Source organism: Carcharhinus amblyrhynchos, chromosome 16 (genome assembly GCF_965287045.1).
Source record: "Carcharhinus amblyrhynchos chromosome 16, sCarAmb.v2.hapA, whole genome shotgun sequence".
Classification (NCBI taxonomy): Eukaryota; Metazoa; Chordata; class Chondrichthyes; order Carcharhiniformes; family Carcharhinidae; genus Carcharhinus; species Carcharhinus amblyrhynchos.
Window position 1 is genome coordinate 9,908,019 of NC_137339.1, and position 123,771 is coordinate 10,031,789.

General features: G+C 44.7%; 2 protein-coding genes across 4 annotated transcripts; one reads left to right on the plus strand and one right to left on the minus strand.

Moving 5' to 3' along the window:
• Positions 1 to 3,650: 3,650 nt before the first annotated feature.
• ggt7 (gamma-glutamyltransferase 7) lies at positions 3,651 to 63,445 on the minus strand. Of its 3 annotated transcripts, none has more exons than XM_080204680.1 (15): positions 63,179 to 63,445; positions 43,410 to 43,636; positions 38,336 to 38,487; positions 36,355 to 36,472; positions 35,009 to 35,076; positions 31,115 to 31,188; positions 28,121 to 28,314; positions 27,136 to 27,223; positions 22,374 to 22,501; positions 20,664 to 20,752; positions 17,632 to 17,784; positions 16,603 to 16,720; positions 13,604 to 13,741; positions 11,130 to 11,229; positions 3,651 to 8,687 (listed from the first exon to the last, which is right to left on the minus strand). In XM_080204680.1, the coding sequence occupies exons 1-15, from the start codon at positions 63,348 to 63,350 to the stop codon at positions 8,524 to 8,526; spliced, it is 1,983 nt and encodes a 660-aa protein (XP_080060806.1). In that variant the 5' UTR covers positions 63,351 to 63,445; the 3' UTR covers positions 3,651 to 8,523. The 3 variants fall into 3 exon arrangements, with proteins under 3 accessions (XP_080060806.1, XP_080060807.1, XP_080060809.1); XM_080204681.1 differs by lacking the exon at positions 63,179 to 63,445 and adding an exon at positions 48,514 to 48,649; XM_080204683.1 differs by lacking the exon at positions 63,179 to 63,445 and adding an exon at positions 47,633 to 47,695.
• A 10,700-nt stretch (positions 63,446 to 74,145) lies between these two features.
• cyld2 (cylindromatosis (turban tumor syndrome) 2) lies at positions 74,146 to 120,864 on the plus strand. Its single transcript, XM_080204678.1, has 15 exons — positions 74,146 to 74,416; positions 75,773 to 76,050; positions 77,172 to 77,621; positions 83,912 to 84,050; positions 90,485 to 90,834; positions 95,502 to 95,667; positions 97,308 to 97,449; positions 99,358 to 99,465; positions 101,181 to 101,260; positions 106,361 to 106,427; positions 108,910 to 109,039; positions 111,878 to 111,986; positions 113,569 to 113,687; positions 114,270 to 114,474; positions 118,162 to 120,864. Exons 3-15 carry the CDS (start codon positions 77,211 to 77,213, stop codon positions 118,332 to 118,334), a joined length of 2,199 nt encoding a protein of 732 aa, XP_080060804.1. The 5' UTR covers positions 74,146 to 74,416; positions 75,773 to 76,050; positions 77,172 to 77,210; the 3' UTR covers positions 118,335 to 120,864.
• The last annotated feature ends 2,907 nt before the right edge of the window (positions 120,865 to 123,771 follow it).

Consider the following 123,771-nt stretch of genomic DNA (forward strand, 5'->3'; position numbering starts at 1 on the left):
TGGGGAGCAAACAAATTTCCTTTGGACATCAGGCATTGCATCATCCCAAAGCATTTCCATCATATCTCAATAAAGGCTTGGATTTACATAACACCTTCCATGACCTCAACGGCACAAAGCAAATTAAATACTCTTGCAGTGTAATCCCTGTTATTAAACTAGGTCTTACTAAACTAGAAAGAGTGCAGAAAATATTTACTAGGATGCTACGAACCTCTTTTAAGTAGAAGAAGAGGTTGGATAGACCGGGACTTTTTTCTCTGGAGCGTAGGAGGCTTAGGGGTGATCTTATAGAGGTCTATAAAATAATGAGGGGCATAGATCAGGTAGGTAGTCAAAATCTTTTCCCAAAAGTAGGGTAATTTAAAACTAGAGGGCATAGGTTTAAGGTGAGAGGGGAGAGAAAAGAAAGGTCCAAAAGGGCAATTTTTTTACACAGAGGGTGGTGAGTGTCTGCCAGAGGTATTAATAGAGGCAGGTACAATTTTGCCTTTTAAAAAGCATTTAGACAGTTACATGGGTAAGATGGGTACAGAGGTATATGGGCCAAACATGAACAATTGGGACTAGCTTAGTAGTTGAAAAAAAGGGCAGCATGAACAAGTTGGGCAGAAGGGCCTGTTTCCATGCTGTAAACCTCTGTAACTCAATGCAGCAAGCCAGGTCCTCAAAAACGTACCAGTTAAAAGTTTATTTATTAGTCACTAGTAGTCTTACACTACAATGAAGTTACTGTGAAAATCCCCTAGTCGCCACACTCCAGCACCTGTTTGGGTACACTGAGGGAGAATTTAGCATGGCGAACGCACCTTACCAGCACGTCTTTCAGACTGTGGGAGTAAACCAGAGTACCCAGAGGAAACCCACGCAGACACGGGGAGAATGTGCAGGCTCCACACAGATAGTGACCTAAGCCAGGAATTGAACCCAGCACTGGCACTGTGAGGCAGCAGTACTAACCACTGTGCCACCCCCAGTTAGTCCCGATCCCCAACTTTTTCCCCGTATCCCTGCAAACTTTAGACCTGTTCTGTGCTGGGGCCAAGTCACTGCAATTCAATTCATTCATTGTTCTCGACAAGAAGAAAAAAAGCCAAGGTCGCACTAACCCCATTGATCTAAATAAGGGAACAGAATGCAGCAACCAGAGGCATAATAAACAGTCGAGAAATATCTCAGTTACACTGGGATGAAGCATCTGGCATGAAAATAAGAAGGGCTATTGGTTTCCCTTTAACAATAAAAGATTGAATTGCATTATCGTGAAAATAATGTCTTAATCTGTGTGACCCAATTCCAATTTCATAATCGTAAAATGTCTGTGCAAATAATCACACACAAGTGTAAGTGCAATACATTCAATGCACAAAACAAACTTAAACTATTCAGCAATCCAAAAGCAACTATACACTCACAAGGAACCTACCATCAGCCATGCCAATGTTTAAACATGATCCAAAATATTGGCAATGAGTTACACAGGTCTGAATGCAGGTGGTTTTCATTAGAACAGGTGTGTGTTTTAAGCTCTTTGCCAAGTTGTGAAGCTCAGTTAATTTCCAACTATAATTAGGCTGTAAACATAGCAGCTTCTTGCCTGTGAGAAATGTAGAGGCACCATCTTGTCACCTTCAATGAGCATCTGCTACCCGTATCGTAACTCACACCAATACTCATTCACGCATCACCTCTCTACACATTGGTCTACATTGGCAACCTGGTCCACTTATGGCTTGATTTAAAATTTCAGTCTTATTTTCAATTCCCTTCATGGCCTTGCCCTTCTCCCTCTTGTAACCTCCACCAGCCCTACAACCTTCCCAGATCTCTTGTGCTTCTCCAGTTCTGGATTTGGCGTTACCTCGATTTTTAATCACTCCACCATTGGCAGTCAAGCCTTCAGCCACCAAGACCCAACATTCTGTAATTCCCTCTCTTTCTCCCTCCCATTTTCCTCCTTTAAGATTTTCCATAAAACCAATCTCTTTGACCAAGAATTGTGTCACCAGTCTTAACTTCACCTTACACAGTTTGATATAATGATACATAAAAAGTACATAAGTTCATTAGAACTGTCACGCTGTCAAAAGATTATCAAAGCTGTCAAGGGACTGGTGCATGGTGGCACAGTGGTTAGCACTGCTGCCTCACAGAACCAAGTAACCAGGTTTGATTCCAACTTCAGCTGTGTGGAATTTGCACATTCTCACTCCGTCTGCATGGGTTTCCTCCAGATGCTCCAGTTCCCTCCAAATATGTGTGGGTTAGGTTGATTGGCCATGCTACATTGCCCCTTAGTGTCAGGGGGATTGGCAGGGTAAATATGTGGGGTTATGGTAATAGGGCCTGGGTGCATTGTTATTGGTGAAGGCTCATTGCGCCAAGTGACCCTCTTCTGCACTGTAGGGATTCTATCATATCAAATTTTGTATGCTATTGTTTCTATAAAAAACCCTGGAAAATGTTGCTATGTTAAACACACTGCTCATCCCTTCAATTCCAATCCTTCATTCCATTGACATGATTCTTCAGTTTTGCTGTTCCCCCATCTCCAATTATTCAGTATTTCCACATCCAAGCCCTATTTTTCATTCTGTTAACGCTTACATCGCATCTGCTGGTTCACTGCGTAACCAACCCTTCTTCTCTGTAAATTCAAGCCTTCTTTGTAAGTTTTCTGTTGTCAAACTGCATTCATGCTTTGTGTTTTATGGCAGCTCTTCCCTAATCCCATTGACTAGGTTTCCATTTACATCATGAAGTACATTGATTCCTTTCAACATTAATTTCCTCTAGCTAAAAGTTCAAAGGACTAGGTTTTTACATGTATAAAATGAACCTTCCCCATTATTAGGACTGGTGTAACCACTGAAAGCAGATTCACTAAGAGTTTTAGTCTTTGGTCAAATCAAAAGTTACAGTTAACATAAATTACCTTCAACATCAGAGACACCCCCAACCTTAAGATAAAAGGTAATGTTTGTTTTTGGCTTAGAATCCCTACAGTGCAGGAAGTCATTTGGCCCAAAACAGCATCTTTTCCAGACCCTATCCCGTAACCCCATGTATTTACTCCACTAATCCCCTAACTTATGCGTCTTGAAATGCTAAGTGACAATTTATTATGGCCAATCCACACAATATTGCACATCACGGACTGTGGGAGGAAATCAGAGCACTTGGAGGAAACCCACACAGACATGGGGAAAATGTGCAAAAACTCCACACAGCCAGTGACCCAAGGCTGGAATCGATTCCTGGCGTTGAGAGGCAGCAGTTGCTAACCGCTGTGCTGCCCTTCTCCTTGACAAACATCCAAAGTAAACCTTCTCTGGACTCTGGAAACTGCCTCAGACTATTAAATAGTCAAAACTTTACATTCCATCCACTACCTATCAGCGGCGGGCAACCAGAGGGCCACAGGCAGTCTGTTTGGTTCTGAGTGCTGCCCATGAGACATTTTGTTGACTACTGTCCATGCACGGAGCCATCACTTTTTTTTTATTTGTCCGTGGGACACGGGCGTCGCTGGCCAGCCAGCATTTATTGCTCATCTCTATGCATATAAAAAAACTATTCATATAAAAAAGTAATTTTCAATGTGTCACTGTAAATGATCAGCAGAGATTTTGCTCAAAGGGCACTGATTTTATTTAGCAGGGTAAGGATTTTATTTGAGGCGCAAATTGGCAATTTGATAAATAAATAACATTCTATTTATACAATTCTTGGTATTCATTTGAACCCGAGGACACTCAACTCAAAAACAGTCACATCGTTAAACAGTAAGACATCGTCATTCAATATTACGTTCCCAGTTAACAGTTCATGAATGATTGCTACCCTCCTCGAAATAACCATCCTTTGAAAACCCTGCATTACTTTTTGTTCTCTTCCTTGGTGGGTCGGTCGCCACCCTTTTCAAGTTCATGCAGCACAAAAGGTCCAAGCCAAGTGCAACTGCCAAACAGCAAGTTAAACACTGTCTCCCAGTGGTCAGGCCGAGAGTAGCTTCACTGGAATCGCGCTTACTGCTGTACCTTGCAGGTAAAATGGCAGAATGGACACGCTCTGGTGTTACACTTGATCTGATCATTCCCTTTGTAAATGAGGCAAGAACTGGCCTACGTTGCCCTTATTTCATCAACTATAAGATCTAGTGTTTAAGATCTGACTTGTCCATGGCAATTTTCATGATGAAAATAAGTGACACATTCTTGGATGTGTCTAACATTAAGAAACTACTTAAATCTATAGAGTCTTCGGCGCCCATTTTGAAATGTTACCTTGTATTATTCAACCCAAAACGTTTCGTGTCCAATTATTTTGCTACTTTCCTTCCACCTCTCTTCTCTCTCTCCCACCCCATCTATTCTCAAGATTGCTTCTCTCTCCCCATCTTCAACAACCCAAAGGACATATTGTTGTTTTTAACTTTCCATGGAACATTTTAAGAGTTTCAAAAAACTATTTTGGCCCATGAAATTCAGCTATTATCATTGATCTCCTCCACCTGATCTTTGTGTCATGAATTCAACAACAGCCATTGGGAGCCAACAGAGGCCAAGGATGTGGTTCTGAATCTTTTTCCACCCACACCAAGTCTCAGACTCTGGCGTATTACTTGACTTCCGCTACCCATTACTGGTCACTTCAACCAAACACAGAATTCAATGTGCACAGGGATAAATGATTGACTGTCTTTACACTGAACTTTTCAATCATACCTGACATCACTTGAACATTTAGTAAACATTTAGTCTCGCAGTGTGGTTTTTCTGACTGTCCATGTACATGATGGGTTCAACAGATAGAAAGACACTGAATGAGACGTCAGCAACAAGGGGTCGTCAACTTAAATTCATAGAATCCTATATGCAGGAGGCCATTCAGCCTGTCAAGTCTGCACTGACCACAATCCCACCCTATTCCCGTAACCCTACATATTTACCCTGTCAATCCCCTGACACTAGCATGGCCAATTAACCTAATCCGCACATCTTTGGAGTGTGGGAGGAAATCAGAGCACCCAGAGGAAATCCACGCGGACGCGGGAAGAATGGGCAAACTCCAAACAGTGACCTGAGGCCAGAATTGAACCTGGGTCCCTGGTGCTGTGAGGCAGCAACGCTAACCACAGTGCCACCCCAAATTATCGAGATGGAGGAAAGAGGTCAAGAGACATTTCTTATGCAGAGCACAGAATGGTTGAGGCAGAGGTGATTGGATCTTTTAAGAGAAAATTGAACAAGCTTGAGAAGCAGGAGAACATGCCATGCCTCACAGGGAAGGGATTCATTTTGTATTGTTTTAGCAAAGAGCAAGCACAAACATAATGGAACAAATGGCCTCTTTACGCGCTGTAAACCAATATTGTTCAACATTTAGGCGGTTTTCCAACATGCCACTGAGTACTAATAGGCGGTGCCTTCAAGAAACAAATGTCATTTATTTATTTTACAAAACAAAACTTCCCTGTGATTGCTGCCTTTTAGACAGAGAGGTGGGAGAAGGGTGATGTGGAGTATGAACACTGGCACAGACATAGTGGGCCAAAGGGCCTGTTCCTGTGGCTGTACGTTCGACATTAGCTAATGCACCCAGGTCCCCGGCTCAAGACTTGACACTGAACAAGGAAGCAAGGGGAGATTTTACTATTACTACTGGATGTACAGAAAATATAAATAATCTCAGCCAGGGTTGCACCTCTTACTGGGAAGTGTATGCATTTAGGCACTGGATGAACCCCAAAATGGCCTTGGCTGTGTTTTCACACTTAAGGTTGAATAGTCTCTTGTTCTCCATGTCCTCTGGGGAAATTCAGGGGTGTGGACATAGCATTGAGTGGAGGGAGAAAAAGAAAACACACATGAATGTAAGGAATGGACACAACATTGGGAACTAAGTATTTTTAAAATTGCAGGGCCACCTCTGTAGGCACCATTTTTTTACAACCCCAAAAATGTCACATTATTCAATAAAATGATTGGTGAAAATAATTGAAACTCCTTTCGCTTACGCACCCCTGTGAACTTGGCCTTAAACCACCAACCACAAAAAAAACGCAGACGTGATAAACCAGGAGTTCAAGGAAAAGAGAACTCTCATTTCTAAAGCACCTTTCGTGACCTCAGGACGTCCCAAAACACTCAGAATTACGTTGGAAGCATAAGTTACGACTGTAACACAGGTAAACAGTGCAGCCAAATCGCAGACAGCAAGCTCCCACAGATAAGGCGATAAATAGTCAGATCTTCTGTTGTCTTAATTGGCGATCATTGATAGTAACACCAAGAAACAGGGGGAGAACATTCCGATAGTGTGGCATCTCACATCCCATCCTCGGATTTAACCTCTCGTCCTGCAAGACTGCATGTCCGACAGTGCTGCACTCCTTCAGTACTGATCCTCAGTTGGTCTACGTTTATGGAGAAATACTTTGCACGGGAAGGTACATTTCGCAACAGTTTAAACATGCCAGAACAATGTAAATAATCGGAATAAATACAGGTCTTCAACAGTAGCTCACATTGTACGATATTCTGGCTACTTCAGGGGGGAAAAAAAACAGCAGTGGGGTTTTGGTCGGACCGATCCGAGTGGGACTGAAAAGTTAAGAATCTACTCTCACAACATCCAGCTTTCAGAAGATTCACTGTTTCAAGAGATCTGTGCAAATAAAGTGTAACGAGATTTTAAAACAAATAAATAAATAAATAAAAACGGCCAACACTGAAACATTTGGCATCATTGATAGAGTTGTTCTCATCGCAATTGCAGCATGAACGGAAAGGTATAGCTCCACTTGAGGCAGCCTGTGAGGTTGAGCTGAAATAGGGGTGAATAGAACAAAATACAAGGGAGGTTTTAGGAAGTAGATACGGTGGGATCTACTTATTTTTAAAAATCAGCACCCGCTGGGGAAATATATATTTCAGGGAAAAAAAATTAAAATGAAGCAAAAATCAAGATAAAATCATTATTAATGATCCTTTATCATATAAACATACAGTGCAGAAAGAGGCCATTCGATCCATTGAGTCTGCACTGACCACAATCCCACTCAGGCCCTATCTCCATATCCCTTGGTTTGGGGTAGGGAAAAAGACTAAAATTTCCAGGCAATTTTCAGCCAACTGGGCCAAACACAATCCTCAATGCAAGGAGCTCCATATATAATTAGGGCTAACCAAGCGGGGAAGAGAGGATTACAAAACTCTGTTTCAGTTTTTTAAAGTTTAAAGCTTTTAATTTATTAGTCACAAGTAGGCTTACATTAACACTGCAATGAAGTTACTGTGAAAATCCCCTGGTCGCCACACTCCAGCGCCTGTCCGGGTACACTGAGGGACAATTTAATACGGCCAATTCACCTAACCAGCATATCTTTTGGAGGAAACTGGAGCGCCCGGAGGAAACACACACAGACATGGGGAGAACATGCAGTCTCCGCACAGACGGTGACCCAAGCCAGGAATCGAACCCGGATCCCTGGCTCTGTGATGCAGCAACGCTAACCACTGTGCCGCCCTCTACTTCTAACTGTTATAGGAACTTGAGGTGCTTTGACCACTAAATGCGGAAAAGATAGGGCAAAAAATATGTTTATTTATTTATGCGGGCATTGCTGGCAAAGCCAGCGTTTATTGCCCATCCTTAATTACCCTTGAGAAGGCGAGTGACCTTTCTGAAATACGGCTCTCTGTGCAGTAAAGATATCCCCACAATGGAAGTAGGGAGTTTACACAGCTTTTCACTGCAGTTTTGATATAACTTGAGTGGCAATTCAGAGTCAGCACAGCAAGGTGGCTCTGGAGTCCTACATAAGTGAGTCTGGGGTAAGAACAGCAGATTTCCTTTCCGAAGCAATATTAGTCAATCAGATGGATTTTTACAATAGCCCATTATCATCTCTGATTTTTTTTAAAAACGGTAGACTTATTCAATTAACTCTTTTAATTTAAATTGCCCAGCTATTGGGGTGGGATTTGAACTCAGTCCAGCAACATAACCGGTATGCTACCAGAACCTAAGTGATGCAAAGTCAGCACAGATCTGCATCTTGGATGCGAATGCCTCAAAAATAAGTGTTAAAGGTTTCACAATTCACCAATGGATTTGGGGAACTTTGGTTCCCTGTGACCTATGGAAATAAAAAAACAAGAGGGAGCGTGAGGGACAGGAGGAGGATGACTGAGTAAATCTGCAGCAAGCTTTGGTTCTAGGTGAGTGTATACAGTGTGCGTTTCGTCTGCTCTATAGGCTCACGGTCACAAAAACATCGACAGGCAACAAGAGTCAGGCCACCTTCAGTTAAAAATGTCAATGATAGCCAGACCCGGGGAAGGTGGAACCCCCCTCATAGCTCATCCCTTCTCTTCTCTTCCCATGGCGTTCTAACCTGACCGTTACTGCATTCCATCTTCCGTTTTGCGAACCAAAAGACAAAAAGTGAAAGAGAAAAAGAAACAATTACTGGGAGCGGAGGGGGCTCGGGGGGTGGGGAGGGAAACAAACTTCTGGCTACAAAATGATAGCCGCAGCTGCCTCGGTGCTCCGGGGATCCTTGGCACCAGTGATGAAGTCATTGACCCTCTTGGCTACATGGACTAAGGAGTGAACCTCCTCTCTCACCACCGTATGACCCCGTTCCGTGAGAAATTCCACATCCTCCTCCGCGAATTCATCTGGAAAGCAACAAAGAGGTTTTAATTCCTTGAATGTGTTCTCCTTGCGGGCTGAGGGGAGGTTCAAAGACATCAAGTGCTTTGGTCGAGGAAATGTGAATAAACTTTCAGCTGGCAGTTAGAATCAGTAAGCAGAGGAGACTGATTTATGACAATTTCCAATCGAGTCAGTTCTGAGATGATTAGAACATTAGTTGTGGAGTGAGATATCACGAGCTGGAATGCACTCCCTATAAGGGAGCTGGTTCAATAACTGTGATAAGGGAGTTGGAGAAATATTTGACGTATGGTGGAACTGGTCCCTGCCGGGCAGAACGTTGCAAAGTTATGGGGAAAGACCAAGGCAGTGGGACAATTGGCGAGTTCTCTCCAGGGCTGGCACAAACACAATGGGCCGAATGGTCTCCTCCTGTGCTGCAGGATTCTTTTATTGTACACTGAAACTCACCAAATAGATCTAAACCCCTTGATTTCCAAACTCAGGGGATTATTTTTTATTCATTTGTGGGCCATGAGTATCGCAGGCTGTCAAGTATTTATTGCCCGTCCCTAGTTGCCCTTGTTCAGAGTCATCGAGATTGCTGGGGCTCTGGAGTCAAATGTAGGCCAGACCAGGTAAGGACAGCAGATTTCCTTCCCTAAAGGGCATGAGTGAACCAGATGGGTTTTTCCAACAACCTACAATGGTTTCATGGTCATTGGTAGATCCTTAATTCCAGATATTTCATTTTTATTGAATTCAAATTCCACCATCTACCATGGTAGGAATTGAACCCAAGTCTCCAGAACATTTGCTGGGTTTCTGGATTAATAATCTAGCGATAATACCACTAGGCCATCGCCTCTGTGGAATTGTTAGTTAATATGTCGCTCCCTTGACTTAATTGAATCAATTTAATGCCTTCCTTGGAACAGAGCCATAAAGGTGAGGAACCTCAGCCAGACTCTTGGTTCAAAACAGGGGCATAGATTTAGGTAGAAGATTTAGAGGGTGTCCAGAGAGTAGTGGGGATCTGGAGCTCAGCCTGAAAGGGTGGTAGAGGCAGAAATCCTCAAAACATTTAAAAACTACTTGGATATTCACTTAGAATCATAGAATCCCTAAAGTGCAGAAGGAGGCCATTTGGCCCATCGAGCCAACAATCCCACCCAGGCCCTATCTCTGTAATTCCACGTATTTACCCTACTAATCTCCCTGATACTGAGGGGCAATTTAACAGGGCTAATCCACCCAACCTGCACATCTTTGGACTGCGGGAGGAAACCGGAGCACCCGGAGGAAACCCAAGCAGACACGAAGAGAACATGCAGAATTGAACCCGGGTCTCTGGCGTTGTGAGGCAGCAATGCTAACCACAGTGCTGCCCTCAAGTCCTGTAACCTACAAGGTCACTAATCGAGAGTCAGAAAGTGAAATTCGGCTGATGATTCCTATTAACTGACATGATTGGCCAAAAGGCCTCTTATTGTGCTGTAAATCTCTATGATTCTTGTCAGGATTGTTGGACTTTAGAAGACAGTGATGTTTTGAAATATATCTTTAGTCAAAATAGAACACAGAATTTTAGATAAATATCTCAGCTCAGAGACATGCCCATGTGATCCAGTTGCCATGGGGAGAGAAACTCAAACTGAAGTCGGATGGTGGCTTTAAACACCTTTTCACAGCATCTCTCAAATGAATGACAGCTGCTGTTTGAGAAAAAGGAGCTACTACCCTTCCTCCTGCTTTTGTGTTGACAACCAAGCAGGATGCTGGTGAGTGCTCAATTTCTATTCCAAAGGGAACAGGACAGATGGGGTTCTGAGGATTGAAGAAATGGGAATTACTATCTTGCCAAGATAGTAATCATATCCAGAAAGCCTTAGGTGGATGTAAAAAATCCCATGACAATATTTCTAATAACGTTGTCTGATTTCAAGAAGAAAATAGATATAACTCCTGGGGCTAAAGGGATCAAGGGATATGGGGGGGGGAGGGAGAAATCAGGACATTGAATTTGATGATCAGTTATGATCAAAAGGAATGGTGGAGCAGACTCGATGGGCCAAATGGCCTACTCCTGCTTCTAGTGTCTGCGTTTCTATATCACAGCAAGACAGTTATCCCCAATATCCAACACTCAATACATTACTGGTTATGACCAGCTTTGACAAAGGGTCATCTGGACTCAGAACCTCAGCTCTTTTCTCTCCTTACAGATGCTGCCAGACCTGCTGAGATTTTCCAGCGTCTTCTCTTTTGGTAACTGGTTATCATATTGCTTTTTGTGGGACCTTACTGTCTGCAAATTGGCTGTCACGTTCCCAACATCACAGCGACCACTAAACTTCAAGAGTACTTCACGTGCTTTGGGGCAACCATACGTCATAAAAGGTTAACATAACTGCACGCAATTAATTTCTCTGTTTCAAGTAAAATAAATGGTTTGATTTACTCACTGTCAACTAGTAAAACGTTCGGCTGAAGCTGGGGATAGAGTCGGCCGAGGGAAAGGCTTTCGTTCAGATGCTTGCGAAACGAGAAAATGTTCAACAAGACCTACTCAGACACAATAAACGAAAAAGTGGTGAGGGTGCAAACAAGGCTGAACAACAACAGACTACGTCACTATTACACTCCTACCTCTGCCCTATTGCCAATCCCAGTCATCTCCCATTTCCCAGTTGTGAATTATCGACTGATATTTACACAGTACCTTTGAATGCTGAAACATCGGAGTGAATTTTACAGCTCCTCCCCACTGGTCTACTGGAAAACAGGGGGGGGACTCATAAATCTTTGATCAGAACATTGAATCCAGGAGTTGGGCCGTCTTGTTGATGTTGTACAAGACATGGGTAAAGCCACACTTGGAATACTGCGTCCTGTTCCAGCCACATTATAGAAAGGATTTTATTAAACTAGGAAGAGTGCAGAAAAAGATTTATTATGATGTTACTGGGACTTGATGGTTTGAGTTATAAGGAGAGGCTGGATAGTCTGGAAATCTATTTGCTGGAGAGTAGGAGACTCAGGGGTGATCTTATCAAGGTCTACAAAATAATGAGGGGGTAGATCAGTTAGATAGTCAACATCTTTTCCCAAAGGAAAACTAGAGGCCATAGGTTTAAGGTGAGGGATACAAAAGGGTCCAGAGGGGCAATTTTTTCCACACACAGGGTGGTTGGTGAGTGTCTGGAACAAGCTGTCAGAGGTAATAGTAGAGGCGGGTACAATTTTGTCTTTTAAAAAGCATTTAGACAGTTACATGGATAGAATGGGTATAGAGGGATATGGGCCCAATGCAGGCATCATGGACAAGTTGGGCCGAAGGGCCTGTTTCCATGCTGTAAATCTCTATGACTCTAAATTAAAATGGGGAGGGGGCTGCCTTCTCACTCACCCTCAACCTGTCATCAATATTACAGTGTGCCGCAGGACCAAGGCATCAGGTAGTCCACTATGTGGCCTATTACATCCCTTAAGTGGCCACTTAATGCCCATGCAAGGGCCTCATTCCTCCTGTGCCATTAGAGTACGTATGCCAGGGGTAGGCAGCAGCAGGGCAAGTGGGTTGGCAGCTTTCACTGCATGGGCTGCTGAAAAGGAGGATGGTGAGCCAGGTATCCCCCTCCGGATGGGAGGGGTAAGGGGAGGAGGGGTTCCTTGCACTCATTGGAGGCATCACAAAAAAAATTGTATCTCCTCTCTTATTTCTCCCAGCCCCCAAACAAATCCCTGCAACGTTAAACTTCACACCAGTCTCTGCAACCCATTCGCACACCCACGTATCTCCCCCTCCCCTCACTGGGGCCTGTCCAAAATCCCAGGTTTCATTGAAGTTCAGGATTCACAACACTTTCTTCTCTGGGGCCTGCTTGTAGTTCCAGCAGTGGCCACTAATCGATTCTGGTGCTGCTGGGAATACAGAGGTGTGGTTTCCACAGTGGTGCAACAATTAAGACCTCGGCCAGTATATTATTGATGTGGAACACCCTGGCTTCTGGTCGGTGAGGTACCAATGGACTTTTCGGTTGGGGGCCGGGATAATCTGCCCCCATTTAAAATCCACCCCATAGGAACAGGAATACGCCATTTAGCCCCTTAAGCTTGTTAGCCAATCTGATGGATCGTGCTTTTTCTTTTGTTTTTATTCCAATTCCATCAAATCAAGTCTAATTCAGAGTCGTTGAGACATTCCCGATCCAAGCTCTCACCTCCTGTCTTGGGCTTGATCTACATGATCCAAGCTGATTGGTCGCTTGCTAGATTTTTGTTCAGTAACCATCTCAGTCTTGAAAGCTTGAGAAGGGCTCCCAGAGTAACTGAGAGAGCTTTTAACAGGATTAGATGGGGTAGATTCAAAAACAAAGAATGTTCCTGATGGTGGGGGAGTCCAGAGCCAGGGGTCATAGTTTTAGGATAGGGGGTAAACCTTTTTGAACTGGTGAGGAGAAGTGTCTTCACCCAGAGATTGGTGAATTCACTACCACAGAAAGTAGTTGATTTGAAGAAGAAATTAGTTCTTGGAGCTAAAGGGATATGTGGGAGAAGAGGGGATCTGGATATTGAATTTGCTGATCGACAATGATCAAAATGAATGGCAGGGCAGGCTCGAAGGGCTGAATGGCCTTCTCCTACTTCTAGTTTCTATATTTCTACATTTCTATGCTCCTCATTCCTTGACAGACATTGCCAGAATTCCACATTTCCCTTGCCCTGTGTGTGAAAAGGTGCTTCCCGATCTCTCTCCCAGATGGCTCTCCCAGCTCCAATTTTAGAATTGCATCCTTTGTTCTCGATTCCCAAATCACAGGAAATAGTTTCTCCCCGTCTACTGTTCCGGCCCCGTTAATATTTTGAGCACCTCAATCATGCCACCCTTCAAATCAAGGAAACAGAGGGAAAATGACGGATAATAATCCTCACTAACCTCGGTGAGGCTACTCAGAGATTTGGTTCCAAGGGAGGCTCCCAGGGAGAGATATGTTCCACACATACCTCGTAACGGCCGTATAACAGTGGGTAACAAAAAAGACATTGGCCTTTTGCCCGCTTGAATATTATTCCTCTGAAACAAAGATAAAGACACATAAGCACCAATATGGGGAACAGCCACTTGTTTCTGTGAATCACTCAACAGATGGTTCTTTCACAGATTTGATCCAGTTCATTTACATTTCCAAGGCAGGTTTGCTGAAAAAAATCCTCCTCCCCTTAATGAACAGTCAAACAAACATCAGAAAATCCTTCTTAAATTACATTTATTGCCTATCCCTCGTTGCTCAGAGAGATTGTGAGGGGTGAGTTGCCTTCTGGAAAATAACCAAGTGGCTTGTTGGGCTGGGTTTAAGTGTCAGCCATTGGCAGTGGGTCTGTAGTTGTGCACAGATCAGACCCCCTAAAGTAAGAAGTCTCACAACACCAGGTTAAGATCCTACAAGTTTATTTGGAATCACAAGCTTTCGGAGTGTTGCTCCTTCATCAAGTGAGTGGGGCTGGTTTGAGTGATGGACTGGACTTGTTCATGACCCTTTACAATTTTCTGTGGTCTTGAACAGAGCAGGAGCCATACCAAGCTGTGATACAATCAGAAAGAATGCTTTTGATGGTACAAGTTGGTAAAAGTTGGTAAGAGTTATAATGGACACGCCAACTTTCCTTAGCCTCCTGAGAAGGTAGAGGCTTTCTTAACTACATGGAGGGACCAGGACAGGTTGTTAGTGATCTGGATACCTAGAAACTTGAAGCTCTCGACCACTTCTACTTCGTTCCTGTTGATGTAGACAGGAGCATGCTCTTCTCTACGCTTCCTGAGGTCATTTAAGTCATAAAGTTGTTTAATTTATTAAATTTAAATTCTCAAGTTTCCACAGTGGGATTTGAACTCGTCTGAAGTAATTGATCTGGACTTCTAGATGTTCTAATCCATGCTTCGAACCACATTATCATAGGCGCCTAACTAATTTCCATCACCAGGACTGCATCCTATCTTGGGATGGACAATAAGTGCTGCCCTTGCTAGTGATGCACCCACCCCCAGGTTCTGCAAAGAATTTCATAGCACCCATTTTTAAAAATCCTTTTTAAATTTCTAAAAATGAGCATGCTCAACAAAAGCCTTAACCCACATTGTTTAAACTAAAACTATTCCCAAATCTATAGACGTGGATACAGTACAAAAGAGCTTTGAATGTTAGCCATGATGTTTGGGTCACCACGACAGCACAGTGGTTAGCACTGTAGCCTCACAGCCCCAAGAACATGGGTTCAATTCCTGCCTTGGGTGATGGTCTGTGCAGAATTTGCACATTCTCCCCATGTCTGCGTGGGTTTCCCCCAGGTGCTCCGCTTTCCTCTCACAGTCCAAAGACGTGCAGATTAAGTGGATTGGCCATGCAGAGTTGCCTCTTAAGTGTCCCAAACTGTGTAGGATAGGTGGTAAATACATAGAGTTATAAGGGTAAGGCAGAGAGGAGGGTTTGGGTGGGATGCTGTTTCGGAGGATCAGAGCAGACTCGATGGGCTGAATGGCCTCTGTAAGGGTTCTAGGAATTTTTTTTTTTAAAGAGAGTTATGAGACTTCAACAATATTTTGGAGGATTCAATCAGGTGAAATTGCCAGCTGGAATAAAATGGCACCTGGATGGGTTGGCCAAAGTCACATTCGATATTGGACCTAGGATTCGCTGAAATTAGATCAGCAAGCTGCAGACACATACAGGTGAAGTCTATCAGTGAGATCAGTCTACATTTCGAGCTGTTACACCAGCAGTTTGGGGGCAGTTCCACATTTAACGATATTTTTCTTCAAAGGGGTTCACTGTCTTGACGGAGGCCTCCAGAGGCTCCTTTAAGATCCCAAATACGCCCCATAAACCTGGTTATCCTGAAAAGCAGCAAGGTCCCCATCTCTGGCATCACTCTGGGCACCCAAATTTTGTGAAGTTTTCTGAAACAGACATCCGTCTCCCTGTTTGTGTACGGAGAGGATAGGATGGAGTGTCAGCCAACTTTATACTAGACAGTCTGGTCTTAGTCAGGGTGGCGACTGTTCGATACTGGGTGGCTTGGTATCTGGTATTTTGTGCCTTAGTACAGTTACCTCAGTGAAGCACTGGCAGGGGCCTGTGCTGATCCTTTTACCTATTCACAGCAGCCTCAAACTGACAGCAATATGGAAAAAGATTTGTTTTCTTATTTTTTTCCCCTTTCACCCAACCCTGTTTTCCCTCAAACCCCAACGAATCTCCGCGCACAATGTCAACACCTGGTACGTTTTTTAAAATTCATTCATGGGACATGGATGGGCATCGCTAGCTGGGCCAGATAATTGCCCATCCCTAGTTGCCTTTGGAAGGCAGTTGAGAGTCAACCACATTCCTGTGGCTCTGGAGTCACACGTAGGCCAGACCGGGTGAGGACGGCAGATTTCCTTCCCCAAAGGGACATTAGCGAACCAGATGGGTTTCTCTCACAATTGACAGTGGCTTCATGGTCGTCAGTGGATTCTTAACTCCAGATATTTCTTATTGAATTCAAATTCCACCACCTGCCATGGCGGGATTCAAACCCTGGTTCCCAGGACGTTAGTCGTGTTTCTGGATTAATAGTCTAGCGATAATACCATTAGGCCATCACCTCCCCAACTGTGGCCATGTTGCAACTACGTCTGGTATTAGTGGGTGAGGGTTTTCTGATGTGGGTCCCAGACACTCTTGCTTCATTCTGTACCAAATATGGAGTGTGGCACACTGCCAGTATGGTACGGGTGTACACTTGCCTACACACTGCCTGCGTTATTGGATGTTTAAGTGTCTTTCACCTATAAAACATGTATGGTCAATGAATTTCTAGGTTAATATACTCCACAGGGACTGTGTCAGAATGAAGATGGGGAGTTATTTTAGTGGGGAGAAAACATTTCCTTACAAGGTTCACTGTGGAATTGTCCTGTGTTTTGGTTGACCAGGAGAAGTCCAACATCTGGCTGTTCAGAAGAACCCCAGAGGCCGTCATAATCCCACTTCCAAATGGACGGTTCAGGGAGCTGCAGGATAGATAAAGAAAAGATGTACTTTGATATGAATATTCCTGGGCACAGTGCCACCTCACTATGTATCCCAGAACCCTCCTGAAACTTCCCGTTTCTTGCTCGTTATTTAACATTTACTTCGAGCTGAACAGTGGAAAAGAATGCGAGACTGCTGCAGTAACATCTTTCACGTATCCTAAAGTAATTCTTGTGCAATTACTGCTTCTGAAGAGCAGTAGAGGCCTGCAGAAAAGTGGTCGCCATTTTACAGAGCAAGGTCTCAGCAATAAGATGTTGGACCAGTTAATGAGGCCCTGAGGTTAAAATAGCCCAGGACTTAAATCTACAGCACCCACCCAAATTTCAAACCAATACCATGACAGGCTTCACAACATAATTCATTGTGTATCACACTGATATTTTGATAGGAAAAGGTGCTATGCAAATGAATGCATTATTACACTATGATCAACAGCAGACACAAAAAGTAATTGCTTCTTATGGCCTGATAACATAGAACATAGAACATTACAGCGCAGAACAGGCCCTTCGGCCCACGATGTTGCGCCGACCAGTTACAAAACAATGACCCACTAACCTAAACCAATCCCTTTTCGTCCATAAACCTATCCACAGATCTCTTAAATGCCCCCAAACTAGGCGCATTTACAACCGCAGCAGGCAGGGCATTCCAATCCCTCACCACACTCTGGGTAAAGAACCTACCCCTGACATCCGTCCTATAACTACCACCCCTTAATTTAAAGCCATGCCCCCTCGTGCTAGATTTCTCCATAATGGACAAGATCTCATGTAAATTGGTACAAGTAAGTCAGCCGCTTATAAGAATGAGCTCAATTTGATCCGACTCCCCAAGGGTCCAAAATGTTTGTCTTAAAAAAAAATTCCCCCCTTTTATTGTTTACCTCACAACTGAAACAATGAAGTCATCAGGTCCTATGACGTGTACTTGACTGGCAGAGGGACCAGTCTCCAGGGAGTAGTAGGGCAGATAGTGGGCAGGAGGGAAGGCCACACTGTCGTTAATCAGCTGGTGCAGAGATTTGGCTTCTGATTTACTGGAGATGCAGAGGGATGGAAGAAACAGAAGTTTTCAGAGTTAAAATGGACCAAGTTTCCATAAAAGGTTTGACCCAATCTTCTGATGTAGCTTGGGTGCAAATGCCAAAGAAAACAGCACATCCCTTATCCTCAAACCCCTCATCAAAGCACAACATCCAAACTACATTTCTGAAAAAAGTGACTTATAGGATCCAAAGCATCACGGTGCATCACAAACACACATTGTGTCAAAGTGTTAGAAGGGCACATTTGTCTTTACAATAATACATAGTGCGGTAAAGAGAGATGTTGTCAAAGTTGGAAGTGAAATACATTCATACATAGGGACCCATTCACTGTTGCCGAAGTGGAGGCTTTGGAGAGGGTACAGAAAAGATTTACCAGGACGTTGTTTGGTATGGGCGGCATTAGCTATGAGCAGAGGTTGGAGAAACTTGGTTTGTTCTCACTAGAACGACAGATGTTGAAGGGTGACCTGATAGAAGTCTAGAATATTATGAGATGCATGGACAGAGTGGATAGTTAGAAGCTTTTTCCCCCAGGGTGGAAGAGTCAATTACTAGGGGTCACAGGTTTAAGATGCGAGGGGCAAGGTTTAAAGGAGATGTACCAGGCAAATGTTTTTACACAGAGGGTGGTGGGTGCCGGGGGAGGTAGCGGAAGCAGATACAATAGTGACTTTTAAAGGGGCATCTGGACAAATACATGAATTGGATGGATACGGGTGGGGGGTTTTAGTTCAGTCAGGCAGCATGGTCAGTGCAGGCTTGGAGGGGCCAAACAGCCTGTTCCAATGCTGTAATTTTCTTTCTTCTTTTCATCTCGCACTTTCTCATTTGAGTCAGATGCAAAAATATCAAACTTCAAATGATCACATCTATTGATACTATAGGAGAAATAGATGGGTTGGCAAGCTGATTCTGATTGGACAAGGTATTGCCATGGAGAAACCAATAAGGAAATACTCAGAGGGTGGTGGGAATCTGGAATGCATTACCTGGGAAGGTAGTGGAGGCTTTGAGAAAATACTCAATTGAGCCCTTGTGATATCATAACAATCAGGAATATGGGACAAGTGCAGGAAAATGGGATTAGCACGCCTTTAGTGGGAGTTATTGTTAGTGCAGACTTGGTGGGGCAAAGGGCTTTTTTTGGAACTATATGCCTCTATGACTCTACAGGCTGGTATAATGTAACCAATGATTATTTTTTATCATGATCCTATAATAATCGATAGATTTTTTAATTCCAAAGATTAAAAGTACGTTTTCCAAAGGTGGATTGGTCATGCTAAACTGCCCCTTAGTGTCAGGGGACCAATCAGGGTAAATGCATGGGGTGATGGGGATAGGGCCTGGGTGGGAATGTTGTCGATGCAGACTCGATGGGCCGAATGGCCTCTTTCTGCACAGTAGGATTCTATAACAAAATTGGATTCTGTTATACGTAACCAATGGTAACATGCTGTGAGGGTCAGCTGACCCAGTATAAATAGTAAGCAGATGGGGATTGTGGGGAGGACATGACCTGAGTGTTGGGGTAATGAAGTTTCTTCATTAAATCTTTTTCTTTCATTTACTTCGTGGAGTTAGTTATTTTGTTGCTTGCAACCGGAGTATCCTTCCTGCCCGAAGAACACAGACCACCCAAGCTTCTGGATGATAAAGGCCAAGCTTTTAATATATTCCTTTTGTTTGCAGTGAATGGGTCCCTGTATACGAATATATTTCACTTCTAGCAAGCGTCAATCAGCCACATTACGAGGTTTATCGATGATCTTAAATTGGTTGTTAGTGTAGCTATTGGCATTCACAGGATTATTCAGCAAGTGCTTCCCAATCACAGAATAATATCTAACAGTAAATGTTTTGGGTTGTGTAAGCCTGGGCTGGTGGTGTAAGGTCTATATGGTGCTGATAATGACAATTGAGAGAACACGCTGTTTGATTTGATCAGCTGATCAATGGGGGTAATATCCTACACAATAAATAATACCTTGAAAATGGACACTTCATACAAGTTATAGGTGGCATGGTGGCACAGTGGTTAGCGCTGTTGCTTCACAGCACCAGAGACCCGGGTTCGATTCCCGACTTGGGTCACCATCTGTGTGGAGTTTGCACATTCTCCCTGCATCTGCGAGAGTATCCTCTGGATTCTTCCCACAGTGCAAAGTCTTGTGAGTTGATTGGCCATGCTAAATTGACCCTTTGGGCCTGATTTTACCATTTTAATTCTAAGTGCTAATTCACATCCCACTTGGAAATCTGTTCCTAGGCGCCCCCATGAGCACTTAGCCTGAAAAAAGAAATCACGAGTCTGAATTGCGCTGTGGGCGGGGCTTAGCGCAGCCGAAATAATCGGAGCTCTGAGCTGCGCATGTGCGGATAGAAAAAAAATGAAAATCACGCTCCTGTCACATCACTCCCGGGCTGCAAAAAGCGGATAAAGCAGCCTGGGAACGATGACCCCCGCAGACATCGCCCCCATCCCCACAGCATAACTTTCCCCCTTATCCACCCACCCCCTCCTCTACCCAGACCGATTGCAACCCTCTGCCTACTTTCCCCCCCACCGATCACTCGCAGAGTGACAGCGGACCCCGCCTGCTCCCCGCCCCGACCCCACCACACCCCCCCACCCCCCCACAACCACCAGAGCAGCTGGGTGGGATTGTGGCCAGTGCAGACTCGATGGGCTGAATGGCCACCTTCTGCACTGTTAAAAAAAAACGCTGTCAGGTTTTAGACACCTCATCACCAATATGCAGCTTTGAAATTAAGAAAACAAAATGCACAAAATGGTGGTTCCAAGCCTTAAAAATATTTGAAATGTTCTTTCAGAAACAGCCAGCAAAGAAAATGAAATCACTCACCTGATCATCTGCTCAGTTGCCTGAGTAATAGTGGAATTAAAGAAGGGGTCACCTAGACCACTCGCCAAGGCTAAGGCAATTTTCAGCGACTGTGGAAAAGGGAATTGAAGAGTTAGCAGCATCCACACAGAATGCAAAATAAGCCTTCACTTTGAGACGTGGGAGCTCCCTGGATTGTCAACAGGGTGTGCCATGGAGCAGGAAGGTATGCACCAATAGCACAAATCTTCAGCTCCCCCCAGACCCCACTTCACCATTCCCAATCATTATCTCAGACACAACATCATTATCTGGGGCGGCATGGTGGCACAGTGGCCAGCACTGCTGCCTCACAGCGCCAGGGACCCGGGTTCGATTCTCAGCTTGGGTCACTGTCTGTGTGGAGTTTGCACATTCTCCCTGTGTCTATGTGGGTTTCCTCCGGTTCCTCCTACACTCCAAAGATGTGCAGGTTAGGTTCGGCTATGCTAAATTGATCCTAGTTTTATGGGGGATCAGCAGGGTAAATATGTGGGGTTAGGGGCATAGGATGAGATTGTTATTGGGGCAGACTCGATGGGCTGAATGACCTCCTTCTATACTGTCGGGATTCTATGAAACACACTTGCTTCTGGAGCATTCCCTTCAACTTTCTCTGCCTTGCCATCCCTCCACAATCGGCTGGTTCTTAAAAGGGAGGCGATAGCCTAGTGGTATTATCGTTAGGAAACTCAGCTAACGTTCTGGGGACCCGGGTTCGAATCCCGCCACGGAACTGAATTCAATGAAAATGATCTAGAATTAAGAATCCACTGATGACCATGAAACCATTGTCAACTGTTGGGAAAACCCATCTGTTTCACTAATGCCCTTTCAGAGAAGGAAATCTGCTCTTCTCACTTGGTCTGGTCGCCAGAGCCAGGACCACAGCAATCTGGTTGACTCTCAACTGTTCTCCAGCAACCTGGCAGAGGCAATAAATGCTGGCCAGCCAGTGATGTGAATTAATTTAAAAAAATTTTTCCCTTCAACAGCAGCTTTCAGACATTCCCACAAATTCAATTTCCTCCTAGTTTGCTGTCCATTTTTTATATTTTCTGCCCAATCCAGGATTCAGGGACATTGGCAATAATTCGCCTGAATCTCCCCCTCTCCAAGGACCTGGGTCAGGCATGGCTCCTGATGGTAACCGTCACTGGTATTAGCCTTATATTAAGACTGCAATGGAGTTACTGTGAAAATCCCCTAGTCACCACGCTCCGCTGCCTGTTTGGGTACACTGAGGGAGAATTTAACACGGCCAATGCACCTAACCGGCACGTCTTTGGACGGTGGGAGGAAACCGGAGCACCCAGTGGAAACCCACGCAGACATGGGGAGAATGTGCAAACTCCGCACAGACAGTGACCCAAGCCGGGAATCGAACCCGGGTCCCTGGAGCTGTGAGGGAGCAGTGCTAACCACAGTGCCGCCCACCTTACCCGATAAAAGACAGAAATCAAGATCAAAAAAGTATATTTCCAATTTAATTTTGAAAATATTTTTTGCACACCCTGTTAAGTTAAATCCCCATGTGTATTATAACACAGTCGTAATCTTTGTTCATTTTTGACTGATGAACAGGTGTCTTCCTTATCTTTCAGAAATGTTACAAACCTGCTTAAAAACTGAAATGTTCACTCCCAAATTAGTTGGATTAGTAATACTGTACCACGCCTCTACAACTCCTACCTCAGTGAGGAAGTGATAAGTCAGATTCCTGGTGGCCTGGGCTGTTACGTTAAATCCCTCCAAAATGTTGAGGGCAGCAACGAGCGCGGGTCCCACATGTGGGGGCGGAGCAGTGAGCACAAAGTGACCTGAAAGAAAGCAGAAAGTTTGAAATGTAGTTTTCAGTTTTAAAAAAAGACTTTCATTTACATAGCGCCTTTCACAACCACCAGATCCAGCCAATGAAACACACTGTTGTAACACTGGAAACGCGGCAGCCATTTCGTACATATGTGATAGTGACCAAAAAATTGGACTTTGCTTTGTGTGATGTTGATTGAAGGGTAAATATTGGCCAGGACTGCAGCAGTAACTCGCCCGCTCTTTTCCAAATTAGTACCACGGGGTCTTTTACATCCACCCAGGAAAGGAGGTGGGGCTTTGGTTTGATGTCTCATCTTAAAGAGTGCACCTTTGACAATGCAGAGCTCCCTCGGTACTGCACTAGACTTTCGGGCATAAATCTTGGAGCGGAACTTAGAACCTTGTGACTCAGGGACGAGTGTGCTGCCAACTTAGCCACAGCCGACTCCCACCTTGGGGTGAGCCAGGATGAAGGGTGAGCGACTTCCTAAAGAAAGTCTATGAGCCGACAAGGTTTGATTGCCTTCTCCTGTCCAACCCCTTTGGCAGGAAACACACAGGCCAGTTAGCAATTGTGGTGAAATTTGGCAAGCTGATAATTCAGAATTAAGAAGTGAGAGAGGGACAAGTGTATCAAGTGATTCAAAGAATGAAAAACAGACACCACAAAAATAAAGCTTTGCAGGGTGGTTGTTAGATGACCTCTCATCTTCTCTTTCTTGCAATGAAAGCATTGGGAGGGCTGCCCACTAAAAATTGTAGGAAAGAAATTGCTTTCCTACACTTTTAGTAGGTAGTCCTCACAATGCACATATAGCATTTCGCACAAATTCAGGACATCCCAAAATGCTTTACATTCCCTTAATGTAGTCATAGAATCCATACAGTGCAAAAGGAGGCCATTTGGCCCATCATGTCTGCACTGATCACAATCCCAACCAGGCCCTATTTCCATAACGCCACATATTTACCCTGCTAATCCCTCTGACATTTGGGGCAATTTACCATGGCCAATCCACCTCACCTGCACATCTTTCGGACTGTGGGAGGGAGGCGGAGCACCTGGAGGAAACCCACAGAGACACGGGGAGAATGTGCAGACTCTGCACAGACAGTGACCCAAACCGGGAATTGAACCCAGAGTCCCTGGCACTGTGAGGCAGCAGTGCTAACTGCTGTGCCATTGTGCAGTCACTGTTATAATGCAGGATTCAGTTTTGATGAAGGCAAAAAGAGGAAGTGGTGTTTGACGAGGATATGACTCTTTTTCAAATCTTCTCATCGGGTTGCTGGCAACCAGCTAAAATTCTCGGTTCCACCAATACTGTCCTCTTAAACTACCCTCCCCTCCCCTCACCTTCAATAATAAGTGCCAGGAGATCATGGGCTTGTTTGACACAAGACTATGCAGTCAGACTATCTACTAAGTCACAAGGTTCTAGGTTCAAATTCTGCTCCAAGGCTTATGCCAGTTGTTACCCACACCCAGCACATTGGGCAAATTGGCCCAATCTTCCCAGCTGCCCGACCTGAGAACTCAAATCTTCCTCACAATTCTGTTCCATCTGCTGCCTTGTCTCACTGAGTTTATCCTGCCCATAAGACTCAATTCTATTCCAGCCAAGCTACAGAACTTGCCTCCTTGTGCCTGATGTTAGCCGACATTGTTAATGGTTCCTACCCTCACCACCTTTCAATCTGATTTCATCATCCCGCTTCTCAAATTTCCCACCTTTGACCCCCCCCCTCTGTCCTTGGAAACTGCCGCCTAATCTCCAAACTCCCCTTCCTCTCCAAGGATATAAACTGAATGTTGAAAGAGGCAGTTCATTCAGCTGCACAATAATCTGTTTCCAATTCTCCTGCAGGTGTACAGATAATTAATTAAAATGAACACCATGCACATATTCGGTCTGACTGGAACATAGTATCATGTCCCCATTGCCCGTTCGAGTGGAAGATCTCAGAACCTTCATATCTGTCAGTTCACATCTCGCAGAGAGAGGGATGGGCCTAAATCTGTGCCGAAACTTTCTGGAACTCATTGCTTGAATCCTTCCAACCCAGCTTCCTGCCTTCCTATAATACCGAAATAATCCTAACGTAATCCACTAATGACATTCGTTTTGACTTTGTGGTTATCTATTCCTTCCCTTTCTTCGATACAACTGTCCACACCACCCTCCTCCATCACCTTTCTGCTCAGTGGCTTTCACCTTGCTTGATTCCTCTCATCAAATGATAGCCAGAGAATCACTTGCGCGGGCTTCCTTCATGCCATCGCCCAAGGCTCTGTCCTTGGCCCCTTCTGCTTCTCAGCTAAGTGTTACTCCACGTTGAGATCATCCAGAAAAAAAAATCATCATCAGCTTCCACAAGGACACTGATAACACTCAGCTCCATCTCTCCACTACCTCACTGGACCCCTTCACTATCCCTGATCTGTCAGACTGATGGTCCAATACCCAATAGTGTAAGTTTACTTATTAGTGCCACAGGTAGGCTTATGTTAACACTGCAATGAAGTTACTGTGAAAATCTGAGTGACACGGTGGCACAATGGTTAGCACCCCACTGCATCACAGTGTCAGGAACCCAGGTTCAATTTCTAGCTTGAGTCACGGAGGAGTCTGCACATTCTCCCCGTGTCTGCTTAGGTTCCTTCCACATGCTCCGGTTTCCTCCTACAGTTCAAAGATGTGTGGATTAGGTGGATTGGCCATGACAAATTGCCCCTTAGTGTCAGGGGTGCTAGCTAGGGTAAATACATGGGATTATGGGAATAGGGCCTGAGCGGGACTGTGGTCGATGCAGACTCAATGGGCTGAATGGCCTCCTTCCGCACTGCAGGGATTTTATGAGACGAGCAGAAATTTCCTTTAACGCAATGTCGAAATCACTGAAACAAATATTTTGGTCCCCTCAGATTGCAAACTCAGATGCCGGGTCACCATTTCCATACTTGGCAACTGTTTAACCCGAACCAGATGGGCCACAATCTTGGGTGTTTTATTTGATTTTCTTTCTGCCGATACACCTCCTTTCCTTACACAGCCACACCTTTACCACCTCTAGGCTGGACTATTAGAATGCTCTCACGAACATCCACAATAAATTTACCCTCATCTAAAACTCTTGCCCATATCTTATGGTGCTCAAAGTCCTAACCCTTTCACTCTTACCAATTCCGGCTTCCATCCATCAATGCCCCAAATGCAAAATCCTCATCCTTGTTTTCCAATCTCTCTATACTCTCAGCCCTCCCAATCTCTGCAACCATTCTCTAGCCCTACAAGTTGTCGCCTTCTCAAGGGCAATTAGGGATGAGCAATAAATCCTGGCTTAACCATTGGCACCCACATCATGTGAAAGAATAAATAAGTTCTCTGCACTCCTCTGGTTCTGGTCTCCCAATTTTAATTTCTCCTTTCCTTTCTCAAGTTGATCCTTCTCAGCTGCTTCTTTGGCCAAGTTTTTGGTCATCTGTTCTGATGTTTCCTTCAGTGGTTTAGGTGACACTGATATTGCTAATTTAATGCCTTGGAGCATTTTGCTACGTTAAGTATTACGAAAAGTAAGAATTAGCTTGTTGTTGTTGAACAGGGAGGCAGTGTTTCAGCTGTGTCAGCTGTAATATGGCATCTCAGGAATGCAGCACTCCCTCGGTTCAGTACGAGTGTCAGCCAAGACTACATGTTCAAGTCCTAGACCAGATCTTGAACTAACAACCTCAGAAGTGTTGGTGTTAACACCGAAACTAATACCATACCATCTTAAGAAATCTGATCACAAACCTCGCATAATTTGGATAAATGTGAGGTTATTCACTTTGGAAGCAAAAAACAAGGAGGCAGATTACTACCTGAATGGCTGTAAATTGGGAGAGGGGAGTGTGCAGAGGGACCCGGGTGTCCTTGTGCACCAGTCACTAAAGGTGCAGCAGGAAGAAAGTAAATGGCACGTTGGCCTTCGTTGCAAGAGGTTTCGAGCACAGGAGCAGAGATGTGTTGTTGCTACTATACAGGGCCTTGGTGAGGCCACACCTAGAGTATTGTGCGCAGTTTTGGTCTCTTTTTCTGAGGAAGAAGGTTCTTGATCTCAAGGGAACGCAGTATAAGGCTGATTCCAGGGATTGTGGGACTTCAACTAGAGATCAGACGAATGAGGCTGGGACCTCATAGAGACTTATAAAATTCTAACAGGACTAGAGAGGATAGTTGCAGGAAGGATGTTCCCAATGGTGGGGGTGTCCAGAACTAGGGATCACAGTCTGAAGATACAGGGTAGACCATTTAGGATGGAGATGAGGAGACATTTCTTCACCCAAAGAGCGGTGAGCCTTTGGAATTCATTACCACAGGAAGTCATAGACGGCAAAACATTGAATATATTCAAGGGGCAGCTGCATGTAGCATTTGGGGCAAATGGGATTGAAGGTTATGGGGAGAAAGCAGGATTAGGCTATTGAGATGGATGATCAGCCATGATTGCGATGAATGGCAGAGCAGGCTCAAAGGGCTGAATGGCCTCATCCTGCTCCTATCTTCTATATTTCTATATACAGAGATAAGAAACTCCTGAACTGGAGGTTCAGGTTTAATTAGCCCCTCCCAATCTACGAACAGAGATCAATTCAGACCGTGGTATGATCCTTCAATGGGCTTCTCAATAATCACGCTGTAATTGGCAAAATCCTCCACGGAGAGTACTCCACCTTTACTCCGAACCTAAAGAGAAACAGGGATAGAGACAGTCAGTCCTTGTACAACAGCAAGTCAACATTCCTGGCATGGACATCTATTCTACATACTGAATCCTGAAGAGGGAATACCATAACTACTTCACCAATTAGTGCTAGGATACAGATAACACTGAGACCAGATTTACTAGGATGTTATTGGGATTTGATGGTTTGAGTCATAAGGAGAGGCTGGATAGACTGGGACTTTTTCCCCCTGGATGGTGGGAGGTTTAGGGATCATCTTACAGAGGTTTATAAAATAGTGAGGGGCATAGATCAGCTAGATAGTCAATATCTTTTCCCAAAGGTAGGGGAGTCTAAAACTAGAGGGCATAAGTTTAAGGTGAGAGGGAAGAGATACAAAATGGTTCAGAGGGGCATTTTCTTCACACAGAGGGTGGTGAGTGTCTGGAATGAGTTGCCAGAGGTGGTAGTAGTAGAGGCAGATACAATTTTGTCTTTTAAAAAGCATTTAGACAGTTACAAGGGTAAAATGGGTATAGAGAGATCTGGGCCAAATGTGGGCAATTGGGACTGACTTAGTGCTTAAAAAAATGGGTGACATGGACATATTGGGCTGAAGGGTCTGTTTCTATGCTGTAAACTTCTATGACTCTATGAGTTGGCCACATTGTTTATCCAATAGACAGACACAATGCTGCGGATCAATGTTGAAGCTGTGCGTATATTACACTATTGCTGCAGCCTGTAGGAATCTACTCTGTAGGAATCCCACATCACAATATGCTCCAAGTAGTTATGTGTTTATCCAGTTGTTGACCGCTTTACAAAGATCAAACAAGTCTACATTTTAGTTGCTACTATAAACAATCGAGAGGCCCTGGAGCTTGAAAAGTTGATGATGACAGAAATAACTCTTCACCTCAGAAGCCATCTCCTCTGTGACGTTTCCACTGTAAAACGCTGAGACACCCTCAGAGCCAACTGCATTGAAAATGGCCGCCAGATCCAAACGTTTCATGAAAGCTCCTGGATGTAATGGCTGCCCTTGTGGCAGGAAGGTCTCACGGAACGTATCCGACATATTTTTGTCTTTAACTTGATCAATTGCTTTAGCTGGAAGAATGGAAGCCAAATAAAAAGTTAGTAATTAAGTCAGATCAACAAAAGATCATGATTCACCTAAAAATATTTCCAGAGAAAAAAATATTGAATTACTTTGATTCGCTTTATTATTGTCACATGTATTAACATTCAGCGAAAAGTATTGTTTCTTGCGCACTATACAGACAAAACATACCGTTCATAGAGAAGGAAACAAGAGAGTGCAGAATGTAGTGTTACAGTCATAGCTAGGGTGTAGAGAAAGATCAAGTTAGTGCGAGGTAGGTCCATTCAAAAGTCTGATGGCAGCAGGGAAGAAGCTGTTCTTGTGTCGGTTGGTCCATGACCTCAGACTTCTGCATTTTTTTTTCGATGGAAGAAGGTAGAAGAGACAATGTCCAGGGTGCGTGGGGTCCTTAATTATGCTTATAATTATATTTAATGAACTGTGTACTGATATTTTAATTACTCTTATTACTGGCTACCTGGGAATGCACTAAAATCAAATTGCAGAGGTCTCTTAATTGACCTACAAAGCAACATTTGACTCCAAGAGATTTTCCTTTTGTACATCTCACCTCAATACCATGTTCTCTCCCCATCTCATTCTCCCAAAACACTTGTTCTGTCTCGCTCAGTAGCAGAAGGTTAGTAAGTATAAAAACAATACAACTTGTATGAGATAAACTATTCCCTCCTGCCTGAGTCCATCCCTCCCTTCCCAATCCATCTCTCAGAGACTCCCCTAAATCCATCCTCAAGACCAACATGCTCAGAGTTCTCCGGCTAGCTTGCTGAGTTCTCTGATTCCACCTTTTTCTTCACAGCAGATCTCCAAAATCAGCTTCCTGCCTGAAGTCTTCAAGACCACCCCTCTCTGCAAGGATGACTAGATCTTCAAAATGTCATTGTCTGTTCCACATATCTGTCCTTGTAACCATTGCATCCGTCCACAGAATTCCCAAGCAAGTGCTTATCAGAGGAGGTATAGATCAGCTGTAACCATTACCTACACACCTACTGGAACCTTGTCAAACACCCAAGATGATTAACATGGCCATCTTTGCCTCTAAGAAGCCTCACAACACCAGGTTAAAGTCCACCAGGTTTATTTGGAATCGCGAGCTTTCGGAGCACTGCTCCTTCATCAGATGAGCGCTCCGAAAGCTCGTGATTCCAAATAAACCTGTTGGACTTTGGCCTGGTGTTGTGAGGCTTTGTATTGTGCCCACCCCAGTCCAATGCCGGCATCTCCACATCAAGATGACATCTCCTCAAAATAGTCAAGTGCTTATGTGAAGCTAACTGAATATAAGAACATAAGAAATAGGAGCAGGAGTAGGCCATCTAGCCCTTCGAGCCTGCCCCGCCATTCAATAAGATCATGGCTGATCTGTCGTGGCTCAGTTCCACATTCCCGCCCTCTCCCCATAACCCTTAATCCCCTTGCCTATCAAAAACCTATCAACCCGCGTCTTAAATATATTTAGCGAGGCAGCCTCCACCACTTCAACGGGCAGAGAATTCCAGAGATTCACCACCCTTTGAGTGAAGAAGTTCCTCCTCAACTCCGTTCTAAACTGTCCCCCCCGCCTTATCTTGAGGCTGTGCCCTCTAGTCCTACTGTCCTTTCTGAGCTGGAAGATCCTCTCCACCTCTAAACTATCCATCCCATTCATCATCTTATATGTCTCAATGAGATCTCCCCTCATTCTTCTAAACTCCAACGAGTACAAGCCTAGTTTATTCGGCCTCTCCGCATAGTACAACCCCCTCAGCTCCGGTATCAGCCTAGTAAACCTCCTCTGCACTCCCTCCAAGGCCAAAATATCCTTGCGTAAGTGCGGCGACCAAAACTGCACACAGTACTCCAGCTGCGGCCTCACCAGTGTCCTGTACAGTTGCAGCAAGACCTCCCTACTTTTATATTCTATCCCCCTTGCTATAAAGGCCAGCATCCCATTTGCCTTCCTGACCACCTGCTGCACCTGCAGGCTGGGCTTTTGCGACTCATGCACAAGGACCCCGAGGTCCCTCTGCACCGTTGCATGCTGCAGTTTTTCGCTATGTAAGTAATAGTCCTTCCTACCAATATTCTTACCAAAGTGGGCAACTTCACACTTGCTAACATTAAATTCCATTTGCCAGTTCCTGGCCCATTCGCCCAGCCTATCTAGATCCCTCTGCAGACTTTCCACACCCTCCGCACAATTTGCCGTTCCACCAATCTTGGTGTCATCAGCAAATTTCGACACCATGCACTCGGTTCCCTCCTCCAGATCATCTATATAAATGGTAAACAGCTGAGGCCCCAGCACCGATCCCTGGGACACTCCACTAGTCACCAACCACCAATCCGAATAGTCCCCATTGACCCCTACTCTCTGCCTCCTATTTGACAGCCAATCCCCTATCCACGCTAACACCCTACCCCCAACTCCATGCCCCCTGACCTTCTGTAATAACCTCTTGTGCGGCACCTTATCAAACGCCTTCTGAAAATCAAGAAACACCTCATCCACCAGCTCTCCTCTATCCACCGCCCTAGACACATCCTCATAGAACTCCAGTTCCACACACACAAGATTCTCTGCTCTCCAACAACATCACTCTTTCAGAAGTGTCCTCACGCACTTTGTATCTCCTGGATCAACTCTAACCTTTCCAAATCCCATTTGAACACTTGAGATTCATTCAATGCCTTTTTTAATCACTAAGATCCTGGTCTTGAAGAGAGGAATCGTGGTGCCTCTAAGGCAGCAGCATGCTTGCATTGGATTTCACATTTTAGGAAAAAAGTCATTGAACTTACCAAGTTCTTGTGTAACATTGAAACCTTCTTGTGCAACCTTCGCTGCTGCAGCCATTAACTCAGACCAGGAGATTCTGGAAAAATGATAAAACAACAGGAAAAAAAATCTCAGGACAGTCTTGAGTAGCTCATGCACTTCCTGTTCAGAAGCCTTGGTTGGAGCGCCCTGCCCACCGTTGATGCCGGGAGGGTCTTCCAGTCCCACCAATGGCGCACCCGTGCCTTGGGTTTCACATCAGTGAGGTTTGCACAAAACGGGAAACCCTGTTGACAACAGCAGATCCCACCACTGGCTGCCTCCACTGCGAAACGTATGGCGGGTTGCTTGGAAAATCCCATTCCTTGCTTCCCGATGCCTCAATGGCCCTGTCTATATTCCCCATTCAACTTTCATATGTAAACAGTCACAATATGGCTGTTCCCTGTGGATTGAGTTCCAGAAGGCTACCTCCTACATGCATCACTATCTTCCATGTATGAAAAGCTTTTGCTAACCAATGATCTTTCTAACCAAGGGTATCAAGGAATATGGAGTTGGGTCACAAAACAGTCAGAATCTCATTAAATTGTTATACAGACACAAAGGGCCTAAATGTAGTATAAGAGTCTTGCACAGAAAAAGTTAACGTGGAACTGAGTACAGCACCGCACACACTGTGATGCAACAGAATACACGACTCGCAGCTAGAGGTCAGTGTGGTGCTAGACAGAGCTGTGTGTAGCAACGAGCATGGAGACAGCTCTTGCTTGGGGCGGCACGGTAGCACAGTGGTTAGCACTGCTGCTTCACAGCTCCAGGGACCTGGGTTCGATTCCCGGCTTGGGTCACTGTCTGTGTGGAGTTTGCACATTCTCCTCGTGTCTGTGTGGGTTTCCTCCGGGTGCTCCAGTTTCCTCCCACAGTCCAAAGATGTGTGGGTTAGGTTGATTGGCCGTGCTAAAAATTGCCCCTTCGAGTCCTGAAATGTGTAGGTTAGAGAGATTAGTGGATAAATAAGTAGGGATATGGGATAAGGCCTGGGTGGGATTGTGGTTGGTGCAGACTCGATGGGCCAAATGGCCTCTTTCTGCACTGTAAGGTTTCTATGATTCTATGGACCTTTATTGTATCTATGTATGTAGCTTCTTGTGCTTAATAAACACTTACTGTAAGGTACCTAAGACTATGAACACTTCAATAAGACCTATCAAAGTACACCCAGTATCTTACGATAGCCTCCTCCTTTCCCTCGAACTTGGAATAATACCGCGGGCAATTTAATAGTACCATACAAAACCACAGATTTTTCACAGATGATCAACCATATTATATAAGCATTCATTTAATTATGTTCCGTAATTACGCAAAAGTCAGATTCTATACTACATTGAAATGGAGCTTTAGCTGAAGTTGTTTGACCGCTTATTGATAGTACTTCTGTTTTATTGGCATACAGTACGTTCGCAAACTCGTTTTTCAACTGTCTAATTCCAATTTTCTAAACCCTTTTCCATTCCTAAGGGGAAGAAAACAAGTCATTCCCTTTTACCTTGTTGAGTCAGATTTGGTTTCTAAAATTCATTTAGTAGCGTCACAAGCAGGCTTACATTGACACTGCAATGAAGTTACTGTGAAAATTGCCGCACTCCGGCGCCTGTTCAGGAAAATTTAGCCTGGCCAATGCATCTAAGCAGCACACCTTTACTGATCACTAAGTCTACCCCATTTTGTGCCTCTTTCAGATTGTAGGAGGAAACCCACACAGACATGGGGGGCACATGCAGATTCCTCACACACGGTGACCCCAGCTGGGAAGCGAACCCGGGTCCCTGGCGCTGGATTATTTCACACACTTTGTAACCCTTGTTACAAGGTTGGGTAAAATGAATTCACAAGGGAAATATGGCCTCGCTCTCTCTCTCTCTCTCTCTCGAGTTGTTTTCCTGTTTCACTGTCCCACAACACTACGGTTTTCTCAGTTGAGGTTGAAAACCTGCTTTTATTTTTCCTCTCTGAGACTAGATGACGTTTTTGTGGGCAGTCAAATCTCAGTTCCTGTTGGGTACGAGCCCAGATCGCAAAAAAAAAGTGGCTTAAGATTTGGCAAAATTGTGATTTCAAATCAAGAATAACGGTTGACGGGTGAAATGTAGTTCAGTGAGTCCTTCCAAGAATAGCATTAAGAGGAATTCCTGGAACGAACCATTGGAGATTTGGGCCGGAATTTGACTGGCACACCCTCCCCAGAATCGGGAATGGGCAGGGCTCGTAGAATGGCATTTTCCATTGGCCCCGAACAGGATCTTACAAGCCTCACCGTGTGTGAGGAATCTGCATGTGCCCCCCATGTCTGTGTGGGTTTCCTCCGGGTGCTCCGGTTTCCTCCCACAATCTGAAAATGGGGTAGACTTAGTAATTAGTAAAGGTGTGCTGCTTAGATGCATTGGCCATGCTAAATTTTCCCTCAGTGTACCCAAACAGGAGCCGGAGTGCGGCAATTTTCACAGTAACTTCATTGCAGTGTCAAGGTAAGCCTGCTTGTGACGCTAATAAAAATTCCTGTATCGGACTGGGAGAGCTGGATGATCTTTCCATATTCCACATTTCCACTTGCTCTTGCACTCGATGGAATGTGGATGCCATATTGGAAAAATATCCAAACTTAACCCTGATGTAGCTAATCCTTTACGTTTCGCAAATCACCTGGGCAATAATTTCAGCTGACATTCTTTTCTTTGAACTTTATTTATTAGTGTCAGCGTGGTGGCACTGCTGCTTTAAAGCGCCAGAGTCCCGGCTCGGGGTCACTGTTTGTGCAGAGTCTGCACAATCTCGCCATGTCTGTGTGGGTTTCCTCCCACACTCCAAAGATGTGCAGGTTGGGTGGATTGACCATGCTAAATTGCCCCTTAATGTCAGGAGGAACTAGCTTGGGTAAATACATGGGGATAGGATCCAGGTGGGATTACGGTTGGGGCAGACTTGACGGGCCAAATGGCCTCCTTCTGCAGTGTAGGGATTCTATGATTCCCATAAATGTCACAAGTACCTAACCGGCACATCTTTTGGACTGTGGGAGAAAACTGGAGCACCCGGAGGAAACTCACGCAGACACAGGGAGAATGCGCATACTCCGCACAGACAGTGACCCAAGACAGGAATCAAACCCGAGTCCCTGGCGCTGTGAGGCAGTAGTGCTAACCACTGTGCCACCAATCTCTCATCTCACTTTAAATTTAAAAAAATTTATTCCATCCTTTAAGTCACAAAGCCAGTGCACAGAGTGGACTGGGCAAACTTGAATCCATTCCTTTTTTGCTCTAAAAACCAAATTCAAATTCCAATTGAATTGGGGCAGCATGTTGGCACAGTGGTTCGCACTGCTGCCTCACAGTGCCAGAGAACCGGGTTCGATTCCCGGCTTGGGTCACTGTCTGTGTGGAGTCTGCACATTCTCCCCGTGTCTGCGTGGGTTTCCTCCGGGTGCTCCGGTTTCCTCCCTCGGTCCGAAAGCCATGCGTGTTAGGTGCATTAGCCCGAACAAGAAGTGGAGTGTGGCGACTAGGGGAATTTTACAGTAACTTCACTGCAATGTTAATGCAAGCCTTACTCATGACTAATCAATGAGTAAACTCATAGCTGCCATGTTGGAACAAGGTGCCAGGGTTCTACACCTTAACCAAAATAATTAGTATTCAGATTCAGTCAGACGCAACCGATCAAACTTGGATGTGACTTTTTAAACCAATGCTTATTTTCCATGCTGTATTGAGCTTTGGAACAAGATGTCAGAGTTCCTCATCTAACCAAACTAATTAAGAGGAACCAAGTGTTTGGAAACAATTCAAACAAACATTGATGTGGTCGTGGAACAGAAATCTCTATCACTAAATGTTGTCTGGTATGATGTTTACCTGCCATAGAGTTGGTGGGCCTGGTGCAATCCTTGTAACATACCTGGGACAGCTACCAAGAGACCAGGCTGCATAGAGAAAGAAAGAAGACATCACCTACGTATACTGGAGAACTGTTAAGACTAACCCTTTGTCCAGGATTTTATTCAGAAAATGTTCAATTTTCTTCAAAAAATATTGTCCTCTTTAAATGAAGAGCAGGGCACTAATCTCCTCAGACATCGCCGTGGCTGCTACCAACAACTCTCGCAGGCTGTCCCACCGCGGGTGAGGCTTCAGGAAGAGAAGAGTCCATCTGGTCAATGGTTTCCACAGGTAGCCCCAGTAAAGAAATTGGAACATTTTCCCTCCCCCATATAGGGCAAAAGCCCAAAGGTAAATGGCAAACAAAATGGTAATTTAAACTCCAGACTCCTAATTCAAAGTCAAAATTTTGGATAGGCAGCAACCAAGTTATCCTGGAGTTTCAAATCCAACATCAGACCTTCAGGTGATCTCCTGAAGACTCGAGTTCATTTGTAAAGGCATAAAAAGTTGCAATAAAAATATGAAGTGATATTATAGAAACATAGAAGATAGGAGCAGGAGGAGGCCATTTGGCCCTTCCAGCCTGCTCCGCCATTCATTATGATCGCGGCCAATCAACCAACTCAATAGCCTAATCCTGCTTTCACCCCACAACCTTTGATCCCATTTGCCCCAAGTGCTATAACCAGCCGCCTTTGAATACATTCAATGTTTTGGCAGCAACTACTTCCTGTGGTAATGAATTCCACAAGCTCACCACTCTTTGGGTGAAGAAATGTCTCCTCACCTCCATCCTAAATGGTCTACCCCGAATCCTCAGACTGTGACCCTTGGTTCTGGACTCCCCCACCATCAGGAATATCCTCCCTGCATCTACCCTGTCTAGTCCTGTTAGAATTTTATAAGTCTCTATGAGATCCCCCGTCATTCGTCTGAACTCCAGCGAAAGCAATCCTAACCTAGTCAATCTCTCCTCATACATCAAGAATTCCTTACATGATAATGACCATGGACTGCACTCTCAAGTGAATATAGTTAGATGTGTTTGCAGAAACATTTATCATTTACCTCCAAGCTGTTTTTATTCCCTTCTGTAGACATTGACACATCACGCATCATCTCTTAAAGGGTTAACAGATAGCTTCTCCCTGCCATCTATAAGGCACAAGTCAGCACTTACCAGGATGGGGGCAGCATTAACCATTATCTTTTCACTTACAGTTTGTTTCTATCATCTGTATATCAAAGTTGTAACTGAAGGAACTCTGATCACTCCTCCAATAAACAAACACAAACACGAGGCAAGCAGCAACGCAAACCTTGTCCTCCCAGCTGTGCGCGAACATCTGCTCCTCAATCTCTGCTGGAGCTGTCTCTCGGAAGTCAACGATGAAACTTTCATTCTTCCGGATGTCATGAACTAGCATTACACCACCCCTGGAAAAAAGGAACAACGAGAAAGGGGGCAAATGACCCACATTCAGACACGTGTATATTTTATCCATACGTATCCACCATCCTTTCGCCTAGGGAGGGTGGTGGACAGGGAGGAAACAAGCTATTTCCGGTGAAGTGTCTTCACTTGGCGCACCTTTGCTGAAGGGGAAGAAGCTATTCCTCGAGAGGCAGGTTCTGCCGCAGGAGCTGCTTCCAAGTATCACTGTGGGTTGTTATTTTTGGTCTTGGTGCGTGTTGCCGTAGCCTCTGCTCTGGATGGCAATACACGCTTACCCACAGGAAGAGAATCATAGAACCCCTACAGCGCAGAAAAAGGCCCTTCGGCCCATCGAGTCTGCACCAATCACAAACCCACCCAGGCCCTATCCCCATATCCCTATGTATCTTACCCGCTAATCCCTCTCACCTACGCATCTCAGGACACTAAGGGGCAATTTTTAGCATGGCCAATCAACCTAACCTGCACATAGAACCCTACAGTGCAGAAAGAGGCCCTTCGGCCCATTGAGTCTGCACTGAACACAATCCCACCCAGGCCCTCCCCCTACATCCCCACATTTTATACCCACTAATCTACACATCCCTGGACACTAAGGGGTAATTTCTTAGCACGGCCAATCAACCTAACCCGCACATCTTTGGACTGTGGGAGGAAACCAGAGCACCCAGAGGAAACCCACGCAGACACGAGGAGAATGTGCAAACTCCACACAGACAGTGACCCGAACCGGGAATTGAACCCAGGACCCTGGAGCTGTGAAGCAGCAGTGCTAACCCACTGTGCTACCGTGCCGCCCCACCCTCCTGCTACCCAGACCGATTGTGGGGCCCTTCTCTCCCATTGGACTGTGTTGCCCCTTCAGCAGGTGAGGCTCACCTGATGAAGGGACAGCGCTCCGAAAGCTCGTGCTACCAGATAAACCCGTTGGACTTTAACCTGGTGTTGTGAGACTACTTACTATGCCTACCCCAGTCCAACGCTGGCAACCTCACATCTGTTTGATGAGTGTTATCTATTTATTGGTGTCACAAATAGCTTACATTCACACTACAATGAAGATACTGTGAAAATCGCCTAGTCCCCACACTCCTGCACCTGTCTGGGTACACTAAGGGAGAATTTAGCCTGGCCGATGCACCTAACCAGCACATCTTTGGAATGTGGGAGGAAACCAGAGCACCCGAAGGAAACACATGCAGAGAACATGCAAAATCCACAGAGACAATGACAGTGACCCAAACCAGGAATCGAACCCAGATTCCTGGCGCTGTGAGGCAGCAGTGCTAACCGCTGTGCCAGCGTGCCAAACAAATGTGGGAGCTCAGCCTTTACAGGGACTGCCACATTCGTCCTTTTGTCTTGCCAGGGTGTACCCAGAGAGCGAAGATGAAAACTGTCTCTCCTGAGAGATACTGGCAGACTTGCTGGGGACAGGATGGTATGGCCTCGCTCGAGCCAGACCAGAAACTCCTGCCTGCGGTCAACAGATATTTCTGTTGTCCGCCCCTCGCCCGCTCCGATTTGCGAGGTGGTAGAGTTCTATCAGCTTGAGTTTTTCTGGTGCCCTCCAAACTCATCTCCACGCCAGCACGGAGAGTGACAACAGGGTGCCAACTTCATTGAATTGCGGGCCATTTTTGAACCAATTGGGATTTGGGCTGAGATTTATTTCACTTTTGCGACAACTTGCGTGTCTATAGCATCTTCACTGTGGAAAACATCCAGCTGGCTAAAGAAGGGAAGGGATTCAAAGACAAACGACCCATGGGAAAACAACAATTTTGCGAATAAATAAACATGAATATTTTCATTAGTGACTCTGTAATACCTGCAACACCTACCCTCCAATTCCAGAGCTGTGGGGATGAATTATTCCCAAGCATAATGCGGACACAATTGCTGCATCCACTGAAGAGCCATCGCGATTCAGTATTTCGGTACCAACTGTGGAGCAATGGGCCTCATCTGTAACCACGGCACCTTGGTGAAAGATCTACATGGAACAAGAGGGGAGCACAGAGTCACAGAGGCAAAACTTTCCCAGTTTATGACTTTCTAAAATTCATTTGTGGGACATGGGCATCACTGGCTGGCCAACATTTATTGCCCATTCCTAGTTGCCCTGGGACAGTTGGGAGTCAACCACATTGCTCTGGAGTCACATAAGGACAGCAGACTTCCTTCCCTAAAGGACATTAGTGAATCAGATGATGTTTTTCAACAGTCAACAATGGTTTCATGGTCATCTGTGGATTCTTAATTCCGGATTTTTTTTTATTGAATTCAAATTGCACCGTGGCGGGATTCGAAACCGATTCCTGAGAACTTTAGCTGTGTTTCTCGATTAATAGGCTGGCTATAATACCACAAGGCCATCACCTCCCCCGTTACGCATTCAGTTTCTGAAATATTGCCATCTCTACTTCATTCTCGATGGGAATACAGATTGGGGCACAACGAGTTTTTGGAATCACCCAGTAAAAATCCTGATGTTTTGTTCCGGATCTCCCCAGGAAAATGATGCTCGGCTTAGGGACATTTCCTCTTTCTTAATACGGCAGTGTGTGCCAGGTGTTGAGCACAGTTTTGGGCCCCATACTTAAGGAAGGATGTGCTGGCCTTGGAAAGAGTCCAGAGGAGGTTCACAAGAATGATCCCTGGAATGAAGAGCTTGTCGTATGAGGAACGGTTGAGGACTCTGGGTCTGTAATTGTTGGAACTTAGAAAGATGAGGAGAGATCTTATTGAAACTTCCATACTGCGAGGCCTGGATGGAGTGGGCGTGGAGAGGGTGTTTCCACTCATAGAGAAAACTAGAACCAGAGGGCACAACCTCAGGCTGAAGGGACAATTCTTTAAAACCGAGATGAGGAGGAATTCCTTCAGCCAGAGAGTGGAGAATCTATGGAACTTTGCCGCAGAAGGCTGTGGAGGCCAGGTTATCGAGGGCTTTTAAGACAGAGATAGATAGGGTCTCAGTTAATAAGGGGATCAGGGTTTATGGAGAAAAGGCAGGGGAAGGGGGATGAGAAAAATATCAACCATGATTGAATGACAGAGCAGACGCGATGGGCTGAGTGGTCTAATTCTGCTCCTATGTCTTATGGTCTGGCCAAATCCGTACCTTAATTCCCTGTGAATTAACTTGCACTCTCTTGCATCCCAGTAGATAAACAAATAAACGAGGTTTTGAGATGAATGAGAATTTTGGAGAGCTGGACCTCCCATGGCATTCAGACAAACTCTTCCAGGGATATGGGGGCAGTAAGGACACAGCAAAAGGGATAGGGAAACAAAAGAGACAGCAGAGGTTTACATTCCAGGAAGCATAAGTGAAAGGAGAGCACACACATTATCTCAAAGTCAGCTCTGGCATGTGGGAGCAGTCTTACCTCTCAGTCAGAAGGTTATGGCTTCAAGTCCCACTGCAAGGGTCTTTGAGCACACGGTCAGCGCTGACACCTCCAGTGCTGTATTGAGGGGAGGCGCTGCAACATTCGGGAGTGATGATTTTTGAAAGGGATGTACAACCTTCTCAGTTCCCTCAGTTGGATAGAAAAGATTCAGTGGCACTGTGTTAAGGAAGATGGTATGTTGGCCTTCATAGCGAGAGGATCTGATTTCAGGAATAGGGATGTTTTACCACAATTGTACAGGGCGTTGGTGAGGCCACAGTAGAGTATTGTGTGCAATTTTGGTGTCCTTATCTGAGGAAGGATGTCCTTTCTCTTCGGTGTTCACGCAGGACGATATGAATGTAGCTGAGGAGGTCACTGGGGTGAAGGGGTGTAAAATAGAAAGTATTGCAGTTGATACAGAGGATGTGTTGGATATTCTAGAAGGGTTGAAAATAGATAAGTCCCCTGGTCCAGACGGGATTTACCCTAGGATTCTATGGGAGGCAAGAGAGGTGATTGCAGAGCCACTGGCTCTGATCTTCAGGTCGTCGTTGGTCTCTGGTATAGCACCGGAAGATTGGAGGACAGCGAATGTTGTCCCATTGTTTAAGAAGGGGAACAGAGACTTCCCTGGGAATTATAGACCAGTGAGTCTTACTTCTGTAGTGGGCAAGGTTTTAGAAAGAATTATTAGGGATAGGATTTATAGTTATTTGGAGAGTAATGAATTGATTAGAGATAGTCAGCATGGTTTTGTAGCGGGAAGGTCGTGCCTTACTAACCTTATTGAGTTCTTTGAGAAGGTGACCAAAGAGGTGGATAGGGGTAAGGCAGTAGACGTGGTATATATGGATTTTAGTAAGGCGTTTGATAAGGTTCACCATGGTATGCTTCTGCAGAAAATGCAGATGTATGGGATTGGTGGTAATTTAGGTACTTGGATCAGGAATTGGTTAGCAGATAGGAGACAGAGGGTGGTGGTTGATGGTAATTATTCATCATGGAGTTCGGTTACGAGTGGTGTGCCTCAGGGATCTGTTTTGGGGCCACTGCTGTTTGTAATCTTTATTAATGATCTGGATGAGGGTATAGTTGGGTGGATTAGTAAGTTTGCTGATGACACCAAAGTCGGAGGTGTGGTAGATTGTGAGGAAGGGTGTTGAATATAAAAGTAGGGAGGTCTTGCTGCAGCTGTATAGGGCATTGGTGAGGCCGCAGCTGGAGTACTGTGTGCAGTTTTGGGCGCCGCACCTGCGCAAGGATATTTTGGCCCTGGAGGGAGTGCAGAGGAGGTTTACTAGGCTGATACCGGAGTTGAGGGGATTGAGCTATGAGGAGAGGCTGAATAAACTAGGCTTGTACTCGTTAGAGTTTAGAAGAATGAGGGGAGATCTCATTGAGACGTATAAGATGATGAATGGGATGGATAGGATAGAGGTGGAGAGACTCTTCCCGCTCAAAAAAGACAGTAGGACTAGGGGGCACAGCCTCAAGATAAAGGGGAGGCGGTTTAGAACGGAGTTGAGGAGGAACTTCTTCACTCAAAGGGTGGTGAATCTCTGGAATTCTCTGCCCGTTGAAGTGGTGGAGGCTGCCTCGCTAAATATTTTTAAGAAGCGGGTTGATGGGTTCTTGATAAGAGAGGGGATTAAGGGTTATGGGGAGAGGGCGGGAAAGTGGAACTGAGCCACAACAGATCAGCCATGATCTTATTGAATGGCGGGGCAGGCTCGAAGGGCTAGATGGCCTACTCCTGCTCCTATTTCTTATGTTCTTATGTTCTTATGTGTCGAAGTTTGCAGGGTGACTTGGACAGGTTGCAGAGCTGGGCCGCGAGGTGGCGGATGGAGTTTAATGCGGAGAAGTGTGAGGTAATCCATTTCGGTAGGAATAACAGATGTGTTGAGTATAGGGCTAACAGGAGGACTTTGAATAGAGTGGAGGAGCAGAGGGATCTAGGTGTATGTGTACATAGATCCCTGAAAGTTGGGAATCAAGTAGATAAGGTTGTTAAGAAGGCGTACGGTGTCTTGGCGTTTATTGGTAGGGGGATTGAATTTAGGAGTCGCAGCGTAATGTTGCAACTGTACACTACTCTGGTGCGGCCGCACTTGGAGTACTGTGTGCAGTTCTGGTCCCCACATTACAGGAAGGATGTGGAGGCTTTGGAGAGGGTGCAGAGGAGGTTTACCAGGATGTTGCCTGGTATGCAGGGGAGGTCCTATGAGGAGAGACTGAGGGATTTGGGGTTGTTTTCGCTGGAAAGAAGGCGGCTAAGAGGGGATCTTATAGAAACATATAAGATGATTAGAGGTTTAGATAGGGTGGATGGTGATAGCCTGTTTGCTCGGATGGAGAAAGCTAGCACGAGGGGGCATGGCTTTAAATTAAGGGGGGGTAGTTATAGGACGGATGTCAGGGGCAGGTTCTTTACCCAGAGGGTGGTGAGGGACTGGAATGCCCTGCCTGCTGCAGTTGTAAATGCGCCTAGTTTGGGGGCGTTTAAGAGATTGGTGGATAGGTTTATGGACGAAAAGGGATTGGTTTAGATTAGTGGGTCAATGTTTTTTTTCAAAAATAAGACTGGTCGGCGCAACATTGTGGGCCGAAGGGCCTGTTCTGCGCTGTAATGTTCTATGTTCTATGTTCTATGCTATAGAGGGAGTGCTATAGAGGCTGGTTCCTGGGTTGGCAGGTCTGTCATATGAGAAGCGATTACGTTGGTTAGGATTCTATTCACTGGAGTTTAGAAGAGTGAGAGGGGATCTCAGAGAAATGTCTAAGATTCTAACAGGGTTAGACAAGGTAGATTCAGAAAGAATGTTCCCGATGGTGGGGGAGTTGAGAACTAGGGGTCAGAGTTTGAGGATAAGGGGTAAACCTTTTAGAACTGAGGTGGGGAGAAATGTCTTCACCCAGAGTGTGGTGAACGTGTGGAATTCATGACCACAGAAAGTAACTGAGGCCAAAATGCTGTGTGATTTCAATAAGGAATTAGATATAGCTCTTGAGGCTAAAGGGATCAAGGGATATGGAAGGGGATGGTGGGATCAAGATATCAAAATTGATGATCAGCCATGATCAAAATAAATGGCAGAGCACACTTGGAGAGCCAAAAGGCCTACTCCTGCTTCTAGTTTCTATGGTTCTAAGAACAGGTTGGTTCATCATAGAATCCCTACAATGCAGAAGGAGGCCATTCAGCCCATCAAGTCTGCACAGGCCACAATACAACCCAAGCCCTTTTCCCGTAACTTCCCTGTACCTTGGCTAACAGTTATTCCTCAACCAACGTCCCCAAACGGATAGCATGGCCGCCACTGGATTGCTGTTTGTGGGATCTTGCTTTGTGCAAACTGGCCGCGTTTCTTCAATGCTATAATCATGACCACACTTCCTTAATCGGGTACAAAGCCCTTTGGGGTGTCCCAAGGTCGGGAAACTCAACGACAAGCCTGTCTTTTAGTTTGTGGGGTGGGTAAAACCCTTCAGGTGAACCTTTCCCTTTCGCAGTTACCTGTGGGTCTCCAAAGTAGATCTGCATGATCAAGGCTACAGTGACTCCAGTCGCAAACGTTAAGCAGGCAGTGATGATAACGGTCAAACCATCCTGCCGACAGGTGCAGTCACCAGAGAAAGGGTCCTTGCTGGTCACGCGTAATGGAGACATGTCCTGACTGCCCATCTCAGAGGAGGAGGAGGGCAGGCGCTGAAGGCGGGCTGATTTCAGGAACAAGTCGGGATCTACAGAAGATAATTTATAAAGTTTAGTTTTGGGTTTTTTCCCCCCATTGATTTTCTACAGCAGAGACGTACGTGTACAGGACTGGCAACCTTGCACAAATGGAGAAGTCCATAAATCTCTCAGAATTTTTGGGTTTGATTTATTATTGCCACATGTATTAGCATAGACTGAGAAGTTTTGTTTCTTGCATACTATACAGACAAAGCATACCATTCATAGAGAAGGAAAGGAGAGAGTGTAGAATGTAGTGTTACAGTCATAGCTAAAATGTAGAGAAACATCAACTTAATATAAGGTAGGTCCATTCAAAAGTCTGATGGCAGCAGGGAAGAAGCAGGAACGTTTCACGGAACGTATCCGACATATTTTTGTCCTTAACTTGATCAGTTGCTTTAGCTGGAATAATGGAAGCCAAAAAGAAGTTAGTAATTAAGTCAGATCAAATTTCACAGGGGAATTTCACACTAACTTCATTGCAATGTTAATGTAAGCCTTACTCGTGATTAATAAAGTTTACTTTAGGTTAACGAAGGATCATGATTCACTTAAAAATATTTCCAGAGGAAAAAAATAATTACTTTGATTTGACTTATTATTGCCACATGTATTAACATACAGTGAAAAGTATTGTTTCTTGCGCACTATACAGACAAAACATACCGTTCCTGGAGAAGGAAACGAGACAGTGCCGAATGTAGTGTTACAGTCATAGCTAGGGTGTAGAGAAAGATCAACTTAATGTGAGGCAGGTCCATTCAAAAGTCTGACAGCAGCAGGGAAGAAGCTGTTCTTAAGACGGTTGGTAGGTGTCCTCAGACTTTTGCACCCTTTTCCCGAAGGAAGAAGTGTCTGTTTAATACTATAGGCAAATTGCTCCTAGCTGAAGTCCCTCTGCCTCACCTCCCTACCTCTCACTGGTATTCAGCTTTGCTCTGGGCCCAAAGAAACAAAGAAGGGAAAAAAATAGACCAGGCTGAGCAGGTTGCATACAATATGAATGGGCTGGTGGGAATTGACAGAAACAAGCATCTGGTGCCCCCTGACAAATGACAAAACACAAAGTAGTCATCCACACGAACAGCAAAGACCATTTTGTCTCCAAGGCAGTGCATCAACAATCTTTCCTCCCAAGGGCAATCTCACAATGGAACAATTTACCAAAGGAAATAGTCACAGTCCCATCATCCAAATCTTTAAGAGCCATCATCAGATTATCTCCATTTAAAAAGTGATTATCAGAACTATCATCTCAGTTCCCAAAGGAGAAAATGCTGGAAAATCTCAGCAGGTCTGGCAGCATCTCTAAGGAGAGAAAAGAGCTGAGGTTTTGAGCCCAGATGACCCTTTGTCAAAGCCTTGGGCTTTGACTCTGACAAAGATTTTAGGGTGATGACAAAGGATCATCTGGACTTGAAACGTCAGCTCTTTTCTCTCCTTACTGATGCTGCCAGACCTGCTGAGATTTTCCAGCATTTCCTCCTTTGGTTTCAGATTCCAGCGTCCGCAATAATTTGCTTTTATTTTTTCTCTACCATCTCAGTTGGTCATTTAGCTCGCACTATCCGTATAAATGTTGGTGGGATACAGATATTATTCAGTGATGCTGACATGAGTAAAATAGAAGGCGAAAGGTACAAAAGTTCGATCATCATCCTCATTTCTATTACACTTTCACGCATTTATTTTGTTCACAGCTCCTCACGTGGCAAACACAATCGTACAGAGTTTCAGAGCTGATAAAGTCATCAGTATACTCAAAATCAGAGCATGGACTTGGAGGACAAATTCAAATAAAGTTACTTCATTAGTCACAAGGAAGACTTACATTAACACTGCAATGAAGTTACTGTAAAATTCTCCTAGTCGCCACACTCCAGCGCCTGTTCAGGTCAATGCACCTCACCAGCACGTCTTTCAGATTGTGGGAGGAAACTAGATCACCTGGAGGAAACCCATGCAGACACGGGGAGAATGTGCAAACTCCACACAGACAGTGACCCAAGCCGGGAATGGAACCCGGGCCCCTGGCACTGTGAGGCAGCAGGGCTAACTGCTGCGCCACCCTGCTGCCAAATATTGGAAATCAAACAAAAACTGTAAAGTATAAGCCTCCACAGCAGGTCAATGAATACCAGCTAGAATAGTGTTTCAATTGTCACCCTGCGGAAAGGAGAAGATAAAAATAGAAAGACAGTCACAGAGATAGATTCAAGAAAAGAAAGGCTCAGATGCAGAGAAGAAACATCAGATCTGTAGAGGGACAGAGGCAAAGTGACCTATAACAGATTGCACAAATTAAGGGGTCAGATTATACAGGCTTTTAGGGATGTCTGGTTGACCTTGTGTGACGTAACCAGCTTTAAAGTTTATTATGCAAGTTTATTCATTATTAGTGTCACAAGTAGGCTTACATTAACACTGCATTGAAGTTACTGTGAAAATCCCCCAGTAGCCACATTCTGGCACCTGTTCAATTACACAGAGGCAGAATTTAGCACGGCCAATGCACCTAACCAGTACGTCTTTCAGACCTTGGGAGGAAACTGGAGCGCCTGGAGGAAACCCATGCAGACACGGGCAGAACGTGCAGACAGTGTCTGTCTCGGACCCGGGACTCGAACCCTGGTCCTTGGCAATGTGAAGCAGCGGGACTAACCACTGTGCTACATGCTGTGCAGAGTATACAGGTGGAGTTAAAAGATTTTAAGCAAGTTTCAGAGGTAAATTAGCCATGCAAGGGAGAAGACAAGTGCAATTTTAACCAATGGCTTACACACTGTGGAAAAGAGATATAACTAACCTAATACATGAGCAATATAGAGTCTAAAAATGCAGCAACACAGGAAATGGAAGTGCCAGTTTTTAAGAGAAGTTAGTTTAGTAAATTCATGAAACTGGGAGGAGGAAGCAAAAGCAAACTTGTTAAAATTAAAAGCTTTACAATTCGTTCTCGGAGAAGCTTCGTTAAATTTAAAATGTGCCAATGCCTGTATGTGAAGACTTATTTTTACAATTCCCATTTATAAAGCATGTTCATCATGGAAAGAATTCAACGTGTGAGACACACAAGTGCATGTGAGTGAATTCCCAGGCCTGTTACACATGTACAGAGAGGGAGCACATACGTGTGTATAAATCACAATCACTGCTCTTCATTTGTTGTGTGATGTGGTAAGTTGCTTTGTAAACAGTACTCAGCCTAAAGTGTGGTCAAAATGAATGCTCGCTGATGAGAGGACACTGCCTGCGAACCGTCCAAAAACCCAATAATCAGGAGTAGCTGCAGAACCTGCTATTCAAGGTTAAGACTAATCAGACAAAGCCCATCATTAGGCAGATAGAAGAGCCCAGCAATTAGTGTAAAGCGTAGAGCATTCTGCAAAGTCCCCAGGGTTCCATATTTATTACAGCAACAATACAATCTGAAAGTCGGAGGTCATATTACAGCTAATGCAATGTGTGTGTGTATGCGTGAGAGAGGAAATCCTGTTCCATAGCTACCAACTCCATCCCTCTCCTTGGCAACAGTCTGAGACTAAACAAGTCTCTTTGCAATCTTGGCTTCGCATTTGACACCAATGCAAACTTCCGATCACATACCATGCCATTGCTAAGGCTGCCTATTTTCCACCTCTGTAACATCGCTCAACTCCACGCCAGTCTCAGCACGTCTGCTTCTAAAACCCAAATTCATGCCTTTGTTACCTTTGATTATTCATAGAAACATAGGAGATAGGAGCAGAAGGAGGCCATCGGGCCCTTCAAACCTGCTCTGCCACTTATTACGACCATGGCTGATCGTCCAACTCAATAGCCTAATCCTGCTCTCTCTCCATAACCTTCGCCCAAGTGCTATATCCAGCTGCCTCTTGAATACATTCAATGTTTTGGCATCAACTACTTCCTGTGGTTATGAATTCCACAGACTCATCACTCTTTGGGTGAAAAAATGTCTCCTCATTCCTGCGCATTTACCCTGCTAATTCTCAACATACCTCTAACATCCTGTATGGGTCCCACTCTCCCGGTTAGTGCTCATTCCAGCTAGGGCCCAGCTGTCCCACTGTTTCTCAAACACAGCCTGCCTGTCAACTCCAGCATCCAAACTCTACATTTCCTCATTCTTCCCAGCTTTGTGGTTACCTCAAGTCTCTCACTCCCTGTTACTTCAGGCTTGAGCTTCCGTTCCTGCTGGGCAGACCTGAACCTTCTGGAGTCATTGTTACTGATGCAGTGCAATAGGAGGGAAATTATAGAGGCTCCTCTGAATCTTCAGACTGTGATCCCTGGTTCTGGACTCCCCCACCATCGGGAAACATCCTCCCTGTAAGTACCTTATCTAGTCCTGTTAGAATTTTATAAGTCTCTATGAGATCCCCCCCTTATTCATCTGAACTCCAGTGAAAACAATCCTAACCTAGTCAATCTCGCCTCATACATCAGTCTCACCATCTCTAGAATCACACTGGTAAATTTTCGCCGCACTCCCTTAAGAGCAAGAACATCCTTTCTCAGAAAAGGAGACGAAAAACTGCACACAATACTCCGGGTGTGGCCTCACCAAGGTCCTGTATAATCGTGACAACACATCCCTGCTCCTGTGCTCGAAACCTTTCACAATGAAGACCAACATGCCATTTGCCTTTTTTTACTGCCTGCTTACCTTCAGCGAATGCACTCCTGCCTGCACTCCCTCATTCTACCCTCCTTAAACTGTGGGGGGTCATCCAAAGTGCTTCTGACTGTGTCTGAACTTGCAGCTGCCACCACCAATGCACCTCCACCAGCCCCCCCCCCCACCCCCGTCGCTTCCCCCCAGTGCTCGGTGAGCTATCCTGTTCCCAACCAAGCAATGACTTGACCTGAAAACACTCACCCCGTTTCAACATCCGCCACCCCCTACTTCTGGAATGTGCTCCAGCCCCAGTAACTCTCCAGGTTACCAACGCTCTTCTAACTCTGCCTCTTGTGCATCTCGATAGTAATCACTTCACCACTGTGCCTTCAGTAAATTCAAGAATCATCTTCCTTATTCTTCTCTCGCTTCCTTCCTTTAAGACACACCTCCTGGAACAAATATTTGGTCATCTGACCGAATATCTCCTTGAGATTTGGAACATACTTTGTTTTGCAATGCTCCTGTGAAGCGGCTCAAGATCTTTTATGGCGCAATATAAATACAAACTTTCGCTGAAGTTGGTACTTTACTTCAAACAGTCATTTCTTTATAAATAATTATATCTATTTGATTACCATGATTGTATTATGGGGCAGCACAGTGGTTAGCACTGCTGCTTCACAGCTCCAAGGACCTGGGTTCAGATCCTGGCTTGGGTCACAGTCTGTGTGGAGTTTGCACATTCTCTTCGTGTCTGCATCAGTGGCGGATAAACTACCACCCAAACCCCCAGGCTGAGCTTTAGTAAGGTCCCCTGACCTTGTCCCCTGCCCCACCCTTTGCTGAATAGAATAAAGTGATGTTAGAACATAGAACATAGAACATTACAGCGCAGAACAGGCCCTTCGGCCCACGATGTTGCGCCGACCAGTTACAAAAACAATGACCCACTAGCCTATACCAATCCCTTTTCGTCCATAAACCTATCCATAGATCTCTTAAACGCCCCCAAACTAGGCGCATTTACAACTGCAGCAGGCAGGGCATTCCAATCCCTCACCACCCGCTGAGTAAAGAACCTACCCCTGACATCCGTCCTGTAGCTACCCCCCCTTAATTTAAAGCCATGCCCCCTCGTGCTAGCTTTCTCCATCCGAGGAAACAGGCTATCACCATCCACCCTATCTAAACCTCTAATCATCTTATATGTTTCTATAAGATCCCCTCTTAGCCGCCTTCTTTCCAACGAAAACAACCCTAAATCCCTCAGTCTCTCCTCATAGGACCTCCCCACCATACCAGGCAACATCCTAGTAAACCTCCTCTGCACCCTCTCCAAAGCCTCCACATCCTTCTTGTAATGTGGGGACCAGAACTGCACACAGTACTCCAAGTGCGGCCGCACCAGAGTGGTGTACAGTTGCAACATTACGCTGCGACTCCTAAATTCAATCTCCCTACCAATAAACGCCAAGACACCGTACGCCTTCTTAACAACCTTATCTACTTGATTCCCAACTTTCAGGGATCTATGTACACATACACCTAGATCCCTCTGTTCATCCACACTATTCAAAGTCCTCCCGTTAGCCCTATACTCAACACATCTGTTGCTCCTACCAAAGTGAATTACCTCACACTTCTCCGCATTAAATTCCATCTGCCACCTCTCGGCCCAGCTCTGCAACCTACCTAAGTCTCCCTGCAGACTATGACACCCTTCCTCACAATCTACCACACCTCCGACTTTGGTGTCATCAGCAAATTTACTAATTCACCCAACTATACCCTCATCCAGATCATTAATAAAGATTACAAACAACAGTGGCCCCAAAACAGATCCCTGAGGGACACCACTCGTAACCGAACTCCATGATGAATATTTACCATCAACCACCACCCTCTGTCTCCTATCTGATAGCCAATTCCTGATCCAACTCCCTAGATTACCCACAATCCCATACATCTGCATTTTCTGCAGAAGCCTACCATGGTGAACCTTATCGAACGCCTTACTAAAATCCATATATACCACATCAACTGCCTTGCCCCCATCCACCTCTTTGGTCACCTTCTCAAAAAACTCAATAAGGTTAGTAAGGCACGACCTACCCGCTACAAAACCATGCTGACTATTTCTAATCAATTCATTACACTCCAAATAACTATAAATCCTATCCCTAATAATTTTTTCTAAAACCTTGCCCACAACAGAAGTAAGACTCACCGGTCTATAATTCCCGGCAAAGTCTCTGTTCCCCTTCTTAAACAATGGTTGTTAAGTGACATTAGAAATTTGTATCGTTGTACTGTGTATAATGTACTACATGCGTAATGTCATAAAGTTACAGGAATCAATTACAGCCCTTTTATTCAATTAATTTTCATTTTCTTTATATTTGTGGCTTAAAAAGCTTCCGTGTTTTTTGGTTTGCAGAAGTGTTGATAACAGCATGTAAGTAACAGATTGAAACATGTCTGATTCAACATGCATGAGTGCCAGATGACTAAGTTTCTCATCACTCATTATTGAACGCAAATAGATCTTGATCCTCTTCAGTGCCGAAAAAGGGTTAAACCAATTTTTTTTCCCCTCTCGGGTCCCCCTCCCTTCTGGGCCCCTAGGTTTAAGCCTACTCAGCCTAATGGTTAATCCATCACTGGTCTGCGTGGGTTTCCTCTGGATGCTCTGGTTTCCTCCCACAGTCCAAAGACGTGTGGGTCAGGTTGATTGGCCATGCTAAAAATTGCACCTTAGAGTCCTGAGATGTGGAATGTGGAACTGAGACACGACAGATCAGCCATGATCTTATTGAATGGCGGGGCAGGCTCGAGGGGTTAGATGGCCTACTCCTGCTCCTATTTCTTATGTTTCTTACGTTATGAGATACGTAGGTTAGAGGGGTTAGCGGGTGGGATATGGGGTAGGGCCTGGGTGGGATTGTGGTCGGTGCAGACTCAATGGGCCAAATGGCCTCTTTCTGCACTTAATGTTCTGTATATGATTCTGTACAGACTTAATGGTCCAAATGGCCTTCTTCTGCACTGAAGGGATTCTATGATTACAGGAGGTGTGATAGAAACTTGCATCTTCCTCTCTCCATCCCTGTTCATTGGTTTTCTGAGATCTAATGGACTGTGGTAACATTGAATGCAATATTAATCACTTTGTTAGCAGAGGTCAGAGTCTAATTGAGGCTTCCTTCCTGAGGAATCTAGGCACAGTGCCATATGTATAAAGTATAACACAAAGTAGGCCTTGCAAAATGGGCAGCTCACAATCACTTTCTCAAGGGCAATTAGGGATGGGCAATAAATGCCGGCCTAGCCAATGATGCCCACATCCTGTGAACGAACAAATGTTTAATGACTTCCAAGTATCATTGACACCAGCATTGTTTCTCTTGCCCTATTCTCCTGAGCTTTCTGCAGATTCATAGAATCCCTACAGTAAAGAAGGGGGCCATTTGGCCCATCGAGTCTGTACAGATTACACTCCCACCCAGGCACTTACCCTGCTCATCCTCAACCTGCCACTGCCTCTAACATCCTATATGGTTCCCACACTCCCTATTAGTGCTCATTCCAGCCCAACCCTCAGCTGTCTCGTTGTTTCTCAAACACAGCCTGTCTGTTCTCTGCTAGCTCCAGAATCCTGTTTCCTCACAAGTCTCTCACTCCCTGAAACTTCAGGCCTGAGTTTCCATTCCTGCTGGGCAGGCCTGCACCTATCACAGCCACTGTTACTGATGCAACACAATGGCAAGAGGAAAATTATAGAGACTTGAGGAGAAAGCATCTCCCCTTGCATTTATTTGCAACGCAGGGCAGGTGAGACAATTCATAAAGGTTCATAGAATCCCTCAAGGAGGCCATTCAGCCCAATGAGTCTGCACTGACCACAGTCCCACCAGGCCCTATCCCCCTAACCTCACAAATTTACCCTGCTAATCCCCCTGACACCAGGGTCAACTTAGCATGGCCAGTCAACCTAACCCTTTGGATGATGTGAGGAAACCAGAGCACCTGGGAGAAACACAAAGGGACTTGGGAGTCATTGTTCAAGATTCTCTTAAGGTTAATGTGCGGGTTCAGTCGACAGTTAGGAAGGCAAATGAAATGTTAGCATTCACGTCGAGAGGGCTAGAATACAAGAGCAGGGATGTACTTCTGAGGCTGTATAAGGCTCTGGTCAGACCCCATTTGGAGTATTGTGAGCAGTTTTGGACCCCATATCTAAGGAAGGATGTGCTGGGCCTCGGAAAGGGTCCAGTGGAGGTTCACAAGAATGATCTCTGGAATGAAGAGCTTGTCATATGAGGAACGGTTGAGGACTCTGGGTCTGTACACGTTGGAGTTTAGAATGATGAGGGGGGAGCTTATTGAAACTTACAGGATACTGTGAGGCCTGGATAGAATGGACGTGGAGACAATGTTCCCAGTAGTAGGAGAAACTAGAACCAGAGGGCACAACCTCAGGCTAAAGGGACAATCCTTTAAAACAGAGATGAGGAGGAATTTCTTCAGCCAGAGAGTGGTGAGCCTGTGGAACTCTTTGCCATAGAAGGCTGTGGAGGTCAGTCCATTGAGTGTCTTTAAGACAGACATAGATAGGTTCATGATTAATAAGGGGATTGGGGGTTATGGGGAGAAAAGAGAATAGGAATGAGAAAAACATCAGCCATGATTGAATGGTGGAGCAGACTTGGTGGACCGAGTGGCCTAATTCTGCTCCTGTGTCTTATCGGAAACCCACACAGACAGGGCAATTAGGGATGGGCAATAAATGCTGGCCTAGCCAATGATGCCCACATTGGGGAGAACGTGCAAACTCCACATAGACAGTGACCCAAGCTGGGAATCGAACCCGGGTCCCTGGCCCCTGGCGCTGTGAGACAGCAGTGATAACCACTGTGCCACGGTGCCGCCTACAAACACTAGCAGGTCAGAGCAGCCTGGCTTCAGGTACGGTATCCCTGAGAAGGCGACCTGAAAAGGAGAAAGTCTGAAAAAAATAACAGAGGGCGCAACGTGCAGGTAAAAAAAGGGAATGGGGGAAGCACAGAAATCTGTAGGGATGGAAAAGGAGAGAGTAATCAAATGAGAGATTGAGAAAGGAATGAGGCATGGCCACATGCTGAGTATCAACATGTAGGAATCTCTCACGTGGCTGATTTTAAACACAACCACTTTCTTGCTCTCTCCCTTAAGGCTAATTCATTAAATTCTATTAAATGTCTTTCAAATCTAATGAATAGCTGTCCCAACAGATTTCACTTTGCACTGTTATGATTCTGAGCTGCTTGTGATTTGTTTGGATGGGTGGCACAGTTCCAAATCTGGCAACAGTATAATGGTCACAAACGCACAGATCACAAACGGGCAAATAGCAGGACGGCAGTGAATAGGCCCCTCAGAAACAACAACCCCTTAACATCTGCCTAAAAAAACTGGTCTCAAAAAGCTTAACTTTTACACAACTCTGAACTCAGAGCCAGTCTCAATAAGTAAATGTAAGGAGGCATCAAGTCCATTGGCGCGCTGGAGAGCAGCAGTATTGGGGCGGCACGGTAGCACAGTGGTTGGCACTGCTGCCTCACAGCGCCAGGGACCCGGGTTCGATTCCCGGCTTGGGTCACCGTCTGTGTGGAGTTTGCACATTCTCCCCGTGTCTGCATGGGTTTCATCCAGGTGCTCCAGTTTTCCCCCACAGTCCGAAGATGTGCGGGTTAGGTGGATTGGCCGTGCCAAATTGACCCAAGTGTCAGGGGGCTAAATATGTGGGGTTACGGGGATAGGGCCTGGGTGGGATTGTGGTCGGTGCAGGCTCGATGGGCTGAATGGCCTCCTTCTGCACTGTAGGGATTCTATGATTATAAAGACCGGTTCCTGGTATAGAATGTGAAGGCGAGGAAAGGGATTGCACTTCTCAAAATGGATCAAATTCAACAGATCTTCATATGGCCCCAGATGAAAATGGAAAACACTGGAAGAAGAGCAGGAGAAATAGTTCTTGGAAAAGAAAAGTAATTCAGTTGTCTCTGCCAACCGGAGTAATCTGGCAGTGTGCAGATTTGGCAATAAAAAAAATGAGTAGGCCATGAGATCACAGATGATCTTTATCTCAACTCCATTTACCCTCTTTGGCTCCAGAATCTTTTCAAAATTTATTTATTATTATCATAAGCAGTCTTACATTAACACTGCAATGAATTTACTGTTGCCACATGCCTGTTGGGGTACACGGAGGGGAAATTTAGCATGGCCAAAGCACCTAACCAGCACGTCTTTCAGACTGTGGGAGGAAACCGGAGCACCTGGAGGAAGGCACTGGGAGAACATGCAGACTCCACACTGACAGTGACCCAAGCCGGAATTGAACCCAGGTACAGTAGTGGACTTGCCAACATTAAGGGCATTCAAATGGTCATTGAATGAACATATGGATGATATTGGACTAGTGTAGGTTAGATGGGCTTTAGATTGGTTTCACAGGTCGGCGCGACATCGAGGGCCGAAGGGTCTGTACTGTAATGTTCTATGTACCTTAGCAAGATCAGAGATAAAGAGTTCCCAACTGCAATGTGCTTCTGGATAGACTCGCTCTGCAGTTGATGGAGCTTTTTAAGTATGACCCAAGCAAAGGCCTTTCACAAGATGCTGAGGAAGGAGATACCTCTGTGGTTGCTGCAGCATCAACGGGAACTCTTATTTTGGTACAGCATAATGATTTTTGCACCATCCACTCCCTGTGGAATGGATAAAAGCAAATTACTGCGGATGCTGGAATCTGAAGCCAAAAGAGAAAATGCTGAAAAATCTCAGCAGGTCTGGCGGCATCTGTAAGGAGAGAAAAGAGCTGACGTTTCGAGTCCAGATGACCCTTTGTCAAAGCTGTCCAGCGCAGTAGGAATAGGTGGTAAAGGGGTGACAATAGATGGGACTGTGTGTTTGAGCAGTTCAGCTGGGATTTCATCCTTGCCACGTGTCTTTCTGTTTGCTCAGTAATTTATGTGAACTCAAACGACCAAGGTTCTTCATCAAATTCATCCATGTCAAGAAGCTATGGGAGGGTGTCAGTCTCAGACTAGGAGACGTCCGTGTCACAGAAATACAGCTCATGGTTTTGTATCAATGATAGACGTCATTTCTGAGTAGGCCTCAAACCAATCCTTGCTGCGAACTACCAAAAAGGATGCATCTGGAGCAGCACAGCTCCTTCACAGCAGCTTCTGGATCCACACCTACCACTAGACAGACAAAGACAGCAGATGCATAGAAACACCATCAGCTGCACGGTCCCATTCTGACTTGGAAATATGTCGTCATTCCTTCACTGTCACCGTGTCAGAGTCCTGGAACTCCCTTCCTAACAGCACTGTGGGTGTACCCTACATCACAGGGGCAGCAGCAGTTCCCAAAGGCAGCTCACAGTCACTTTCTCAAGGGCAATTAGGGATGGGCAATAAATGCTGGCCTAGCCAATGATGCCCACATCCTGTGAACAAACAAATGCTTAATGATTGCCAAGCACCACTGACACCAGCATTGTTTCTCTTGCCCTAGTCTCCTGAGCTTTGTCTTTGCTGCAGACTCACAGAATTTCTAAAGTCCAGAAGAGGGCCATTTGGCCCATCGAGTCTGTACGGACCACACTCCCACCCAGGTCCTATTTCCGTAAATCCACACATTTACCCTGCTAATCCCCCAGTAACTAGGGTCAATTTATTATGACCAATCAGCCTAACCTGCACATCATTGAACTGCGGGGAGAAACCCACACAGACACGGGGAGTATGTGCAAACTCCACACAGACAGTGACCCAAGGCCAGAATTGAACCTGGGTCCCTAGCGCTGTGAGGCAGCAGGGCTAACCACTGTGCCACCATGCTGCAGTTGCTAATTCTTGAGTTACAAAAATCCATCAATCTGAGTTTTAAATGTTTCAATTGATGCCTAACCTCTGCAGCTGCTCGGAGGAGAGAGTTCCAGATTTCACCTAACCCTGATACCTCCGAACAATCTGACTCTAATAATATGCCCAACGAGAGAGCAATGACTTGATTTATTATTGTCACATCTATTGGAATACAATGAAACGTATTGTTTCTTGTGCACTATACAGACAAAGCGTACTGTTCAAAATATATGCAAGGAGCTTGCTGCACGCTAGGTCAGACAGTTAGCTCTACAATTAATCAAAACTGAAAGGAAAGCCAGAAACACGCTGACTCGATCAGATGATCCTTTATGCTGATGATGTTACACGAGTCATCCACATGGAAATTCACCCATAAAGACTCACGGACTTAAACAAAAATTCCAGAGATGCGGGCTTCGCTGGCTAGGTATTTTAATGGCCAGTTCAGTTAACGTCCTGGTCAATGATAACCCCAGGTAGGATTCAGGGATGGCAATGCCACTGAATTATTTTCTATTCATTCATGGTAGGGCCAGCGTTAACTACCCATCCCTATTTTCCCTTGGACTGAATGCATTTCCTAAAGAGTCAACCACATTGCTGTGGCTCTGGAGTCACATGTAGGCCAGACCAGGTAAGAACAGCAGATTTCCTTCCCTAAAGGATATTAGTGAACCAGATGGATTTTTCCAACAATTGGCATTAGACTTTTGGAGCAAAGAGAATTACAGCACAGGAACAGGCCCTTCGGCCCTCCAAGCCTGCACCGACCACGCTGCCCGTCTGAACTAAAACCCCCTACCCTTCCAGAGACCATATCCCTCTATTCCCATCCTATTCATGTACTTGTCCAGATGCTCCTTAAAAGTTACTATCGTATCTGCTTCCAGTACCTCCCCCGGAAGCGAGTTCCAGGCACACATCACCCTCTGTGTAAAAAACTTGCCTCGTTCATCTCCTTTAAACCTTGCCCCTCGCATCATAAACCTATGCCCTCTGGTAATTGACTCTTGCAGCCTGTGAAAAAGCTTCTGACTATCCATTCTGTCCATGCTCCTCAATCTTGTAGACTTCTATTTTAATTCCAGATCTTTATTGAATTCAATCCTGCCAGCCAGTTTGGCAGGATTCAAACTCAGCTCTGCAGAGCGTTACCCCTGTGTTGCTAGACCAGGAACAATACCCCTATGCTGCTGCCTCCCTAGGGCTCTGGTATTTTCTACAGCACATGTTCAGTAATATTGCTGGAATATTGTCAGGGTATGTAGACCTTAGAGCCTTCAGTCATTTCTTGACATCACATGGAGTGAGTCGAATTGGCTGAAGACTGATATCTGTGATGCTGTGGGCCCAGTAAAAAGTCTGACAACACCAGGTTTTAGTCCAACCGATTTATTTGTTAATACTCACAAGCTTTCGAGGTTTCCCTCTTTGTCAGGTGAATGGAGAGTTCTGGCCTCAGACTGTGCTTTATATGCTCTGTCTGAGGCCAGAACTCTCCATTCACCTGACAAAGAGGGAAACCTCGAAAGCTTGTGAGTATTATCAAATAAATCGGTTGGACTAAAACCTGGTGTTGTCAGACTTTTTACTGTGTTTACACCAGTCCAACGCCGGCATACCCACATCATGCTGTGGGCCGCCAGAGAGGCTGAGATAGACCATCCACTCAGCACTCCTGGCTGTACGTTGCAGCAAATACCTTATCTTTTGCATTGAAGTGCTCACTGAGGATGGGGATATCTGTGCAGCCTCCTCCTTCACTACCATTCACAGCTGGAAGCAGAGTTTAGATCTGATCCATTTGTTGTGGGGTCGCCTAGCTCTCTCCATCACTTGTTACTTTTGCTGGTACGGTTTGTAGATTCACCAGGTTGACGCCTCTTTTTTAAGGAATGCCTGGGGCTGCTCCCACATGCCCTCCTACACTCTTCATTGAATCTGGGTTTATCCCCTGGCTTAGTGGTAATGATATAGTGAGGGATATGCTGGGTCATGAGGTTACAGATTATGGTTGAGTACAGTTCTGCTGCTGCTGATGGCCCACAGTGCTTCATGAATGCCCAGCCTTGTGTTTCTAGATCTGTTGGAAGCCTATCCCATTTAGCATGGTGGTAGTGTCGCACAACATGACAGAGGGAATCCTCAATGTATAGACGGGACTGCATCGCCACAAGGAGATTGACCCCATCGATACATCTGCGGCAGGCAAGTGGGTGAGGATGAGGTTTTTTCCCCCTCTTGTCGGCTCCCTCACCACCTGCCACAGAACCAGTCTAGCAGCAATGTCCACTAGGACTTGACCAACTTGTCCATATCGGTGCTACCGAGCCACTCTTGGTGAAGGACATTGAAGTCGTCACACAGAGTACGTTCTGTGCCCCTGCCACCCTCAGTGCTTCCTCCAAGTGGTGTTCAACATGGGGGAGAGCTGATTCATCAGCCGAGAGGGTCCAGAGGAGAGTAATGTGGTAATCAGCAGGAGGTTCCCTTCCCCATTTCTGCCACCTGCCAGGGTACAATTTGCACCTGGGTTCCCAGGAGGGGGTGGCACAGTGGTTAACACTGCAGCCTCACAGCTCCAGGGACATTGGTTTGATTCCCGGATTGGGTGACTGTCTGTGTGGCGTTTGCATATTTTCCCTATGTTTGTATGAGTTTCCTCCAGGTGCTCTGATTTCCTCCCACAGTCCAAAGATGTGCAGATTAGGTAGATTGGCCATGCTAAACTGCCCCTTAGTGTCCCCGGATGTGTAGGTTAGAGGGATTAGCAGTGTAAATGTGTGAGATTGTGGCGATAAGGCCTGGGGTGGGATTATTGTCGGTGCGGACTCGCTGGGCCAATGGCCTCCTTCTGCACTGTGAGCTTTCCATGTTAATGTTTTTATATTACCTGGAATCTCTGGATGACTAACCCAGCGACAACACCATTAAACCACCACCTCTCCCATGGCCGTAACTTGTTCTCACTGATTTTTAAGCATCAATAAAACTGTGGCCTTGGGACAAGATGTTCTAGATCCACTCCTGATCACACAATGAAAACCCTTTGGAATTGGTTAGCAAATCCTGCCATGTCGGGTCCACAATGATAGAAAATCTGTCCCTTGATGATGAACTTGATGTGTGCAGAGGGAAAACAACTGCCACCTTTAGTCAATTCATAAAACACACAGAGAATAACATCAAGCTGAGCCTTAGGACCAAGTTGATGGTTTACAACTAAAAAAGCAATAAGGGGGAGAAGATGAAATATGAGTGTTAGCTAGCTAGTAATATAAAAGAAGATAGTTTTTTTCAATATATAAAAGATAAGAGTGAGGCAAAAATAGACATTGGACCGCAGGAAAATGAGACTCGAAAAGTAATAATAGGAAACAAAGCAATGGCAGAGGAACTGAATAATTACTTTGCATCAGTCCTCACGGTGGGAGACACCAGTGGGATATCAGAGCTCCAGGAGAGTCAGGGAGCACAGGTGAGTGTAGTGACCATCACTAAGGAGAAGATTCTGGGGAAAGTGAGAGGTTTGAAGGTGGATAAATCACCTGGACTGGATGACTACACGCCAGGGTTCTCAAAGGCATTGGTGATGATCTTTCAGGAATTATTGGAGGCAGGGAAAGTCCCAGAGGACTGAAAAGTAGCTAATGTAACTCCGCTGTTTAAGAAGGGAACAGACAGGAAATTATAGACCAGTTGGCCCGGCTTCGGTGACTGGCAAGATTTTAGAGTCCATTATTAAAAATGAGATAGTGGAGTACTCGGAAGTGCATGATAAAGTAGGGCTGAGTCAGCACGGTTTCGTCAAGGGGAGGTCATGTCTGATAAATCTGTGAGAGTTCTTTCAGGAGGTAAAAAGGAAGTTAGAAAAAGGAGAACCAGCAGATGCGATTTATTTAAATTTCTAAAGTTGCCACATGGGAGACTGTTAAATAAGCTAAGTGTTAAGAGTAAGATCCTGGCATGGATAGAGAATTGGCTGACTGGCAGAAAGCAGAGAGTGGGGATAAAGGGGTCTTTTTCAGGATGGAAGCCGGTGGCTAGTGGTGTGCCTCAGGGGTCAGTACTGGGACCACAACTTTTCACAATATACACTGATGATTTGAAAGAAGGAACTGAAGGCACTGTTGCTAAGTTTGCAGATGATACAAAGATATGTAGAAGGACAGGCAATACTGAGGAAGCATGGGGCTGCAGAAGGATTTGGAAGGTTAGGAGAGTGGGCAAAGAAGTGGCAGATGAAATACAATGTGGAAAAGTGTGAGGTTATGCACTTTGGAAGGAGACTATTTTCTAAATAGGGAAATGCTTAGAAAATCAGAAACACAAAGAGACTTGGGAATCCTTGTTCAAGATTCTCTTAAGGTTAACATGCAGTTAGGAAGACAAACGCAATATTAGCATTCAAGTCGAGAGGGCTAGAATACAAGAACAGGCTGGAAAAGGCTCTGGTCCAAACCCATTTGGAGTATGGTGAGTAGTTTTGGGTCCCATATTTAAGGAAGGATGTGCTGACCTTGGAAAGGGTCTAGAGGAGGTTCACAAAAATGATCCCTGGAATGAAGATCTTGTCGTATGAGGAACGGTTAAGGATTCTGGGTCTGTACTCTTTGGAGTTTAGAAGAATGAGGGGGGATCTTATTGAAACTTACAGGATACTGCGAGGCCAAGATGGAGTGGACGTGGAGAGGATGTTTCCACTAGTGGAGAGGATGTTTCCACTTGTGGAAAAAACTAGGACCAGAGGGCACAATCTCAGGCTAAGGGAACGATGCTTTAAAACAGAGATGAGAAGGAATTTCTTCAGCTGGAAAATGGTGAATCTGTGGAACTCTTTGACGCAGAAGGCTGTGGAGTTCAAGTCATTGAGTACCTTTAAGACAGAGATAGATAAGTTCTTGGTTAATAAGGGGATCAGGGGTTATGGGGAAAAGGCAGAAGAATGGGAATAAAAAAAATTATCAGTTATGATTGTATGGCGGAGCAGACTCAATGGGCCGAGTGGCCTAAGTCTGTTCCTATGTCTTATGAGGCCTATGTTCACAGGTTCTGAAAAGGTGACATGGTGGCACAGTGGTTTGCACTGCTGCCTCAGAGCGCCAGGGACCCAGGTTCAATCCAGCCTTGAGTCACTGTCTGTGTGGAGTTTGCACATCCTCCCTGTGTCTGCGTGGGTTTCTTCTGGGTGCTCTGGTTTCCGCCCATAATCCAAAGATGTGTGGGTTAGGTTGATTGGCTGTGCTAAATTGGCCCTAGTGTCAGGGGATTAGCAGGGTAGATATGTGGAGTTATGGGAATAGGGCCTGGGTGGGATTGTGGTCAGCGCAGACTTGATGGGCTGAATGGCGTCATTTGCACAGTAAGGATTCTATGGAAACATGGACACATGTCAAGGAAAGAAGCTGAACAATTTTCATCTTTGCTCTCTGGGTATATCCTGGCAAGGCTAAATGCTGAATGTGGCAGTCCTCACAAAGGTTGAGCTCCCACGCTTGCCAACATTTATCAAACAGAGGCAGCTTTGTTTGCTCAGGCACATCCACAGGACATCAATGGAAGATAGTCATGTACCCAAGGACTTTCTATATGGTGCCAGCTGACCACAGGATGTCCAAAGGTCAAGGATACCCGCAAGTGTGACACCAAGGCCCTAAACATCGATCATCATACCTGGGAGTCAGGAGACAGAGGGAAATAGAAACACTTCCTGTGGGTTGGCATACACCACCACAAAGACCAGTGACTTGGCAACAGGCACCAAAGCTAAAAATAAGCCAAAATGACACTTCACACAAGGAGAGAATTAAGAGCTGGAGTAGGCTACATGGTCTCTCAAGCCTACTTTGCCATTCACTATCGTCATGGCTGGTTTTGGGTTTCAACTCCACTTTCCTGCCCACTCCCCACATTCCCCGAGTGACCAAAAATCTCTTTATCCCAGTCTTAGACATATTCAGTGAAGCATCCACAACCCTCTGAGGTGAAGAATTCCAAAAATTCACAACCTCTTCACAGAATCCCTACAGAAGGAGGCCATTCAGCCCATCGAGTCTGCACTGACTCTCCAACAGAGCATCCCACCCAGACTGCGCCAGCAAACCATGTTCAATTCCAGCCTTGGGTCACTGTGTGGAGTTTACACATCCCTGCCCCCCACCACCACTGTGTTTGTATGGGTTTGCTCTGATTTCCTCCCACTGTCCAAAGACCATAGAATCCTACAATGCAGAAGAGGCCCTTCAACCCATCGAGTTCACACCAACACATTAGAAACATCTGAACACCCAGCAGGGAGTGCTGGATTGGCCGTGCTAAATTACCCCTTGGTATCAGGGGGATTCTCAGGGTAAATACATGGGGTTACTGGAATAGGGCTTGGGTGGGATTGTTGTCAGTGCGGACCGAATGGCCTCCTTCTGCACTGTGGGGATGGTATGAATATTTCTCACAGTACTACAGATGGGATCTGGCGAGAACACTGTGCAACTGGTCCTTATCGCTGCACCTCTTGCAATAAAGCCTTGCGTGCCATTTACCTCCCTGGCAGCCTGCTGTACTTGCATGGTAATTACACTGGAAGCTGCAATTATGGCACTGAGTGGCAGCATCATCCATCAAAAATGGAAGAGTACCAAGGACGGCTACCCAATTCAATTAGACCTACAAATCGATGCTTGTTCGGTCACACTGTCAAACAATACAGCAGCAGCTCAGGCCAGTAATCCTAAACGGAGTTAACTTCACAACCCTGGAGAAGGAAGTGTTAAAGCCGGTATGCAGGCATTTCCTTGTCGATCCGCTTCCACCTGCCTACATAATCTTACATTTCATCATCTGATACCCACATTAACACCACGCCAAAATTAATAAATAACCCCCATTAGAAAATACATACATGTTTACATGTAACAGAAACAGACACGTTAACACATCACATCATGTTTCCACCTGCACAAGGGTAATGTCACAGTGGAAATGATACACTGGCTCCCACCAACCTGTCGTGTCCGGGTCGCAGAGAGACGAGTCGTCCTCCTTGCGGTACCGCAGGACATTGTCGGTGGAGCCGGCGTCTTCTTCGGGCAGCCGGGGAAAGCTGGTGATGCTCATGTAATCTACCGGCGAGTAGGCCCCGAGGTTGGTCTCCTGCCCGGCGTCTTCCTCTGCCATGGTGCACCTCTCCTCTCACCTAACCTGCCCGGCGTCGCCCCCTGAACAGAGCTGCCCGGTGGCTGGGGTGGGGGAATGGATACAAGGATAAAGCAGCAGTGATTTTCCCCCCACCCCACCCCCCCCCAGCCCCAGCCCAGCCCCCTGGAGTGCTTCCAGTCCGGGTTCTCTCTGCGATACACTGTCGCTTTGTCTGTCTCAATGTTGCCTTTTAAAAAACAACATAAGATCTGTAAACCTGCCTTGCAGGAAGCCGGGGAGAAACCGTGACTCTAGGTTAAATGCCAGAGCTAAGACTATTTGCTTTCTATAAAAACCAGAAAAATCAAGTGGGCGGGGAGCTTGAAATATCAATGGTTCAGATAAAAAAGCGTATGCATCAGGTGACAACCTCAGCCTTATGCACACTCATGCTATTGTAATATGCATGCATATCTACACACGCAATCTTTGCATAGAAAATGCTATCTGTGCAAGTTAACTATTTCCGTTAAAGGGAAGAGTGTTGTCTGGTCAAAATGCATCTACAATTTAATTCAATAGGAATGTGGCATTGGGATGGATGATTACATTAAAGGGTTCTGTGTATGGAATGGTGATGATGCTTTTCGTAAAAGTGATGGGATCGCCACTGTACTGCACTGCAGAGGCGGACTCCAGACTGGACAGCATACAAGTTGTGCCCACCATTCCCCGTTTTGCTGGATTTCTCCAAGCAGGATTGTGCCTTGTTGCTGACACAGTGAAAACAGCAGGCTTCTCAAGAACAGTGTTCTTCGTTGTTCCCAACCCGGCGTCAGCTTGTTGATGTTTCACAACCAAGTTCGACTTTCGGTCCAGGAGCAAAGCGCTGACAAGCCGAAAGAAAAACAGAAACCACTCCCACAGTCCGAAAGACGTGCTGGTTTAGGTGCATTGGCCGTGCTAAATTCTCCTTTAGTGTACCCGAACAGGCGCTGGAGTGTGGTGGCTATGAGGTTTTCACAGTAACTTCATTGCAGTGTTAATGTAAGCCTACTTAAGAGTCATAGAGGTTTACAGCATGGAAACAGGTCCTTTGGCCTAACTTGCCCATGCTGCTCTTTTTTCTTGAAACCCCTAAGCTAATCCCAATTGCCCACATTGGCCCATATCCCTCTATATCCATCAAACCCATGTAACTATCTAAATGCTTTTGAAAGACAGAATTGTACCCACCTCTACTACTACCTCTGGCAGCTTGTTCCAGACACTCACCACTCTCTGTGTGAAAAAAATTGCCTCTCTGGACACTTTTGTATCTCTCCCTTCTCACCTTAAACCTATGCCCTCTAGTTTTAGACTCATCCAATTTTGGAAAAAGATATTGACTATCAAGCTGATCTGTGCCCCTCATTATTTTATAGACATCTATAAGATCACCCCTCAGCCTCCTACACCCCAGAGAAAAATGTCCCAATCAATCCAACCTCTCCTTATAACTCAATCCATCAAGTCCCGTAGCATCCTAGTAAATCTTTTCTGCACTCCTAGTTTAATAATATCTTTTCTATAATAGTGTGACCAGGATTACACACAGTATTCCAAGTGTGGCCTAACCAATGTCTTGTACAACTTCAACAAGATGTTCCAACTCCTGTATTCAGTGTTCTGACCAATGAAACCAAGCATGCTGAATGACTTCTTCACCATTCTGTCCACCTGTAACTCCACTTTCAAGGAGCTATGAACTTTTTGTTCTGTAACTCTCCCCAACACCCTACAGTTAACTGAGTAAGTCCTACCCTGGTTCAATCTACCAAAATGCATCACCTCACATTTGTCTAAATTAAACTCCATCTGCCATTCGTTAGCCCACTGGCCCAATTGTGACACTAATAAGTAAACTCTAAGCTTTAACCGATTCGATTAATAATCTGGAACTGTGAAGCTGAATGTTGTTAAAAATAAACCCATCCAGTTCAGGGAAGGAAATCTGCCCTCCTTAACCTGGTCTGGCCTACCTGTGACACCTGACCTACAGCAATGTGGTTGACTCTTAATTGCCCTCTGATAGGATGTGGTAATGCACTCAACTCAAGGGCAATTAGGGATGGGCAACAAATGTTGACTTTGCCAGTGACACCCACATTCCCGGGTTGGCAGGAATGCCCCCTGGAGTTGGTGGGACTGTCCTACAAGCAGAGATTGTTTTGACTGGGCCTGTATTCTATGGAATTTAGAAGGATGAGAAGAAATCTGATTGAAAGGTATTAAATTCTAACAGGGCTGGACAGGCTTGACGCGGGGAAATAAAAGCTAAATACTGCGGATGCTGGAATCTGAAACCAAAAACAGAAAATGCTGGAGAAAGTCAGCAGGTCTGACAGCATCTGGGGGAGAGAGAGAGTAGAGTCAACATTTTGAGTCAGGAATGCAGGGAGGATGTTTTCCCTGGTTGGGGAATCTAGAAATAGGGGACACAGTCTCAGGATATGGGAAAGAACATCTAGGATGGAAATGAGGAAAAATGTCTTCACTCAAAGAGTAATGGATCGGTGGAATTCTCTACCACAGAAGGCTGTGGAGACCAAGTCATGGAATGTATTCAAGAAAGAGGTAGATATATTTTTGGGTTTTAGTGGCATCAAGGAGTGTGGGGAGAAAGCAGGAATGTGGCATTGAGATAGATGATTATATTGAATGGCGGCAGAGCAGGCTCAAAGGGCCCAATGGCCTCCTCCTGCTCCTAGCTTCCATGTTTCTATGAAAGATAAAAATTTTAAAAAGCAGCAGGCCTGTAGCATCTGTAGAGAGAATTAACTTGGGTCAGATTTTAAATATGTATGTAGGTGGGTTTTGTACTAATGCATTGGATGATATGAACTATTTCTTCCAATGATCTAAAGAAAGTACTTTGCATGAGCTCATAACCTCATAGAATCCCTACAGTGCAGAAGGAGGCCATTCGGCCCGCCAGCCTGCATCGACCACAATCCCACCTAGGTCCTATCCCCTTAACCCCATGCATTTACCTTTGCCAGTGCCCCTGACACTCAGGGGTGATTTAGTATGGTCAATCCACCCAACCTGCACATCTTTGGAGTGTGGGAGGAAACTGGAGCATCCCAAGGAAACCCACGCAGATACGGGGAGAATGTGCAAACTCCGCACAGACAGTGACCCAAGCCCAGAATTGCAAGGCAGTTAACAATTTATATTCTGGTCAACCAGACAAAATTTGATGCTGAAATGTCATCAATCATAACACAATTCCTTTCACAAAGAGCATTGCCAAATGGACTCTCAATTGCCGATCTCTCATCTTGCATGAGCAAATTCACCTCCATTGTCAATCAAGATTTTTTTTTCTAATCTTCCCAGTTCAGTCCCTTTCTGCGTTTCTATAATTTTAGCTATAATATCTCTTTTTCCTTATGACACATTAGTATAGAAATATTAAATCTCGTGGGCAGGTCAATGCAATAAAAAATTGCTGAAAAAAGATACATGCTGTCAAAGTTTTTCATCTTGTACTCATCAGATCAGATTTGCAAAAATACCCATTGTATAAAGAAAAGCTTCAACCGCATCTCTCTTTTTTCAGCAATTTTTTAAGAAGTGTATTTATTAGTCACAAGTAAAGCTTCCATTAACATTACAATGAAATTTACCCTAATTGCCACACTTCAGCACCTGTTCAGGTCAATGCACCTAACCAGCATGTCTTTCAGACTGCGGGAGGAAACTGGAACACCCAGAGGAAACCCATGCAAACTCCACACAGTGATCCAAGCTGGGAATCAAACCCGGGTCCCTGCAACTATGAGATAGCAGTGCTGACTACTGCACCACCGCGCGTCCCATATCCTTTGCCTGCTCAGAATTTGGAACCTACTCACAGTGGTGTCAATCTGTTTTATGAAGGTTTAACGAAGTTTCTTGGCTATTGCACTGTCTGCCCCTGTTTATAAAGTCCATTGAAAGCTCAGGTTTCAGCACGATGCACTGTACAACTAATGGCTTTGTCAGGCAAATACTATACAACTTGATTGTTCATACCATGCAACCATCTCCACTCATCTTAACCACACCCTAGATAATTCCAGCCAACAACAGCCAAAAGATTTGAACCTCACAAGCACTGTAAACAAGAATCCTACGCACAAATGAGAATATTTTGAACTGACAGTGACTTATTCTACTGGCTCATAACTCCTGGTTTCACTTCCAACTTTAAAAATGGCAAAAGGTTCCAGTCAGTTGGCACCTACCAATGCTAACAAAATAAAAATTACATTTTAATTGAGTGATAAATAGTATCTCATTACAAATTGAAATTTGATTTGATTTATTATTGTCACATATATTAACATACAGTGAAAAGTATTGTTTCTTGCCATACAGACAAAACATACCACCAACTATGGCAAGGTCTGCAAGTCACAACAGGTGACAAGATGAAGGCATGTAAAATTGCCAGCTCCAATGCACCCTTCCCTGATGAATTCAAGGCATTCTATGCCCATTTTGAACAAGAGGTCAGCGAGAGCATGCCCTCCACCCTGAAAGCCTCAGATGAACCTGTATCTGAGGTCAACATTGCGGATGTCAGAGCAGTCTTCTTGGAGGTTACCCCATGGAAAGTGACTGGCCCAGATGGGGTACCTGGATGAGCACTCCAATCCTGCACAGACCAACTGGTGGGGGTATTCGCAGATATCTTCAACCTCTATATCAATCTGAGATTGCTCTCTGCTTCAAGAAGAAAGTATCATCTTGGTTCCAGGTAGCGTGCCTTAATGACTATCATCCGGTCATTCTGACATCCATCATTATGAAGTGCTTTGAAATGTTAGTCATGGCACAAATCAATTCCAGCCTCCCAGACTACATGGATCCACTGCAGTTCATCTGTTGCCACAACAGATACACAGCAGATGACATTTCCCTGGCCCTGTACTCAAACCTTGGAACACCTAGGTAACAAGGACACTACGTCAGACTCCTATTTATCGACTACAGCTCAGCCTTCAACACAATTATTCCTATGAAACTCATCTTCAAACACCGTGGCCTGGGGCTCTGTAACTGGATCCTTAACCCACAGACCGCAATCAGTAAGGATTGGCAACAACACCACCTCCACAATTATCCTCAACACTGGTGTCCCACAAGGCTGTGTCCTCAGCCCCCTACTGTACTCCTTATACACCTATGACTGTGTGGCCAAATTCCCCTCCAACTTGATTTTCAAGTTTGCCGATGACACCACTGTAGTGAGTTGGATCTCAAACAACGATAAGACAGAGTACAGGAATGAGAGAAAATGGTGAACTGGTGTGACAACAGTAACCTCTCCCTCAATGTCAACAAAATGAAGAAGATAGTCATTGACTTCAGGAAGAGTAATGGAGTATATGCCCCTGTCTACATTTACGAAATAGAAATAGTCGAGAGCTTCAAATCTTTAGGTGTCCAGATCACCAACAACTTGTCTCAATCTTGCCAGCACTATAATTGAAAAAGCCCACGAACGCCTCTACTTTCTCAGAATACTGAAGAAATTTGGCATGTCTGCTACAACTGTCACCAACTTTTACAGATGCATCATAAAAAGTGTTCTTTCTGCTTATCTCATAGCTTAGTATGGCTCTGTCCAAGACTGCAAGAAACCTCAAAGGGCTGTGAACGAAGCCCAGTCCATCACTCAAACCAGCCTTCTACCCATTGACACTGTCCACACTTCCAGCTGCCTCAGAAAAGCAGTCAGTATAATTAAAAACCCCATGCACCCCAGACATTCCCTCTTCCGCCTTCTTCCATTGGGAAAAAGATACAAAAGTCTGAGGACACGTACCAACCAATTTAAGAACAGTTTATTCCCTGCTGCCATCAGACTTTTGAATGGACCTACCTCGCACTAAGTTGATCTTTCTTTACACCCTAACTATGACAGTAAGACTACATTGTCCACACTCTCCTTTCCTTCTCTATGAACAGTATGCTTTGTCCGTGTAGTGTGCAAGAAACAATACTTTTCACCGTATGCTAATACATGTGACAACCATAAATCAAATCAAATCAAAAAGATCCCAAAAAGAAACCCATTTGGCTGCACTTTTCATGGGAACTAGGTGAGTGTATGGGATGGGAGTGAATGAGGATAATCTTCTGTCACCAACCTGCTAGATCTCCAGCCAACTCTGAAGATGACAAAGTTCAAACAGAAATTCGTAAATACTTTTCACTGTTTCCCAATACATGTGACAATAATAAATCAATTCAATTCAATGTGGTAAGTAAGATGGGAATCTGGCACAGTCTTACTACTCAACCGCCATTGCTGGTGTTCAGAGTAATAACAATCATAGTTGATTAGCCTGCCAATTAGGATGGTCTGGCTCCAGACTGGCTCTTTGGATACCGACCATCCAGATTGACAGGTCACTTGGTCGATGAGCCTGGGCCTCCTGGATGCACAGTCCCCTTGTGCATCACCCTGTCCCAGGCCCTAGACCAACCTACTGTGCTCTACAATTAAAGGAGTTTGAACCGAATATATTCATCAAACTCCTTGTGACCAACATATTATGCACATTTATCAGTTTGGGGTGGCACGGTGGCACAGTGGTTAGCCGAGTTCAATTCCTGGCTTGGGTCACTGTTTGCATGGAGTTTGCACATTCTGTCTGTGTCTGCATGGGTTTTCTCTGGGTGATCTGGTTTCCTCCCATAGTTCGAAAGATGTGCGGGTTAGGTCGGTTGGCCTTGCTAAGTTGTTCCTTAGTATCAGGAGGACTAGCTAGGGTAAATGAATGGGATTATGGGGATAGGACCTGGGTGGAATTATGGTTGGTACAGACTCGATGGGCTGAATGACCTCCTTCTGCACTGTAGGATTCTATGATTTCCTTTATCTTCTTTCTCAGAACTATTTTCTTAATGTGTCATTTCAAAGATCCTATCTCTTCATTATGGGCAGTTTGCCATACAATGACACTTCGAGTCACAGCTAAAGTGTCTGTCAACTTGACCTTGGGCTCTTCTGGAATTTATTCCCCTATTATTAATGTTCCAATTTCATCTTCTGCTGATATAACCAGAATTGCTAAATATGCTTTCATCACCATTTTGTCTGTCCTTAATCCTCATCATTGATGCCTGCATCCATTATCTCAAATATTATAAATTGCCAACCAGCAAATCCTATCTTCTTTGGCCTGTAAATTCTGAGCTCTGAGGAACTGTATTGGAGGGGGAAACCAAAGATGCACTGGGAACCACCCCTGTTTGAGCAATTGCCGTGAAGTGGGAACTATTTGAAAACGTTTCAGTTTATTTACTGGTGTCACAAGTAGGCTTACATTAACACTGCAGTGAAGTTACTGTGAGAATCCCAAAGTCGGCACACTCCAGCTCCAGTTCGGGTGCACACCTGAATTTAGCATGACCAATGTACCCAACCAGCATGTCTTTCGGACTGTGTGAAGAAACCAGAGAAACCCATGCAGACATAGGGAGAACATGCAGCTTCTGTACAGTGGCCCAAGCCAGGAATTGAACTCGGGTCCCTGGCACAGTGCATTGCAAATTTTGGATGGCTTTGATTGTTACAATAATAGTTACCCAGAAAAAGGTAGAAGAATTAAACCACTTCTAGCTTCCGGATAACTGTTGTACTGACCTCCCCTGACCACCCAGGGGACAACTCCCAACATCCAGGGATCCCAAAATTACACTAGGGCAATCTTTTGTACAATTTGTTGAAGTCCATTGATACCTTTCTGCAGTCTGCATCTTTCTTCTTCATTATCAACAACATGATCATTTTGTATTGTCTGCAAATTTCTTCATCATACCCCCTACATTTAAATACGTCATGAAAAGTACTGAGCCCTGCAGAACCCCACCCATCAGTCTTTACCCTTTGCTTCAGCAACTGTGCCAATTTTGGATCCAACTTTCCCTTGGATCCCATGTGCTTTACACTTTTCTGACCAGACTGCCATGTGGGTCCTTGACAAAATCCAACTGAAAACCATGTGACTACATCAAATGTACTCGACTCTCAGAGAATCATAGAATCCCTACAGTACAGAAAGAGGCCATTCGGCCCATCGAGTCTGCACCGACAACAATCCCACCCAGGCCCTATCCCCCAACCCCACATATTTTCCCTGCTAATCTCCCTGACGCAAGGGTCAATTTAGCATGGCTAATCAACCTAACCCGCACATCTTCGGATTGTGGGAGGAAGCCGGAGTGCCTGGAGGGAGTGCATACAACACAGAGAGAACACGCAAACCCCACACAGACAGTGACCCAAGACCGGAATTGAACTTGGGTCCCTGGCATTGTGAGGCAGCACTGTTACCCACTGTACTGCCATGCTGCTACTTATTACCTCCTTGGAAAATTCAATCAGGTTAATCAGATATGGCCTTCGCAAAAAAAATCCATGCCAATTGTCCCCTGATTAATTCCATACCTTTCTAAATGATGTTTTATACAAATCAAATATATTTAATCCAAAACATTAATCTTTTTTCTCTTTTCAAAGTCTTATTTCCCATCTTCAATGTGTTAAATATTGGCCCTTAAATGCACACAAACTATAACAGTTAAGTTTAGTCAGTTAAATAAATATCATGGTTACTGGTAATCACATCATGGATATTTTCAGTTGTTGGAACATTGCCATTTATCATAATCCTGTCATGCCGTGAAGGCACAAAGAAAACAACATCTTAAAAACTTGTTTCTCTTTCCTAATCTCTTCCATAAATTCTGTTTTTCAAAATGGGCGAAGCCTAACTCTTCAACCTCCTGGAATGTAACTTGTATGAAAATTGCAGCCAAGCCAACACAAAGAATTAATAAACAAATCGCTTGCACCAGCCAGCTCTGAACAAATACAGAGCTATTGTGATTCCGCATCCCCAACATTATGCTAATGACCCACAGTTATCTGCTCAAAGTACAGTGGGTTTTAACAAGGAGACTGAATGTACATTGTTAGCCCTGTGGCTCAACTTGAAACCACCATGTGACATGACCAAGGCTTGAATTTCTTTAATTGTTTACATTTTGAATTTGGCCTTCCATTGTGGTTTAACCTCAGAAGAGAAACCCAGGGCGGGATTTTTCTGGTCACGCCCACTCCAAGACCAGAAATTTCCGCTCGGGGTCAGCTGACCATTCAAAGTTCTGTTAAATGTCCCATCCATGACGATTCCCAAGGCGGACAGGAACGGAATATTTTGCCCACGGACTCCAGGTTAGCAGCCTGCCCCTCACCTCCATTGCTCTCAAAATCTGATCTCCAGAAAGAACCTTGTATTTCACTGACAGTCCCCTACATCTCATCACTACCAATCACAAGGAGCAGAAAAGTTCTGTTTTCTATTGCAGGGTGCCTGTATGTGGGCAAGCCACTGTGCTGAATATTGCAGCGAGACACCCCCCTGCTTCAGGGACTGTCAGTGAGTCCCCCCAAGGGACTGTCAGTAGGACACCACCCCCCACGCCCCCCCAGGACTGTCAGTGAGATCCCCTCCCCCAGGGACTGTCCGTGAGATCCCCTCCCCCAGGGACTGTCCGTGAGATCCCCTCCCTCAGGGACTGAGAGTGAGACCCCCCCCGCCACGGGACTGTCAGTGAGATCCCCCCCCCAGGGGCTCTCAGTGAGACCCTCCTCCCCCCCAGGGACTGTCAGTGAGACCCCCTCCCCCAGGCACTGTCAGTGAGATCCTCCCAGGGACTGTTAGTGAGACCCCCTTCGGGGTCAGTCAGTGAGATTCACCCCCCCTGCATCCCACCCCAGGACTGTCAGTGAGAGCCACCCCACCCACCTCCCATGTGTATGTGTTGAGGTGTGAGTACATTAGAAAATCAGCCTCAGCCCCTGTGCTGTTTAAAGACCTTCCTTTAACAATGGAGTGGATACATGTTGTGGGATTATATGGAGCCTGTAAATGGATACATGTTGTGGGATTATATGGAGCCTGTAAATGGATACATGTTGTGGGATTATATGGAGCCTGTAAATGGATACATGTTGTGGGATTATATGGAGCCTGTAAATGGATACATGTTGGGGGATTACATGGAGCCTGTAAATGGATACATGTTGTGGGATTACATGGAGCCTGTAAATGGATACATGTTGGGGGATTATATGGAGCCTGTAAATGGATACATGTTGTGGGATTACATGGAGCCTGTAAATGGATACATGTTGTGGGATTACATGGAGCCTGTAAATGGATACATGTTGTGGGATTACATGGAGCCTGTAAATGGATACATGTTGTGGGATTACATGGAGCCTGTAAATGGATACATGTTGTGGGATTACATGGAGCCTGTAAATGGATACATATTGGGGGATTACATGGAGCCTGTAAATGGATACATGTTGGGGGATTACATGGAGCCTGTAAATGGATACATGTTGGGGGATTATATGGAGCCTGTAAATGGATACATGTTGGGGGATTACATGGAGCCTGTAAATGGATACATGTTGGGGGATTACATGGAGCCTGTAAATGGATACATGTTGGGGGATTATATGGAGCCTGTAAATGGATACATGTTGGGGGATTACATGGAGCCTGTAAATGGATACATGTTGGGGGATTATATGGAGCCTGTAAATGGATACATGTTGGGGGATTATATGGAGCCTGTAAATGGATACATGTTGGGGGATTATATGGAGCCTGTAAATGGATACATGTTGGGGGATTACATGGAGTCTATAAATGGATACATGTTGGGGGATTATTTCCAGCGGTTGCTGCCTGCTGCAGGCAGCAAGGAGTGCGAGCAGCGGCTGTTTTGCTTTCACTTTGGGTTTTGTCCCCTCCTCTCCTTGTCCCGACAGCATTGCAGATCCGGTGCTCACATCTCTCTTCCGCATTCTGGATTCATCTATTTTCGCCCCAGTAACCCCGCGCGAGTTTTTTTTTAAAAAGACGGGGGATTTTTTTCCGAGGATATCTGAGTCTGTATCTCTTTGGTGAATTGTTTGTTTTGAACGATGCTGTTTTGTCCTTGTTGCTGCCCGGACTGAGGCTCAGACTGGCCTTGCAGAGTTTCTGGTATTCACACATTACTTTCCAGATTGAAAGCACTGCTGGTTTAAGAGTGTCCAGCGGCCTTCCTGTGCCGCTGGACAAATTGCTATTGTTTGAGCAGCAGTTGGGAGTTTTACTGAATTATTCCCAATTTGTGTCGGAAACTGGTGGAAGCTTTAGTCGGAGGGCAGGAAGGATCTATCAGCCCATTCTGCGGATGAGGGGCTCCAGCTATGTTTAAAGTTTATTTATTATTGTCACAAGTAGGCTTACATTAAAGCTGCAATGAGGTTATTGTGAAAATCACCCTAGTCGCCACACTCTGGCAACTGTTTGGGTACATTGAGGGTGAATTTAGTATTGTCACAGTACAAAGATGTGCAAGTTAGGTGGATTGGCCATGCTAAAATTGCCCCTTAGTGTCAGGGGGGACTAGCTAGGGTAAATGCATGGATTTATGGGGATGAGACCTGGGTGGGATTGTGGTTGGTGCAGACTCGATGGGCCGAATTCTACGATCTAACCAGAACCCAGGGGGAAACCCATGGGGAGAACTTGCAGACTCCACACAACCAGTGACCCAAGCCAGGAATTAAACGCAGATCCCTGGCTCTGTGAGGCAGCCGTGCCTCCTGGTAGATAGTTTGTAGGTGTTGTTAGTTATTAGAAACCCGGCTGTGCTGCTTGGAAAAGAGAGGAGATTTGATAAAAGTATTCAAAATCAGCAGGCGTCCAGAGAAAGTAGATGGGGAGAAACTGTCCCGGGGGGGCAGAAGGATTGTGAACAAGGTTTAAGGTATAAAAACAGAAAATGCTGGGTGAACTCAGCAGCATCTGTGGAAAGTAATAGAGTTAATGTTTCATGATCCCTTTGCAGATCAGATTTAAGGTGATGGGTTAAAGAACCATTGGTGACACAAGAAAACACTTTGGGTGAGATTTTCCATCCATGGCACTCCCAGTACCCTCAATATCGCACCCCCCCCCCCCCCCCCCACCCAACCAAGGTCACTGGACCTCTGCATGACCTGCCTGCCCGCTACAATTCCTGTGGCAGGCGTGACGGAGAAATTCCTTCCTTTGAGTAGAGTGATTGGGATCTGGAATGTGCACTGCGATGGAGGCAGATTAGGTCTTAGCTTTCAAAAGAGAGCTGGACAATTATCTGAAGAAAAATAACACGCAGGGTTATGGAGAAAAGGATGGGGGACTGGGACCAGGTGAATTGCTATTGCAGAGAAACATGGACGTGACAGACTGAATGATGGCCATCTTTGCTGTTCTATAACTGAGTAATGCTTGCTGTTGTGATTATTGTGATTATGCAAAGTGGATCGATACAGTTCCTTCAATAATCTCTCGCTTTCTTTTCCATCATAGGGCCTGAATTGAACACCTAGTCACTAAGACAAGGCATTGTCTAATAGAGCACAAGGAAGAGTCAGTGAATTCAATCTTACGCTAATGTGAATTGGCTAAAGTGTGATTGAACAGCAGGAGCGAGTCTTTATGGAGACACCTTTGCAAAATACCTTCGCCACATACCTGTGTGTAAGATATAGTACACTACTTATCACGGAACTGGGAGCTGGAACAGGGTGTGTCAAATCTTGGCCTTTCACTCGAATGTGTACTCCACCTCCAGGATCCATGTACAAGTAAGTAGAATGTTGGTTCTTATTCTGCTGAAATGGTCAATGAGGCAAATGTAGTCACTTTTACTCATCCATCCTATCCGATGTCTTTCTCAATGATGTTTTGGCTGATATTATTAGGCATGACCATCTTCTATACCCTAGCCATAACTGTAAGACTACATTCTGCACTCTCCTTTCCTTATCCATGAACGGTATGCTTTATCTGTGCAGTGCGCAAGAAACAATATTCACTGTATGTTAATATATGTGATAATAATAAATCAAATCAAATCATGAATTTTCTCTACAAAGTGTTTCTGAAAGATTTGTAAATCTTTTTTAAATAAATAAAATTGAGTTGATTTGATTTATTATTGTCACATGTATTAACATACATTGAAAAGTATTGTTTCTTGCGCGCTATACAAACAAAACATACCGATCATAGAGAAGGAAATGAGAGCGTGCAGAATGTAGTGTTACAGTCATAGCTAGGGTGTAGAGAAAGATCAACTTAATGTGAGGCAAGTCCATTCAAAAGTCTGACAGCAGCAGGGAAGAAGCTATTCTTGAGTCGATTGGTACGTGACCTCAGACTTTTGTATCTTTCTCCCAACAGAAGAAGGTGGAAGAGTGAATGTCCGGGATGCGTGGGGTCCTTAATTATGCTGGCTGCTTTGCCGAGGCAGCAGGAAGCATAGACAGAGTCAATGGATGGGAGGCTGGCTTGTGTGATGAATTGGGCTACCTTCATGAGCCTATGTAGTTCCTTGCGGTCTGGGGCAGAGCAGGAGCCATGCCAAGCTGTGATACAACCAGAAAGAATGCTTTCTATGGTGCGCCTGTAAAAGTTGGTGAGAGTTGTAGCTGACATACGAAAATTCCTTAGTTTTCTGTGAAAGTTGTGGCGTTGGTGGGCTTTCTTAACTATAGCGTAAGCCATTGAGTACTTGTTGGATTCTCCAAGAAATTAAGCTGTACTTTACTCTAATTGCAGTATTGACAACTTTGCATGGCCAGCTCACGAAGGGACCCTGAAGATGTTGATTGCAAAGCGATAAGGGAATCTACCCATATTGGTATAATGTATGATTGCGTTCATCCTTGAGGACAAGGATTGTTCATTGCATCATCTTTTTCAGGTTCACGTGTTTATAAGCTTTGAATCACCCACAAGCAGAATGAGAGGAATTGAAAAAGATAAACATTATTTTATCGTGATGAAAGAATTTACCGACAACAGGAAGAAGGTTCCAAAAGGCTTGTTGGGATATTTGAGCAAGTCAGAAGCTCAGGAATTAGTTGCCGTTGTGGAGCAGGGCAAAAAAGTCATGAAAGTGAAGAAGGAAGATTTCAAAGAAATCAGCAAGGATGAAGCAGAGTTGCTCCTGGAAATTCAGGATATTAACCGTCGATATGAACTTATTCAGGACGAAAAGCTCTTCAAGTCTATTTCTAACCTACAAATTAATGACGTTGTAGAAGTGCGACGAAGCAGTGGAACGTTGGTAGGAATTGTCAAAAACATTAAAAACTCAACACGAGAAAATGGATTGAAACTACAGGGATCGTTGTTTCAAGTTGAGTTGGTGGTGAGTAACACACAATTGGTAAATGTTACAGGGTGGGCTGGGTGGCAGCAGTTCCTGGCAAAACCTTTGTAACAAGTCCTCAGACGCAAAAGTCCCTTCACCAAAATTCCTTTAGTTACAAGTCTGGCAACAGCATAGAGAGCGCTTTCAGGGTGGCACGGTGGTTAGTGCCTCACAGTGCCAGGGACCCGGGTTCAATTCCCGGCTTGGGTCACTCTCTGTGAGGAGTTTGCATGTTTTCCCCGTGCCTGTGTGGGTTTCCTCCGGGTGCTCCGGTTTCCTCCCACAGTCTGAAAGACGTGCGTGTTAGGTGCATTGACTCAAACAGGTGCTGGAGTGTGGCAACTAGGGGAATTTCACAGTAACTTCATTGCAGTGTTAATGTCAGCCTTACTTGTGACTAATAAATAAGCTTTAACTTTTATTCAGTTAGCAGTCTACACTCGGAGTCCCAGAGGAACTAACACGCCTCGTTAAGTACAAAGCAAGAGGCTTTCTGATTAGCCCATCAATTTGGCCCTTAATCAGGGAGCCCATATTCTATCACCTCACCTTGATCACCTGATTAAAGTTGTTACACTTCACAACATGATTTAACTCCACAAGGCATTTGTATTTTTATCAATTTGTACATATTTTGCAAAGGTTAAGCTCAGGACTTGAGGTTGAAACACCCTGAGATGTGAGAAAATATATAATTGATTCTGTCTTGTCCAACAATCAAATTTTATTACTTCCTAATCTCGACTGTATGTTATTGTTTGGGGGTTTAGATGTTTGTGTGATATTCAGGCACTTACTCAGAAGGACTTCCTATATCCAGTGGTTAATTTGATTTCCCATATAGCTTGAATGCACTGAGGCACAGAATGGGGTAGACTTAATAATTAGTAAAGACTAGTGCTGGTTAGATGTATCGGCCATGCTAAATTCTCCCTCAGCGTGTTCCGATTAAGTGTCAGACTGTGGCGACTAGGGGGTTTTCACAGAAACTTCAATGCAGTTGTTAATATTAGCCTACTTGTGAACTAATAAAGTTTAAAACTAATTTGGATCAAAAACAGAAAATGCTGAAAAGTCTCAGCTGTTCTTATAGCGATCTAGAACAAAATGAGGGGCATAGATCAGGTAGATAGTCAACACCTTTTCCCAATGGTAGGGGAGTCTAAAACTAGAGGGCATAGGTTTAAGGTGAGAGGGGAGAGATACAAAAGGGTCCAGAGTGGCAATTTCTTCACACAGAGGGTGGTGAGTGTTTGGAACAAGCTGCCAGAGGTATTAGTAGAAGCGGACACAATTTTGTCTTTTAAAAAGCGTTTAGGCTTAGTTATATGGGTAAGATGGGTTTAGAGGGATATGGGCCAAACGTGGGCAATTGGGACTAGCTAAGTGGTTGAAAAAAGGGGTGGCATGGACAAATTGGGCCGAAGGGCCTGTTTCCATGCTGTACTCCTCTACGACTCTATGTCAGCATCTGTGGTGAGAGAATAGAGTCAATGTTTCAAATCTGGATGACCCTATGTTAGAACTGGTCGGACAAAGGGTCATCTAGACCCTTCTCTCACCACAGATGCTGTCAGACCTGCTGAGATTTACCGGCATTTTCTGTTTTTGTTTCAGATTCCAGCATCCACAGCAATTTGCTTTTATCTCAATAATTTGGGTCTTTTCTTACTAGCTGCTTTTATCCATTGGTTAGCACTGCTGCCTCAAAGCACCAAGGACCCGGGTTTGATTCCCAGCTTGGGTCACTGTCTGTGCGGTGTCTGCACGTTCTCCCCATGTCTGCGTGGGTTTCCTCCGGGTGTTCTGGCTTCCTCCCACAGTCTGAAAGACGTGCGGGTTAGGTGCATTGGCCGTGCTAAATTCTCCCACAGTGTACCCAAACAGGTGCCGGAGTGTGGCAACGAGGGGATTTTCACAGTAACTTCATAGCAGTGTTAATGTAAGCCTACTTAAGACAAATAAATCAACTTTAACATTGAACATCAGATCTCGATTTCTGAGAAACTTAATATGAAAATATCAGAATTATACGACAAGCATAATTCTTTTACATCATCTGATGAAGCAGAAATAACTTGGGCATGTAAATTGTTTTCCAAATTTGGAGTGATCCTTTAGTTTTCTTTGCTGTGGAGTTTCCTGGTCATGCTTGTAATGCCTTCCAGTGACACCCCTGTGCCTTTAAGAAATATATTTTCAATCATGTACTCTGCAGTTTGTGATCATTCCTTTTTTTTTGTTATTGGCACCATAAGGTTTGTTGTGGCATCTTTCATTGCTGCTTAAATGGTTTAAATGGGGTTTTGTTTATTTTTTGATCTGGGCCTAATGCATTCTCTAGGAGTTTACAATCTTTTGGATTGTTGTGGGAAGGATGATTGGCTGGATAGGCTTGGGTTGTGTTCTCTGGAGCAGAGAAGACTGAAAGGGTGACCTAATTGAGGTGTTCAAGATTACGGGAGGGGGGGCCTGCACAGGGTGGATAGGGAACAGCTGTTCCCCTTAGTTGAAGGGTCAGTCACGAGGGGACACAAGTGAGGGGTGGGAGGTTTAAAGGGGATTTGAGGAAAATTTTTTTTTTACACAGAAGGTGGTGACAGTCTGAAATGCACTGCTTGGGAGGGTGCTGGAGGCGGGATGCCTTACATCCCTTTAAAATGTACCTGGATGAGTACTTGGCACGCCATAACATTCAAGGCTATGGGCTAAGTGCTGGCAAGTGGAACTAGGTGGGCAGGTCAGGGCCTTTCATGCGTCAGTGTAAACTCAATGGGCTGAAAGGCCTCTTCTGCACTGTAGGATTTTGAGATCAGGTGGAACAGTTTGTTTTCTTTCCCAAGAGTTCTTTCATTTTCACTTTTGGCTGTTGGCTTGTTAGCAGCTGCTGGACTGAAAAGCAGTTTTTCTGTTTCACTCCCTGGTATTGGAAATCTAGCTCTTAGTGGCTAACACAAGGGGACATAGCTTTAAATTAAGGGGTGGTAATTATAGGACGGAGGTCAGAGGTAGGTTCTTTACTCAGAAGGTAGTAAGGACGTGGAATGCCCTGCCTGCAGCAGTTGTGGACTCGCCAACTTTAAGGGCGTTCAAATGGTCAGTGGATAGGCATATGGATAACATTGGAATAGTTTAGGTTAGCGGGTCATTAGATTGGTTCCACTGGTCGGCGCAGCATTGAGGGCCGAAGGGCCTGTACTGCGCTGTAGTGTTCTATGTTCTATGTTGGTGGCTGGATGGCTAATAAATTGAGGCAAGGATTGCCTCTGTCTCTTGAAGTGGTTTGCTGGCTAAAAGCTATAGGCCAGCAGTGGCTCTATCTCTACCTCGAGGTCTGCTGGAAGTTACAGGGCTGGAAAGTCTCAGAGTTTCAATTCTCTATCCAAGGGACTAATTTGCGGCAGGTGTTGCAGAGCTGGAAAAATCCAGCATCACGTGAGCATCCTTGTTTTCTGTGCTAAACCTAGGATGGGTGTACATTTGTAAGGAGGCTTGTTGTGTTGGGCAATGCATTTAGTTGTTAAGGTTTGTACAATATCATGGTTTTCTTTTCTTGTTTGTAATTGGTAAAAGCTATTGCTAATTTTCTTTTTATATGTTAACTGTATTCTTAAATAAACTTTGTTTGATAAAAGCTCCCTAGTGGGTCATTTGAATCATATCTGGAGTGAGAAACCTTATATTTACCCTAGCTAAATTCAAAGTGCAAAACTTATAGTCTAGGTTGACTTCACAAAATACCTTGGAGTTTTTGACTTGGATTATAACACTTCCCCAGACAAATGAATGGGATGGACACGTAATCCTAGGCCTCTGACAACTAAGCTCAATAAAGAAAGCTTTTGCTTCATTTTCTGTATGGTATGTGCTTGCACTTTTATATCCCTCCACAAGTTGAATTCATATAGACCATAGAATCCTTACACTGCAGAAGGAAGCCATTCGGCCCATCGAGTTTGCGCCAACCACAATACCACCAGGCCCTATTCCCGTAACCCCACATATTTCCCCTGCTAATCCCCTGACACTAGAATCATAATAGTATGGCCAATCAACCTAACCCGCACATCTTTGGACTGTGGGATGAAACCGGAGCACCTGGAGGAAACCCACGCAGGCATGGGGAGAACGTGCAGACTCCACACAGACAATGACCAGAGGCTGGAATTGAACCTGGGTCCCTGGCACAGTGAGGCAGCAGTGCTAACCACTGGGCCACCATGCCACCTGGATTATACACTTCCCCAAACAAATGAATTGGATGGATACATAATAAGACCATAAGACATAGGAGCAGAATTAGGCCACGCGGCCTATCGCGTCTGTTCTGCCATTCGATCATGGTTGATATTTTTCTCATCCCCATTCTCCTGCCTTTTCCCCACAACCCCTGATCCCCTTATTAATCGTCTGTCTTAAAGAAACTCAATGACCTGGCCTCCACAGTCTTCTGTGGCAAAGAGTTCCACAGACTCTCCACTCTCTGGCTGAAGACATTCCTCTTCATTTCTATTTTAAAGGATCGTCCCTTTAACCTGAGATTGTGCCCTCTGGTTCTAGTTTTTCCTATGAGTGGAAACATCCCTTCCACGTCCATTTTATCCAGATCTTGCAGTATCCTGTAAGTTTCACTACGGACGCCCCCCCCGCAAACTCCAACAAGTACAGACCCAGAGACCTCAACCATTCCTCATACGACAAGCTCTTCATTTCGGGGATCATTCTTGTGAACTTCCTCTGGATCCTTTCCAAGGCCAGCAGGTTCTTCCTTAGAAATGGGTCCTAAACTGCTCACACTTCTAAACTGCCTCAGGAGTACATCCCTGTTCTTGTATTCTAGCTCTCTCAACATGAGTGCTAACATTGCATTTGCCTTCCTAACTGCTGACTGAACCTGCACGTTAACCTTAAGAGAATCTTGAATAATGACTCCCAAGTCCCTTAGTGTCTGATTTCCAAAGCATTTTCCCATTTAGAAAATAATCTATCCTAAGCCTCTGACAATTAAGTTCAGTAAAGAAAGCTTTTGCTTCATTTTCTGTATGGTGTGTGCCTGCACTTTTATATCCCTTCCCATGTTAAATTGGCTGAGAAAGAATAGGGATTTGTAGGTTCACCAAATTTTAAACTTAAAACTCCACGGACTCTTTTCACTCAGAGCATTTTTCATCGAATCCAACACAACAGAAGGAGGCCATTCAGCCCCATTGAGCCTGCACCTACCACAAATATATTAGAGTACAGTACTGCCAAGTATGTGCGATTTAATTTTCAGTACAAGCATGCTGCAGATATCGGGTGGGATATCCCACACCCCCACAGCCTGCTTCGTGGAGGTGGTCTATTCGCCATTGGCTGGTGACAGGATCTACTGGTCCCACCATTGGCAATGGGGTTTCCCATTGCCTGCCCCGCACCCCCCCACTGGAAACTCGCAGTGGCCATTTGCCATCAGTGGGACTGAAAGATCCTGCTGGTGGAACTGGCCAGAAGGTTGAGACCATTGTAACTCACGTGGAATTGTCCTACAGGCTGTACAGTTTTTTTTTATCTCCGTTCGTGTTCGATAAGTAGACATGTTTCCAGCTATACAGCTCTTAGTTTGATACTTCCTTTCTTAGTTATGTTTTTTATCCGTGTTTGAGATCGGTCTGGGGCTGTGGGTTCAATTGAAGCATTCAAAAGGGAACTAGGTCGTTGTCTAAGAAGGAAGAATGTGCAAGGTAATGGGGAGAAGGCAGGGCAATGGCACGGTAGCACAGTGGTTAGCACTGCTGCTTTACAGCTCCAGGGTCCTGGGTTCGATTCCTGGCTCGGGTCACTGTCTGTGTGGAGTTTGCACATTCTCCTCGTGTCTGTGTGGGTTTCCTCCGGGTGCTGCAGTTTCCTCCCACAGTCCAAAGATGTGCAGGTTAGGTTGATTGGCCATGCTAAGAAATTGCCCCTTAGTGTCCAGGGATGCGTAGGTTAGAGGGATTAGTGGGTGTAATATGTAGGGATATGGGGGTAGGGTCTGGGTGGGATTGTGTTTGGTGCAGACTCAATGGGCTGAAGGGCCTCTTTCTGCACTGTAGGCTTCTATGATTCTAGGTGAGTTGCTCATTCAAAGAGCTAGTACAGATGCGATGGGCCAAATTACCTCCCGTCTGTGTTGTAACAAACCTGTGATTTTTGTGACATGTGGAATTTGTGTTTTCTTTAGAACTTCAGACAACCAGAGGGCAACAGTTTGTAAAATGTTACTGCCTCGTAGCAAATATTTTCCTTTCTCTCCCAACTCAATGCAGGACGGACAAGACCATAAAACCACGGGGAAGAAAAATTCAAAATATATCTCTATTCATGCGGGGGATATCATTTTTGCAAGTAATACTGAAGTGGAACCATCTCGTACAAATGATAAAGAAACTAAATTGTATAATGATGGTAAGTTCAAACATCAAATGACCTTTTTTATTGGTGCTGGCTAGGAGTGTACTTTGTGCATATATTTGCCTATGTGTTTTGTCTGTGGGATTTGATCAGTTTATTTTTCCATACTGTATCTCCATATTCTAGACTCTGATATTTTACATGATCCCACCTATTGATTCAGGGTTGCTTCATCAGGTCTCTGTAATATAGATTCTTCATGAACCATGGAGACGGAGCTCCCTACGTTGACTAAAGATAGGTACTGCAATCCTTTAACTGTTATGATCCCCATGGAGTCTGGTAACTTTAAAAAAGGTTTGAATTCCCAGTGAGTCCACAGAAAGATCAGCCGTGATCTTATTGAATGGCGGAGCAGGCTTGAGGGGCCTGATGGCCCACTCCTGCTCCTAGTCCTTTTGTTCAAACAAAAATCAATGGGAGTGATCTTACCAAAAGAATTTTTAAGTGCTACACGAGCAAGAAAATAGGAGAGTTTCAGACTCAATTTGTCAGCGAGTTGAAAAATGCAATCTTAAGGCACTTAGTCAAGAAAGAGAGCCAGGATGTGATTCCCGCCAGTAGCGGGGGTGGGACAGAGGTTATCCTTGCCAGTGAAGAAAGCTGCTGAGCTCTAGAGGCGCTATTACGCAGTCCCCCCAATCTCCCAGTGTGCTGTGTACTGAGAGATTTCCTATTACTCCCCCCATGGACATTGTGACCCTCTGCCGATCACTCCCTGTGCCGGGCTCTCAGCTTCCTGGACGTTGTCACACTGACCAGCAGGAAGAGCGGGTAAGATCATCCCTAATGTCCTACCGTAACAATAATGCCACCTCGCATATCTACTTTACAGCCCACTTTCCAAAGAACTGTAGTCTTTTCAAGAAACAGTGCAAAGCCATGACCAATTTCCAAATGGTTCATGGTGGCACAGTGGTTAGCACTGCTGCCTCACAGCGCCAGGAACCTGAGTTTGATCCCGGCCTCAGGTCACTGTCTATGCGGAGTTTGCACATTCTCCCCGTATCTGTGTGCGTTTCCTTCGGGTACTCTGGTTTCCTCCCCCAGTCCAGGTTAGGTTGATTGGCTGTGCTAGGTTAACCCTAGTTTCGAGGGGATTAGCAGGGTAAATCCTTGTTTTCGGATCTTTTCAAGACCCCTCCCTGTAACTGCAGTTGCCTCCTACTCTGCACATTCCGAGATGTCTGCGCTCCACCAGTTTTGGACTTGTGGCATTCCTGATTTTAACCAGGAATAGGGATAGGGCCTGGGTGGGATTGTGGTCAGTGCAGACTCGATGGGCTGAATGACCTCCTTCTGCACTGTAGGGATTCTGTGTCTATGTCTCTTTGTTTTGCTGAATCATGATGTCCTGTGACTATCAAAGGTTCTCTTCCTCCATCTCCTGAAACTCCCAAACGGACATTCAGCTGTAAGCACCCACTGATGCTTTTTTTCCCCCCAACTTCACCAGAGAAAATCCAGTGTCCTTAAATCATGGTGGGTTCCTTCTCTTTGACCAACATTTGACCTCTCTTTCCCCAACATTCTGCCTGGTAGCTAACGGGGAAGATAGCCTTATCCCTCTCTAACGGCTGTGCCGTCTTTCGCTATCTTTCCCTGTCTCTATTCAAACATCCTGGGACAAAAAGTTTGTAATAAAAACAAGAACACCTGCTTCTGGCTTTGTTTTCAGGTGTGAAAACCTTGCTCTGAGTATGTCTTAACCTGGGCCTCCTCATACTCAAGGGGGCACACATGGCACAGTGGTTAGCACTGCTGCCTCACGGCGCCAGGGACCCAGGTTCAATTCCCAGCCTTGGGTCACAGTTTGTGCAGAGTTTGCACCTGACAGCGCCAGGGACTGGCTTTGATTCCCAGCTTGGGTCACTGTCTGTGTGGCGTTTGCATATTCTCCCCATGTCTGCGTGGGTTTCCTCTGGTTTCCTCCCACAATCTAAAGACGTGCTGGTTAGCTGCATTAGCCATGCTAAGTTCTGTCTCGGTGAGCCCGAACAGATGCCAGACTGTGGCGACTAGGAGATTTTCACAGTAACTTCATTGCGGTGTGAATGTAAGCCTACTTGTGACTAATAAATTAACCTTAAATTCATGCAGAGCTCCTATCCAGTAGCATGACTTTCTTTATTGCTCCATTTTTCCTTAAATTAGAGAGACAGTCCAATGCATACTTGTCTTCTAAAATGTTGCAATTTGTAACTCACTCCATGAGTGGGGGAGATTCACAATGCTATGTAACAAATGTTGGCCATTCAGTATCCTCAGAAGTGTAACTCCGGCTACATGGCTTGGAGACTGGAAAAGAGGCAGAGTAGAAGTTCATAGAATTGTAGAAACCCTGCAGTGCAGAAAGAGGCCATTGAGCCCATCGAGTCTGCACCGACCGCAATCCCACCCAGGCCCTACCCTGATATCCTTACATATTTACCTGCTAATCCCTCTAACCTGTGCATCTGAGGACACTAAGGGGCAATTTTAGCACGGCCAATCAACCTAACCCGCACTGCGGGAGGAAACCGGAGCACCCGGAGGAAACCCATGCAGACACGGGGAGAACGCGCAGATTCTACACCGACAGTGACCTGAGCTGGGAATCGAACCTGGGTCCCTGGAGCTGTGAAGCAGCAGTGCTAACCACTGTGCCACCGTGCAGCCCAGTTAAAATCCCTTTCATGTTACAGCGGCATTCAATTTTTTTAATGTAGCAGACACTAATAAATGTTTACATGCTGTTTTCCTAATTTTGCAAAGTGCCCAAAGGAAAATAGTACTCTAATTGCAAAAAGGACATTGATAACAGCCATGCGCCTGCCAACCAGTTAACAGTACAAAAATGTCGTAAAACTATCTGAAGAAGTTGACCACTCAGTTCAGATCTTTAATATTTTACAATGTTCTCTAGATCCCTCCAACTATTGAAGTGGAGCTCCCTCGGTTGACAAAAGATGGGTATTGCAGTCTTTTAACGCTCCCTAAGTGAGGCAGTTTCAGAATACTGTTGTATTCCGACAACTGTTGGCACAATGAGGTTGCTTTGCTCCGCACAATACCTGCGGGACAAACACTAACCAAGCAAGGCGAAGTCATTTCAGAAAAGAATTCCAGGAGGAGACACCATGTGGCTGAAAAATCAACTCTTGGACAGTGGAGCATGTAGGTTGGGATTTCTACTTTTGTGAAAATCCAACTTCTGCGAGGGACAAGCAAAATAGAATCATAGAGTCATAGAGGTTTACAGCGTGGAAACAGGCCCTTCGGCCCAACTTGTCCATGCTGCCCCTTTTTTGTTAACCACTAAGCTCGTCCCAATTGCCCACGTTTAGCCCATATCCCTCTACATCCATTTTACCCACGTAATTGTTGAAACACTTTTTAAAAGACAAAATTGCATCTGTCTCCACTACTACCTCTGGCAGCCCGTTCCAGACACACACCACTCTCTGTGCGGAAAACATTGCCCCTCTGGACACTTCTGTATCTCTCCCCCCTCACCGTAAACCTATGCCCTCTAGTGTTAGACTTCCCTACCTTTGGGAAATGATGTTGACTATCTAGTGCCCCTCATTATTTTATAGACCTCTATAAGATCACCCCTAAGCTTCCTACACTCCAGAGAAAGAAGTCCCAGTCTATCCAGCCTCTCCTCATAACTCAAATCATCAAGTCCCAGTAGAACCTTAGTAAGTCTTTACTGCACTCTTTCTAGTTTAATACCTTTTTTATAGTAGGGTAATTTGAATTTGTTGATTGCTTTCTTCCCAGGCCTTCTCTCTTCCCAGTTTACACTTGCTGCTGAGTGCTATAGGTTGACACTTTTTGGAGTGTCAGTCTCAATTAATTGCACAGGTCTCTAGAGTCTAGTTTGATCAGGATGGCACCTGGTGCAAAAATGGAGTTCGTCTTGAACGGGTGGCATGGTTACACAGTGGTTAGCACTGCTGCCTCACAGCGCCAGGGACCTGTGTTCAATTCTGGCCTCAGTCACTGTGTGGAGTTTGCATGTTCTCCCTGTGTCTGCATGGGTTTCCTCTGGGTGCTCCAGTTTCCTCCCACAGACCAAAGAAGTGCGGGTTAGGCTGATAGGCCATGCTAAATTAACCCTAATGTCAAGGGGATTGGCAGGGTAAATGTGAAGGGTTATGAGACTATGGCCTGGGTGGGATTGATGGGCCGAATGGCTCCTTCCGCACTGTAGGGATTCTATGATTCTAAAAAAATACTGAATCCTTACGGAAAATCTCTAGCTTTCTGCATCCTTGTGACAATCCTTAGCTTTTAGTTGTATCTGGGTTTTATGTGGTAAACCCTAAAGCAATATTCAGCCCTGGGTTTCCTGTGATAAACCCCAAACCTTCTTGGCACAACTGCTAGCTTTTAGCTCTTCTGGCAAGAGCTCCCTTTTGGCAAGTTAGCTGAAAGGAATCTACCCTGGCAAATGCAAAGTCCCAATGTTTCTGCTGTATCTCTACACCCTTTCACAGAATCCCAACAGTGCAGAAGGAGACCATATGGCCCATCAGATCTGCACCGATCACAATCCCATCCAGGTTGTATTCCCGTAACCTCACGTATTTACCCTGCTAAGGGGCAATTTAGCATGGCCAATCCACCTAACCCGTGCGTCTTTGGACTGTGGGAGGAAACAGGGGTACCTGGAGAAAACCCACACAGACATGGGGAGAATGTGCAAACTCCACATAGATAGTGACCCAAGGCTGGAATCGTACTTGGGGCCCCGGTGCTGTGAGGCAGCAGTGCTAACCACTGTGCTAACGTGCCCCCCCCCCCCCCCCCCGCCCCCCAGCTAGCTTTCTTCAGGTAGCTTTTGTAACATTCAGCCCAAGTCTGAACACTGGTTATAAATGCAACTAACTTTACAAATATTAGTAACTCCTCACCAATAGGAAGTGAACTCATGGCTTCCCTACAACATCCTAATCTCAACTTGCACCCCATATTTACAATTTTTTACTAATGGGAGAAGTACTTACGGCTTCCCTACATCTTGACCCATCCTCAACTCTTTCTGAATATTAAAAGCTCACAATACACGCTGTTACAGAGTAACTGGAATGATTGTCAGGATAACCAGTTTCCTTCTCTGTTCCAACCCACCCAAAGACTAATATGCTGATGTGAGAGAGCAAAGACCCACAAACTTGTGAATTGCAAAGGATTGCCTCATGGAGACCAGTTTACAAACTTACCTCCTACTGCTTTTGTGTAGAAAGAATATATATGAACCCTATTAGAATTCTAATTGGGTGCCTGGTAATACTTACTGTAATTTGAATTAGGGTGTTATTGTTTGATTGTAGAGTGTTTAAATTTAAAATGTATTTTTTAAACATCAGCAACCAGAGGATTGAAATAATGCAAAGGATTTTGGTGCTGGGGATTAATATACTTTTGGACATAATTTATTATAACATAAGGTCCCTCAAGTCAGATGGAGAATAGAACCATAGAATCCATGCAGAGCAGAAGGAGGCCATTTGGCCCATCAAGTGTGCGCCGGTTCTCCAAAAGAGCAGCCACTCCTCTACCCTATCCCCATGACCCTGCGCACACATTTACCATGACCAGTCCACCTAACCTGGAATGAGCTGCCAGATGAAGTGGTAAATGCGGGCTCACTTTTAACATTTGAGAAAAACTTGGGCAGGTACATGGATGAGAGGGGTGTGGAGGGATATGGTCCAGGTGCAGGTCAGTGGGACTAGGCAGAAAAATGGTTTGGCACTGCTAAGAAGGGCCAAAAGGCCTGTTTCTGTGCTGTAGTGTTCTATGGTTCTATCTGTTGGACTCTGGGGGGCAGTTTATCATGGACAATCCACCTAACCTGCACACCTTTTGGACAGTAGGCAGCAATTTAGCATGGACAGTCCACTGAACCTACACATCTTTGGACACTCAAGGGGCAATTCAACACCTCCACATCAGGGGGATTGGCAGAATAAATGTATGGGATTACGGGAATAGGGCCAGGGTGGGATTGTGGTTGGTACAGACCTGATGGGCCGAATGGCCTCCTTCTGTACTGTAGGGACTCTATGACTCAAGACCAATTGCCCACACTATTGAGTGCTCACATTCTGGATTGTAACTGAAGTGTCTGTGTGTAATTTGTTTTTTAGTTGCTAACACCTGAGTCCAGCCTAAGGAGATTTTCTTTTAATGCCCTTGATGTCTTTGTCAGCATTTAATTGAAGAGTAAGGGTTAATGTGAAAAGAAACTCCTTTTCCTTTACCTATCACTTAATGTGTAAAAACCATGACTAGAAAGACTCACTCTCAGCGCCCAGTGTAGTCAATGTCAAGAGTTAGGGTTGCGTGTGGGGTGTTATTTTTAGTCTGAGTGTTTTTATTCTGTCATAAAAATGAAGTATTTGTGGCTTGACAATTTCCTGTCAATTTCCTGACAGATGCAAAAAACTGGAGCAAGTCGCCAGTTGAAAGTCCATCCCAACAAGTTGGTGTGTTGCCGAGAAAACTGGGAAGAGAAAAATCAAATGAAGTTTCCACCCCATTTCTACCCTCTGTTTCCACGTCAGACCCTTCAAAGAATTCTAAACACTACACTTCTAAAACTCCGAACCCGGCGATGTCTACCCCACCCAGTCCTGGTGCTCAGTTTGCAGAGAGTGAAAATCCTGCTCTAGAGGTTGAGTCAATGGTGGAAGTGAAATTGCACAATAATGCTATAATCTATGGAGTTATTAGATGGATTGGTACACCAGAAGGACACGACAGTCTGTGGGCAGGAATTGAATTAGTGAGTATAAGTGTGTGGACATTTTCTGACCCTTATACAAAGTTTTTTTTTTAAGTTTATTTATTAGTGTCACAAGTAGGGCTTACATTAATACGGCAATGAAGCGACTGTGAAATTCCCCTAGTTGCCACATTCCAGCATTTAGCATGGCCAATGCACCTAACCAGCACATCTTTGGACTGTGGGAGGAAACCGGAGCACCCGGAGGAAACCCACGCAGACATGGGGAGAACCTGCAAACTCGACGCAGACAGTGACCCTAGCTGGGAATCGAGCTTGGGTCCCTGGCGTTATGAGGCAACAGTGCTAATCACTGTGTCACCCCTTTCAGTTTCTAAAAGTTATAGATATTTCTGCAGTAATGAATGGCTTAGTGACTAGTGAGATTAATCAAACTGCTTATTCTGATACCATGGTCATCCACTCATTACCCCAATTGGAAAAAAGCAACTTTTGACCATCAGAATATTTTATTGATCCCGCAGTGCTGGGAGGAGCAACACGATGTATTAACAACTTCGGTTTTGTAGAATCCAGATTGTCCACTCATTTAAATATTGGATGGTGTTTTGCTCAGGATCAACATTGCCCTTGTGCAATGTTCTAAAAAAGAATTAAACTAGTTAGTTTGGGAAAATGCTAGCCACCTTGTTCATTTTTGGTACTTTAGTCAGTGTTTGATCACTAGTCATTGAAACTGAGACTGATGCTTCAGCAGGAGATGAGCAAATGTGTATTAGTTTAGGAACACTGAGGAGTCTCGCAACACCAGGTTAAAGTCCAACGGGTTTATTTGGAATCACGAGCTTTCAGAGCACTGCTTCTTTATCAGGTGAGTGGAATAACTCCTTCATCACTCATCCGGACAATTCACCAGAATACCAAATTGTAAAGGCAACAACAATTTATACTGCATGGGAAGAGAGTGCTGATTAGTTGGTAGGTGGGCTCTGATTGTTGACAGTTAACTGCCAGGCTTTGTTTCAATTTGAACCAAGTGAGCTGTCTCTGATTGCTCAAGGCATTGCCCTGAGAAATGACCCATAGAAGGCACGTTTCTCTTGGAACCCAAAAAGGTGTTTGCGAGAGCTGGGCCTAGAGGGAGTCCCACAGCAATCAGTGGTCGGGGAATCAAGTATCCACCTCACTCTCCTGTGTTATCTACAATTTAAAGCATCTTCCTAAATACTCAATTATTCAGGGCGTTCCACAGATCTCATCCTTTACACAAGAATGTAGGAAGGGGAGGATAATGTAATGCTTAATGCAATTTAACTTAATCATGGAGATTACGTTTTGACCAGAAAGAGAGAGTTCTAATCTGGATTACAATGATAATCTCGATAGCTCTGTATTGTGACTAATTTTTGCATCCGAGAACAATAAAAATCAAATGTAATGCATTATTTTGGAGCTGGAAAGCTTTGTTCCAGATTGAGGTCAGTCACAGGATTATAGAAACTTACAGCAAGGAAGGACACCATTAGGCAAGTAGCCATCCAGTCCAATCCTACTTTCCAGCTCTTGGTTTGTAGCCGTGTAGGTTACAGTCCTTTGCATGCTGATCCAAGCGCTTTTGAAATGTTACGTTTCTGCCGCTATCACATTTTCAGGCAGTGAATTCCAGACCCTGACCAACCTTTCAGTGAAAGGACTTACCTTCAAATCCCGTCTAAACCTTCTACCTCCTTCCCTGAATCTATGCAGCCTGGTTACTGACATCTCAACCAAAGGGAATTAGGCTTTCTTAGACACTCTAACCAGACCAGACATAAATTTTATACGCGTCAAGAAGGTCTACTGTAAGCCTCTGTTTCACAAAGAACGACTGCAGCCTATTCAATCTTTCCTCCTGACTAAAATTCTCCAGCCCAAGCAATATCCTTATAAACCTTCTCTGCACTCTCTCTAGTTAATCACATCCTATAGTGCTGCAGTGGTACTCTGGTTGTGGTCTGACCAGTGTTTTATACAGCTCAAGCACAACACCCCAGCTCATATACTCTACACCTTGGCTAATAATGGCAAGTATTCCATATGTCTTCCTAATCACCTACCTGTCCCTGGACAGCCACCTTGAAGGATCTGTGGAGAACCTGTGGGGAGGTGTTAGCACAGTGGCAATATCACCAGACTAGTGATCTAGAGGGCACACCAATACTTTGGCATAAGGCTCAAATCCCACCATGGCAACTAGCGGAATTTAACTTCAGTAAACAAATTTGAAATTGAAAACTAGGCTCAATCTGTTGTCAATTGTTGCAAAACCCCATATGGTTCACTTATGTCCTTTAGGGAAACAAACCTGTCTACTGGGTCTGGCCTACATGTGACTGCAGCCTCACAGCAGTGTGGTTGATTTTTAACTGCCCTCAGAAATGACCTACCAAACACTCAGTTCAAGGACAATTCACAGTATTGCAGAAGGAGACCATTTAGCCCATTGTGTCTGCACTGGCTCTCCCAACTAGCATCATGACTTAGTGCCATTCTCCCCAAAGCCCTGCAAAGTATTTCTGCTCAAGTAGTCATCTAATGCCCTCTTAAATGCCTTGATTGAACCCACCTCCACCACACTTCCAGACAATGCATCCCAGACCTCACTGTGTGAAGGAAGTTTTCTCTCACATCACAATTGCTTCTTTTGCAAATCACTTTAAATCTGTGCCCTCTCATTCTTGATCCTTTTACGAGGAGATAATGTCTCCCCTTCTCCTCTGTGCAGTTCCCTCATGCCTTTTAACATCTCGATCGAAATTTCTATCATCCTTTATCACGAAGGAGAACATTCACAACCTCTCCAACCTATCCTCATAACACAAGCTTCTCAACTGTAGAACCATTCTTGTGAACCTCTTCTACACTCTCTCCAATGTGTTCACACCCTTCCTATAGTGTGGTGCCCAGAACGGTACACAATATTGCAACGGAGATATAACTAGTGCCTTGTATAAGTTCACCTTGCTTTGTACTCTTTGTTCCTGTTAATAAATCCCAGAACACTATATGTTTTATTAGCTCTGGCGAAGAGTCATCTAGACTCGAAACATTGGCTCTGTTCTTTCCCCATAGATGCTATCAGACCTGCTGAGATTTTCCAGCATTTTCTGTTTTTGCTTTATTAACTGCTCTCTCCACATGTCCTACTTCCTTCAATGATCCATGCACATGTATATCTAGTTCCCTCTACTCCTGCACCCTTTTTATAATTTTACCCCTTATTTAGTATTGTCTATGTCCTTCCTTTCGAAATGCATCACCTCACCCTTCTCTGCATTGAACCTCAATGAACCTGTCTGCCCACTCCACCAGATTGTCAGTGTCCTTTTGAAGTTCTCACTCTCCTCTCACAGTTCACAATGCTTCCACAGTTCAATATACTTCTGAGTTTTGTATCATCTGCAAACTTTGAAACTGTCCTCTCCTCTAGATCATTAATAGATATCAGAAAAGTAAGGGTCTCAATATTGACACCTGGGGAACACCATTACAAACTCTCATCCAGCCTGAAAAATAGCCATTCACCATTATCCTCTGCTTCCCATTATTCAGCTGATTTTTATATCCACCTTGTTACTGGATGGGCAATACATGCTTTTTATTTGCTTTTTGTGTTACAAGTAGGCTTACATTAAGTTGCAATGAAGTTACTGTGAAAATCCCCTAGTCACTGGCCCTGCAGTTAGCTCCTATATCTCATGAGCATATAAAGGAGAAACAACATGCACTCCAAAGTCACTCCAGTCCCCATTAGCTCAAAATCCTAACAATTTTGTGCAGTCCCTTGTTTTGTCAGCCTTCTCCAAACGCACTACCTCGTACACCGACTTTTACAGATGCACCATAAAAAGCATTCTTTCTGGTTATTATCAGAGCTTGGTATGGGCTCCTGCTCTGCCCAAGACTGCAAGGAACTACAAAAGGTTGTGAATGTAGCCCAATCCATCACGCAAACCAGCCTCCCATCCATTGACTCTGCCTACACTTCCCGTTGCCTCGGCAAAGCAGCCAGCTTAATTAAGGACTCCACGCACCCCGGACATTCTCTCTTCCAGCTTCTTCTTTCGGCAAAAAGACACAAAAGTCTGAGGTCACTTACCAACCGATTCAAGAACAGCTTCTTCCCTGCTGCTGTCAGACTTTTGAATGGACTTGCCTCGCATTAAGCTGATCTTTCTCTACACCCTAGCTATGACTGTAACACTACATTCTGCACCCTCTTCTTTCCTTCTCTATGAATGGTATGCTTCGTATAGCGGGCAAGAAAGATTATTTTCCGCTGTATGTCAATACACGTGACAATAAGAAATCAAATCAAGAGTCTGCTTCTGAGATTTGCTCATAAAGCAAGCCACACACTTGTAGAGATAGTAAGAGGTGTCAGAGAATTTGCCTCCCATATCTTCTTAAACTGAGATGTGGAGTTGCCGGTGTTGGGCTGGGGTGGGCACAGTAAGAAATCTTACACCAGGTTAAAAGTGAGCTTCATCAGCATATGTCTTTTTGAGCAATTTTCAGGTTGGATATAATGTTTGCTGACTGGGGGTATAAAGTTAGAATGAATATGGCATTCCTGAGAGGGAAGGTTCAGGAATGGAATTCAAACACAATTTTGCAACCTTGGGAAGTAACACTTTCTCCGTCTTCTTAACATGATTTATTTATAGGATTATGAGCTAAACGATGCTAATGATGGAACTTTTGAGAAAAATCGTTACTTTAATTGTGAACAGAACAAAGCAGTTTTTATACCATTAAGGAACTGTAAACCAGATGCCCGTTTTTGTTCAAACGTTCCAAAGGAGATACCTAACAGTCCAATTCAGGCACCAGGTAACGTTACCCTTTGCTTTCTACATTATCAATTTTGGCATTCAGATGGAGAATGATGACCTAGGGAAGACATGTTGGTGTGCAGGGCCTGTGGAGTAAATTGGAATGCTACAGTATCTTATTGGGATGAGTGGGATGTGCTTCACAGGCAGCACAGTGGTTAGCACTGCTGCCCCACAGTGCCAGGGACCCGGGTTCAATTCCTGGCTTGGGTCGTTGTCTGCGTGGGGTTTCCTCCGGGTGCTCCAGTTTCCTCCCACAGTCCAAAGATGTGCAGGTTAGGTGCATTGACTATGCTAAATTAGACCTAGTGTCAGGGAGACTAGCTAAGGTAAATGCATGGGGTTATGGGGATAGGGCCTGGGTGGGATTGTGGTCGGTGCAGGCTCCTTCTGCACTGTAGGGATCCCATGATTCACTCAGAAGGGATGGAATTATGAACTAGTTAAAGTAGGAGAAAATACCTTGTGCAGGCTGAGCTAGTTAACTGCTAAAAACAAGAGTTGAGGATGTGATGCTAATGAACAATATGGCTTGATCTGTTTTTTTACATCTGAGTTTAAAGTTTATTTTTAAAGTTTATTTAGTGTCACAAGTAGGTTTACATTAGAGTGGCACAATGATTAGCACTGTTGCCTCACAGCTCCAGGGACCTGGGTTTGATTCCCGGCGTGGGTCACTGTCTGTGTGGAGCCTGCATGTTCTCCCCGTGTCTGCGTGGGTTTCCTCTGGGTACTCCGCTTCCCCCCCACAGTCCAAAGATGTGCGGGTTAGGTGCATTGGCTATGCTAAATTGCCCCATAGTGTCTCAGGATGCATAGATGAGACAAATTAATGGGGTAAATATGTGGTGCTGTGAGGCAGCAGTGCTAACCACTGTGCCACCTTGGGAGCAAAGTCTGAGCCATGTTCCTATTAAATTATAGCCAAGTAAATCACTCTGGTCATTGGGACTTCAGGATTAGATTTTGTATGTTTTATTTGCATGTTTTATATTGTAGCCCAATTAAATTAGGGACCACAATTTTTCTTTACTTACTGCTGATTTTTCTCTTTACCCTAGCTATGACTGTAACACTACATTCTGCATTCTCTCCTTCCCTTCTCTATGAACGGTATGTTTTGTATAGCACGCAAGAAACAATACTTTTCACTGAATACTAATACATGTGACAATAATGATTTGATGTATTGTCACATCTATTAACAAACAGTAAAAGTGTTGTTTCTGGCGTGCCATATAGACAAAACATACTGTTCATAGAGAAGGAAAGGAGAGAGTGCAAAATGTAGTGTTACATCATAACTAGGGTGTAGAGAAAGATCAACTTAATACAAGATAGTTCCATTCAAAAGTCTGACAGCAGCAGGGAAGACGCTGTTCTTGAGCCGGTTGGTACGTGACCTCAGACTTTTGTATCTTTTTCTTGATGGAAGAAGATGGAAGAGAGAGTGTCCAGGGTGCGTGGGGTCCTTAATTATGCTGGCTGCTTTGCCGAGGCATTAGGAAGTGTAGACAGAATCAGTGGTTGGAAGGCTGGTTTCTAACGATGGGGGTGCTGGATTTTTGAGATCATTACGATGTATTGCAGGTCTGTGTCAATATTGAATATATGAATTCGGTCTGTTTCAATTACAAGTGAAGACAGCTCAAGATTATCTGACCATAAAAGAGGATGTCCCACCAGTGCGAGAAGATGAAGCTCTACAGCTGATGAAGGGAAGAATGAAAGGAATTCAAGGACATTACAATTCCTGTTATCTGGACTCCACAATTTTCAGGTTTGACTGATGTTTCTAGTTTTAAATCAATTGTTGTCAGATTATGCTGCCCTTGTGACGAGACTGAGTGCTGAAAGCACCCAGCAGATGCTGGTGAGGAATGTAAAGTCTAGGTTGCTGCATAAGGTTAAATCTCACGGGATCCAGGGTGAGGTAGCCAAATGGATACAAAATTGGCTGGAGCCAGAGGGTGATTGTAGAGGGTTGTTTTTTCAAACTGGAGGCCTGTGACCAGCAATGTGCCGCAGGCATCGGTGCTAGGTCCACTGTTATTTGTCATTTATATTAACGATTTGGATGAGAATTTAGGAGGCATGATTAGTAAATTTGCAGATGACACCAAGATTGGTTGGCATAGTGGGCAGTGAAGAAGGTTACCGAAGATTGCAGTGGGATCTTGACCAATTGGGCCAATGGGCTGACGAATGACAGATGGAGTTTAATTTAGATAAATGCATTTTGGTCGATCAAACCAGGACACGACTTACTCAGTTAATGGTAGGGCATTGGGGAGAGTTATAGAACAAAGACATCTAGGGATACATGTTCATAGTTCCTTGAAAGTGGAGTCACAGGTGGACAGAATGTTGAAGAAGGCATTCGGCATGCTTGGTTTCATTGGTCAGAACATTGAATACAGGAGTTGGGACATCTTGTTAAAGTTATACAAGACATTGGTGAGGCCACACTTGGAATACTGTGCACAATTCTGGTCATCCTATTATAGAAAGGATATTATTAAACTAGAGAGAGTGCAGAAAAGATTTACTAGGATGCTACCGGGACTTGATGGATTGAGTTATAAGGAGAGGCTGGACACACTGGGACTGTTTTCCCTGGAGCATGATTAAAATTGATTAAATCTCAGTCAAGAAAATGTAGATGGAGCTCTCTCCTTTCAGTTTGGCTGATACTATAGGGGGCGGCACGGTAGCACAGTGGTTAGCACTGCTGCCTCACAGCGCCAGGGACCTGGGTTCGATTCCCGGCTTGGGTCACTGTCTGTGTGGAGTCTGCACATTCTCCCCGTGTCTGTGTGGGTTTCCTCCGGGTGCTCCGGTTTCCTTCCACATTCTGAAAGACGTCCTGTTAAGTGAATTGACCTGAAGAGATGCTGGACTGTGGTGACTTGGGAAATTTCACAGTAACTTCATCACAGTCTTAATGTAAACATTACTTGTGACGAATAATTAAAACTTCATCTTGAGCTAATATGGAGGCACTTAAATCATTGAATCCCTACAGTACAGAAGGAGGCCATTTGGCCCACCGAGTCTGTACCGACTACAATCTCTCCCAGGCCCTATCCCTGTAACCCTACACATTTGCCCTGCTAATCCCTCTGACACTAGGGTCAATTTAGAATGGCCAATCCTCCTAACCCACACACCTTTGGACTGTGGGAGGAAACCAGAGCACCCGGAGGAAACCCACGCAGACACGGGGAGTGCAGGCTCCACACGGTCAGTGACCTGAGGCCGGAATCGAACCTGGGTCCCTGGCACTGTGACACAGCAGTGCTAACCACTGCATCACCCTGACAGCTGACATCAAATGCCAGTGCTGTTTAGGTGCATTGGCCGTGCTAAATTCTCCCTCAGTGTACCCAAACAGGTGGCGACCCAGGGATTTTCACAGTACGTTCATCGCAGTGTTAACGTTGGACCACTTGTGACTAACAAATACACCTTTTTTTTGGGAAAATGTTTCATTCCCAGCTCTGATAACTATTATAACTGTATGAGTCGGCATGGATGAGTTGGGCCGAAGGGTCTGTTTCCATGCTGTATATCTCTAATGACTGTGTCACTGTATGAATAAGAATGCACTGCTTTGAGTTGCATCTGATTTTGGTTTCACTTCACAATGAATTTCATTATTTAAAATAATGTTTTTTTTTTCCCACAGCTTATTCACATTCACATCAGTGTTGGATAGTATACTTCACATGCCTGGAGGAAAGGATGAAAAAATTCAACGTGTGTTGAGAGAAGACATAGTCAACCCACTCCGAAAGTGAGTAAGGAATGTCATAGAACACAGAAAAACTACAGCACAAACAGGCCCTTCGGCCCACAAGTTGCGCCGAACATATCTCTACCTACTAGGCTTACCTATAACCCTCAATCTTATTAAGTCCCATGTACTCGATACAGTGCAGACTCTTTCTGCACTGTCAGGTTCTATGATTCTACTCATCCAGAAGTCTATTAAAAGACCCTATCGAAGTCTTTCCTTGTGATCCTATATCCGACAGTTTGAAGATTGCTGCAATTCTGATCTTTAAAAAGTTATTGACATAACTATCACTGATTTACACCTCACTGCCATCCCTAATGTGGTGAGAAGCTGACCCATTCAGAGCAGCAATTGAACTCTTTGTGGTGGGATTGCCCGACTGCACTGGTTTGAAAAACTGGAGATTCCCGCCTGACTTCAGTGGACCTTTGCAGGAATTCCAGTGGCAGGCGGGATGGGAGAATTCTGGCCTCACTCTCTGCTCAGTTAGCTGACCTCAGCCAAAGAAGTGGTAGAGGCACTGAGACTTGACCTCAACGCTATTAGTCAAACGCAAGAAAATTAGCAAGGGTGCTTGCACTGATTGTTACCCCTGCTGCGTTTGATGGAAATCTGAGGACATGATTGTTACAGATTTCACAACAGTACTGTTGATATTCTTTTAGATTAAGAATTAGCTGTCCACTCCCATAAGTGGACTTTGTGTTTCCTATGGTCTGGAGAGAGAGTTTATTTATTATTATTATCTATAAGTGTCACAAGTAGGCTTACATTAACATTGCAATGAAGTTACTGCGAAAATCCCCTGGTCACCACACCCTGGCGCCTGTTTGGGTACAAAGAACAAAGAAAATTACAGCACAGGAACAAACCCTGTGGCCGCCCAAGCCTGCACCGACCATGTTGCCTAACTGAACTAAAACCCCCTACTCTACCGGAACTATACCCCTCTATTCCCATCCTTTTCATGTATTTGCCAAGGAAAGAGAATAAAACACCGAGGGAGAATTTAGCATGGGCAGCACGTCTTTCGGACTGTGGGAGGAAACCCATGCTGACACAGGGAGAAACATGCAACTCCACACAGACAGTGACCCGAGCCAGGAATCGAACCAGAGTCCCTGGAGCTGTGAGGCAACAGTGCTAACCACTGTGCCACTGCGCCACCCCAAATATTGCACAGTACCCAGCTAAGTAAGAGTGTGGAGATGGTAACAATAGACTAACTGTTGATTGTACTGGATGTTGTGGCCTCCTTTGCCAATTTAGACATTCTCCCGTCATTTTCAAAGGCTTAATCAACAACAATCTAGTAAAGCAAGCTGGTTTATTTCCAGACGAAACATAGAATCCCAGCAGTATAGTTTTGGGAGTTAACCGGTTGAAAACAGAAAGTGACTCTATAGTAACACACAAGTTGAATCAAAATTCTAAACCAATCTGGTGTATTAATTATTTCTCATTCTGATGTCTAAATAGATGACTTGCCTAATATTCTTTACATTTATTTTTCAAGAAGTACTGGCAATCTAACTGAAATTGTGGAGCTGTAACCCAGCAAGAACCTTGGTGACGAAAAGGGACCAGGGAACTGATTAGTGTAGAAACATGCTGAAATATTGCTATTGTAATTTTTTCTGTAATCCAGGATCCGGATTTTTAAATAAGTATTCAAGACTCCAAGAGTTAACCAACAAATCCTTTGATCCTAGGACAGGAGTTGTGAATGCGGATAAGGTGACAAAATTGAGGAAACTATTAGGATGTGACACATTTATTTCGGCTGAGAAAGGTAACTTTTTTTTTGCACAAGTAACATTCTGTAGAAGCTAATTTACTTAGGCCAGTATGTATGAATTCATTATACATATCCTCTTTATGTCACTCTCCCCCTCTCTCTCTTCCACTCTCTCCTCCGCTCTCTCTTCTGCTGATTCCTTTGCTGTCTCCCCTGCTGTCTCCCCCACCCTGTCCTCCATTTCCCCTTCACTCTCCCCCTTGCTCTCTTCCTCCCTCGTTCCCGCCTCGCTCTGTCCCACGCTCTGTCCCACGCTCTGTCCCTCGCTCTGTCCCTCGCTCTGTCCCTCGCTCTGTCCCTCGCTCTGTCCCTCGCTCTCGCTCTCCTGCTCACCTTCGACTTACTTGCTAGCTTGCTCTCTCTCTTGTGCTCTTATGCTCGCTGTCTCGCTCTATCGGGGTACCAAATATCAACATTCTAGCAAGTTGTGTTCATTCGAGATATTGCTGATTTGTTACATGAACTTGTAAATTACAAAGCTATCTTCAAAACATGTGCAATCGTGTTTTCCCTGTTGAATATCATTTATGTCTTGTGTATTAAAAAAAACTTTTCTTTGTACCTTAAAAAGTTTTTCACCCCTTGTCCCATCAAGGTTTTTGATTTTATTTATTATTGTCACGTGTGTTAATATACAGTAAAAAGTATTGTTCTTGCGCGCTACACGGATGAGTCATACCGTTCGTAGAGAAGGAAAGGAGTGCAGAATGTAGTGTTACAGTCACAGCTAGGCTGTAGAGAAAAATCAACTTAGTGCCTGGTAGGTGCAGTCAAAAGTCTGATGGCAGCAGGGAGGAAGCTGTTCTTGAGTTGGTTGGTACGTGACCTGAGACTTTTGTATCTTTTTCCCGACAGGAGAAGGTGGAAGAGAGTATGTCCAGGGAACGTGGGGTCCTTAATTATGCTGGCTACTTTTCTGAGGCAGTGGGAAGTGCAGAGAGAGTCAGTGGATGGGAAACTGGTTTGCGTGATGGATTGGGCTACATTCAGGACTCTTTGTAGTTTCTTGTGGTCTTGAGCAGAGCAGGAGTCATACCAAGCTGTGATACAACCAGAAAGAATGCTTTCTATGATGCACCTGTAACGTATCTTGTACCCCATTGCTATCTCTTTCTCCAAAGTCTCGCATCACTTTTATCTTTTGCTCAGGTTTTGCTATCCTGTTGGTGATATTTTGAGCTAAACAATTAAACTAAGTTAACAGGTTGAAGAATGAATTAAAAGGCAGCTGGTTAAAAGGTACTGAATCAAACAAAAACAAATCTCAAAGGACACTTAAAACGTATGATTAGAAGGGTTAGTAAAGCCCCTGTCGTTATGGAAGGTCTCCATTATGCCAGCGGACACCACGTGGTCCTCTTTAAAGGATGCCTGGCTGTCAACATAAGCTGGGGAGAGGGGCAGGCATCCCCTCGCTATTGCCCACTGCCTGGACCTGTCTTGACTAGGCCTAGAAGCAGCATGGTAGCACACTGGTTAGCACTGCTGCCTCATAGCTCCAGGGACCTGCGTTCGATTCCCGGCTTGGGTCACTGTTTATGTGGAGTTTGCACATTTTCTCTTGTCTGTGTGGGTTTCCTCCGGGTGCTCCGGTTTCCTCCCACAGTCCAAAGATGTGGGGGTTAGGTTGATTGGCCGTGCTAAATTATCCCTTAGTGTCCCGGGATGCACAGGTTAGAGGGATTAATGGGGTAAATATGTGGAGTTATGGGGATTGGGCCTGGGTGGGATTGTGGTCAGTGCAGACTCAATGGGCTGAATGGCCTCCTTCTGCACTGTAGGGATTCTTTGATTCTAGGAGGAGGCCTATTCTATTGGTGAAAGACTTTATGACATTAACTTAAAACTCTCCTTATTTTGATGATAATTGACTTAATTATATTTCATGCATTGTAATTACCAGTTTTACAGAACTGTGTAAAACATGAAACATCGTAGTTATGACATTGAATGTAAGGGGTGAAACTTTGTACAGTTATTTCCACAATACAGTAAGATAGTCACACATGTGGCAGAATTGCTTTTTAATCGGCATGATTTTTGGATGTCATTATTAGATTCTTACACTTTCTATCTTTCCTCTTGGAGACACAGGTCAGGGTTATTTGTGCAATCCAGATCTTCCTTTGGTCATGGACAATATTTACACGTGTCAGCTTGGTTAGATGACTACTTTTTATATCTCCAACTACCTGCGCAGTGCTCTGTGTCTTGGCCCCAGCAGTGGAATCATAAAACTCAAGAGCAATGCAGCACAATTGATCATGTAGGGGCTCAGAGTTCAAGTTGTTACCACGTGGATTAACGCAATAGACTAAATCTGCTATTCAGGACAACTTGCCGTTGAGTTCATAGAATCACACAGCACAGAAGAGGTTCTTCGGCCCATTGAGTCCACTCCAATACATTAGAAACACTTGAACTCCCACCAAATCCCATCTGCCAACACTTGGCCCATAGCCCTGAAGTCTCTGAAGGTGGCAACACAGGTGGAGAAGGTTGCAAAGAAAGCTTATGCAATGCTAGCCTTTATAGGAAGGGGTATAGAGTACAAGAGCTGTCGTCTAATGCTTCAGTTGTACAGAACGTTGGTTAGACCGCATTTGGAGTACTGCGTCCAGTTCTGGTCACCTTACTACCGGAAGGACGTGGAGACCCTGGAGAGAGTGCAGAGGAGGTTTACCAGGATGCTGCCTGGTACGGAAGGACTGGGTTACGAGGAAAGATTGGGAAAACTGGGACTCTTTTCCTTAGAAACATGGAGATTAAGGGGGAGATCTGATAGAGGTGTATAAAATAATGAAGGGTATAGATAGAGTCAACAGTGGCAGGCTTTTTCCTAGATTGGGGACAACTATTATGAGAGGTCACGAGCTAAGGGTGAGGGGGGGGAGAAGTATAATTTGGATACTAGAGGAAGGTTTTTCACACAGAGGGTCGTGGGGGTGTGGAATGCACTGCCAAGTAAGGTGGTGGAGGCAGGCACTCTGGACTTGTTTAAGGTTTACTTAGATAGGCACATGACTGAAACAGGGATGGAGGGTTATAGGAGACGGTTCTAAAAAGGGTCAGAGCCTCGGGACGATACTGGAAATGTAATACCACATGTTAATGTTTTGTCTCTTTTAATCCACAGGTGTGTCAGTCCACCTTGTTGTCAAACGAGGGGCATGCACACGGTGGATCGTGCGTGGGCCGCTCTTGAATGTTTCGAGAGTGGCCTAGTACTTCGTGTCATTGTGTGTTCTTAAACCTGGACCAGTAGACGGGCACCACAATAGCTCAGTGACTATCACTGCTAGCTGTGCAGATACGTGGATTTGGGCCAGTGTCTGTGGGAGTTTGCGCATTCTCCCTGTGGTTGCGTGGGTTTCCTCCGGGTGCTCCGGTTTCCTCCCGCACCCCAAAGATGTGCTTTTAGGCTGATTGGTGTACCAAATTGACCCTACACTATTCTCCCCTGAATCTGGCTACAATTGGGGTACCATTCGCATACACACGGGGCAGGGTAGGTGTAGGAAAATGCTTTGTTAAAATGGTGGTGCGGGCTCGTTGGGCCGAAGGGCCTGTTTCCCGTGCTGGGTTGTTCTTTGTTCTTTGTTATGATATGCCAAGTGCTCATCCAGATACTTCTTAAAGGACGTGAGACATCCCACCTCCACCACCCTCCTAGGCAGCGCTGTCCAGACCCCTCCCCACCCTCTGAAAAACGTTTTTGTCACATCCCCTTTAAACCTCCCACCCCCTCACCTTGAATTGGAATCAGTCTGTCTCTCAAATTTACCCAGTTATGTTTTTATTGTTGTTGATGATGTTCTATATGTCTATAATACATTATTTCAATGATTAATAAGATTATTAGTATTAATTAACATTATTTCGATCATTTAGCCTACCTGTCGTACTTCTGTACTTTCTCATTCAATATTCTTTTACTCTCTATCCTAGCATCTGTTCAACTAACTCGGTGATTTCAAAATTATTTGATTTGCTTGCTAAAATTAAGCAGATTTTTTTAAATGTGTTTTTATGCAGCTCTCATGCGTGCATGTATATTTTATAATAAATGCGTGCACTTTTTTAACAGGATTGTGTTTAATCCAAGCTTCTGGAGGAGAAATAGTTTAAAAATAAAGGGTAGATAATGACAGTCATTTACAATAGGGAAAAAAAGCAACTGAAGGATTCAAACTACCCTCTATCCCTTAATTGCCATTCCCACTGGTGAGTAGCTTAAATCGCAGTTAACCTTTGAGTCACCTTGCCTGTTATTTATTTAACAGCAATTAGACTTTGTAGCCTTAAAGGGTCACACCCCGAGTGTAGGAGTGCTTTACAAGCTATAACACACATGTTCAGCTGCTCAACCTGTTCTGGTCCCCCCATGCTGACACTATAGTTAAGAAAGCCCACCAACGCCTCTACTTTCTCAGAAGATTAAGGAAATTTGGCACATCAGCTACGACTCTCACCAAGTTTTACAGATGCACCATAGAAAGCATTCTTTCTGGTTGTATCTCAGCTTGGTATGGGCTCCTGCTCTGCCCAAGACCGCAAGGAACTACATAAGGTCGTGAATGTAGCCCAATCCATCACGCAAACCAGCCCTCCCATCCATTGACTCTGTCTACACTTCCCACTGCCTCGGCAAAGCAGCCAGCATAATTAAAGGACCCCACCCACCCCGGATATTCTCTCTTCCACTTTTTTCTGTTGGAAAAAAAGATACAAAAGTCTGAGATCACGAACCAACCGACTCAAGAACAGCTCCTTCCCAGCTGCCGACAGACTTTTGAATGGACCCACCTTGCATCAAGTCAATTTTTCTCTACACCCCAGCTATGACTGTAACTGTCTCGTTTCCTTCTCTATGAATGGTGTGTGCATAGTGCGCAAGGAACAATACTTCTCACTGTATGTTAATACATGTGACAATAATAAATCAAATCAAATCTAACAAGTCAGAGTATCAGCTGACTTTGCATGCCAAGAATGATGCACCATGCGTATCCTTTTAACCGTTCTTACTGTGTAAAATGGAAATGGTTAATAGTATTTACATAAATACATGTGGTGCAATTTTCTCAAATTTAGATCCAGAAGAATTTATCAATGTCCTACTGCACGAGGTCCTGGCAGTGGATCCATTGCTAAAGATCAGGTAACTATTAACATTTTTTAAAATTCTCCTTTGCCCCTGAATGTTGCCAGGACACAGTTTCACATGTGATAATTGCCTCACTGGTACCTCATAATTGTGCTCAGTTCATATGAGTCTGTTGAATTTTGACATGATGTGGATGTGCCGGCGTTGGACTGGGGTAAACACAGTAAAATGCCTGACAACACCAGGTTTTAGTCCAACCAATTTATTTGATAGTAAACGCACAAGCTTTCGGGTTAGTCCCTTCGTCAGGTGAATGGAGAGTTCTGGCCTCAGACAGAGCATATCAAACACAGACTCTGTGCTTTATATGCTCTGTCTGAGGCCAGAACTCTCCATTCACCTGACGAAGGGACTAACCCGAAAGCTTGTGCGTTTACTATCAAATAAATCGGTTGGACTAAAACCTGGTGTTGTCAGACATTTTACTGAATTTTGACATGACATATTGAACCATGAGTTAGGGTGGCATGGTAGCACTGCGGTTAGCACTGCTGCCTCATAGCACCGGGGACCTGGGTTCGATTCCCAGCTTGGGTCTCTGTGCGGAGTCTGTATGTTCTCCTTGTGTCTGCATGGGTTTGCTCCGGTTTCCTTCCACAGTTCAAAGATGTGCAGGTTAGCCGTGCTCAATTGACCCTAGTATCAGGGGGATTAGCAGGTTGAATACGTGGGATTATGGGAATAGGGTCTTGGTGGGATTGTGATTGGTGCAGTCTCGATGGGCCAAATGGCCTCCTTCTGTCCTGAAGGGATTCTATGAATTTGATTTTTGGAGCAAGCAAGGTGACGGGTTTGGGTCTGCCCGATCCCAGCAGAGCACTGGCTCTGTAACTTTAAGAATGACATTAAAACTGAAAAAAGAGACATGACATATTGAACCATGATGGTCATCAGTTGATCTCAAATCTTGCTTACTTGATGTCCATCGGCAGACTGATTTCCTTGATTCCCTCTTCAGCTGAAGCTAATTGTAAATCTCACATTGTCGATCTGAGTTCAGGTCACTCAGCATAGGCTTTGAGTTGCTGCTGGGACTTACTGGTCGAGATTGCTATTTGTTACACTAAGTGACACTATCTCCCATTAGAGGACCTCAGATGATAATTTAAAATCAAGGGAATTTCTGGATGTTAGCCAACGTACGAATTACGAGCTCTAACTTCACCTCTATCAGTTCCTTTACAGAGGAAATCCATCTGAAAGTCAATGGTTTAATTTGTTCTGAGCAAATCTGTTTTCACGAGATGTCACAATGTACAGTCTTAAGTGCATGTCTGAGGATTTAGTGGATGGATTTTCTGTTTTATATTGATAGTGTGGCCTCTACCCCTTAAAAAATGCTTTTGTTTAATCATAGAAAGCCTACAGTGCAGAAGGAGGCTGTCCAGCAGATCAATTCTGAACTGACAATAATCCCACCCATTCCCCATCCCCGTAACCCCACATATTTAACCCGCTAATCCCTCTAATTTACACATCCCAGGACACTAAAGGGCAATATAGCATGGCTAATCCACCTAACCTGCACATCTTTGGACTGTGGGAGGAAACCAGAGCACCCGGAGGAAGCCCACGCAGACACGGGGGAAACATGCAGACTCCATGCAGACAATGACCCAAGCCAGGAATTGAATCCAGGTCAAAGGAGCTGTGAGGCAGCAGCGCTAACCACTGTGTGTTGAACTGCTGATCCTCTCTGAGTATGCCTGGCCTTGGACATTAATCATTGATACCAATTCAAGAATGCAAAGAAGTAATCTCCAATTTTACTACTTCCTACCATTTTAGTTAGAAGTGATATCTGGTGATTTAGTAGACAGCTAAGAATAGCTTTACAACAATACCTCAAAATCTAAGTCTCTATGTTTCCCACCATGGTTTATGTAAGGAGGGTAAAACTACCAGGATTGCTTTGTTACTCCAGACTTTGCTTTCAGTTTCTGTGTAGTCTGTGCGTACACCATTAAATGTGGAAATCGAGAAATTGCTGTCAGTAATTTTACATATCTGCGTGGAGTGTGCACATTCTCCCAGTGTCCACATGGGTTTCCTCTGGGTGCTCTGGTTTTCTCCCACAGTCAAAAGAAAGTAAAGTTTATTTATTAGTCACAAGTAGGCTTACATCGACACTGCAATGAAGTTACTGGGAAATTCCCCTAGTCGCCACACTCTGGCGCCTGTTCGGGTACACTGAGGCACATTGGGCCTAACCAGCACACCTTTCGGACTGTGAGAGGAAACAGGAGCACCCGGAGGAAACCCACGCAGGCACAGGGAGAACGTGCAGACTCCACACAGACAGTGACCCAAGCTGGGAATCGAACCTGGGCGCTGTGAGGCAGCAGTGTTAACCACTGTGTCACCCCCAAATCTTAAACCTGTTAATTTTAATTGTACTATTACCTTACATTGGCTATATTTATACAAGTGAGCTCAAGAGATTTGTGTAACATCATTATTCTTGTGAATGATTCAGGTCAGGCCAGAAAATTCAGGAGAGCTACTGTTACCAGATAATCCTGGAGAAAGATGAGAAACTGAATGTGCCAACAGTACAGTTACTTCTGGAGAGATCCTTCCTTTCTTGTGATTTAAAGTTTGAGGAGGTTGGTTATGGTCTCTTTACAAAACATTGTGGAGACCTCTATTTTTTGCTGTTTTAAATGTTGAGGATGTGGTTCTGTGTTACTCTGTGTAATACTGTGCTGTGGGGGAAATGAAATCTTAGCCATTTTAATACTCTCCATTATTACTAAATGACCCACCTTCCAGATGGTACGCTCAACTTATATTTTGGAACTTAAAAGCACCCCTTAGAATCTAGTCTCCTTCAAATAGTTGATTTTACGCCAAGAAAGCTTGAACCAGGGTTTCTCAAACTTTTCCAGCCATGCATCCTGATGAACTCCCAAGAGTACCGAAGGAACCACCGAGAAACATTCTTATTGTGCTGAAGAACCAAACCACAAAGAAAAGATTATTTTCTTGCAATAAGCACAAGAGGGTGACACGGTAGCACAGTGGTTAGCACTGCTGCTTCACAGCTCCAGGGACCTGGGTTTGATTCCCGGCTCAGGCCACTGTCTGTGTGGAGTCTGCTCATTCTCCCCATGTCTGCGTGGGTTTTCTCCGGGTGCTCCGGTTTCCTCCCACAGTCCAAAGATGTGTGGATTAGGTTGATTGGCCATGCTAAAAATTGCCCTTAGTGTCTTAAGATGCATACGTTAAAGGGATTAGAAGGTAAAATATGTAGGGATATGGGGGTAAGGCCTGGGTGGGATTGTGGTCAGTGCAGACTTGATGGGCCGAAGGGCCTCTTTCTGCACTGTAGGGTTCTGTGATTTCTATGAGGACTAACACCTAATGTATGAAAGTCTTTTGTATTTCTAATATGTATACTTTAACTATAATTTAACAGCTGTCTTACCAGAAAGATGTACTTGGGCCTTATAATTTTGTCAGGAGTAGTCCTTCGAACCTGCTCCCCCATTCATTATGACCATGGCTGATCATCAAATCTAATATCCTAATCCTTCCTTCCTCCCCCACCCCCCCCCCCACCCTCTCCCCAATTGATTGATCTCTTTAGTCCCAAGAGTTATATCTATTTCATTCTTGAAGTCGCACAACATTTTGGCCTCACACACACTCATCGTTTCTCGCACACACACAGATATACACACTCATTCTCTCTCTCTCTCTCTCATGCACACATACTCATCCTATCTCTCACATTCATCACTCTCTCACACACACACACTCATCCTCTCTCAAACACACACGCACACACATACACGTTCATCCTCTCTCTTAACAAACACTCATCATCTCTCTCACATTCATTACTCTCTCTTTCACACACACACACACTCACTCATCCCTCTCTCTTTTTCATACATACCTTTCTGTGAGGCCCAAACCTGCCACCCACCCCACGCAGACACTGCTCTTTTTTTCCCAAGGCCTGGCCCCTCTTACCCTGTGGAGATGCTGGCATTGGGCTGGGGTAAACACAGTAAGAAGTCTCACAACCCCAGGATAAAGTCCAACAGGTTTATTTGATAGCAAACGCCATTAGCTTTCTGAGCGATTGCTGCTCACCTGACGAAGGAGCAGCACACGCTCAGAAAGTTAATGGCGTTTACTACCAAATAAACCTGTTGAACTTTAACCTGGTGTTGTGAGACTTCTTACCCTCTCACCCAACGCAGGAGCCCCTCTCCCCCGATGGAGACAATTTTGTGCCGTTTTCAGCTCATCCAATCCGAGGCCGGATGCTGGAGAAGCTGAAAACAACACAAAATAGTATTGATCTGTCTGGCTTGGTGCAGAACCCCTGGGGAGGCTCCAGTTCCATGGAATGTAGTGTGGGAACCCCTGGGGAAACTCCGGTTCCACGGAGCCTGGTTTGGGAACCCCTGGGGAGGCTCCAGTTCCATGGAACCGAGTTTGGGAACCCCTAGTTTGAACTACTTATTTTAAAGGGGAGATGTAACTTTGTATGGGACTAAAAACTGAATGATCAGATAGTTTGAATTAATTGCATGTTTTCCTCAATGCTCTTCCTGCTTACTGGTCACAGAAAAATGTTAATTAATCACTCATGTCATATGTTTGTTGGTTTTTAATTTTTTTTATTGATATGTGCTGTCATATGTGTGCTACATTATAATGAATTTCACTCTGTAGATTTTGAAAACACTTTTGTGTTAATCTGCTACATTTTCCATTATATCACTGAGGCTTGGGTTAAATTATTCCCAGATTGAAAGGATCAGCGTCTCTTCCCTGTTGACTGACTGTGTGCGTTCAATTTAGCGAATTTGCTTTTCCCTACACCCCCACTGCTCCCACCTAGCACCAGACTGCCGTTAATTTAGCAGTAAAGTATGAGTTGTGATCACTATGGCTTGTGTGAATAGTTGACCCGAAAAAGGTGTGTGAATAGTTGAAGTGCAGTGAAGGATTGGGGTTTAAGTTCTTGAGGCTGGAGTTAAAATACATGGGGGCATTGTAGCAAAGCTTTTAACCCTGCAGCTAACTTGCATGATCTTGAGGTGTGACAACAGCTTGGATTGTTGGGCGGCACGGTGGCACAATGGTTAGAGCACTGATGCCTCACAGTGCCGGGGACCCGGGTTCGATTCCCGGCTTAGGTCACCGTCTGTGTGGAGTTTGCACGTCCCTCCCCGTGTCTGTGCGGGTTTCCTCTGGGCGCTCCGGTTTCCTCCCACTCTCCAAAGATGTGTGCGTTTGTTTGATTGGCCGTGCTAAATTGCCCCTTAGTGTCGGGGGGCTTAGCGAGGGTAGATACATGGGGTTATGGGGATAGGGTTTGGGTGGGATTGTTGTCGGTGCAGACTCGATGGGCTAAATGGCCTCGTTCTGCACTGTAGGGCTTCTGTGATTCTATGAAACCATTCTCAGAACTATCTCTATTTCAGATCCCACTGTGCCTCTTGGTTCAGATGCCACGGTTCGGGAAACAGTTTAAAATGTTCACAAAGATCATGCCCTCGCTGGAACTAGATATCACGGATTTACTGAATAACGGCAAGTTTCAGCTCTGTGTTGGTGATTCTGCCTCTCATGTCACAAGACAGTTTTCCTTTTGCTTAATGGCATGTAATTATACAGCAGATTAACTAGCAGTAAATGTAAACATGTCACCCTGTGCTTATACCCACCTGCTGACATTAGTGCTGCATTAGATGCACAAGATAATTCTAGGTCTAATAAGGTAGTGCCTGTTAGAAATTATTTTGCTTCGATGCCATGTACAGCACAGGGATTGAAGTAACTTTTGTTGTCAGGCATTTTACATTATGAACACTATAAGAACATAAGAAATAGGAGCAGGAGTAGGCCATCTAGTCCTTCGAGCCTGCCCCGCCGTTCAATAAGATCATGACTGATCTGAAGTGGATCAGTTCCACTTTCCCACTTTCTCCTCATAACCCTTAATCCCCCTGTCTATCAGAAACCTAGCTACCCGTGACTTAAATATATTTAGCGAGGTAGCCTCCACCACTTCAACGGGCAGAGAATTCCAGAGATTCACCACCCTTTGAGTGAAGAAGTTCCTCCTCAACTCCGTTCTAAACTGCACCCCCCTTATCTTGAGGCTGTGCCCTCTAGTCCTTCTGTCCTTTCTGAGCGGGAAGAATCTCTCTACCTCTACCCTATCCATCCCTTTCATTATCTTATACGTCTCTATAAGATCCCCCCTCATCCTTCTAAACTCCAATGAGTACAGACCCAGTCTATTCAATGTCTCCTCATAGTCCAACCCCCTCATCTCTGGTATCAGCCTAGTGAACCTTCTCTGCACTCTCTCCAAGGCCAGTATATCCTTTCGCAAATAAGTGATGCAGTTGGTCTTTTAATCCACTCTGCAAAAGGGTGGCACAGTGGTTAGCACTGCTGCCTCACTGCGCCAGGGAGCCAGCTTCGATTCCCGGCTTGGGTCCCTGTCTCTGCAGAGTTTGCACATTCTCCTCGTGTCTCCATGAGTTTCCTCCAAGTGCTCCGGTTTCCTCCCACAGTCCGAAAGATGTGCTGGTGAGGTGCATTGGCCATGCTAAATTGCCCCTTAGGTGCTAAAATGTGGTGACTAGGGGATCTTCACAGTAACTTCCTTTCACCGTTAATGTAAGCCTACTTGTGACACTAATGAATAAACTTCAACTTTAAAACTTTAGGTCAATATGCACATGTATTTATCATCCAATAATCCAGACCCTTACACTATCATTGCTTGATCATCCAATACTCCAAACCCCTACACTGTCATTACCTGGAATGTCCTGACCCACTGTCAGTATAGACCCACCACAAGTTAGGAACACAATGATATATAGATAGGCAGGAGTGGCACTCCGAGTGCTGTGGTTTCCTCCCACTGTCCAAAGATGTGCGGGTTAGGTGGACTGGCCATGCTAAATTGATCCTAGTATCAGGGTGATTAGCAGGTTAAATACATGGGGTAATGGGAATGGGGACTGGTTGGGATTGTGGTCGGTGCAGACTCGATGGGCCGAATGGCCTCCTTTTGCACTGTAGGGGATTCTAAACTTGCCAAAAGTTCTACTGGTTAACTTTAAATGGCATAAAGAATTTGGCAATTTGTTTGCAGCTCTGAGACAGTGCTTCATCTGTGGAGAAGTGGCGGAGTATGAATGTGCTCAGTGTCTTCTGGACCCAACTCTTAATCCAGGTGCCATAAAGCAGTACTGCTACGTTTGCAACAATCAGGTAAGAAGGTGTCCAAAGTCCAAAGATTTGCGGGTTAGGTGGATCGGCCATGTGGCCATTGTCCCTCGTGTCATGGGCTCAAGGTGAGAGGGGCGAGGTATAACTCCGATATCAGAGGGACGTTTTTTACGCAGAGGGTGGTGGGGGCCTAGAATGCGCTGCCAAGTAAGGTGGTGGGTGGAGGCAGACACACTGGCATCGTTTAAGAATTACCTGGATAGGCACATGAGTAGCCTGGGAATGGAGGGATACAAACGAATGGTCTAGTTGGACCACTGGCTTGGAGGGCCAAAGGGCCTGTTTCCTGTGCTGGACTGTTCTTTGTTCTCTGTCGGGGGTGTGTGGGGCTAGCAGGGTAAATACATGGAGTTATGGGGATGGGGTGGGGTGCAGACTCGATGGGCCAAATGGCCTCCTTCTGCACTGTAGGGATTCTGTGAATGAAAACTGGATTAAATTTTCTTTCTAAGTGAACAGGCTGTGTGTGTTGAGTTGTTAGACTGTGATGGGGCACAGGTTTGAATCCAGTCCACTCTGCCGCCGCCATCCTTCTAACACCTTTTCTCCTGGAATTTCCCACAGGTTCATTCCCATAAGGAGAGGAAAGATCATCAGTTCCGAAAATTTCCGTACCCGAGGGACGTTGCTGTCCGATCCCCTTTTCCACGACACAGGATGGAACTGTTTGCAGTGCTGTGTATTGAAACCAGCCATTATGTTTCGTTTGTGAAGTACGGGCCCGGCAAAGATTCCTGGCTGTTCTTTGACAGCATGGCAGACCGAATTGGTAATTTCTGTTGAGTGCAGTCTCTGAGCAAAACGAGTTGCGTTCCTGTCTCCCTCCCTTCTCTTACATTTTTACATCTGATTAATTTAATCATGAATTTATGGGAGGCGTTGGCCTAGTGGTGCCATCACTAGACTATTAATCCAGAAACTCAACTAATGTTCTGGGGACCCGGGTTCGAATCCCGCCAGGGCAGATGGTGGAATTTGAATTCAATAAAAAAAGTCTGGCGTTAGGAATCTACTGACGACCGTGATGCCACTGTCAAAGATGTGTGGGTTAGATTGATTGGCCATGGTAGATTGCCCCTTCGTGTCAGGGGGACTAGGAGGGTAAATACATAGGGCTACGTTTAGGGCTGGGTGGGATTGTGGTCGGTGCAGACTTGATGGGCTGAATGGCTCCTTCTACACTGTAGGGGATTCTGTGAGTTCTGTCGGGAAGAACCCATCTGGTTCACTAATGCCCTTTAGGGAAGGAAATCTGCCGTCCTTACCTGGTCTGGCCTACATGTGACTCCAGAGCCACTGCCATGTGGTTGACTCTTAAATGTCTCAGGGATGGGCAATAAATGCTGGCCCAGACAGTGATGCCCATGTCCCATGAATTAATAAAAAAAACTTCCTGGTTGCTTAGTGGGTATTGTCTCTGGACCAATAATCCAGTGGGATTCAGACTTGGACTGAATCTTGGGATTGAATCCCACCATGACAGATCAATAAAAGACATATCTGGAATTAAAAATCTTAATGATGATCATGAAACTGTTGTCAATTGTTGTAAAAACCCTAATTTGGGGAAGGAAATCTGCCATCCTTGCCCTGTCTGGCCTATATGAGAGCCCAGCAATGTGACTCACTCTTAAATGTCCTCTGAAATGGCCTAGCAAGCCATTCAGTTCATAGAATCATAGAATGCCTACAGCGCAGAAGGAGGCCATTCGGCCCATCGAGACAATAATCCCAACCAGGCCCTATCCCAGTAACCCCATTTATTTACCCTGCTAATCCCCTGACACTAGTGTCAATTTAGCCAATCAATCTCGCCTATACAATCTTTGGACTGTGTGAGGAAACCGGAGCACCCGGAGGAAACCCACGCAGACACGGGGAGAATGTGCAAACTCCACACAGACAGTGAACCAAGGCTGGACTTGAAACTGGATCCCTGGCACCGTGCCACCACGCCACCTCCTGTGCCGCCATGCTGCCCTTATTGCCCAGTCGAAGGGCAATAAATGCTGGCCCAGCCAGAGATGCCCATAAATGAATAAAAAAGTTCTTTTACAACAATTGAGGGGGCGGTGGTGAAAATGATCTTAGTGATAGCATTGAAGGAACTCTAACCATCAGCAGCAATATTTACATGACCGTCAGAATTGTATATTGGTATTGTTCTAAATTTAAAACGAAACAAAGTAAAACCGATTTTGTGTGCTGTGGAAATTAGGTCAATGTTCACAACGCCTCTTCCTCGCCTCTTTCTGAAATCCATCTTTATTAGTTACTGAGCAGTGAGCTGCTTTATTTGGTGAAGTGGACTGCATATCTGGTGACAGATCAAATTTTGCTCTGTAGTGAAACAGTAGCTGTGGGAGCTAAAGCAGACCTACGTACTTACTGAGCTAGAATCTCAAATCAGCTCGTTGGACCTGTTCTTGTGGGCGATATATAATATTTCCAATCCACCTATAACACCAACCATTTTCTTCTTTATTCTGATATTCACTTGAATGTACCTTTTGACCTTAATGACCTGACTTGAAAATAAGAAATCTTACAACACCAGATTAAAGTCCGACAGTTCTGTTTGGAATCACAAGCTTTTGGAGCGCTGCTGTAATTCCAATCTGTAATTATCTTGCAATTGTGTCTTTGCCTATATATGCCGTGTTAGTGAACTTACCTCCACTCACCTGATGAAGGAGCAGCGCTCCAAATGCTCGTGATTCCAAATAAAGCTGTTGGACTTTAACCTGGTGTCGTAAGACTTTTTACTTTGCCCACTCCTGTCCAACGACAGCATCTCCATATCATTACTTGAAAATAAGAGCTGTTGTTGCACTATATTATTCAATTATTATCTGACATTAATTCCAAATCAGTCATCCATCCCTGTGCACAACTCAGTATCTTCATAGCTGGAATATTATTTTTTGACTCTTGGGAGCATCTGTCTAAGATGGTATACACATTTGGGTTCCATACTTTGCTTAGCAATAGATAAGAACATTAAGTTTAGTTTACCTCAATGATAATGCACTCACCTCAGTGTCGGAATTCAGGCTAAATCCCAGAAGTGGGTTTTGTATTATTGTATGTGAGATACTTTTACATGAGGCATTAAACGGAGGCTGCATCTGCCTGTTTGCAATAATATCAAACTGTAGCTAATAACGTTGACTGCGAATCCCACAACAATATTCAGAGAAGAGCAGAAAGGTCTTCCAGTATCCTTGCCAACATTTATCCCACAACCATCACTATCAGAAATCTATTAACTAGTCACATTTTAAAAAATGTATTCCTTAGGACGGCACAGTGGTAAAGTCATTAGAACTGCTGCCTCCCAGTGGCTGGGACCCAGGTTCGATTTCCAGCTTGGGTCACTGTCTGTGCGGAGTCTGCACGTTCTCCCTGTGTCTGTGTGGGTTTCCGCTGGGTGCTCCGGTTTCCTCCCACAGTCTGAAGGATGTGTGGGTTAGGTGCCCTAACCATGCTAAATTCTCCCTCATTGTACCCATACAGATGCCGGAGTGTGGCTATTACAGGGTTTTCATAGTAACTTCATTGCGGTGTTAATGTAAGCCTATTGGTGATTGATAAATGTTTTAAAAATGAAATTTATGGGATGTGGGTGTCGCTGGCTGGGCCAGCATTTATTGCCCATCCGAGGGCATTAAAGAGTCAACCACATTTCTGTGGGTCTGATGTCATATGTAGGCCAGATCGGGTAAGGACAGCAGATTTCCTTCCCTAAAGAACATCAGTGAACCAGATGGGTTTAAAAGTCTATTGATGGCCATGAAACCATTGTCAATTGTCGCAAAAGACCCATCAGGTTCACTAATGTCCTTTTGGGAAGGAAATCTGCTGTCCTTACCTGATCTGGCCAACATGTGACTTCAGACCCACAGCAATGTCATTGACTCTTAAATGCCCTTGGATGGGCAATAAATGGTGGCCCTGCCACACGCCATGAACAAATAAATTCCTTTGTGCAAAGTTACAGTGCATTTCTCGGCATTTCAAAAAGTAATTTTCTTTTGGATCTAAAGGCTCTTTGACATGTCATAAGGACAAAGAGACTACATTTCTTTCATCTTGAAAAAAAAATGTATTTTAGTAAAGCCATTTGACCCAGTAAAGCTTATGGGTATAAATGTTCTGCACTGAGGTTAATTCAAATATGTTGCTCTTTGCACAAAGAAGTTCTTCCCAATGGATATTTGAAAGCTTGCTTGTCACATTTATATTTGTCCTCCCACTTGGCTTCCTTGTCTTGCTCTCTGAAGTAATACGAGCTTGTCTTGCTGTTAAGTATTTTGTATACTTAAATGAAGTGAGCATAAAGATAATATAGATTCACAAACTGCTGCTCGCTACAGTGCCACCCTCAACTCTGTTTTCTCACGCACATATTGATGCAAGGTTTGTTTCACTGACCAGTCCATTCTGCTTATTCTAGGCGATGAGAATATTCCAGAGATAACAGATTGTCCACAAATAGGTGATTATCTGATGATGTCAGAGGACAAGCTGGCTTATACAGACCCGAAGCAGCTCGATGGATTTGCCAAGAGACTGTTCTGTGATGCCTATATGTGCATGTATCAGAGCCCAAGGATGTGCTTGTATTAATGATGCCCGACCAGAGTTCAAAAGGCTTACAATGAGACTGCACCTTCCACTAAGTGATTTAAAATGGATGTATTTTCAGTGCTCGGCATCTTTGCGTGAAACAGATCATTCAGTGAGGAGGGAATGTTGGTCTGTCAAATGCTCCTGTATTATCCGAATCAAATAGTCTGCCTTGCATTATGAAATAACACAGCAAACAAGACAATCCGTATTGTTTCCTGAATTTACAGGAACGTTGGATGCTATTAATTTCCACCCAGTGTTTGTCACATTAACACGGGTGTGTACCACAGGACTTATTCAACTGGAAAATAAAGCCAAAGAAGGAGACTGTGGTAGCTCTGTTATAGATAGTAACAGGCAAAATAAATCGCAGACCATACAGTACTGAGCAACAGAATAACAGCTGGACTTGCCTAGCAGCTTATACATGAGGAAATCAGAGAATTTACTTGTGTAAATTATATAATCAGCATGTTACTATATAGGACTGTCTTCTATGAGGACAGGTCAAACATACAATTGTGCCCACACATGCACTATAGATATGCTCACTGGCATAATTTTCTATCCCAGTTAATTTACTTGTGTAAGTAATAAAGAACTTGGAACAAATTTTAACTTTCCTTCTCTCTTCTGCAGAAACATTACTAATCCCCTTCCTAGTTTTTCAAATTCTTTTTGTGGGCTATCAGAGATGGGCAATAAATGCTAGCTAGCCTTAACAACAGGGTGGCACAGTGGTTAGCACTGCTGGCTCACAGTGCCAGAGACCTGCATTCGATTCCTGGCTTGGGTCACTGTCTGTGTGGAGTCTGCACGTTCTCCACGTGTCTGCGTGGGTTTCCTCTGGATGCTCTAGTTTCCTCCCACTGTCCAAAGACGTGCAGGTTAGGTGAATTGGCTGTGCTAAATTCTCCCTCAGTGTACCCGAACAGGCACCGGAGTGTGGCAACTAGGGAGTTTTCACAGTGGCTTCATTGCAGTGTTAATGTAAGCCTACTTGTGACTAATAAATAAGCTTTAGTGGTTTACTTGACCATTTCAGAGGCCCAGTTTAAAAAGCCACATTACAGTGGGGCTAGAGTTACAGACAGGCCAGATGGCGTGAGGAGAGCAGATTGCTTTTCCTAAAGGACAGTACTGAACCATGTGGCTTTCTACAACATTGAATGGCAGAATGGAGTCAATGGGCTGAATGGCCTACTTTTGCACCTGGGCCTTTTGGTCCTGGTTGTCATCATTACTGATACCAGCTTTGATGGAATATAGTGGCTTGCTTTACAGACCCACAAAACTTCTGTTAACTAATAGAAAGCAAAGAGTGGGGGTAAATGGGTGTTTTTCTGGTTGGCAATCAGTGACTAGTGGTGTGTCTCAGGGATCAGTGTTGGGACCACAATTGTTTACAATTTACATAGATGATTTGGAGTTGGGGACCAAGTGTAGTGTGTCAAAATTCACAGATGACATTAAGATGAGTGGCAAAGCAAAGTGTGCAGAGGATGCTGAAAATCTGCAAAGGGACACAGATAGTCTAAGTGAGTGGGTAAGGGTCTGGTAGATGGAATGCAGTGTTGGTAAATGTGAGGTCATCCATTTTAGTAGGAATAACAGCAAAATGGACTATTATTTAAATAGTAAAAAATGTCCCTCTGCATAGCAGCATGCTGCCCTGGGTGTCCTTGTCAGGAATCTCAAGGAGTTGGTTTGGAGGTGCAGCAGGTAATTAAGAAGGCAAATGGAAGTTTGTCCTTCATTGCTAGAGGGATGGAGTTTAAAAACAGGGAGGTTGTGTTGCAGCTGTATAAGGTGCTGGTGAGGCCACACTGGGAGTACTGTATACAGTTTTAGTCTCCTTACTTGAAAAAGAATATACTGGCACTGGAAGGGGTGCAGAGGAGATTCCGGAGTTGAGAGGGTTGGCTTATGAGGAGAAATTGAGTAGATTGGGGCTATACTCATTGGAATTCAGAAGAATGAGGGGAGATCTTATAGAAATATATAAGATTATGAGGGGAGTAGGTAAGATAAAAGCAGGGAAGTTGTTTCCACTGGCGGGTGAAGCTGGAACTAGGGGGCATAACCTCAAAATAAAGGGAAGCAGATTTAGGACTGAGTTGAGGAGGAACTTCTTCACACAAGGGGTTGTGAATCTGTGGAATTCCTCCTGCTGGTGAAGCAGTTGAGGCGACCTCACTGAATGTTTTTAAAGCAAGGATAGATAAAAGTTTTGACCAGTCAAGGAATTAAGGATTATGGTGAGTGGGCAGGTAAGTGGAGCTGAGTCCACGAAAAGATGAGTCATGATCTTATTGAATGGTGGAGCGGGCTCGAGAGGCCAGGTGGTCCATTCCTGCTCCTAGTTCTTATGTTCCTAAAACATGATGTTAAATTAACTAATTAAAATAGCTGAGAAATTGGGCACGACAGGCTCACAATTTCCTGCCAAATGTAACTGTCATGATGTGGAGATGCCGGCGTTGGACTGGGGTAAACACAGTAAGAAGTCTGACAACACCAGGTTTAAGTCCAACCGATTTATTTGATAGTAAACACACAAGCTTTCGAGGTTAACCTCTTCGTCAGGTGAATGGAGAGAACTCTCCTTTCACCTGACGAAGAGGTTAACCTCGAAAGCTTGTGAGTTTACCATCAAATAAATCAGTTGGACTTAAATCTAACTGTGCCAGGAACCAAGGATTCAACTCCAGCTCTCTGATGGCCAGTGATCACCTGGGGAGGAGAGAATGATGTGTTTTGGTTGTGATGATCTGAGTTCAGCAGTGGGTGGCCACTGCTTTGTGATTCCATCAATTAAACACATTTTTCCTTTTTGTAAGATTTCTGATTTTTTGCGAGTGTTTTGCAGATCATTTCAATTCTGTTCATTTCTCTGTAATAATGAGAAATATTGCTGTTCCCTCAAAGCAGTGCCACTGATTTATGATGACTAAGTAGGTCAAATTTCTTCAGTGTTAGAGTCATAGAGGTTTACAGCATGGAAACAGGCCCTTCAGCCTAACTTTTCCATGCTGCCCTTTTTTATAAACTCCTAAGCTAGTCCCATTTGGCTGCATTTGGCCCATATCCCTTTATATCATCTTAACCATGTAACTGTCTAAACGCCTTTTGAAAGACAAAATTGTACCTGCACCTACTACTACCTCTGACATCTTGTTCCAGACACTCACCAAAAAAATTGCCCCTCTGACCCTTTTATATCTCTCCCCTCTCACCTTAAATCTATGCCCTCTAGTTTTAGACTCCTTTAGCTTTGGGAAAAGATGTTGACTATCTATGCCCCTCAGTATTTTATATATCTGGCATTCACATTTTTTTTAACTTATGGTAGCATGTCGTGATTCTACCTGCCATTCGTGAAAAATAAAAAGCGACATGGTTGCATTGTTGTGTACTTTGGATTCATCCATATCAAGAAGCAATCGAATAACTGTTTTCCATTCACAAGTGTAAATGAAAGTTAGAGAATGCAACAATCTTGCCTCCAGCATTACCAAGCTGGGTGCAGAGCTGTAAAAGAAAAAATATTCCTTTTCCCTTGATTGAGGAACCGTATTTGATATCGTATACAAATAGGCTGAAGGATAGGAAAACGACACAAGTATCTGACTTCCGTAGTGTTGGATTTTACATCACTAATAAACTTTCTCAGCGAGCTAGCAGTTTGTCCTAAAAATGCTAGTTTTTTTTAAAGTATTTAATAAACTTTTTTTTGAGAACTCTCACTTCCTGTATTGGATTTTGTTTTGTGATTTCATGTCACTAAGGTGGCATGGTGGTTAGCACTGCTGCCTCACAGTGCCCGGGTCCCGGGTTCGATTCCTGGCTTGGATCACTATCTGTGTGGAGTTTGCATGTTCTCATGTCTGTGTGGATTTCCTCCTGGTGCTCCAGTTTCCTCCCACAGACACGCTGGTTAGACCTGAACAGACACTGGAATGTGGCGACGAGGGGAATGTCAGTCACTTCATTGCCTTGTTAATGTAAGCCTTACTTGTGACACGAATAAATAAATAAACTTTATCATTACTGCACATAAATGTTCAGCAACTTGGGGTGCAATCAAGTGTGTTCCTTTGTCACCAACTCCTCCGTGGCTCCCCCCCTGCACGCCAGCCCTTTGCCAGTCTCTCCTCACACCTGTTCCCTACACATCATTCACCCGTGCCTTCCCGGGCACAAAGCTGATCTTGCTAGCAAAACAGGGCCAGTGAGATTGCATGAGGCAGCGTGGTGAGCCAGTAAGATCACACCCTTAGTCACTGGACTGTAAGTTTATTGGAATTATGGGTAACATGAACACTGCAATGAAGTTACTATGAAAATCCCCTACTCGCCATACCCCGGTGCCTGTTTGGGTAGACTGAGGAAGAATTTAGCATAGCCAATGCAACTAACCAGCATGCCTTTTGGACTGCAGGAGGAAACCAGAGTACCCGGAGGCTGATTGGCAGGAATAAATTGTCCCTAAATCAGATTCCCTCAATCTGGATGGCCATAAAACGTTAGACAGGGGTCGTGGGTGGAGAGGGGGAACTGGTGGTGTTGAGATGGCAGCGCGGACTCGTTGGGCCGAAAGGCCTGTTTCCTGGGCTGATTTTGTTCTTTGAAATCCACGCAAACAAGGGGAAAATGCGCAGACACATCACGTAGACAGTGACCCAAGCCAGGAAGCCAACCCAGGTCCCTGGTGCTGTAAGGCAGCAGTGCTAACCACTGTGACACCATGCCTTTTTATTAGCGCATTTAAAGAACCAAAGCATGAAATTGTTCATAGAAACCCATTTGGTTCATCGAGTCTCCACTGACCACAATTCCATCCAGGCCAAACACCCATATCCCTACATGTTTACCCGCTGATCCCTCTAACCTATGCATCTCAGGCCACTAAGGGGCAATTTTAGCATTGCCAATCAAACTAACCCGCACATCTTTGGACTGCTAATTAAAAGCAATTAATGACTGCTAGTCCCATCGATCTATTTCTATAAAATGTAGATCACAAACATTAGGGAATGATGCTCTGCTTGATGTAGTGAGGTGTACAATTAGCATTAATAATCAGCCACGATTTAATTGAATGGTTCTTGTTCCTTAAGTTATGATAAAGCTAATGATTGTTCCCCCGTGATGTTCTTATTAAACTAACTCATCTTCCATCTCCTCCAACTTCAAGCACTCTTGCTCCCACGTTCTGATGATGAGCCCACACAGGATATTAGTTAGCATCTGTGGAGGAGACCTATTTCCTGCAAATTGTCCTTTTGTTTTGTGAAGCCAAAGCCACAGAGCACACAGAATAAAATCACATCATATATAACTGTCGCTGTCAGATTACACCATCATTTTGCATACTTGCAATTTTGTGAGGTATTCATTAGTTTTAAGGCAGTATAACAAACTGTATTAACTC

Coding starts and splice junctions, on each gene's coding strand:
- cyld2 (XM_080204678.1), top strand. CDS start 77,211: ATGAGAGGAATTGAAAAAGATAAACATTATTTTATCGTGATGAAAGAA. Junction 95,668..97,307: donor CAGTCCAATTCAGGCACCAG/GTAACGTTACCC, acceptor TTCAATTACAAG/TGAAGACAGCTCAAGATTAT. Junction 113,688..114,269: donor GCTACGTTTGCAACAATCAG/GTAAGAAGGTGT, acceptor AATTTCCCACAG/GTTCATTCCCATAAGGAGAG.
- ggt7 (XM_080204680.1), bottom strand. CDS start 63,350: ATGGCAGAGGAAGACGCCGGGCAGGAGACCAACCTCGGGGCCTACTCG. Junction 31,189..35,008: donor GCCCACCAACTCTATGGCAG/GTAAACATCATA, acceptor TCATTTTTCCAG/AATCTCCTGGTCTGAGTTAA. Junction 27,224..28,120: donor CAGAGGAGATGGCTTCTGAG/GTGAAGAGTTAT, acceptor GTTTCTCTTTAG/GTTCGGAGTAAAGGTGGAGT.